Source organism: Crocodylus siamensis, chromosome 1 (genome assembly GCF_052110815.1).
Source record: "Crocodylus siamensis isolate JL-2025a chromosome 1, ASM5211081v1, whole genome shotgun sequence".
Taxonomy (NCBI): domain Eukaryota; kingdom Metazoa; phylum Chordata; order Crocodylia; family Crocodylidae; genus Crocodylus; species Crocodylus siamensis.
In genome coordinates this window covers 43,111,859-43,252,909 of record NC_143395.1, presented here as the reverse complement: position 1 = coordinate 43,252,909, position 141,051 = coordinate 43,111,859, and the positions used below count along the sequence as shown (strand labels likewise).

Below are 141,051 nucleotides of genomic sequence, written 5' to 3'. Positions count from 1 at the left end.
CCGTAGCCTGTCCTCGTAAGGCCTGCCCTGCTGCCCCCTCATCATATGAGTGGCCCTCCTCTGGCCCCTCTCCATGTTGTCCACATCCCTCTTGAAGTGTGGTGCCCAGAACTGGACGCAGTACTCCAGCTACAGCCTGACCAGTGCTGCATAGAGGGGGAGGATCACCTCCTTGGACCTGCTTGAGATGCATCTGTGGATGCATGCCAAGGTGCAGCTGGCCTTCCTGACTGCATCCCCACACTGCCAGCCCATGTTCATCTTGGCATCAACGATGACTCCAAGATCCTTTTTTGCCTCTGTACTGACAAGAAGGGAGTTCCCCAACCTGTAGGTATGGTGCTGGTTGTTCCTCCCCAGGTGCATCACTTTGCACTTGTTGGTGTTGAATCCCATCCTATTCTCACCCGCCCACCCCTGTAACCTGTCTAGGTCTGATTGTAGCCTATTGCTCCCTTCTAGCGTGCCCACATCCCCCCACATCTTAGTCTTATCAGCAACTTTGAATAGGGTGCTTTTTACCCCCTCGTCCAAGTCACTGATGAAGATGTTGAACAGTGCAGGCCTGAGGACCGAGCCCCGGGGGACCCCACTGCCCACATCCCTCCAGGTTGAAAATGATCCATCCACCACCACTCTCTGGGTGCGGCCCTCCAGCCAGTTGGTGACCCATTTGACTGTGTAGGTGTCGACACCACAGTCCCCCAGTTTCTTAATGAGAACAGGGTGAGAGACAGTGTCAAAGGCCTTCTGAAAGTCCAGGAAGACTATGTCTACTGCTACCCCTGCATCTAATGATTTGGTGACCTGATCATAGAAGGCCACCAGGTTGGTCTGACAGGACCTGCCACTGGTGAACCTGTGTTGGTTGCCCCTAAGCATGCAGTCCCCAGCTGGCCCCTCATGGATGTGTGCCAGCATAATTTTCTCGAATATCTTGCCTAGGATCGAAGTAAGACTAACTGGCCTATAGTTTCCCGGGTACTACTTCTTACCCTTTTTGAAGATGGGAACCACATTGGCCCTCTTCCAGTCCTCTGGCACCACACCAGAGCACCATGAGTGCTCATAAAGCCATGCCAGGGGTCCTGCAATGACCTCAGCCAATTCCTTTAGTACTCTAGGGTGGAGATTGTCTGGACCAGCTGACTTGAATACATCCAGTCCCTCCAGAAGTTCCCTAACTAGTTCCTCGCTAACCCTTGGCCTAGGTGTGCCTCCCCTGGGGCCTGAGGGGGGCCCAGCGGGGGGGTGGCTGTTCCAGTCCCTGCTTAGGAAGATGGAGGCAAAGAAATCGTTAAATATGTTGGCTTTGTCATCTGGTGTGACGACCAAATTTGCTAGCATGTCTTGCAGGGGCCCCACATTACCCAGAACCTTCTTTTTACCCCCTATGTATTTAAAGAATGACTTCTTATTGTCCTTAATCTGGGAAGCTAGTCCCAGTTCCATCTCTGCCTTGGCCTTCCTGACTGCCCCCCTACATCCCCGAGCAACTGCAGTAGAGTCATCCCTGGTGATGTCCCCTCCTTTCCATTGGGTATATGCCTTCCTTTTAGCTAGGATCTAGCTGTAGGACAGGTTGGACAATGGACTCTCCTTCAATGGAAGATTTTAAGAGGAGATTGGATAAGCATTTGGCAAGGATGATTTAGGAAGAGTGTACACATGTATATATAAGTTTAAACTAGCTGACTCTTGAGATCCCATCCAGCCCCTTGACTCTATAATAAATCATGATGATGTTAAATAATATCCACTTTAAAGCACAGTTTTGGACAGCAGAGAGACTGAGAAAAGCAGATAAAGACTAGTACCAATGCATGTGTTTGCTAGAAGTATAAATTTTTGTTCCATAATGTTCCAGTCAAACTTCCACAGAGGCGAATGGGAGGAGTTTTATTATTTTTCATTTTTTCTTCTGTTGTTTTGCCTCCTCTTTTTTTGACTCAGAGGGAAGTTGCACTGTGCACTCAGTAGGTGTAGCTACAGTCCCCTTGAATGAACAGTATTTCACTGGAGGTCAAAAAAACCTGATCAGAAACTGAAAAGATTGGTATTAAAGAATGAATGCAGGACACTTAAATGAAATTCAAGTCTATTGAAACTCAAACTGAATGGTTCAATAGCATCTGCGGATTCCTTTACTTGTTGCAGTGACTGTCTAGCAGCTCCTAAGCTGTCAACTGGGGACACAGATGCCTCCAGAAAGGAGGAAAAGCCCAGCAGTTGAAAGTGTGGATGTGAAAGCATGGGGTAATCACTGAGAATGAGAGAAATTGAGTGCATGGGCTCTCACAGGAAGGAGAAAGTGAACAAGTGAAAGTTGAACTGGAAGGAAAGTCAGGAGCAAAGGAACTGCCACCATGGGCCAGACTAACAATGAGGGAATGCTCCTTGATCAGATCATCTTCAAAATTTCCTCCCTGTTTCTCTTCAAGGTGGCAGGATGGCTGGTTGGCATTGAACCATAGTTAGCCATAGTAATCTGAAGGCAGGGTAGATTTGCCCCTTTATAAACTAACTAAATCAGGAATGTATGGCATGAGTTTTTGTAAGCATGTCTTGCTTCATCAGATGCCTAACTTCAGATCCTGAGGCACATGGATCTGTCTCCAGGGAGCAGGCACCTGAAGTTAGACAAGATACCTTTGTGCATCAAATGCTTAGATCCCTTTGTGAGATCTGACTCTAATGACTTGACTTCCTTTCTTGCCCTAGCTCAGGGCTGTCCAACTGGCTGTGCATGGGTCACATGTGCCCTGTGAGGTGTTAACATGCGACCTGCAGGCTCCCTCCAAGCCATCCCTTTTACCCAGTGCTTTGGCGGTGGCAGTAGCAGCCAGAGTCTCCAGACTTCTCCTTCCTCCTCCAGTTTCCTGCTCCTGCTCCTGCTCCTGGGGAGGGGTAGCACAGTGGGAAGGGCCAAACTGCCCATGCTACTTGCTGCAGGGGGGCTGCCTGCATGATATGCACAACTGAAGCAGTGGGGTGCTGCATGCACAGCAGAGGCAAGCTGTGCTATGGAGTGAGCATGTGTGGCCAGGCGAGGGCCGTTTCACGTGCAGTGATGGAGGCTAAGCTCTGGGCATGGTGAGGAGGAGCTGGGGAGGGTCCAGTGGTGTGACCCCCACAGCGAGTGGCTCAATGGTCAAGTTAACATTATGCCATTTTGTTGACAAATCAAGAGAAGTGATTCTCCTCTATTCAGCACTGATGAACCCTCAACTGGAGTAGTGCGTCCAGTTTTGGACTCCATGCTGTGGACAGTTTCCAAAGAGTCCAGCACAGAGCACCAAAAATGATTAGGGTCCTAGGAGACGAGACTTATGAGGAAAAGCTGATGGAGCCAGGGTTAGCTGGTTTGGAGAAGAGAAGACTGAGAGAAGACTGATCACAATCCTCAAATACCTGAAGGGTGATCATAGTTGGAAATGGGCTGTTCTCTGTGGCTGTAGTAGACAGGAGTAGGAGTAACAGGCTCAAGCGGCAGCAGGAGAAATTTAGGCTGGAGATTAGAAGGAAATTTCTTACTAGGAGGGTGGTTAGGCACTGCAACAGGTGACCTAGAAAAGTTGTGGAATACCCATCTCTGGAAACTTTCAAAAGCAGGTTAGGACAGACACTTGGCTGGCATGGATTAGTCAGGAATGATCCTGCCTTGATCAGGGGACTGGGCTAGATGACCTTATGAGGTGGGGTTACTTTCAACTCTACTTTCCTATGAACCTATGATTTTTCTGGAAAGCTAACCCCAACACAAATAACTTCCACCTACTTCTGAGAAGTGAATATTTTTCATCATTTCATTACTGGTGACATTATAGCCAAGTCTTTTCCCCTACTCCGAATTTTTTAAATCTCTTTATGTTGTACAAGATAATTCAAAAGCTCTGAGCTTGGTTATTATTCCCCTCCCGCCCCCCCAAGGCCATGAGGCTCATTTTCCAAGTAACAGATGCCCTAATTGCCTGGGTACAGGTAGCATATACAGGCATTGTGGTGTCATGCAGTACAATGATTTTGCAAATTATTTACTGAATTTCTTCAGGATCAATATCAGGGGGCAGTGGACCTAAATATAATGATCATGTTTTTAGCCTCTCTCACCCCTGATGAAAAGGAAGAAAATTTTGCTTTATTCATTCATAGGAAAACAGCAGATCATTCCCAGTGTATGAGATTGTATGTGACAGCTACAGGATGCTGCAATGAAGGATACATTGAGAGGTGCAAAGTCAGACCCTTTCTTTATATTGGCTTCTACAAAAAAGAAACATTTAGTGTCTGTCTCTGCTGCTGTTTCCCCATCTATAAAGCATGTCCACAAACAACTGAATAACAAAAAGGAAAGAGCAATCAATGTAGTTGAATTGGCCTTAAATGCCTCCACCTACTGTCCCCCTTATATATTTATTATATACATTTCATGATAGAGAAAATATCAGGGTTTGCATGTCTCAACTACCCAGTGTGTGTCCCTGTTACCCTACAGAAATGATTTTCTCTCATATTATGTAGATTTTAAAAGATTATGGGCAAAATTTTCTAGTTGGCAATCTGCCTAGCAGTGAAAGTACACATATTTGAATCTAGTAATGATTGAAGAATGTGAAGACTATGAAGAATATTGAAGAATATGAACCCTTTTTACTCTCACAATTCTTCATATTGAAGAATACGAACCCTTCTTACTCTCACAGCTCCCTCTATTACAAGTAACATTCAGTGGTAGATAAATAGATAACATCATAAAGAAGAATGTCAGAAACACTTGCTCTTTAACAGATGCACCATGCATTGTGTATTAACATGACAATTAGTAACATGACAATTATTGGCATCACCATTTGTACAGGTTTTGAAAATGGTGAAGCAATGCTAATCCCAGCAATCCCATAAGAAGCAATTAGAAAGGTTTTATTCTAGGCCTGGTAATTCTGATTTGCACCCGTTTAATTATCTGCACTCAAGCCAAGCTACTGTTACCTACACAGGATGCAGCACTGAAGTATATGAGGACTCCCTCACAGATTACAGGGTTCATCATATTATTCTGATATTCTGCCTACAGAACAGAGCACTTTCTTTCCAAATCTCATACATACTAAAGCAGGGGTATTCAAACTTTGTGACACCGTAACCCTGAGTTCTGGATGGTGCAGCCTGGGGACGGGGAGCTCGCACATGGGAACCACTGCTTCCATCCACCACTCCGTGCCGCCACCATGCATTGCTTCCCTTTGCCACCATATGTACCCCCTGGGAAGTTGGCAGCCCCCTTTTAAGTTGCTTGTGACCCCTTGGGTCATAAGCAAATCCACAGTTTGAGAACACCTGTGCTGAAGGCATGGTTTTCCTAGCTCCTGCTATAGCCAAACCACTTTCTTCATAACCATTGTGCTGTTTTTTCCATTCTGTTGGATATAAGTACTAAGTACTATTGTTGTTGTATTCTATCTAATTCCACATTATAGAAAGCAGTATATTGGCAATCAAAAAGAATCCATCTGCCAATGTAATTTCACAGTCCCTTAACACAAACAATAAGTGATGTAAATCATATTTCACAAATCAAACCAACAGCTACAATGCAGAGGAAATAGATTTAAGTCAAATACATTTGAAAGAATATATAAATCTATATTTGGGAGTTAACGTTTTTCAGAATCTTTTAACCATTTCATAGATAGCTTGATTTCCTGCTGATCTGACATGGTTTTCCTGTTATAAACTGTTGGCTTTAAAACTGAAATGTAGATTAACTGAGGTCTCATAAGAACAGAATCCATATTCTGTTTGCACCTGCCTGGAACCTCACTGAAGGAATTGAGTCCACCTCTGAAGAGCAGTTGAAGCCTAGATGCCTATATATGAAGAAGGTGGTACATGTTCCATGGGAAATTTGTACTCCAATCTGAAAGTGTTTCCTGAATCTGACAGTGCCTTTCCTTTCTTATAAGGATTCTGAGAGTGTTGTCTTTTTGGACTCTGATCTATTGTAAATCATCTTTCCTGATGGGTATTGCCATGTTTATGTTGCTATTTTAGAAATCATTCCTCAAAGTCCTGAATAATGATAGCTTGCAATTCCATTGTATAAGATTTGCTTCTAATGTTCAGCCTACCACCAGGGGAAAATCTTAGTTTTTAATTTCAATTGCTGAGTTTTGATCACTTCCTTTTCTCTTCCAAAGCAACATTTTAGACATCCAATCTATTACATGCATGTTTGTGATTAATTCACACTCCCTAGACAAAGAACAAGGCTGAATTCTTTGTAGAGGGAGTATGGTCAGGTTAAAGTAGCTAAGTCTGACAAAATTCATCTGGTTTGGTTCCAGACTGAATCAAAACTAGAGAGGAAGGGCCTGTATTCGCCTATGATTTGGGATGGAACATCTTCTCCTGAGACCAACTGATCTCATGAAATATTGCCCTCAATCGGAAGAAAAAACCTTACAAAAACAGTGTTTGTCATGGTATTTCATCACACATAAGAATCCTGCTTGCTGAAGCAGTATGAATAGAAGAAGTATTGTAAACCGTCTTGGAAGTGATGGATATAGAGCAACATAAGGGAAAAGGGAGCAGAAGACAGTAAAAGAGTTCTATTGCCGCTTCCCACAGTGGTATGGGCAGACTTTTCCAAGTTTTAATTCCAGGTTAGGATACAGAAGAATGCCAGAATACTAAGAAATATCAACTATACCAGGATGCTCCTCAATATTTTTAAAACTTGAATCCAACATGTATATGCCAAGGCTTGAGAAATGGTGATTGATTAAAAGAATCCTCCTGCAGGCCCAAATGGCTTTCTGAATGTAGTGCTATCTCCAAGAATCACTGATGCCAAGATTTTTCATGTTGGCTCTCCAAAAAGAAAACCAGTAAGTTTTCTGTGAGCTAGGACATTTCTGGGAGCTCCTGTAGCTGTACAGTCCTCTTTCTTCTTTCCCAAAGGTTGTGGCAAAACCATGAAGTATAGTCCCATCGCTGCAGCAAGTGCTTTTCCTTCTTCATATCCTACTGCACTATGGCTTGCTAAACACGTCATGTTTTGCCCAGCACAAGTGTAAAAACATTGTATGCTGGCCTTGCTCAAAAGAAATTGTGCTAAGTCTTCTGACCACCTTGTATGTTTGGGCAGGTCTAACCACAATCCAACAAGTATGCCTGATATACCAAGAGGCAAAGGGAAGACAGGATACAGACAGAGCTGTTTGCAAACACTGAACGTTTCAAAAACTTTGACTGGCTTAAAGTGAACTATCTCCAAATGAGTATCTGTTTATCTTCTTATGTGTTTATCTTCCTGGTTAATGAATGCAATCTCTTTTTCATAGATTTCATAGACATCAGGGCAGGAAGGGACCTCGAGAGATCATCGAGTCCAGCCCCCTGCCTAAAGGGCAGGAAGTCAGCTGGGGTCATAGGATCCCAGCAAGATAAGCATCCAATTTACTCTTGAAGGTGTTCAATGTAGGTGCTTGAACCACCTCCGCTGGCAGACTGTTCCAGACCTTGGGGGCTCGGACAGTAAAGAAATTCTTCCTTATGTCCAGCCTGACGCGGTCTTGCAGGAGTTTGTGACCGTTCAACCTAGTCATCCCTTGGGGCGCTCTGGTGAACAAACGTTCCCCCAGATTCTGGTGGTCACTCCTGATAAACTTATAGGTGGCCATCAGATCACCCCTGAGCCTGCACTTTTCCAGGCTAAAGAGTCCCATGTCTCTCAGCCTATCATCGTAAGATCTGTTTTCCTGACCTCTGATCATGCGTGTGGCTTTCCTCTGGACTCTCTCAAGCTTCTCCACATCCTTTTTGAATTGTGGAGCCCAAAACTGGATGCAGTACTCCAGCTGCGGCATCCCCCAGGCCGAGTACAAGGGGAGAATGACGTCCCGGGATTTGCTCGAGAAGCATCTATGGATGCAAGCCAGCGTTTTGGTTGCTTTATTAGCCGCAGCATCGCATTGCAGGCTCATGTTCATCTTGTAGTCAATGATGATCGTGATGAGAGACATGCTGGGATGGGATGGGCTCCACCTTTCCCCTAAAGGTAAGCGTGTGTTCTCTTCCAGGTTGGTGAACCTCCTTCGGCGGGCTTTAAACTAGGCTCGTCGGGGGAGGGGGAAGATGAGGGCGGAGGAGACGATGAACTACCAGGCCCAGCAACAGCCAGCGAGCCCAGACCAATGGTCAAAAGGGAGAAACAGGTAAGCAATGGGGGACGGGGCATTGCTGAGACTAGGGGGTCAGTGGGCACAACCGTTGGAGGCCTCAAATGCCTCTACACGAATGCTCGAAGTATGGGGAAGAAGCAGGAGGAACTCGCCCTCCTCCTAGCTGCCACCAGCCCTGACATAGTAGGGATCACAGAAACGTGGTGGGACTCATCGCATGACTGGGCGGTGAGTGTCAAGGGCTATAGGCTATACAGGAAGGACAGGATAGGAAGGAAAGGTGGAGGAGTAGCACTCTACATCAAGGAGGAATATACTTCCTCGTTAATTAGCAAGGGGGTAGAGGGGGGGCACTCTGAGGTGCTCTGGGTTAGAGTAAAAGGCAGTCCAGGGGAGAGAGACTTAACGGTGGGAGTCTACTATAGACCTCCCAAACAGGGAGAAGAGCTCGACCAGGAATTCTTAGGTCAGCTTACAGAGGCAGTGAGGGCTAAGGATGTGGTCATCATGGGGGACCTGAACTTCCCAGACATCTGCTGGGAGGAGCAGTCAGCCAAGTCTGATCACTCACGTTGGTTCTTAGCCAGAGTGCAGGACCTCCATCTAACCCAGGAGGTGCACAGTCCCACCAGGGGAGACGCCTTGTTGGACCTGGTGCTGGCAACAGGTGATGACCTGGTGAGGGGGCTGCGGGTGATGGGCCACCTGGGAGACAGTGATCATCGCTTGCTGGAATTCACCATCCAGCGTAAGGTGGCAAAGGGCTGCAGCAAGGCAACAGCCCTAGACTTTAGGAGGGCTGACTTCAACAAGCTAAGGAGGATCGTTGGGGAAGCACTGAGGAGCCAGAGGGGAAGGGAGTCAGATGTCGAAGGTGAGTGGTTGCTCCTTAAGGAGACGATCCTCCATGCCCAAAGGGAGATAATCCCAACAAGGGTCAAAGGGAGCAGGAGGGCACTTAAACCCCCATGGCTCACTAAGAGCATCCGGGAATGTCTCCTTGCTAAAAGGGAGGCATATACCCAATGGAGAGATGGGGTCATCACCAAGAAGGACTATGTTACAGTCGCCCGAGGATGTAGGGGGGCAGTCAGGAGGGCCAAGGCAGAGTTGGAGATAGGACTAGCTTCCCGGATTAAGGACAATAAGAAGTCCTTCTTCAAATACATAGGGGGTAAAAAGAGGGTCCCGGGTAATGTGGGGCCCCTGCAGGACACGATGGGCAACTTAGTCATCACGCCAGATGACAAAGCTAACATATTTAACGATTTCTTTGCCTCTGTCTTCCTAAGTAGGGACCAGTTCAGCCACCTCCCTGCTGGGCCCCCCTCGGGCCCCGAGAGAGACACGCCTGGGCCAGGGGTTAGCGAGGAGTTAGTTAGGGTACTTCTGGAGAGGCTGGACGTGTTCAAGTCCGCTGGTCCGGACGATCTTCACCCTAGGGTTCTACAGGAACTGGCCGAGGTCATTGCGGGACCCCTGGCGCGGCTCTATGAGCACTCGTGGTGCTCTGGCGAGGTGCCGGAGGACTGGAAGAGGGCCAATGTGGTCCCTATCTTCAAAAAGGGAAAAAAAGAGGACCCGGGAAATTACAGGCCAGTTAGTCTTACCTCAATCCCGGGTAAGCTCTTTGAAAAAATTATCCTGGCACACATCCAGGAGGGCCTTGCGGGGGAATGCATGCTCAGGGGCAACCAACATGGGTTCATCAGTGGCAGGTCTTGTCAGACCAACCTGGTGGCCTTTTACGATCAGGTCACCAAATCATTAGATGCAGGGGTTGCTGTGGATGTAGTCTTTCTGGACTTCTGGAAGGCTTTCGACACTGTCTCTCACCCTGTCCTCATCAAAAAGCTGGGAGACTGTGGTGTCGATGCCCACACGGTCAAATGGGACGCCAACTGGTTGGAGGGCCGCACCCAGAGGGTGGTAGTGGATGGGTTCTTCTCGACCTGGAAGGATGTGGGCAGTGGGGTTCCGCAGGGCTCGGTCCTCGGGCCCGCACTGTTCAACATCTTCATCAGTGACTTGGATGACGGGGTAGAAAGCACCCTGTTCAAGTTTGCTGATGACACTAAGATGTGGGGGGATGTGGGTACACTAGAAGGGTGCAATAGGCTACAAGCTGACCTTGACAGGTTGCAACGGTGGGCGGATGAGAATAGGATGGGGTTTAACACTGATAAGTGCAAGGTGTTGCACATGGGGAGGAAGAACCGGCACCACACTTACAGGTTGGGGAACTCCCCTCTTGCCAGCACGGAGACGGAAAAGGATCTTGGAGTCGTCATTGACTCCACGATGAACATGGGCCGGCAGTGTGGGGAGGCAGTCAAGAAGGCCAACCGTACCCTGTCATGCATCCACAGATGCATCTCAAGCAGGTCCAGGGAGGTGATCCTCCCCCTCTATGCGGCACTGGTCAGGCCGCAGCTGGAGTACTGCGTCCAGTTCTGGGCGCCACACTTCAAGAGGGACGTGGACGATATGGAAAGAGTTCAGAGGAGGGCCACTCGTATGATCAGGGGTCAGCAGGGCAGGCCTTATGAGGAGAGGCTACGGGACCTGAACCTGTTTAGCCTCCACAAGAGAAGGTTAAGGGGGGACCTTGTGGCCTGCTACAAACTGGTCAGGGGGGATCAGCAGGTATTGGGGGAGTCCCTGTTCCCCCGTGCGCTGCCAGGAGTGACCAGGAATAACGGTCACAAACTGGCGGAGGGTAAGTTTAGATTAGATATTAGGAGGCGCTACTTCACAGTCAGGGCGGCTAGGGCCTGGAACCAGCTTCCAGGGGAAGTGGTGCAGGCTCCTAGCCTGGGGATTTTTAAAAGGAAGTTAGATGAGCACCTTGCCGGGGTCATCTGACCCCGGTGCTCTTTCCTGCTAAGGCAGGGGGTCGGACTAGATGATCTACCTAGGTCCCTTCCGACTCTAGCTACTATGAAACTATGAAACTATGACCCCCAAGTCTCTTTCTTCTGTAGTACTATCCAACGTAGCACTGCCGACCCTATAGGGATGCTGCAGGTTTTTCCTCCCAAGGTGGAGAACCTTGCATTTTTCGGTGTTAAACACCATCAGGTTCTCGTCCGCCCATTTGCTGAGCTTGTCCAGCTCAGCCTGGATCACCCACCTATCTTCTGGCATGGATGCTTTGCCCCAAAGTTTGGTGTCATCGGCGAACTTGGCCAGTCCACTCCTAACTCCAATGTCCACATCATTAATGAAGATGTTGAGCAGTATGGGTCCCAGGACAGAGCCTAGAGGGACCCCACTGGTCACAGGGCACCACGATGAGTGACTGCCATCAATTACAACCCTCTGGGTCAGACCACGGAGCCAATTTCCCAGCCAACGGATCATGGTGGAGCCAAGGCCACAACTGGGCAGTTTGGCCAAGAGGTGATCATGGGATACCAGATCAAAAGCTTTTTTGAAGTCAAGATATATGACATCAATCTCATCTCCCTTGTCCAGGTGATAGGTCACCCGGTCATAGAAGGAAATGAGATTGGTCAAACAAGACCTACCCACAACAAACCCGTGCTGGCTATCCCTTAGGATGTTAGCCTGGGCCAGTCCATCAAGGATGGCCTCCTTAATAAACTTTTCTAAGATCTTCCCCAGGATAGAAGTCAGGCTAATGGGCCTGTAGTTAGCCGGATCCACTCTCCTCCCTTTCTTGGAGATCGGCACCACATTGGCCGTCTTCCAGTCTTCGGGCACTACACCAGAGCGCCAGGAGTTTTCAAAGATCCATGCCAGGGGCTGGGCTATGATGCTCGCCAGCTCCTTGAGTACCCTGGGGTGCAGATTGTCAGGGCCGGCTGACTTGAAAGTATCCAGCTTCTCAAGATGTTCCTTCATGAGGTCAGCATTTATGGAGGGTAGGGGATCCCCAACACCCAGATCTCCCTGTCCCATAGCAGGCATGGGCATCCTGTGGGACTGATGAAAGACTGACCCAAAGTACCTATTTAATAGGTTGGCTTTTTCCTGGGCGTCAGTTGTCAGTTGCCCCATCTGGGGTCCAACGTTGCCCTTGCTTTTCCTCCGGCTCCCCACATATCTGAAAAAGGACTTTTTGTTGCCCTTGATGCTTGAAGCTAGTTGGAGTTCAGTTGCAGCCTTGGCTTTCCTGGTTTGCTCCCTGCAGGACCGGACCAGCGCAGAATAATCCTCCTTGGAGTGAATCCCGTCCTCCATCCTTTGTAGGCTTTCCTTTTTAGCCGCAGGAGGTCCGTTAGGTCCCTGGAGAGCCAGGAGGGCTGCTGTGCCTTCTTGCTGCCTTTCCTCTGTGTTGGAATAGATTTGGCTTGTGCACTGAGGATCGCTTCCTTGAGAAAGCAACCACTCTTCTTGAACTCCCATCTCCCTGGGGTCATGGTCCCTAAGGGCCTGACCGACAAGCCTTTTGAGCTTGTCAAAGTCAGCTTTTCTGAAGTCAAGGACTTCTGTGTTGCTGACTGACTTGGCCAGCTTTATGGCGGATGGTGAAGGTGATCTGCTCGTGGTCGCTGTCACCCAGCTTCTCATCGATCACTAGGTCGCCGATTAGGTCGTCCCCCATAGCCAGTACCAGGTTGAGCAGCGCTTTGCCTCTCATTGGCCCATAGACTTCTTGAGTCAGGTAGAGGTCATTCACGCATGAGAGAAAGCTTTGCAACCGCTCGGATTTTGCTGAGTGATCTTCCCACGAATTGTCCGGGTAATTGAAGTCACCCATGACAACCAAGGTCCTGGAGCAAGTGGCCTCAGTCAGTTCCTGGGCGAACTCCTGGTCAAGCTCAGGACTTTGAGTGGGAGGTCTGTAGTAGACTCCCACTGTTGTGTCCCCTGTGCTTTATTCCCCACGAATTTTTACCCAGAGGGTCTCTAGCTGTCCATGCCAGTCGCCAACATCAGCTTGCAGGGACATGTAGCTTTCCTTCACATAGAGAGCTACACCCCCGCCCCTTTTGTCAACACAATCCCTCCTGTACAGGGTATAGCCCTCTATACCCATCGTCCAGTCACGGGTGGAGTCCCACCAGGTCTCCGTTATCCCAAGGACATCATAATTCTTTGCACTGAGCAGGAGGATGAGCTCCTCCTGCTTGTTACTCAGGCTCCTGGCATTAGTGTACAGGCAGGCAAGTGTCCCCTTGGGGGCTCTTGCCTTGCCCACAGATTGTGCCAGGGCTGGGGCAGGGGTGGGCTCCCTTAAGTGCCTTGGTCTGCTGGCTTTGCAAGGGTTGCTCAGCGGGCCAGCAGTGGCAGTAGTCCCCCCTTCCCCCAGCGGGCTTAGTTTAAAGCCCGGTGGAGCAGGTCAGCCAGCCTGGCTGAGAAGAGCCTCCTCCCCAGGGGGGAGAGGTGGAGGCCATCTCTTCCCAGCAGCTCGCTGCCTCTCTCGCCAAAGAGCGGGCTGTGGTCATGGAAGCCAAAGCCTTCCCGATGACACCAGCTCCGCAGTCTTTGGTTCACTGCGTGGATCCTCCTCTCCCTCCTCAGCCCATAGCCCAAGACTGGGAGGATCAACGAAAACACCACCTGAGCTCCCAGACCCCTAAGCCCCGCTCCCAATTCCCTGTAGCGCCTCATGACCTGGCTGGGGGTGCTCCGAGCTGTGTCATTAGTGATCACGTGAATAAGGAGCATGGGGTAGTGGTCTGTGGGCCGGAGGAGCTGTGGGATCCTCTCCGCAATGTCTCAGATGCGGGCCCCTGGGAAGCAGCAGACTTCCCGGGCTAAGGGATCGGGGCAGCAGATTGCCCCCTCAGTGCCCCGCAGGATGAAGTCTCCCACAACAAACACCTTTCGTTTTGTCTTGGTGAGAGCGGGTGCAGTAGCTGCGGTTGAGCCTAGGTTGCCTGCGGGAGCTGGCAACTGAGCAGGCTCTGCAGGGGCTGCAAGAGGTGCAGACCTGTTGCTAAGCTCCGGCGAAGGAGGGGCCTTGGTGCGGCGGGCCTTAGGGCCCTTGACCACCTTGGTCCATGCCCCTGACTGGGCAGAGCAGGAGGTCCCAGAGTCCTCCTTAGTCGTGGAGGGAAACGGTGCTCTACCCTGCGGCTCCCAGGGAAGAAGGGCCTGGCAGTAGGAGTCTATCTCCTGCTCGCAGTCCCTGATGGCACACAGTCTCTGGACTGTGGCCTGGAGCTCCTCCAGCTGGCATGCCAGAGACCCCAGTAGGGAGCAGACCCCGGAAGGGGAGGTGACCATGCTTCCGGGCCCCAGAGCCTGAAAAAGGGACAGGCAGCCCCCGCAGCCAAGAGCCAGGGGCTCCATCTGCGTGGAGCCCAGAACCATGGGCTCCGTCTGGGTGGCCGTCTCTGAGGTGCCCAGTGGGGGGGCCGCAGAGCCCGAGGGGACCCTCAGGGTGCGATGCGTGCCCATCCATGTCATGCCTCTGGTAGGCTGGCTACGGCTGGGGCTGACTACTCTAGCGGGGGTCGCAGGCAGGGTCTCGTGCCCTCCCACGCCCTCTCCTGCACAAACTCCGCGCTAACTCAAGCGCCTGTTTACGCAGCCTGTTCGTGCGGCTCCAGTCTGGCTCCCTGGGGGGCTGGGCCAAGTAGGGGCCTGGGTGGGGGCTTGACCCGGCCCGGCTCCAGGCAGCCACCTCCTCCCAGGGAGCGAGGAGTTAACCCCTTCCCACCATGAGCCCGCTTACCTCTGGCTGTGCTGGGGGTCGGCAGGGGGCTCTGCGGCTGCTGAGGGGGTGTCTGGGGGGCTTCGGGGGAGTGGGGGTGCAGCGGGCTTCACCCACGCGTCTCTCACCGCTCCAGAGCCTAACTGAGCTTTTTACCTGCTTCTGTTCTATTTTGAAGAACATTTATGGGAAATAAGAGATCTTTTAAAGTTGCAATGGGTAAGCTTCTTTAATTACATTTTTAATTGAATTGTTTGTAATTCTGAAAAAAGAATGTCATGTTTTAAAAGGATATGTATTCTGCACTGTGACATATGACAAATTCACACTTTAGCAAGTAGTAGGGTTGGAGTGCAGGCATAGCTGTTATAGTCCAGGCAATATGTGAAGAAAAGCAAGTTTTTGGTTTACTATTGGATGAACTCTGTACATCTGTGAGAGAAATTTAGCTTGGGCTGTATCTGCTTCTTTCCCAGGCCCGAGGAAAGGCATTTTGTGCCCAAGAATTTGTCCCTCCAACGTGGTCCAATAAAGATACCACCAAAAAAGCATTGCTTCTTATTGTAGAAAGATTATTTTTATTACTCAGATGATTTATTACTCCACTGTTTGCTCTAATTTTATAGCAGTGGAACTCTAATGTAATCATCCTGTGATAAATTTAAAAAAAACCAGTTACAATATTAAGACAGACTAAGATGTAAGAAAGAACAGATTTCCTGAACAGTGCCCCTCCTGCCAAAAGCCTGCCCAAATAAAAAGGTCTTACTATGCTTCCTGAAGATGTCCAGGCTTGGGCTCTTATGGGCCAGAGCCAACTTCCCATATGTATTTGCCAAATGAACTTTGCAAACTGATGGTACTTACAGGAGGTTGATCTTAATTTTCATGATCAGCTTAGGTTTATAGAGTCTTTTTATGTCAAGACCACCACATTAAATTGCCTGCAGAAATTTATTGGAGGATTCTCAAACACTGGAATAATGTGCTCCTGGCAACCCACTTCCTTCAGGACATGGGCTGCCATGTTCTACATTAGTTTCTGGATGGTCCTCAAGGGCAGCTTGAAGAATTAAAAGAGGTGTAGTCAGTTAATTTCACCTAACTTATTTGAACTGAAAGAAGACACATTAAACCAGTCAGGTAACATGTAAAAACTTGCTGCAGAAGTCAATATTTAGTCTGATGTTCTGCAGTTATAGGAAGAATGCAACTGCAAGGAAGACACAGGCACCCCACAATACTTGCAGGCCAAATCAAGAGAATCCTTTTCATGGTTACAGAAAAATTTTGTGCTGAACTGTTCAGAAACTGAATCTGTTGGGAAAGGATTTTCATGGCAACCAGGTAGAAGTTTTCTCATGTGTCCTAACAGCCTTCAAATTAATGAACAACAAATAAATTGTGTTGCAGTACACTCACCCACACATATATTAGTTGTTACAGCCAACGTATCATCCCAACTTAATTCTTAATGGGACACATTGTGTGATATTTACTCTGGCTCCTAGCTTCCTGTTCATTTTGTTGTAGAAGTCCTACTGTAGGTAGCTTTCCCTAGCTGTTAGCACCTAAGTTTGAAAATGTTGACCTCAATCTTTAATTTTAGAGGATTCTCACCCATTTTGATAAAGAAGATGATACACATGTACATACTGATTTTGATTATTTCATAGATTTTATAGACGTTAGGGCTGGAAGGGACCTCGAAGATCATCAAGTCCGGCCTCCTACCCCAGGGCCAGGAAGTCAGCTAGGGTCAAAGGACCCCAGCAAGATAAGCATCCAAACGTTTCTTAAATGAGTCCAGAGTAGGTGCCTGCATCACTTCAGGAGGGAGTCTATTCCAGGTCTTGGGGGCTCGGACAGTAAATATTTTTTTCTTATGGCCAGCGAGGCAAAGTAGGGCTCCCCGCTTAGCCACAGTGCTAGGTTCCCCACTTGCCTATGGGCACACCACCCACCTGACTCTCCTGCCACACCTTGTTGGTAATCAACATGATGTTAATTAAGCAGGAGGCTCCCCATTTCTTCCCCGATGCCAGGGAGTGCTATCTGCAGCTCTGTACCTCCCCTACACTGCAGCCCATGCCTCGCAGAAGGCATCCAGATGTTACCATGCTCCTGGCCTACCGCCAGAGCAAGCTTAGGCCACATCATCAGGCCTCAGTCACTCTCACTCGGGCCTCACACACTCCATGCTCTCTCACAGGATCTCTTTCATCCATCACCAACTTATTCTGCCTTGCTCCCTCTTGGAAGCGGACCCCTTAGGCCATAGGCTTAGCTATTCTATGCCTTGGGTGGCAGATGTACAGTCTTTTAGGCCTCTTCCCACAACCCTCACTGGGGTAGTGGCCAGACAATTACCTGACCAGCTCTAAGTTTGCTTTAGCCCTTTCCAGGGGCAACTCTATATACATAAACATACAGGGTACTCAGCCCTCTGGTTTTCCTTCCCCCATCCCTCTTCATCTCCTCACCTTCCTGGGGCCATCCCTCACCAGGATATTCTTATCTCCTCCCTCGGGGCTCCACACTACCCCCTTCACTCGGGGCTTGACTCTTCTCCCCCACATTGGGATACTTCATCTCTACTCCCTTTCTGGGTCTACCCCTTGCTCAGGTCCTCATTTCCACCCCCCCCACTGGGGCTCTTCACCGCCCCCTCACTTGGAGCCATGGGGCTTCCCCCACTCTCCCTCCTCAGGGTCTCTCAGGGTCTTGCACCCCACAGGGCTCAGGTGGCTTCAGCCATGCCTGGCCCCCCAGCTACCTCCAATAGTACGCAACCCACCCAAAGGTTAGGGTTAGGGTTAAGGTGCCCCAACCTACCTTTCACTGGGGTGGTAACTGGCCTGGCATTTCCTGGGGGCTCCCGCACCACTGAGAGCCTCACCAGGCCACCCACTCCCTGCAGGGTGCAGTTTTAGGTCATGCCCAGGACCAGGAGCTTCCTTACCATTCCCTACAGCTCCTCCCTTACCTCCAGATGAAACTCAGCAGCCCTCTTTCCAGGCAGTGTTGTTGCCTGGCCTCTAGGCAGCCAAACTGCCTTGTTTATATGGGCAGCCCTGAATCTAAAATGGCTGCCCTCATTAGGCACCTCGTGGCTGCCAGCTCCAGGGCCTTAAAGTGGCAGGCACACACAGTGCCCTGCCACACGGGGATTGAGGTCAAGATGACTGGTCTGTAATTCCCAGGATCTACTTTCCGCCCTTTCTTGAAGATGGTTACCACATTGGCTTTCTTCCAGTCTTCAGGTACTTCACCTGAGTGCCACGAGTTTTCGAATATTTTTGCCAATGTTTGGGCTATGACACCTGCCAGCTCCTTCAGTACTCTAGGGTGTAATCTGTCAGGACCACCTAGCTGACTTGAAGGTGTCCAGCCTCTCAAGGTGATCCTTTACTAGATCAACACGAATGCTGGGAATTAATATGCCCTAACCCTGGCCGTCCCATGTCTTGCTAGGCAGGGTGGTCCCATTGGACTGATGAAGGATGAACAGTAATTGGTTAGTAGTAATCCATATGTTTCTTAGCCTCCTGACCCTGCACTGAATGAATAAAAAAGCTACTGAAAAAGCAGTTGGTGAAACAAATATGAACATGCTCTTTCATTTAGAATTGATCGTTATGAGGAAGCAACAAGGGACCTGAATGAACTGATCATGCACCATCCTTTACAGCCAGCTGAGGGAAGGGAAAAGAAGCTTTCCTTATTTGTGGATAAGACCACAGATATTTCTCTGCCTATGAAAAAAGAAGCATCAGTAATGAAACAGTTCACACTTGTAAGAGTACTGATCTCTGATCTCTGAAAAATATATTCTGTATATTAGTATGTGTGTGTCCAAGTGTGTTCTAAGGGAACAAATATATTTGGAAAACCTCAAGGCAAGGCAAGTATAAACTGATGATCTTGAAGGGATATTCTTAACCACAAAGATGTGCAACAAAATATCGCAGGTAGCCTGCCTGCTTCTTACCAGCTATTGTTTCCAAACTACTCTGCATTTGCATTTTCACAGAGCAGCTTTTTACAAATTGGCTTCTGTTCTATCTTGGCTAACTCATAACAGCTTCAGTTTTGTACTTGGTAGGTAGGAGGACATGTAAAAAGAGAGGTTAAGAGCTCATTTTCAACTGATTGCAGTTCTATGATGAGAGGAAAAAACCCACAAAGCTTTGAAAAAAACCCTTCCAAGCACACACAAAGAAATATTATTTATTGTGAAAATTACTGAACAAGATGGTGCTGTCAGATTTTTTTCTCTTACTATCAATATTTTTGTATTCCCTCATTCTAAGTGTCTGCTCTGGAAAAAAAAAGAGGTTAGGTTTAGATCTTATTCAGGACACAAAATCTCCCGTATGTATCCAACATATTCTTGTTTCCTGTTCCATAGGCAATGAAAGTCCATAGGCAGGATTATTTTGTTGGCAATCAGTTCAAAGTAGATATAGAAATGCTTGAAACCATTTTAATGATGGAAGAGTTGAAGCCTGACATATGTGCCAAATTTTCCCCCTTAACAGGTAACCAAATGAACAGCTCATACAAGTTGTGAAACGTGCAGGTACAGAAGTCAATGGAACCATTTGGTTTACAAGAGCTGAGGGAGGTTTTGTCCAAAAAACTATTAATGTCTCAGAAAAAAATGGGAGCAAAGTGAGTTCTAGGTGGTTTTGCCTACCCAGAGGGCAGCTCTGCTCATTGCAGGATCATTAGTGCCCCTCCAACAAATACCCAAGTATTTTTTCTCTGTTTTTTCCCAGTGTTAAACAACGTCTCAATTAGGCTTTTAAAGCAAGAATAAGAAATACCCGACAATGAAGAAATTCCAGCAGCCTGGCAGCCAGAAAAAAAGAAGCACTAATATATTAAAATATTCTTTGATAAGTGCTGGAAATGTTCCACAAGTTACCAGTGACTTAAAACCATGGCAACAATATTAGTGTATTTCTGTATTAGCTGATAAAACTGTAAAGTACAATAAGCTCAAACCGGCCGCATCTAAATGAGACAATGACTGTGCAGTAGCCTGTGACTACTGTACGATAGCATCACATGGCAGGAAGCATGATGCAATGCTATTGTGCAATAGTAATGAGCCACTGTGCAGTCAGCATCATGAAAAAGCCATTCAGCAATGCTACTGCGCAGTTACTCCAGTTAATGCACAGTCATTTGCTACTTGTATAAACAGGTACTAAATAACTGTGTAGTAATGACTGCAGTCAGCATTTTGTGTAGATGTGGCCACTATTTGAAAATTAAATCAGCAAAACCAGTAAAGATGTGCTAAATATTGTGCATTCAACCACTTCTAGAGTAAATCCACCTGAGTGCCATCGCATATGAACAGACTAGCTGAGTTACAGGATACCCAAAACAAAGGAGTGACTTAATACATCTCTTGTTCTTAAGAGATTCAAATGAAACAACCCCCTCATGACTTCTGTTATTTGAGTATAACTCTCTCTGCAAAGACAGGAGTCAATTATGCTTTCCACCAAGTAATTTATACATTTCTACCAGCTCTGGCCTCAATCCTAATACCATGTCTGGCTTCAGTTCTGGCTCCAGCTCCAGCCCTGGCTCTGGCCCTGGCCAGAACCACCATATGCTACATGCCATGGAGCCAGAACCAGACCATAGAATAGGTAAGTGGCAGCAGGGGGCCACGTGGGGGTGGGGGAGCAGGGGACAAGTGGCTGAAGGGGCAAGGGGCAGGGGGCAAGATTCCTGTCCCCTGACACTGCTTTCCTCACCACAGCAGTGGGGGGAGGGAGGGGGTGAATTTAAGTCAACCCTCCAGTAAGGAAGAGTGCGGTTTCTGTTTTCTCTCAGTGCAATAACTCCAAGGTCAGGAGACTAAATGACAGATGGCATACCTATTGGTGCTCAACTAATCTAATCCAAACCAATATGTCGTGTATATCACCTGCTTGGGAGGGTGGTGAATCCTCTAAAATTAAAGATTTTAAAACTTGGGTGATAAGAGTTAAGCATACCTACCATATTTTTTTGCTTCTAAATAAACAAAATCAATAGAAATATGAAGATATATTAAAAGAATCTTAAACAAAAAGCCTATCAGGGTTGTAAGATAGGAAATACCTCTAAGGAAGATTATGCATCCCTGGCCTGCACCTGTAGGGAGTGGACCAGAAAAGCTAAGGTCGATACCAAGCTCAAGCTGGCTATGGGAATCAAGGTCAATAAAACATCTTTCTTCAGATATGTAGGAAGTTGAAAGAAAAATAAGGGTAACATTGGACCCCTGCTGAATCAAAAGGGGCAGCTGACAACCAACACCCAGGAGAAAGCTAATCTCCTTAATGATTACTTTTACTGACATACAATGTTTCTCACTAAGTTGCGAGGTTGCATTAACTATAAAACTTGTATCTGTGGCCCACTATCTTGTGTACTACAGGGGACTTAATTTCTGATTGTTAATTCACTTAAGGATTGTTAAGGTGGAACTCAGCTGCTGTGAGAACACTTTCTCTTCCTTAAGGCAAAGATTAGTTTTTGCATAGACATAAAAAGTATTGCTCTGACTCCTGGCCTGCAAGCATTGTGGGCTGCCTGTGTATCTCCTACAGTTGTAACCTGAGGTTCAGAACGGGGAATGGATCATTTAAGGCATTCACTTTTGGGGCCTCTCCAACAATGCTGGCTGCAGCTGTGGTGCTCGTGTTCATACTGTAGCAAAACCCAGTTTTTCTTTTTTTATTATTTAAAAATACATTCCCTCCCTTTCCCCAACCATTTCTGACTTTCTCTCTGCCCTCTCTATCCCTTATAAGTAATTACAGGTAGTACCAGGTAAACTGAGATAAATTCTTATACTCCCTTATAGTAACAAGCCCCTTTTAAATAGTGTTCTGTGATGTTTATATTGATTTTTACTGTTTTATATTGTATTATATTGTATTCCTATTATGTTTGTATTGATTTTTACTGTTTTATATTGAATTTATATGGTTTAGCCCTGTATCTGTACAGTTAACCAAACTAATGTCAAGTAATGTCCAGTTTCCATTCTGTATGCCTGGGCATACCCTATTGTATAGTATGTTGCAACTGTGACTCATATCTACCCTTCCTATGTAAATTGGTTCCTGAATAAATGGGAATGAATGAGGGTGCTAGAGGCATAATTGTAGCAGGCCTCTGCTGAATGACCAGTAATGACCGGACCATCAACTCAATGACCCGACCATTGCTTTGCATTGACTCACCCAGGAACCACAGACCTCACCCAGGAACAGAGACAAAACCCAGCATTAGAAAGATAAAGATCCTACAGAAACCAGCACCATTGTATCCCACCAGACAATGAGGACACCTGGATCTGCACGTATGCATCTGAGCTGGCCTGGCCCTGGCCTTGGCATGTCCTTCCCATAGGAGACACAGGTAGTGTGACCTCATTGGGAAGCCCCTTCCATCTGGACCAGCACTGTGCCACACCACCTATCTACCCAGAGGCCCTGCTGGCAACCGCCCTCTGGACAACAACTTGCTGAAGAAGACCCCAACTGGCCATTGAGGATCAACTCACAGCCCACCTTCCTTCCCCAAGCAAAGGACCTGGATTCTGTCCCCACACACCTTGACTCCAGTCCCTCCACCAAGCCTTTCCTCTCCTGCTACCATTGTGTGTGAGTGTGAGTGTTTCTGTATGTGTGTGCGAACCAATAACTTCATGGGGCTGTCTAGTGTGTTGTGTATTCAATAAACCTGTTGTTTTAACCCTGAGGTGGGTTTTTGTCTTACTGACCTCCTGGCCCTATTCCAATCTCTGCTCTCTGCTCCTCTGACCTTTGTCCTGTCTCTCTCTCTGCCATCTCAGCTCCCTCTCTGCCACCTCCAAAACTCCAGCTCTGCTCTCCTCTAAACCCCAACTTTCACCACCCCTCACTTCTGCTCCACTGCCTCTCTGCTTCCTGGCTTCTGCCCCTTTGATCTTGCTGCTTTTTTGAAATCTTCCGGCCTGTCTCCCATGGCTGTCTCCTCACCTCTGTTTCTGCCTCCATCTCCCAGCTGCCTCCCCCAGCTGGCCCTCTGATCCCTGCTTTCCCCCACCCCCGCATTTGCCTCTGCCACCCCTCAACTTGGCTCTGTTCTCCTCTACCCCCCCCCCCATCTCTATCTCCTGGTTTTCTCTCTTTTTCTCCCCAGCTGCATCTCCTGGCTAGCTGCCTCCACTTCCCAGCTTTCTCTGCCATCCCAGCTTGCCTCTCAGTTCCTCTGTCTCTGCTGCTCCTCTGCTGTCCCCGGACTCTGCCGTCAGCCCTCTAGTCCAGCCTTAGCATCTCTGCCCATGGTTCAGCCCCCTGCCTTCTCCCGGCTTTTCCCTGCTTTGCTGCCTAGTCAGCTCTCTGTCAGTCTCCCAGTTTATCTCTGTTCCCTACCCAGTCTTTTCTCCTGTGGCTTCAGCTCCAGCTGCTTTTCCAAGCTGCCCTCTTCTGTCTCCCAGCTCCTCTCCACTGTTTCCTGCAGCTCCCAGCTTTCTGACCTGTAGCCTCTCCAGCTTCCCTGGTCCCATCTCCACCCACAATCACTCCGGTCCCTGTTCCCGGATCCCCTGCTGGCTTTTCCCCGGTTCTGTGCTCTGCCACCACCTCCCAGCTTGTCCCAGCTTTCTGACCTGCAGCCTCTCTAGCTTCCCTGGCCCCAGCTCCACCTGCAGTCTGTCCAGTCCCAGCTTCCCTCTCCCCGTGCCTCTTGGTTCCCCCTTCCCTCTGCCCCTGCAGCCTCTGGTCCCCAGTTTCTCTCTCTCTGCTGTCTCCCAGCTCCAGCTTTTGCCACTGCCTTCCCCCTGCATCCACCACCTCCCACCTCCTCCCAGCTTTCTGACCCACAGCCTTCCTGGCTTTCCCGACCTCAGCTCCACCCACAGTTTCTCTGGTCCCCATTCCTGGTCCCCAGCTTCCCTGCCGGCTTTTCCCCCAATCTCTGCTCTGCTGCCACCTCCAACTCAGCTAGCCCCCATTCCCACAGCCTCCAGGCCTGGCTTTCTCTGCTCGTTCCTGGATTCCCTGACACCACCTACAGCCTCTTTGTAGCTTCCCGACCCCTGGCCAGTTCCCCAACCTGGCCCCCAGCGCCCACAGCCTCCCCAAAGCCTCCCCGACCCGGCTCCCAGCTTACCTTGCTCCACCAGCTTCACTGCCAGCTTCTATGGTCTCAGCTCTGCCGCTTTCCCTCACTGCAGCCCCAGCTTTTTCCCTTGCCTCCATGCAGGACCCAATTAACTTCAAGTAACCCCAAGCCCCAGTGACCCCGAGTAACCCTGGGGCACATTAACCTCAAGTAACCCTGGGGCCCCAAGTGACCCCATGTAATCCCAAAGTCACCATGATCTCAAGTAACCCCAAGCATCAAGTTATCCCAAATGCCCCCTAATGTTAATACACAGCCACAGAAGTGAATGTTTTCATGTTTCTGTATGTGCATGTATATGAACCCATAGTTTTGTATGTGTAGTTTGTGTGTGTATATATTGTATGTGTAGTTTGTATGTGTAGTTTGTGTGTGGGCAATCTGGTGGTTGTGCCAGAGGAGAAAGCGGAACTCTTTAACCAATTCTTCACGTCCGTTTTCTTGTGCAGGGACCAGGACTTCCCTGCTGTGATGCCAGATGGACTTGAGGGGAACACCTCCAGACCTCAGGTTGGGGAGGACCGGGTTAGAGAGCTTCTGGAGGGGCTGGACGTGTTCAGTCAGTGGGTCCAGATGCTCTCCACCCCAGGATGTTGAGGGAGCTAGCTGGGGTTATTGCAGGGCCCTTGGCATGGCTTTACAAACGCTCGTGGTGCTCGGGGCAGGTGCCAGATGACTGGAAGATAGCTAATGTGGTCCCCATCTTCAAAAAAGGGAAGAGAGAGGACCCGGGCAACTATAGGCCCATCAGTCTCACCTCTATCCTTGGGAAACTCGTTGAGAAGATCCTCAAGGAGCACATCTGTGATGGGCTGGCTTCAGGGATGATGCTCAAGGGCAACCAGCCCGGTTTCATTAGGGGCAGGTCATGTCAGACCAACCTGACTGCCTTTTATGATCAGGTCACAAAGGCAATGGATGCAGGTGTTGCCGTGGATGTAGTCTTTCTAGACTTCAGCAAGGCCTTTGACACTGTCACCCACCCCATCCTCATTAAAAAACTAGGTGACTGTGGCATTGATGCCTACACAGTCAGATGGATTGCAGATTGGCTCAAGGGTTCTCCTCAGAGGGTGGTGGTGGATGGGTCATATTTGACCTGGGGGGAAGTGGGCAGCGGAGTCCCCAAGGGCTCGGTCCTGGGGCCTGGGCTGTTCAATTTCTTCATCAGCGATTTGGATGACGAGGTGAAACGCAACCTGTTTAAATTCACTGATGATAACAAAATTTGGGGTGAGGTGAACACGCCAGTAGGGAGGGAAAGACTGCAACAAGACCTGGATAAGTTACAAGAGTGGGCTGACATAAACAGGATGCGTTTCAATACTGACAAGTGCAGGGTGCTGCACTTAGGCAGTAGAAACCAGCAGCACACCTATAGAATGGGAAACTCCCTCCTTGAGAGCACGGAGGCAGAAAGGGATCTTGGAGTCGTTATTGACTCCAAGATGAACATGGGCCGACAATGCGATGTCACGGTTGGCAGGGCTAACTGCACCTTGTAGTGCATCCACAGGTGCATCTCAAGTAGAGCCAGGGAGGTGATCCTCCCCCTCTATGCGACACTGGTCAGGCCACAGCTGGAGTACTGCATCCAGTTCTGTGCGCCCTATTTCAGGAGGGATGTGGACAACATTGAAAGGGTCCAGAGGAGGGCCACCTGCATGATCCAGGGACAACAGGGCAGACCCTACACTGAAAGACTGCGGGACCTAAACCTGTTCAGCCTTCACAAGAGAAGGCTGAGGGGGGACCTGGTGACTGTCTATAAACTCACTAGGGGGGACCAAAAGGGTTTAGGGAAGACGCTGTTTCCCCTAGTGCCCCCTGGCAAGACAAGGAACAATTGACACAAATTATTAGAGAGTAGATTTAGATTAGACATCTGCAAGAACTACTTCACAGTTAGGGTGGCTAGGAGCTGGAACCAACTTCATAGGGAAGTGGTGCTGGCTCCTACCCTGGAGAAGCCTTAAGAAGAGGCTTGATGACTACCTGGCTGGACTCATTTGAGTCCAGTCTTTTCTCCCGCCCAGGCGGGGGGTCGGACTTGAAGATCTACAAGGTCCCTTCCGACCCGACTTCTATGATTCTATGATAATTGCATATCACGTCCTCCTGCTTAACAGCACAATATTAATATCCTGAGCTTGATCTGGTCCATGTCAAGTCAACAAGACAGCCCACCACATCATGTACAGATGCCTTTATGGCACTACTTTGGGTGCTCAAGTTCTTGTTGACATTGGCCATTCTATTTGTTGCTGTCTTTCTGGCCCTCATGCTTCCTCCTATGAGTGTGGTGACACTTGCTTCATCATCATCAGTTGCAACCTCCTCATAAATGTCATGGAAAAATCTTAAATGTATGCTGACAACACAGAAGAGGTAAACTGACATGCGCATTTGACTCTGTGAGTGGAAAGTTCGAAGGCTTACCCAGCCCTTGTCCCCTGGGTGACCTGCGGACCTGTCAATCATTGTTGACCTACTTTCCCCACAGACACATGCTCAGACTGTGTCAGCTTCTGACTGAGAGCATGCTCAGTCAGGACCTGACATGAGGTAATCTGACTAGAAATTTCTCTGCAGAGAGCGTTCTGATTGGCCACTAAATTCATATAAAAGTTCAGTGAACCCCGCCCTCGGGGGGAGATTGCGCTAACTGAAGACAGAGGCTGCTGCTGCAGGGACTGTCTCTCAGTCAGGCTTTAGGGCCTATCGATCTCCTCCTTCGCTTGGTGCTTCGTGTTGCTTGTTGTATTATGGCTTTGACTCAACTTACCTGGCTTCTGACTCACCTTGGCACTGACTATCAGCTACGATTTTGGATCACCCTTTCGGACTCTGTAACCCAGTTCCGGATCATCGACCGTGGCTTTCTTCACTGATTACGATTCGGCTCACTCCCACTGACCTGATGTCTCTCCGTTGTATCACCTGCTGGCTTCCGACCTGTGCTTTCTCCCTCGACCACTCGATTGTCCATCACCTTAGACTGGCGTCATGGCATTTCATCACAGTTTTGTTCATTTGTGTTTCCCATTTAATGAGCTGTTGACCAGCCCTGGGACTTATCCGACAGGCTTGCCCTGTCGGGGAACCTCATGGGCCAACAGACCCCTCTATTGTTAATTGTTTGTGTTTCTGCAACTGTAACTGAAGAAAGCAACCTTGTGCCTCCACTTCAAGCGTGAGTAAATAAATCATCCTTAGTTAAAACCTTACGCTTGGATGCCTCTCAGACTCTGCAGCCGCTAATCCCACCTGTTCGCATTCCGATCGCCACCCCGGCCCACCGTGACCTTGGGGCCCAATTCATTCAGCTCAGTGATCCCCGACAATAAACATGCTCATATCTCTGATGCGAAAATCACGGTTCGTTTCTTTGGAGGCTTGCGAATAATAATTTCTTAGGTACACATTATTCATAACACAAAGGGTATATTTGTAAATAGGGTTAGAGTGGAGACAAAAGACTACTCTGCCTCTGAGGAAAACTCTTAGCTGGCTTTTATCCTCTTTTTTTGGGCACGTGTGCAGAAACAGGAACTCTTACAACTTATTTCTGGTTCATACAAACATATATGTAAATACGTCACTTCATACGTTGCATGTCCATTATAATTAACTACTTAAGTATGCGGGGTGGATAGGCATATATGCATTAGCTAATTACGCATGCTTAGAAAGCTGTCCAGGTTACCAAAAGTTCAAACCCCTCTCTCCTCCAAGGACATAGCCAATTAAATCACAGCTTCTGTAATCTACAAGAGTAGAGGCAGAGGAGTGTGATTTAGTATAGGAAAAAGATAGTAAATTAGCCAAGAGGGGAGGGATGTCCTTGGTGGTGTTTCTTTTTATCAGGTATGAGATACAAACTATGCAGTTCTAACAACACTCTATTCTTTATACATTTTTAATAATATTTCTAACATCTTGAATGTTATGGACCAGAACTACATATAACATTCAACCATCCCCACTAAACCAGACTTAAGAAATTTCTGCTATCTTGCTCTGCCTTTTACTTGTGTGCCCCCAGAACTGATAGCAGGTTGTGTTAGCATGCATGCAACATGTTCATTGTTTGGGACCAATAAATTTTTAAGCATGGGGTTGCTGATACAGGAGACATAGCAGCGCTTTAATGAGAATAGATCTCAGACCCATTCTAATTAAAGCACCCCTCCCCACCCCCAGAGCATATGTAAAAGTGCCCAGAGGTACTACATTTCATGCATATTAGCAAAAATGCATTAATGAATATGTAGATGCCCATGAGAAAAATAAGATTAATTGATATTTGTCTTTGGGATTTTACACTTTAAAACATTCTTTTAAAACATTCAGTGTTTGCAAACAGTTCTGCCTGCATCACCTTCTCCCTTTGCCTCTTCGTGCTTCTCACAAACATCTGCCAAATATACAACTTGGTCACAAGACTCAGCGCACTTTCTTCTGTGAAAAGCCAACACACAGTGGTTGTATACTCATGCCTGGACATTGCATGGAGTGTTTAGCAAGCCAACATGGGGTGGAGTAATGAGAAGAAAAAGCACTTGCTTAGTGATTGGACCATACTCTGAGGTAGATAGAAACGTGGCTGGATTGTTGGCCTGCACCCTTATATCTGCCTGTCAGCAATGGGCTGGAGAGGGGGCCCATACCAAAGAGTCTTGTCATGTGCAACTAGGTCCTTCTGCATTGTGAGGAGCCCCTTGTTGCTCTTGGAGAAGTGGCAGAATGCCAATCGCTGCTCCCATGGAGAAGGCTGTGTGGCTTGTGTGAAGTGACTGCGGCTCCAGCCTAAGTAAGTTGTGGGTTCTCCATCACTGGGTGTTCAAGAAGAGGTTGATGGGCATTACCCATGCTTCTGGGTTTTGCTGGTTGCCCCTGCTCCCCAGCTCCCCGCTCCCCCTCCTTCTCTGCTGTATGTGTCAAGATGTTTTTAAGCCTTCCCAGAGGCATTGGGTGTTGGCTATAGCCAAGGCTGGGGACTGTGATTGGGGTGTGCCAGTGTTCCTGCTGGGAGCAAAGCCAGAGGTTCCCTTCCACTCAGGGTCTGACTGGTCACCATATTTGATGTCAGGAAGAAATTTTACCCCATGGTCAGTTTGATATGGACTGTGGGGTTTTTTGCCTTCCTCTGTAGCTGGGGATGTGGCCCTGTACCTCTTGGGCATATATTGACAATATTTTATAGAAGCAGGATATTGGCTGCCATGATTCCTCTGCTTTATCTGTGGCAGGGTAGGGTGTTAGGTCTATGTTTGTCAGGGGTGAAGGCAGTTTTATGCAGAGCTTCAATTATGGTTTTATGGGACAGTTTGGATAGGGATGATCCTGCCTCAGGCAGGGGATTGGACTGGAGGACCTATGGCAGTCCCTTCCAGCCCTACTTCTCTGTGACTCTGGCTGGGGAATAGAATATGTTATATGTTTTAGGAATATACACACACACACACACACACACACACACACACACACACACACACACACACACACACACACACACACACACACACACACCTTTTTGGATGTAAGAGTGAAGTGTGCAAGCCATTTTAACCCAGGAAAAAAGTATTCCCAAGGTATAAAATGTTTGGGAAATACTGACCTAAAGACCCAGAGTGGGATGCATCTCCAATGCCCACAGAATGTGTTGCCAGCAGGTAGACAAGGCAGTGTTTACAGGCAGTGTCTTTCCAAACTGTGGAAGAAGGAAGGGAGGCCTCCCCACCACTGTACTTACTTTCCCCAAGCTGAAAGTCCATATAAAAGAAGCAATTCTTCTCTAAAACCAAATATTCAGAAACAGAGATCAAAATTTAAAAACAAAAAAAATCATAATTTTAAGTAGATCTCGAAATGTTTACTTGGTGGCCTGAGTAACAGTGTGAAAATGAGAAGTGCTGCTTTTCATAAACACAGCTGTTCCAGTTGATCCTGGATCCTGTAAGCTTTTATAATTGTGGATTAGGCAGGAAGGTTTTGCTGTGTGTGAAAGTCAAATAAGAAAAATGAGACAGAAAGTTAACTGATTTCATTTGCTTAATGGGGAGTTTCCTTTGGGGCAAAAGGATGGGTAGGTGGAGCTCCAAAACCTTTTAAATAGAAGATGCACATTGATTGGAACAACAGCTCAGACTGTGACAGGACTAACAGAAGGTGAGTACGGCACATTTAGATATGCATGGGAAATTGCCCTCCCTATTTGAAATGAACTTTGGTAAGTAGGGCTAAGGGATTAGATGGTAGCAGAATTTCTGTGCTAGGTTTCTTCACTATGCTGTTTGTGGCCACCAAAAGTAATTCGGGGATTCAATTGCACGCAGTCAGTAGGTAAGAGGGTTGAAAAACTAAGAGTTTCAGAGTGGAGCAGGATATGTCATTTGTGAAGTCAAAACAAAGCTTTATATTTAGTAGACATTTTATGGTTATTTTTGCCCTATGGCTAATACCACATAACTCCATTGTTCTTAAAGCATTAACAACAATAGGAACACTAGCATAGAATAGAAGTTGTCCCCATTTTTCTGGCTAAATTGTGTTGCCTGGCATTAGTGGTGATGGGAAACAATCATGTAGTGCCCAAAACATGGGTGATTCCTTGTAGCCCTGTCTATGTTGTGCTCCCACTGGGGTGGAACATTAGTGGCGATGGGAATTTTTTACTGAAAAAGAAGGGCTGCTGTAAAAATAAGCTGAACTATAAAACTGTTTTCCCTGAATAAGTTGGCTCTCAAGAGCACAGCCAGCCATTGAACTGAAGACCAAATAAAAGAAAACTTTTCTCCTCCCTAACTCAAATAACCCCTTTCTGGTGAGACAAGAGGCAGTAGGGGCTGGGAAGAAAGAGACTTGCATTGTGCTGAAGGAAAGAAAATGTTTTCCTTAATATCGTCTTTTTTGTTTCTATAACAAACAGTTGCTGCAGAAAATGCATCAAATGCATCTCAGTCTTCATTTTGTAAACCTTAACCCATAAGCAGGCAGTTTGTGAGTGAATAGTGGAGACCTAGCCAGAACACATCACATCTTTTCAGTTACACTAAGGAGGGAGGAAGGGAATTTGTCCCCAGAAGGACTCTTTACCTTAGTGACTGTGAGTCATTCATTGACACAGTACTATTCCACAGAGTACTGTTCAGATCATATACTGAAAGTATCTCAGATATCTTGAAATGAAGGTGAAATTAGAGCAGATCTCAAAGAAACAGTGATTCATGTGGCAACTCTTCACTATTACATTTAGTGAAAAGACAGGGCCAGAGCCTTAAATGTAAATATTATTGTAGCCTGGCTTTATGCTGTCACTCTGGCCCACTGTTCTAATTTAGTTACCTGTGTGTTCCTGCCTCGACCACTGACTTGTCAGGGGCAGTTTATGTATAGTCAACTGCTTACCACAAGGTTTACTTCCTCACAACAAGGAAGTGTGTTAGACCCAAACATTTATCTTGTGGACCACAAGCACTTGTTAAATAGTGCAGCTGTTTCAATGAAATAAAGATTACAAATCACTAGAAGTCATCAAATTCTCAAACTGTATTGAAAATCTTTAATAAACAAATGTATGGATATTCACTTTTGATTAAGAAAATGCAGCTACATGCCTGCAGTGGCTCAAGCAAGAACCTGGGAGGTGCTAGAGCATGCCTGCCAGCCACTGTGAAAGGGGAGGGAAGAGAGAAGCCCTCCAAGGCTCCCCACCCCGCCATCAGGTCCGGAGGATGGGGCATGGCCGGGCATCAGCCCAGGCTAGCCGGCTGGAGGGTGGGGACCTCAGCCCAGGCCTGACTGGGGGAGGGGGCCATGCCTCCCAGGCTTCTGCCACCTCCCTGCTCCCCACTTGCCCTCAGCCTCTGGTTTAAGTCACTGCTGGCATGTAGCTGCATTTCCTGAATCAAAAGTGAATATCTGGTCATTTGTTTATCGGTTCAATCTGCGCAGTTTAGACTAACCTGCAAAGATTGAATTGATTCAGCCTCCAGCTTTTTGACTGTCTGTATTTAGCCTTAGAGCTAGAAAGTCTACACAAAGACTAACAGAGAGCTGTTAAAATGTGCTTTAACTATGGGTTGAACTAAACTGCCAATGTTAGTATTATATGGGGATACTAGCCAATACCCTGTCAAGAATGACAGGGGGAGAGGGGGGCTGGGATGGAGTGCCGCCACCTAACGCCCCATGCTGCCCCTGTTCTGCCTCTTACAGGAAACCAGGTAGGGGAGCCAAGACCAGCACTGGTGGACCCACCTCTCCTACCCCCTGCCCAGTCCTCAGCACAGCTTCAGAATCATGGCGGCATTCCCCCATGCCTGGAGCACTCTGATTGGCTGTTTTCATCAGCCAATCAGAGTGCAAATAAAGTGTTATGGACAGACAGACAGACTTAGGCTTTTATAATATTAGAATGTTACATGAAAAGGGGGAAGAAGTTTGACTATCTTTAACAGTGTTAAATATAAATTGTTACATTGGCCCCAGGATTACAGGAGGGAACAGCAGAACTGTAGGCAAGGTGCTGCTCTCTGAATAAACAAGTTTTATTGTTCAATATGCTTAACTTCTTGGTCTTTGAGAACAACACAAGGACTACATTCAGCTGCTGACAGACTGAGGAGGAGGGAATGTGAGCAAAGGTAATGACGTTGAATTCATAAAAGCTTGAACAAGAATAGTCCTTCTCTGAAGCAAGCATGTATTGAACACAGCACTTCGTAACCTCAAGCACATGACAGAACATCCCAAAACCTTCATGTAAGTGAAAATACAGCCCAGTAAAACACAGTGAGAGCACATGCAGCTTAGTCTAACTTAAAATGGCATGTAATAAACCAAAAAAGACAGGAGAAAGCTGTAACCTGGGTGGTAATCTTGGACTAGTCCCCAAAATATAACCCGGGTGGTACTCCAAGACATACCCCCTCTCCAACTGAAGGGATTAGAGTGGGTGTAGAAGCACTATGGAAGGCATGGCATCCCTCCTTTCCCTACAGAGATAGACACCAGTGGGATCCTAGTTTGGTGGAGCAGTTGGTATTCCTTAAGGTGAAACTCCTGTTGCTGGGGTTCCCCAAGCTCTGTTCACACCTGTTTCTAGTTTCCGAACCATTTAATGCCCTGCTCTCAGAGCTGGAGGCAGCACGCTCTGCATCACCAGCCATCAGGGGAAGAACATGTCCCTGCTGAGCTCCTGTGCCAGGACAAGCTTGAAGGTACGGGATGGGTCTATGGGGAAGAAGGAGGCACTAGGTCCTGGGCATGATCTAAAACTGCACCCTGCCAGAGTTGGGAGGCCTGGTAGGTCTGCTGGGGGCACAGCAGGCTCCAGGAAATGTCAGGACCAAGGACCTCCCTGGTGAAAGGCGGGTAGGTGCCTTATAACCTCCAGCCACCACATGCATGCACAGTCCTGGATGGGGAAAGCCCAGACCCCAAAGATCTTTGAGAAGCCTGAGGCTTGCTGGTTGCAGTGGAGTTGTGAGGCTTCAGGTGAGCTCAGCTTAGCTGCCTGGGATGCCATCCCCTTTCTCTTCCCCTTCCCCCTGGTAAGAGGCAAACGTGCCAGGGGAGATGCTGCCGCTGCGCCATGGGTGCACTCTGTCCCCACCCACCAGCACATACACCTAAGTACCTTTAGGTGTACGCCTAGTGACTACCCTTTGTATTAAAGATAAGTACAAATGATTTTTATACACTATACAGTACAGTATTCAAGTCCTTAACCCCATTTTCCCCATAAGCCTTTAGTTTTACCAACCACAGTTTTGCCAACCGTGGGAACTTTCCAGAACGTAACTGCCACAACTGGCGAGGGAAACCTATATGGGTCTCTAGCTATCCCAGTGTTTTTGAAGCAAAGCTGCTCCAATGCCTTCTTTAGAAGCATCTGTTGACAATTTAATGGGTCTTTTAGGGTCATAGTATTTTAGTACCGGAGCTTTCATGCTGTCATTATTTTTTCCTTCAAGTTCTAAAATTCACTTTCATGGTCATGTCCCATATCCAGTGAGCATTCTTTTGTAGAAGTGATCTAAGTTGTTTGATCTGCTTTGCTAAGTTAGGTAAGATATTTTCCAACAAAATTGATAATTCCCAGTAATCTTTGCACTCTTTCCTTATCTGTAGGGGATGGCATGTTTGTAATGGCTTTAACCCTTGCAGGATTGATTTGTACCTCTCTGAGAGCTTTTCTCCCAGATATGTTATTTCTTTGCCCCTGAACTTGCAGTTTTGTTTATTTAATTTCAAACCTGCTCTGTAAGCTCTTTTTAGTGCCTGCCTTAGCCTCGTCATGTTCTTCCACATTATTTCCCCAAACTAAGACATCTTCAATATAAACCATATTTCCATCAAGACCTTCAAAAATGCATTGCACCTTTCTGTGAAATCCAAAAGGAAGCTTACGAAAGCAATACCTTCCAAAGGGCGTATTGAAGGTACATAATCTAGTGTTATCCTTTTCTAGAGCAACTTCCCAAACCCCAGAAGAGGCGTCCAAAGTGGAGAAATATTTAGCTTGTGCCAAGTTGTCAAAAACCTCTTCCTGGGTGGAAATGGGAAAATGTTTCCTTTTGATGTATGCACCTGTTCATTTGCTTAGGATCTAGACACAATCTTAAGGAGCCATCTTTTTTTCCTACTATGATCAAGGAATGAACCCAAGCAGTTGTTTGCTCTACTCTTTATATTATATCCATGTTAACTAATCTATCTAATTTCTTTTTTAGTTTCTCACTTAATACAAGGGGAACATTTCTTGGAGCATGCATGGTGAGAGTATGGTAAAAGTTCTGTTATCCGGCTCCACTAACCAGAATGCCGGCTCGTAAGATAAAGTGAAACTGGAAGTGCCCACCATGGCCCTTCCAGTTTCTCCGAGCCCCCATTGCTCAGGGCAAAGCAGCCTGCACTGCCAAGCCCCCATAGCTCAGGGGCATAACAGGCTGTGCGGATCCCGCCACCCTGTCCCGCAGGGCCCGCAGGAACAATCACCTGTGGGCCCTGCAGGAGCAGCAGCAGTGCCGTGGGAGGGGCGGAGGGACACCCCAGACATGGTATGAGAAGCGGTGGCTGGGGCCACTCAATTAACTGGCATATAACGTTATCTGGCATAACCCGTTCCCGGGGGATGCCGGATAACAGAGCTTTTACTGTATTAAGAGTTCTTTTAATTCTATCTTGTACTTAGTTGATAGTTGCCCTATACCTTGAAGCACATCATAAAACTCTTTTTCTATTGTTCTTGCTTTCTACTCCCTCAATGGCATCCATTCTCTTAATCAAATTTAGAGTTTTACACATTCAGAACCCAATAATTAGTACTAGTTTCCTAGGACTGTTACAAAGTGAATTTTTATTGTATTACTTTTGTGTCTAACATGCAGTATACAAACACTCTTTGTTGTAATCATGTTTCCATTATATGGCCTAAATACTGTTTTCTTATTCTCATAGTACACAGGGTTAGTTTTTATTTTTTGAATAATTGACCTGTGCCCCTGTATCTAATTTAAAAGTTACCATTAGTCCATTGGTTTCCAGGGTGATTGTCCAGTCCTCAGAAGAATGAACTTCTTGCACTGTGCCAATGAGGAATTCTTCATTTTCCTCACTGTATAGAGCATGCACCTGCTGTTTCTTGTGTAGTGCATCCTGCTTCTTTTTACAAACTCTTGCAAAGTGATTCAATCTTTTGCATTTGTTGCAGCACATACCAAATTCAGGACACTGCATGGGTTTGTGGTAACCCCCAAAGCATCTGCAGCTGACCATTGTTTCTTCAAGCAATTCTCTTTGGCCTCTGCTTGTCCGCTTCATAGTGAGGTCCTTCTTTCTGTATTGTTTGTGTGTTGTCTTAAGTTTTTATAGTCTTGCAATCCTGTCTAGTTCACCTTGTTCTGTTTTTATCTCCAGCTCTTGCAGCTAGGCATTTGTTATCTTAGCCGCTTGGCACATTCTAACTGCCTTTTCCAAATTAAGCTCAGGAACCTCTAGCAGTCTTTTCCTGAGGCTTGTATCCCTTATACCCAATACTATTTGGTCTCTGATCATAGACGCATTTATGTTTCCAAAGTTGCATGTCTGGTTCAGCAGTCTGAGGTCTTTGATAAACTCCTTGATTGTCTCACATTCTTTCTGCTGTCTCAGATGGAAATTATACTATTTGAAGGTTTCATTTTGTTTGGGTATACAATATTCCTCAAACTTTTTTTATTACTGTGCCATATCTTTTCTGTTCTGCTTCTGCCAGTTATAGGCTATTATAAAAAGACAGAGAGCTTCTGGACCTGCTATATTTAAAAAAAATACCTACCTTGAGTGACTCTTCCTTCTCTGTGGCTCCACTGGCCATTACACATATGGTGAAGCTCTGCTTAAATTTCTTCCAGTTTTCTGCTGCACTGCTGGACAGCCTTAACTCTTCTGGAATTCTGAGATGCTCCTTTTTTTCCCTTCTTCTTACCCCACTCATGGTACCATGTCTTCTCAAAAGACCAAAAAGTTAAACATATAGAATGATAAAGCTTATTTATTCAGAGAGCAGCACCTTGCCTACAGTTCTGCTGTTCCTTCCTGCAATCCCTGGGCAAATGTAAAAACTTATACATAACACTCTTAAAGCTATCCACACAGTGCTGTCTTCCTCAGTCACTGACACATATTTTTTATGTTGGTTCTTCAATTATTTGTCCCCACTGTTTTATTTTACAGGAAAACTGACAGATACAAGCATGTCTGTGAAAGCCAAGCTGCACTATTTCAATGGCAGAGGCCGAATGGAAACAATACGGTGGCTCCTGGCAGTGGCTGGGGTTGAGGTATGCTTCTGTTTCATAAAGAAATCCTAGTACATGTGCACAATTGAATAGAAATGTCCATTCCATATAGAAACATGATCTAGTGGTAGTTGTTATTTCAATACTCAGTTGAGGATGTGGATCTTTTACAGCCAGAGCAAGAACTCTTTACCACACACGCTAGAGAGTACAGCTTTGAATAATGAGCATGTCCAGGTCAGTCCTGGTACTGGCCAAAGTGAGGTATCACACTGGGGATGGGTCCTGTAGACCAGAGGTTCTCAACCTTTTAGACTCCAGGAACTCCCTGGAAAAATGCCATTTCTTAGTCTTCATTCATGTTTTTTGCATACAAAAAATAATAGAGCAACATTTCTATTGCACAGAACTCTGAAAACCTACTGCTATGTATTTCTGTTTGAAATCCCTGGGTTTATCCTGTGAATCATGTCTGTAAACCTAACAGTGTTAACATCTGAAGTAGCCTGTGGCACCCATGAAAGGATCTCAAGGCACTCCAGGGTGCTGTGGCACCTGGGTTAAGAATCACTGCTACTGGCCTATCCAACTCAAACAGATAGTACAATATTAACAGAAATGAACAACCTGTTTCTGCTGCTAACTGAATGGTGGGGCAAGCACAAGAGTTATGGTAGCCCTGCCATACTGGTTTTCCATGAGCTAGCACATTTCTGGGTGCTGCTGTTGCACACAACCTTCTTTCTTTCTGCTCAGAGGTTGTAATAAAACCCCAGAGTATGATCCGATCACTGCAACAAGTGCTTTTCCTTCTCCTTACTCCACCCCATGCTGGCTTGCTAAACACTACATGTAATGTCTAGCATGAATGTAATTGTGGGCTGGCCTTGCACAGAAGAAAGTGTGCTGAGTTTTCTGACTACTCTGTATATTTGGCAGATTTTGCCACAATTCAACAAGTATGTATGAAGCATGAAGAGGCAAAGGGAGACTGTGATGCAGGCAAAACTGTTTGAAAAAACACTGAATGCTTTAAAAGACTGTTTTAAAATATAAAATCCCGAAGGCAAATATCAATTAATCTTAATTTTCTCATGGGCAGTAACAATAAAAACTGTCACTCTACTTTCTTGTCTTCCAGTTTGAAGAATATTTCTTTGAAACAAGAGAAGAACTTATAAAGCTGCAGCAGTGTAAGCTTCCTTGAATGGCTTTTAGTAGAATTGTTTCCCAATTTAGAATTCATAAGAATTTTATCATGTTTTCAAAGATTATTTCCACTGCATTGTGACATTACCTAAATGCACACTCTTGCATATACTAGGACTGTTGTAGTATCATAGCTGTGATGGTTCAGAGAATATGTGAGAATTAACTTTTCAGTGGGGAGCAATATTTATATATCACTCCCAAACAATGAACCTGCTGTGTGCATGCTAACCCCTAGCTGCCTATCGGTTCTTACTCAAAAGAAAGGCAGAGCAAGTTAGCAGATACTTGGTAATTCTGCTTTAGTGGGGATGATTGGGAGATTGAATCACTGATTTTTTCCCCCTTCTTTTAAAAGCGGGAGTTCTACTGTTCCAGCAAGTACCCCTAGTGGAAATCGATGGGATGAACATGGTGCAGACCAGAGCCATTCTCAACTATATTGCAGCAAAGCACAATCTCTATGGGAAGGACCTGAAGGAGAGAGCCCTGTACTGTAACAGCACTGCCTTTGTCTGACAGAACATGATAAATTACTATACAGCATGCAGAAAAAACATCCAGGCTCATAAATTAGGAGTTGTGTTGTGTCATGACTCAGCACATTTCCACTGGTCTCCAGCCAAGTTCAGCAATGTTAAATATTAGCTAATAAGATTAGAGACATGCTAGAAGGTGTTAGACTGGCTTATCTGAGTTGAAAGCATTTTTAGAACTAAGCAGGGATCAATTTCCCACCTGACGTCATAAGAACATTAGAACACAAGAAGTGCCATAATGGGTCAGAACAAGGGTGTATCTAGCCCACAATCCTGTCTCCGACAGTGGCACGTATCTTCTCTGGCATCTACCCTTTATTGGTTTAGAGATGCCAAATGAAACATCTCCAACCCTTCTGTTCAACAGCCATAAATGGACCTATCTTCCATGAATTTATCTAGTCCCTTTATGAAACTTGCTATACTATATGCCTGCACCGTCTCCTGTGGCAATGAATTCCACAAGTTAACTACATGCTGCATAAAAAAAGGACTTTCTCTTGTTAGTTTTAAATCTGTCACCTACTAATTTCAGTGGGTGCCTCCTAATTCTAGTATGCTGGGACCTGGTTTCCTGTTGGCTTGGTCCATACCCTTCATAGTTGTCTAGCATTTATCATCTCTCCCATCAGCCTTCTCCTTTCCAAACTGAAGATTTTTAGCCTTTTCAATCCTTCCCAGTATGGCAACTTTTCCAGATTCCAGATCATTTTGCTTACCCTTCTCTGTACCTATTCCAATTAGACTATGTCCTTATTGAGATATGGGGAACAGAAATTGCACATAGTATTGAAGATGTGAGCATGTTTATGGGGAGATTGTAACTAGGAGATGCACAGGCAGCCCACAATGCTTGCAGGCCAAGAGTCAAGGGAATACTTTTTATGTCTATAAAAAACTAGCCTTAGCCCTAAAGAACTGAATGTGAAGAGACAGTGTTGTCGTGGCAGCTGAGTTCCATCCTTACACCTCTCAAATGAATTAACAATGACAAATTAATTACACTGTAGCACACAAGACAGTGGGCCACAGATACAAGTATTACAGTTAATGCAACACTGTAACACCCCAACTTATTCTTAGTGAGAAACATTGTGTGCCGGTAAAAGTAGCCAGTATCTTTGTATTTCAATTGATCTAGTTTATTTAGAAGCCAAAAAGATGGTAGGTATGCTTAACTCCTATCATCTGAGTTTTAAAATGTTGACCTGAATCTTTAATTTAGAGGATTCACACACCCAATGATAAAGCAGATGATATACGTGTACACAGTGGTTTGGATCAGATAAAGTGAATGCCAATAGGTATGCCATCTGTCACTTATCCTCCTGACCTTGGAGTTATTGCACTGAGGGAAAACAGGGAAAAAATCCCCCAAACCAAAGTTAACTGAGTAAGTTTCAGGTGTTGAAACCAATAGGAACACACACTTTCTTTCAGAATTGATATGTATGTAGAAGCAACAATGGACCTGAATGACCTCGTCATGCGCCATCCCATGCAACCACCTGAGGGAAGAGAAAAGAATCTTGCCTTAATTGTGGATAAGGCCACCAATAGATACTTCCCTGCCTATGAAAAGGTAAGTTATCAGAGTAAACAGTTTACTTTCATTAGAGCATTGATGTCTAGATAATATTTCCATTAAGTTTCTGAATATAAGGGTAGTCAAGCATTGGAACAGACTACTAGAGAAATTATAGAACCTCTATCTTCCAACCTCCAAATTGTGGAAATTTTCAAGAACAAACTAGACAGAACTTTTTCTGGCATGGTTTAATAAGGGATGTTTCTTCCTTGAGCAGGGAGCTGGACTAGATGACTTTGTGAGGTTCCTTCCAGCCCTACTTTCCTATACTCCAATGATTCTATTTTAGCATGTGTGCATTTATATTAGTGGAAAGGGAAGAAATAACGTATTTACTTGAATCAACAATGACTTTGAATTTAAGATGACATGAAAAAAATATAATTTGTTAAACTTTTCCACATATAGAATCTAATTACTAAGGAGTTGTCTTAAATTCACCCCCTCCACAGCTGTGGTGGGGAAAGCAGTGGTGGGAGGAAGGGCAGTCTGTCCCTAGCCCCCCACTCCTTGCCCCCTCAGCCATACCACCCAATCCCATGCCCTCCTGCTGCCACTTGCCTATGCTGCCACCTGGCTCTGGCTCCAGGGCATGGAGCATCAGGTGGCCAGGTAGCAGCAGCACTGCCTCAAGCACAAACCTTGTGTTGGAGTCAAATCCAGGGCCAGGGCTGGGGCTGATGCCAGGGCTAGAGATCCCCTGTCCCTACAACTTCCTAGATGTACAATCCCCCTTGACTCCCTCTGGTCTATGTGATCTCCCCCACCCCCCACCCCCTGCACTGTACCATCTTTCCCAGGATCCCCATCCATCCCTATGCTGTACAGTTTCCACTATGTTGGAACTGGAGTCAAAGATGGAGCCAGCGATGCAGTGATACCTGCCCCAACTAGTACTCAAATCTAAGATGAGGTTTCTTTTCCCCATGTTGAATGGGGGGGAAAACCTCATCTTGAGTTCCAGTAAATATGGGATACTTGAAGTAACCACAAGGGTACTACTTAAGGCACAAGGCATATTCTTAGCCACAAGGATCTGTGAAGATAGAAGAGCTTTTAAACAAATCAGGAGAATTTAAACACTCCAGATTTCCACATTTTAGCAAGTTCCTTTAAGACAGTATGTGTTATAAAATAATATTGAGTTGCAAGCTCTACAATGCTAGTTTTCCCTCTGAAGTAAGGGTACCTATTCTACATGAGGACCATTACATTTCTGCCTATAGCACACCAAGAATGTAAAGCCAGAATTAGCTGAGCTTCAAAAATGAACCTTGCAGTGGGTTAAAATGGAGGGTTTCTTATACCCTAACGCATGCCTAATTAGGGAAGAAGGAAAGAAAGCAAGAAGGACGTGTGTCCAGGAATAGGTGATTGAATGCCTAGGATAAAAATGAACTACTTTTGGTTTCTCAGACCAAGGAATCCTTAGTAGCTTGGAATGCAGTAAGTTTTTGCATTCTTAGAAAAGTATGCTCTGTCCATACTAACAGTAACACAGTATTAGATGGAATTGCAGAAGATCTCTTTATTTTAAAGAGCTTTTGAACTTAGTCCTGTTTGCACAATGGAGAAGGACATGCAAAAGGATAAGTTCTAATATCCAATCCATTAGAATTCGGTTACAGGTAAAACAAAACGAAACACACACAGGAGAGGCAAGGGAAGGGAATCTTCCAGTTACACACAGTACATCATTATTTATTATGCATAATACCTAAGAGGAAAGTACAGCCAAGTATTTTTTGTCTTGCCATCAATTCAATTTTTGTATTCCTGCCTTTCAGGGATAACTTATATGAATAGCATAACCTTCATTTGCTTTGAAAACAACAGGTTAGGTTTAGCTATTATAATTATCCAGGGAACAGCATCTCTCAGTTGTACACTTACATTCATTGTTTCATGTTCTGTAAGTTTTGAAAGACCATGGACAAGATTATCTTGTTGGCAACCAGTTCAGCCATGCAGATGTACAAGTGCCTGAAACCATTTTAATGATGGAAGAGATGAAACCAGATATACTTGCCAAGTTCCCACTCTTACAGGTAACTGAGTGAGCAGATCTAGTAAATCACTCTTTGTTTGCCGAAAGTTTAATTTGGAGACACCTGCCTGAAGTATTAAGGATCTAGTGAAACTTGCCCCTGGGGACTGCACCCAGGTCTGCCTGCCCCAACCGCTGCCAAGCAGCAGAATAAGCCCCCTCTTGTCCCCTCCACTGGATGCTAGAGGGAAGGGGAATAATCCACCCTGTCAGGTGAGGACTGGCTAGGGAACAGGCTTCCTTGGCCATCTCACAGGTGGTGATGGGCTCCAAGCTTGGCAACTGCCACCACCATGTCCCCTGCCCTGAGCAGCACCTAGGGCTGCAGGCTAACAAGTAGCTGTGGGCTGCCCAGGATGGGGCCTGGTCTTCCCCGCTTGTCTGCAGCTGCTGCTGCTGCTACCATGCCATGCCATGCCGTGCCACACTGCTGGGGTGTGTGGGGGCAAGCATCTGCCTTGCACATGGAGCTCTGGCTCAAGCTCCCCGGATGCCTTGGAAGGCAGGAAGCTCCTGGGTGGGAGGCTTTAGTTTGGGGCAGTCGCTGGAGCTCCACATGCGGGGCACAAGCTGCAGGGCTGAATCTCTCTCCCTCCAGCTGCCTCCTGGAGTGGTTCCAGAGCAGCAGGAATGGGAGGGGGAATCACCACGGCAGGCAAGGGGAACCCAGCTTGGCCCAGCAAGGCTTTCTCCCTTTGCCTCCAGCTGCAGCTTTTGCTGCACCATGCAGCATTCTTCAGGGCCAGGGCTGCACCGCACAGTGCCACTCAACCTGAACTGGGCTGGAGTCACTGGACTAAAGGGAGCTGCTCCAGCCCCGAGCAGTGCTGCATGGTGTGCAGCAGGAGCCACAGCTGTAGGCGAAGGGAGAAAGCCCTGCCCAGCCAAGCCGTCTTATTCTCACCCGCAGTAACTCCCCCTCCCATTCCTGCTGCTCCTAAGCTGCTCCAGGAGGTGGAGTGGGGGTGTGGGGAAGGAGGGAACTTCAGCTCTGTGGCTTATGCCCTGTGTGTGGAGCTCCAGTGGCAGCTCCCAAGGCATCCAGGAGCTGGTGCCAGAGCTCCATGTGCAAGGCAGAAGTTTCCTGGCCCCCCACCCTAGCAGCATGGTGCAGTGTGGTGGTGGCAGTGGCAGCTGCATAAGAGGGGGGCATAATAGCCTCCCACCCCAGCCACCCTGCATCTGCTTGTTAGGCTGCAACCCCAGGTGCTGCACAGGGCAGTGGGCATGGCAGTGGTGGCTGCTGGGCTTGGGGCCCACCACCACCTCTGAACTTATTACCCACTTTGTTTATCACAAGGGATACTACCTGGCAGGGGAAGCAGCGTGACCACGTAGGTGAGCTCCCCAGGGTAATTGTCTCTGATATGTCCTCCATAGGAGGTCTATATTGAGCAGATTCTTTTTGGTATTGGGTGGTGGAACCGGAGCGTGCTCCATCCACTCCATGCATTGACCTGGTATTGCAGTGCTTCCAGGACCGGTGCAAAAAAAGCAGAAAAAAAAAACAAAAAAAAACAAAAAAAACCTCTGAACTTATTCAGATGGCCTGTACTAATCTATCAGGGGAGACACCATGATCAATCAGGTGGGGAGATACTGTGATCGATCAGGTGGTTTTCCCAGGGCAGGAATTGTCTCTGATATGTCCTCCATCCGAGGTCTATATTGAGCAGATTCTTTTTGGTGTTGGGTGGTGGAACCGGAGCTTGCTCCATCCACTCCATGCATTGACCTGGTATTGCAGTGTTTCCAGGACCAGTGCAAAAAAACCAGAAAAAACAAAAAAAACAAAAAACCACCTCTGAACTGGCCTGGGAATCCCATTTCTGAGCCAGCCCCCCTTGACAGGGCCAGACACTAGCTGGCAGGGCCCCTTGGTTGGGGCAAGGACCAGAGTTATTCCCCCTCCCTCTGGCATCTGGCAGAGGGGACAGGTTGAGGCTTCTTCTGCTGCCCAGCAGCAGTCAGGGTGGGCAGACCCAGCTGCAGTCCTACAGGGACAGTGCGGGTAGAAGAAAGAATAACCCCTCACCCTGCCTGCTCTGGCTCAGGGGCCACACTGGCCTGCGGCTGCAACACGAGGGGGGGTGCGGCAGGGAGGTGCACCCGGCAAACTCAGCTCTGGTCCCTTCCATCCCCCTCCACCAGATGCCAGAGGGTGCAGCAGCAACGGAGCAGGGAATGAAACTCCTCTCTGGCCAGCCCCTGCCCCTGCCCCTGCCTGTGACTGCTCTGGCTGGGGAGCAGCAGAGCAGGGCCAGCCCAGCCCAGAGAGCGTGCTGGGATGCTGGGGACTCTGGTTTAAGTTAAACCAGGAAGGGGTCTGGGACAGACATTGCCTAAGTCAGTTTGAGCCAAATCAGTTAAGTCTAATACTACATTCAACCAGTTTTATCTCAAACTGGTTTCAGCCATTTTCGAACTGATTTATGTTCACCGAATGTTTGTTCTGTTACAGAGTTAAACCAGTTTCTGATCACTTAAACGCGTAGGCGACTGATAGGCAGTGCATGGGGGTACACATGCCCACCCTGATGGGGCTGGTGCTCCCCCCAATGGCCGACGCTGATGCTGTTGGTAGGGCTGGTGCCCCCCCAACCTGGCTGCTGCCATCAGCAGCTTTTGCGGGTGCCCCCCAAGATTTAAGAGGCACCAGTCACTCATGCATAAACCAGTTTACTTGTAATGTCAGTCCCTAGCCTAGGCGGCTGATACCATGCACCTGCCCAGAGCTGCACTGCAAGTCTTTGCCTAGACGTCAGAGACCATTTGTGTGTGTTCACCGTGAGATCACACCAGTCTCTCTCTCATAAGCACCCAAGTATCTTTTACTCTATTCTTGCCCTGCTTTTAGGTGTTAAACTACTTGTTTCTCGTTTTAGGGTTTTAAAGCAAGAATAAGCAACAACCCAACAATAAAGAAATTCCTGCAGCCTGGCAGCCAGAGGAAATCAGAAATAGAGGAAAAAATGATTCCCCAAGTGATGAAAATTTTCTAGAGTTGTGATGTGACTCAAAATGATAGCAACCATGTTACTTGCTGTATTTTTTGCATTAACTGATAAAACTAAAGTGCAATTAGCTCACACCGTGTGAAAATTATAGCAGCAAAATCAGTTAATACATGCTAAACATTGTGTGCAAACATTTCCAAAGTAAATCTTCATGCTTGCAGTCACATATGAAAGGGCTGACTGACTTATAGCATACACAAAACAAAGGGATGACTTTTTATCACTTTTGTTTGAGTACAATTTTTATTAATGACTGCAATCCAAATAAGACAGGGGTGTGCAAAATATAGCCCATCAGCCAGATCCAGCCCTAGGGATTTTGTCCTGCCCACAGTGGGTCCCTTGGCCCTGCCCCCAGACATGATGTGGGGCTGGGGCAGCTTGGCAGCCAAATTCACTCTGCAGCAGCCCCAGTTGTGGTAGCTTCTTTTGACTGCTGCTGCCAGTCACCACTGTTAGATGTAGCCCTGCTGCCTGGGCACACCAGCCTGTCTCACCTGTACCCACTGCTGAAGGCACCAGGCAGAGCAGGAGGACAGGATCTCCATAGGGACCAGCCGGGGACCTGCGTAAACATAGCATACACAGCTGAACAAATAGGATGGGGCCACGGTTGCATGGGGAACAGTGTCTGGGGGTGGGATGGGAGGGCAGGCAGGGGCTGGGATTGGGATCAGAATCACAGCATGGGGCTGGGTCTAGGCCAGAGCTTCAATCTCTGGCCCACATATTCCTGCCCTGGCCCTAGCCCCGGTCCCAACCCCACCCAACCATCCCACTCCTGGACACTGCTCCCTGCCTTCCTGCAGCCCCATCCCATCTGCCAGGCTGCATGCCCCTGTTCAAATGGGTCCCAACCAGTCTCCATGGAGACCCTGGGATCATGGGGCAATAACAGCATGAGGCAGACCAGGAATCCACTCCCTACATGCCCCTGCCCATGGAACTGGTGACCATCACAGGGGCTTGCAGGGAGCAGATTGCTGCTCTGTCCTGGGGCCCAGCCCCATGCTGCCACCACGCAGCAGTCCCGGCCCTGCCTGTCTGTCCCACTCCTGGATGCTGTTCCCTGCCCAGCCAAGAGTGGGGCTGAATTTTGGTGAGCTGTTGGAAGTGGGGGTGAGAGGTTCTGACCCAGTGTGGTGGTGCAGGGGGTGGTGCTGACCCAGCCCATGACAGTCCCCAAAACTCCCTAAGTGGCCTTCCAGCTGAAATAATTGCCCAACCCTGAAATAAAAACTCTCCAATCTGTCTCTTTTTTACACTTGTGCAAAGTTGTTTGGTCACACAGTGAATGTTACATGCTAGAGAACATTTTCATAACAGGAAAACATACAGGCTGACTGAAGCACTGTTAACATAAGACAATTTTGGATACCAAACCAAACTTTTCTGAACTTCAGGTTTACGGTCGTGGGAAGTTATGGTTCAGATCCGTCACATCAGTAATTTCTCTTTAACTAGCTTTGTTTCAGAAATTATTCCTGTACTGCAGCATCTCCAATGCTGTATTTTTAAAGTGATCACTTTTCAAGGGATCGATACCCTTGTGCCTTCTGAAACACTTGCATATTTGCTTGTTCTAAGCAGCTAATTAGATGTCATTGAAGAAAACGCAGCAGCTCTAACCCTAAAATTTTATGTGAGAAGATGAATTTAGTGTTAGCTGCCCTGAACTTTATCATGAAGTGTTTAGGAGACTTATTATTTGTGAACTACTGCACAGTTTAATACTACCAACTTTTTCTAGAGGGAGGCCCATCATACATTTCCCATTTTGGAAACTGACTGATTTCCAGCATAAGGAGGAAGGATAAAATTCATTTCTTGAGAAAGTGTGTATTAACCAAAACTAACATGTCTGCAAAAAGTTGTTAATTATGCTTCATTTCACCCAGGAAAGCTTTTTCATAGAGTACCTTTGGCTGAGTAATCACTGTTTCTTTGTGGGAAGATTTGTTTGGAGATCCCTGCCTGCAGTGATAAGGATTGTAGCAAGGAATGCTAGTTGTTGGCCTCCTTCAGACCAATGAAAGGAGGATATACAATACACCTACAGGCAATTCTGCTTTGCTTATGTACAGCCACCAGTCCCATGTGAATCACACAAGGAGGCTCTCTGGCCCACTGCGGGAAGGCAGCTCTTAGGGCTCTGTTACAATTTATTAATAGCACAATGGGGCTGGGGCGAGGAGGGCACCAGCTCTGGGTGCTGACTTAGAGGGATGCCAGTATGATCCTTCTTCCCAGGACTCTTTTTCACAAGAGAGGCAGCCCTGTGCAGCCTGGCCACGGGTAGCAGATCAGGCCCTGGAGTGTATCTGGGGGTGAGGGGGAAGAGGGAGATGAGTGGAATGCCCCCCTCCAGGACTTGCCATGGGAGGTGCAGCCCTACAGCAACAAACATATGGAGAGGGGAGGTTGGGGGGAAGAAAGGGGTCCTGGAGAATGCAAAACGGCACCAGAAGCAGCCCCAGGGGTCTGTGCTGACTAGGCTGTTGCACCAGCATCCACCAAGCCCTCAGCTACCCCGACATGTGGACTTTCCTTTTGTAAAGATTTGTCAGCACCCACAGGAGCAGCAGAAAGCTTAGGCAGAGCTGATAAATGCAATCGAGATGCAGGGGCAGCCACAAGGAGCTTTACTGTGGAAACAGCACAGAGGTGGGAAGGTAAGGAAGAGGCAGCAATGCAGAACAATGGGCACTAGGCTACTCCAGACTGTGCAGCAATGGGGTGCTTGCTATAAAAGGAAACAGTGTGATTTTAATTGGCAGTAGGCAAAGGGGTTTTTCACATTCAGGGCTGTATGGTCAGGTTAAGGTTTTGGGTTTAATATTCAAGATGCAAACTGTGCCCGGTAGACTTTACCATCTTCCTGCGCCTACCTGACATGTTTAAAGGAGGCTTTAAACACTGGATTGACTGGGGGAGGGAGCAGTTTCATACATTCATAGATTCATGTTATAAATGAGTTGCTCATATTATAATACTCCTTAGTCTTGCTTGCGTGAACAGGGCCAAAGAGCAGTAACCATTGCACAGAACTGTGTTGCATGCCTGGAACAAAATAACGAAGCGAGAAACTGAACCTGTGAATTACAGGGTAAGGCAGGAGGCTCTCCTGAGCTGCGCTTGGAATAACAGCAGCAGCAACACCAATACCTTCTCTCTCTCTGCCAGCCTCAAACTTTTTAGTGAGAATCTTTTCTCCCACTTATTTTTCAAATCAAGCAGGGGCCAGAGTTAGAAGTAGGCATCATGCCCAAAGAAGCAGCCAGTTAAAAATCACTCAGTCGAAAGCATAATCAACCCCTGTCCTTGCAGAGAGACTTTGCTACAGGAACTTCGAGGCAATCCAGAGCTAAGTGACTCCATCTGCCAAACAGTGGGAGTCTCGCCTCCCTATAGGGCACCAGCGGAGACTCCCCTCAGAAGGTGGAGTTACGGGGACCGACCCTGAAGGCACAGTTTCTTCCTGGAGAAGAGCTGGCAGGACTCAGGTTAGTGCTCATAAATAACAGGAGATTTCTTATGCACTAACTGCTGGGTGTAGTTGTATTTGTGTGAGTAGCTTAAGGCATATTTGTTAACGAAGATTTTGGCTACAGCTTGACCCTATGCCAAGTATGTTTAACAGTCCTAGTAACTCTGTGATGTTTAGCCTAGAGCAGGGGAGAAAGTGGATCGCTAGGAGGAAAAGGATTTGTTTGCTGAGTGAGACAAACCAAGGCAGGCAAAGGTGGCAGGTGGGTAGGGACCTGCCTGGAGCCTTTTGGCTGCTGGGGCTGACTCAAAGAGAAGGGTAGGTAGTGATGACTGCAGATGGGGAGAACAGTTTCTACTGCTACACTTTTCAAGAAGGCAGGCCCATTGCAGACTTGCACTGCCAGGTGATCTCGCTTTTGATCAGACTTGCGTTGTCTGTTGCAGCTTTGGCATAATAAAGTTCACTGGGGAAACTCAATCTAGTGTGGAGGCAGCAGGAGAGGCCCTGAACAGACAGCCTTGCTCCCCACCAGTCCTCTTATCCACCACAAAGTGTTTGCAAGTGGGGTTTACTCTTCCCAAAAGAACCCTGCAGCTTAGCTGTGGCTCATATTAACAGCCCTGGGGGGTGGTCCCTTCTACCCCTGACTGCTGCTGGCTGTTGCCAGGAAGAGGTTGTGACCCTGCTAATGTTGAGCAATAAACTTGTTTTACATCCTATTAGAATCACTGAGATTTCTAATAACTATTCTTGTCTCAAATCAGGGCAAAAATCATTTTGGGAAGTTGAAAATTGAAAATCTAGTGCACATTTTGGACTGGGCTGGTTTTTGTTTTGATGTTGATGTCTTTTTCTAATTTTTTATTTTTTGCGGTTTTTTTACCCTAATAAAAGCAATGAGTGAATAAGTTTCAAACCAAACATGAAGCGCTGTCTCGAAAATATCAAAATGGGATAATTTGACAATTTTAAAACCCTTTCCCCCACCCAAATTCTTTGCTGTGGACTCTTTCCTGCAAAACATTTCTGTATTTTCCAGAGAGATATTTCATCGTATTCTACACCATGCAAACCTACCACCTTTTGGAGGGGGCAGAGGTCATGGCAGCCCTGTCCTGGAGCTGTCCTTTGCTCCCAGAGAAATGCCAATGCTTCCATTGTGTCCTCTTCTCCCTTATGCAAGCATTGTTTGTCTTGTTCTGTTTACTCTGAAGTCAAGTAAAAGGGAGGGTTGATCTGCACCTTATAAACTAACCAAAGTAGCATCTGATGAATAAATACAGTGTATGTGTATTGTGGGCTGCAGCTCACTTCAACTCCAAGGTTAGAATTTTGTCTCCAGGGAAAGCCTTGTTTTGAGTATCAACCCAGGGCAGGTAGCTGCTCAGCTCTGGCTTAGGCCCCAAGTTCAGGGTGAAGCCAGAGCTAAGCCACTACCTGGCCCAGGCTGGTATGACTCATTTGGTGTGGAAGGGGGCATGCATCCAGGGGGAGCTCAGGGTGTTGCACAAGGGGCCATTCGAGCTCCTGGAGGCTAAGTTCCAATTTGGTCCCCAGAAGTGAGTCACACCACAAGCCACAGAGACAAAGCCTTTATTGCTTGCAAGCAGGTCGGCCTGGAGTCATGAGACTCAGATCAAAGCCAACCCCGAGTGCCTATTCTCCATTGCTTATATACTCGATTACAAGGTATTGGAAAATTCCATTAGCGCAGGCGTACTTCGGGTTACATAGTTGTGAAATTGGTTGCAAAGTTTGGGACTTTCTAGCCATTAGCTTGTGGTTTGCAGTCTCTCGCAACAAAACGGAAAATCAAGTTGCAGGTGCTTCTTTGGTACATTCTCGTGAAAGCATGAGCATAAGAGTAAGCAGTTCTAGCCTCAGCTTGTCCCACAAGGGGAGACTGCAGGGTGGGGTGGGGAGACTTGCAGTCTGTCTCCTTTACTCCCTAAAACCTGTGCCTGTGCCTGTCTCTACTGCCTGCCTCCCTTCAGCTGCCCCCTCCTTCCTTAACTTCTGCTCTGGCTCTGGTTCCTCCAGTCCCAACCCGGCCACTACTTCTCCCTGGCTAGGTGGGCCTGAGTCCAGGCCAGAGTCATACTGCTGTTGACTGCCCCTGAAGAGCAGAGCTGCAGCAAAATGTGGGAGGGGGTAGTGGGTAGGGAATGGGGTTAGGTGGGCAAGCCATGGGAATTGTTAAAATAACATCTGGAAGCCACCAAGAAGGCGTACAAGAGATTTGCAGAGAACCAGTGAGGGATAAGGTTTGGCTGTCTACCTGCAACAACCTTTCACCAAACTGGACTACAGGTACCTGGACCCCTTCCTCATCACTGCAAAGATCAACCCAGTCACGTATAGGTTGAGGCCACCAGGGTAATGGATATACACCCCGTCTTCTATGTCTCCCTAGTTTTGAAAGTCAGATGATTAAAGATCTTGTCCAAAGAACTATATGCATTTTTACACATTCATGCACCGCAGCTCTGGCTGCTTTGAAAAGTGCCCGGCACTGCAACTCATGCAGTTGTATAAGTGGTAAAATGCACATCACCACTCAGAAAATGGCAGCAGTCTGCTTTTGAATTAAAATGTTTTGAAGATGTTTTAGTCAAAAGCACGCTGCTGCCATTTTCTCCACCCTGACATGCATTTTGACACTTATACAATTGCAAGCAATGCAGTGCAGTGCGCATTAGCTCGTGTGCAGAGCACTCGATTAATCAAGTCTGCTCTGATGTGCCGGATCTCTGGCGCATGGAAGTGCGGAAAAGTATGTGTATAAACGCCCTAGGTTCCAGCACCTCTCATTTAAGGCTATTCTCTATAACCCTTCTGGATCATGGCTAGGTACAGACAGTCAAAAAGCCCAAGGCTGAATCAATTCAGTCTTTGCAGATTAGTCTAAAATGCACAGATTAAATTGAAACAGAAGTGAACAGATACATTTACCTTTGATGCAGGTAATGCAGCCACATGTCTGCGGTGGCACACACCAGAAGTTGGGGAGTACTAGAGCAAAGCTCTCTGGCTGTGCATTCACTTCCTCTTCCTGCTGCCCTCAAGGTCTCTGAGATTTGCAGTCTAGAATTACAGCAACAGCACTCTGCAGTCCCACCCTGTAGACTGGGCTGCATCCCCAGCTGGGCTTTCCCCCTCTCACCTCCTTGGCAGCCAGCCCTCACTGCTCCAGCTAGGAAGCAGAGGGACAGGGCCAGCCCTGCTCTCTGGAGTAGGCAGCCCAGCTAGAAAGCAGGATGGGATGCTGGGGTACTGTAATTTTTAACCAGGAAGGGGTCTGGGACAGAAGTTTCATAAACCAGTTTGATCCAAATCAGTTAAGTCTAATACTACATTCAACCAGGTTTATCTTAAACCCATTTCAGTCATTTTGAAACTGGTTTATGTGTGCTGAGCTTCTGTTCTCTTACAGGTTTAAACCAGTTTCTGCTCCCTTAGATTAGCTTATGTGTAACTTCTGTCCCTAGCCCATGTGTATGTGGACAGAGCCACCTTAGGAAATATGGCGCCCTGGCTGAAGTTGTATTTTGGCATGATGGCTGACGGGGTGCATGAGGGGACCCCACTGGGGTGGAGGCAGCAGTTAGGCTCAGCTGCCCCCTGCTGGGCTGGGCACTGCTTGGCTGGGAGGGATCAGAGAGGGTGGGGGAGAGTAGCGGGTTGTTTGGCAACCCCCTGACTACAGTGCCCTGGGTGGTCACCCACGTTACCACCCCTTAGGATGACTCTGTATGTGGACTGGTCTCTGACAGGTAATGTCTGGAGCAAAGAGGGTATATGAGTTGCACTGCTTATGTGGCAGAGCAGCGGGAAGCTAGGAGCAGGCAGCTTTCTGTGCCTCTCGCTGTGTCCTGTGGCACTGGGTTCCAATGCTGCTTTGCAGAAGCAGCAAGGGCAGCACAGCAGGGAGCATTGGCAGTATGTGCAGCCTCCCTGGAGCCCAGGGCCGGATCTAGGGCCGGGGACGGAGAGGCAGCAGATGTTTGCAGCTGGCTCAGGTTCTCCGTAGCTGCTGGCAGCCACAGAGTCCAGGGTGGGGGGCAGGGGCTTTGGGTGGCAGGCAAGGGGCAGCAGGGCTGGGGGCGGGGGCTTTGGGTGTGGGGCAAGGGGCACAAGCAGGGCATCCTGCCATGTACCCCCTGCCCTCATTTTGTTTTTCTGGAATGCTGGCACTCCAGCACCTTCCAAGGTAGGCATTGTGAGGGTTTTCAGCACTCTGGCCAAAAAACGTTGCCTACCCCTGGCCTAGAATATCACGTGCTCAGAAGTCACTCCTTCCACAGGAAAGTAAGGAGACAAAGAACACAAGAATTTGTTATAAAAATGGAACAAGCATAAGAAATCAGTAATCATATGCTGAGATACAGACAAAAATATAGGAGTAAACGAGCAAAAAAAAAAATTACCAGAACATTGACTTTTTCTTACCCCCCTCCCCCCGGGTGTGTCTATGCAAGACGCTACTCTGCAGTCATTACTGCACATTTATTTAGTACTTGTATTAGCAAGTAGTAAATAAACGTGCAGTAACCAGAGCTGCTGTGCAGTAATGCCGGTGACACTACTGCACAGTAGCCTAATAATACTGTAAACTAGTTTATTAGCACTGTCCATGCTGTGATGCGCTACTGCACAGCATTATTAGGCTACTGCACAGTCAGCGTCTCATATAGATGTGTCCTTTAAATCCAGAGATCCAGCCCTTAGCCAGCTCCAAGGGTCTAAATGTAGCCTCTGACTCTTCCCATCAGGGCTTTCTTTATTCCTGTCAGCTGCGTGTACCGAGCTTGCTTGGCTGTTATTTGAGGCCCTCCCTTGTACCTGGGAAGACTGACAGCTCAGCCCTGCTCTCCAGGCAGACTCTGCAGTCCAGCTATTAGCATACGTCACCCTTTCAATCTAGGGGGCTTACGCTATGCCAGTAACTTCCTTCCCCTTGCCCCTCCCACAGGTACATATTTACCAGACCACAATCTTGCATCCTTTTTAGACATGCTGTCTCTCCTGTATGATAGTTTGACCAGCTAGCTGTTAGCCTTCTTTTCAAATGTAAACGTATCATTGTCTGTCCAGACTCGGGTTTCTGTGCCTTTTAGCATGGTTGGTTGGTCTCAGGAAGGACCAGAACACTAATACTAATTCTCAGCTATTGACTCTTCTAAGTGTGACCAGTCATGGGCAGTTCAGTGTCTTACTAATATGACCTTAATTGAAACAGAAAGACACATCAAAATTACAAATGCTGTAACCAGGGTTCAAATTACAGAGGAGCTCAGGGGCAGGGAGGTGAGCCCCCACATAAGAGATGAGAGACCTCCTGTAAGACTTGAAAATCATAACCTGGGGGGTGTCCAATTTACATAGGGCACCATGACGGGCAGCCCAATTTGTTTTTGCAGACCCTCCAAAAGTCAAAGTGTAATTTAAACCCTGACTATAACATATACAAATAGGAGATCCAGTAATATCAAATGCTGTAACATATACAGATAGGAGAACAACAGAACTGAACACAGTTTTGCACTAGCTATAATTAGAGATGAAACACCACAAAAACAAACCTTATTAGGGAGAATATGCATGTATGCCACATAGTGAGCACCCTAACTTTGTCTTGGGGTCACTCTGTGACACCCTCCCCCTAAAAAGTGACGATGTAGAAGTTAGCCAAGGTTACTTCAGAGTTATCATAACCACTATCAAAATGTACAAGACTGAAGCAGGATATTACATCCCCCATCCTTTGATGTGCAAAACTTTCATATTAAAATCCTGGATTCAGTTCAGCAGTTTGACACTTGTTCCCTTTGTTTGTGAAACTGGGATCAGGAACCAGATCCAGTGCACAAGACCTGGGGCTTCCCACAGGTCCAGAGATTTGGCAGCATGGAAGCAGTACCACCACTCTTGCCACCAAATTTCTAGACCCAAGTGGAGGCCCATGGACTGGATGACATGGTGCTGCATGCTTGATCTGGCCCATAGACCAGAGTTTGGGCGTCCCAGGTCCAACCTGGTCTTCAAAACTTCCAAAGATGGAGCTTCTACAACTTCTCTCGATAGCCTGTTCCAATGCCTGCCCAACCTCATAGTCAAAACATTTTCTCCTAATCTCCCACCTAAATTTCCTCTGCTGAAGTTTGTAGCCATTGCTCCTAGTCCTGTCCCCTACAAGCACAGTGAGAGCTAAGGCGCTGCTGTATGCCTGAACTCCCTGACCCTAGGTTGGGCATGTGCAGGTGGGCCTGGGCCCCAGAGACAGCTGAGCTTCCAGGGCTGGGCAGTACATCTGCACATATACCTGTGCCAACCACCGCTGGGTTGTGCTGCACCTCCTGCCTGCCTAGCAGTGGGACGCATGTGGTGTGGGCCGCTCCTGGGGCAGCTGCCTCAGGGAGCAAAGCACAGTGCGCAGCAGCAGCAGCCACTTCCACTCCATGCACAGATCGGGGGATCATGTGCCCCCTGGGCCTCTGCTTGTCCCACCACCTGGCCTGGCCAGGGCCCCACTTACCCCAGCCCCTGCTCCTGCCTGTGTCCCACTCCCTTCCTTACCACTGGGGCTTCCATATGCCCCCCGCCCCCCCCATGGCACTGAAAGAGGAAGTGGGGCTTGTGCAGGGGCATGCCCTGCACAGGTCGGGTGGAATACAGGACAGAGACAGGAAAGGCTTGTCTGAGGGATGCCTAGTGCAGGAAGGGGCTGGTGGCTCCTGCCTCTGCACACATCCTGGGAGGGCATGAGGCTCCCAGATCTGTGTGTGGGGCAAGGGCGGGCTGCCAGCAGCAGAACACACATAGTGTCAGACTCCCATCACTTTCAAAGTAGCAGCAGTGAGGTGCAGAGCAGAGCCCAGCCTGCAGTGGCAGCCCACCCTTGCCCCACGCACAGATTGGGGGGGTGGTACATGCCCCTCCCTTGGCTCCCAGACAGTGTGCACAGTGGCAGGAGCTCCCCACCTTCCCCCACCCCCCCGTGCCCCTGGATGTGCCACTGGGCTCCAATTGCCTCACAGGCCCACCCTGATGGTGCACCATTCACCCCTACCCCTGCCCCACTCTCATCCACACTTTGAGGGTCTCAATCTGTCCTCATCAAGCCCCTTCCCCTTCACAAAATAAACTGAAACTTGCCTGCCATGCTGGGCAGCCACACACCAGGGCTGTGATCCTGACTGCATATGCATCTGAGTGTGCCCGCCCCTCCCCTGCTGCAGCAGCCTGCAGCTGGGTTGCCCTGCGGACATATCTGCTGCCCTGTTTTTGTGGGGGCTGAGCCCCGGTAGCCCCCCCTTCCACTACCTATGCGCAGACAGGTCTGAAGCACCACATACTACATTGCAGCACTCATCTGGATACACCCCTAGTGTGCCAGAGTATATTTGCTCCTACATAACCTGGTATCCTCAGTATTGTAACTTGTTCTCAAATTACACCTAAATATTTTGACATCACAACATATATTCAAAATACATTTAAACATTTTGACATGTGATGATTTCATGCACAGGCTCTTGTCAGCAAATACCTGCCGGTGACCCTGAAGCACAGGTCTTTGCTTCCCATCTGGTTCCAGGTTCTCCTGCAATCTGATGCTTTCTGAGAAAACATTTCCTTATTCTTGCCAGACCAGTTAGGTAAAGGTGACATCTGGGCCTTTCCATCCCCTTCCCATATCCAAAAAAGGTCCCATTCTCATGAATTATCATGATAAACTTTCAAATCATCTTGAACTACTTGGCTACAGCCAGTGTCTCATTTTTATTTTAGTCCCTGATTTGTCCATGCATTCACCAGAGCAATTTTGTTTCTGCTGCAACAGCTCTGCATCTTTCTTCACTGGTACCACCAGCACTTCAAGGTCCTCCTCTGAGTCTCCCCCCTGCTCTGCTGGGATCTCCCTGCTAGGGTTCCCACACTCCCCAGGAAACCTTTCAGCATTCTCCTCTTCTGGGTCAGCACTCAGGGTCACAACTTTCAAGACATCCAAAGAGGGATTCTTTCTCAGCTCCAAAGTAAACTTGGCCTGCTTTGTGACCGCATCTGCAATCAGAGAATCTGATTGTAGCCTGCAGGGCTAGTTCTACAGCCTCCCTCCCTGAGAGCTGACACACTCCAAGTCAGGATTGAGTCCTTGCCACTGCAAGAGATAGCATTCATTATGTGGGGAGATTTTTTTTTAATGTCATTCACCACAAGTGCATCCACATACAAGTTTTTGGATACCCCTGTCTCTAAGGGGATTTCTGTCCCTTGCTATTGTTTCTTGGGCCCTCAGAGCAAAACTTTGCCTAAGCAAAACAGACCAGGTGAGTTTCTTCAATTCACTGCAGATCTTCCTGAAATACTACAGCCAGCACAGCTGAAACTTCTGGGCCAAAATTAGCCCTGATTGTGCAATCAGCAGAGACACTCCAGAGAAAAACCCTGCTCTGATTTCTGAATTGAGTCCTTCCTGCTACTTCCAGCAGACTCAGACTTCATGACTAAAACCAAGCCCTATACATAAAAAAAAATCTCCAGAACAAAATACTGCTCAGATAAAAACAATTCTTTTCTGTTTTTTCCAGCAGACTGCAGGCTTCAGGACCAAACCTGACCCTAGCCTGGCCAAATCACACAGAGAAATCTCCAGAGAAGAATCCAGCCCTGATCAAGCATTATGACCACTACTTATGTCTACCAGTCCTTTTCATCAGGATGTGCATTACCTTCTTTCTTTTCTGTCCCTGTCCTTGGAAACAAAATCTCTCTCTGTCTGTCATATGTTCACTCTTACATGTTTCAGGGAAGAACAGCGATTCAGTCAAATAATAGCCAGGAGCAGAACTTTGTACAAGTATGCCACTGTCACTTCCATGTAAAGTTTGATGGATGTTTTACATTTGCTCTCAGTTCCACCTCCTCCCCAACCCCCTGCCCCAATCCCATATATTGTTTTAGAATACCAGTTTTGAAAGTCACATGCTTAAAAGTCTGATCCATAGAGATGTCCAGCACCTCTCATTTAAGGCAACCAGGCCATAAATGGCCTTTTTTCTATAATCCTGCTGGATCATGTATAGATAGGCTAGGGACAGAATGTACACATAAACTGGTATAAGTGATTAGAAACCAGTTAAAATCTGTAACACAATAGAAGGTCCATGCACATAAACCACTTTCAAAATGGCCAAAACCAGTTTATAATAAACCTGAGCACAGAGAGTGAAAAAGCCTGAGGGTGAATCAATTCAATCTTTGCATGTTAGTCTAAGCTGCGTAGATTGAAATGATAAGCAAGTGAACAGACATTCACTTTTGATTCCAGAAATACAGCCACATGTTTGCAGTGGCTCAGGCCAGAAGGCAAGGGGCACTAGAGCATGCCTCCTTGCTCTGCTGGGCCATGGCTAGTCCACAGACAGTTTGGGCCATGGCTAGCCCACCCACCCTGCAAGGGTGGGGTTTGCAGGGGAGGTGCAAAGCATCCTGGGATGTTGGGGGACTGTAACTTAATTTGAACCCAAAGGGATCTGGCATAGAAGTTCAATACATTGATTTAACCTAAATCAGTTAGGTTTGATACTATGTCCATTCAGGTGTATCTTAAACTGGTTTTGGCTATTTTGAAAGCAGTTTATATGCACTGAACTTCTGTTGAGTTATAAATTTGAACCAGTTTTTGATCACTTATACCAGATTATGTGTAATTTATTTCCCTAGCTGAAGTATCAGACTTAACTGATTTAGGTTCAATTGGTTTATTGAACTTCTGTCCCAGACTCCCACTAGATTCAAGTTAACTCTCAATCCCCAGCATTCCCGAATGCTTTGTACTTCCCCTGCAAACCTCCCCTCAGAGGGTGGGTGTGGGCTAGCCTTGGCCTGTTCCAGCTGAGTGGGGAAGCCTGATTTAGTGCTCCCTGGCTTCTGGCTTGAGCCACTGCAGACATGTGGCTGAATTTCCAGAATCACGAGTGAATGTCTGTTCACTTACGTAACCATTCCATCTGTGTATCTTAGACTAACCTACTAAGTTTGAATTGATTCAGCCTCAGGCTTTTTGACTGTCTTTATTTAACCATAAAGTCTGGAGCAGAGAGGTATATGTGCTACACTGCTTTCTTGCTCCTTATGCTTGCTGCAATATAAATGACCATCCTGTTGGTTTAGCTATGGGCACGGCCCACTACTGCGGGTGGTAGGGAGCCCTAAGACTGTGGTGGCCTCTAAGACTAAAGAACTGTCTGCTTCCCAGTCACAAGCTCAGAGGAGGAATAAGCAGGCATGCAAACAAATAGATGCATGATTAAGTCTGTGAACCTGGACCTACATCAGAGTGGACTTCTCTCTTTCTGCCTTCATGTAGGGACCCTACCTAAATCATGATTTTGTGGATTTCATGGAAACTGCAAAAAAAAGCATTGTCCACAATTGCTGGGAAATCCAACGTTGGCTATGATTTCCTATTAAATCAAACAAACAAAAAAAAGCAGTTGTAAGGTAAACTGAGTGAAGGCACCCTCACTGATCAGCAGTGAGGGGCAGGACAAGGAAAGAGGTAGTGAAGTATACTGAGTGAAGTCTCCCTCTGCCAGTCAGTAGCAAGGGGCAGGGCCACCTGTGAAATCGGCTCTAAGTGCCACATGTGGGCTGCAAAAAACCTGTTGTCTTGCCATGACTTGGGTAGGTCCTACCTGATAAGCGTGTGGCTCAAGTTAACCTAACTTCAGTACAGTTTATTCTATGCAGATAACAGGACTGTGTGTTATTTACCCCTTCTCCGTTAGGAATCCCCCACTCCTAACATGCTGGGACTGTGCAGCTGCATTAGATTTTACTTCTCTGCCCTAGGATCTGTGGCCTAATGGCAGTACTTGATCTGTGTGAAGTACCTGAGGATTTGGCTATGCCATGGTGCCAGGACTCCAAGCATGCTCCAAACCTGGGAATGCATCAGAGATTGCTCTGTCTTGGTCGCTTTTGCCTGCTCATGAATCTTCAAGGGTTGAAAGCCCTCAGGAGACCTCACTGGTGAAATTCTGAGTAGGAAGAGTGACTTGAGTGGAGAGGCAGCACACTTGGGGTCCTCCACACCAGGGTCTGTCACTGCCATGAGATGCCTGCACATTACTATAGCTACCATGAAAGCAAAAGTCTGGATTGAGGTGGTTGAGAAACTAACCTCTTTGCAACCATTCAGAATCAGGTCCCACATCTCCTGTGTTTGGCAGCAGTGGTGACGGGTGAACTGAGTACTCTTACCTCCTGGTGAGTTCACTAAGAGTTAGCCAGGGCTGGGAAGAGTTTGGCTCCAGTTCTTAGTCATAGCCATCGAGAGTTTAAGGTTTCATCACGACTTGTAGTTAATGTTTGTAAATCTCTAGGAATAAGTTACTTATAATCTTATTAGGGTGTTAGTTCTTGCTCAGATGGGAGAGTCACAGCTTTTCAATCCAAGATAACTTGGCTTCAGTCCCAATGGGGGCCAGTGCCACAAGCTGGTGCCTGCCTGATGACTGGCTCATCATCTCTGGGTTGAATCAGATTTGCTGTAGTGGGGGCTACTTGCTAAGGGATGGAACTGCTCTGTGTAGCTTTGAAGGAACTTGGCATGGCAGTAGGAAACTACTTTGAGTGCTGCCTCTTGCAGTAAATAGGAGGAGGCCTGCACTGGACTCCATTGAAGGTCTGCCTTGTTTGGAGCTTGTTGCAGGACCAGCACCTATATTCGTTGGTTAAATGAGAAGACCAAAAGCCTTATTGCTGCCATCTGGCAAGAGAGGGCAAATCACAGGAAATACAATTTAAGAATGGAAAGGAAATACAAGATTTTCAAAATATGAAAATGGTGTCTAGTATCATTATTAGGAAGGCAAAGGTAGCTTAACCAAGGGCTCCGCTATTATTGCATAAATCAGTGTTCTAAAATGAAGTATCCTTCTGAATTGTATAGCTCCCGATTCACTGCAGTGCCCTGCGCTCATAAACTGGGACTGAACACTTGGCCTGAATCAGGCACTGAGAAGAGCAACCCCAGGCTATCTTGCATAATTCCCCTGTGGTCCAAGTCTTTCCTAAGCAAACAGGCTCATTCTTGAGCTGATTCCTCTGCAAGGAACTCAACGAGCTAAGTTCAGCTTGTGTTGGAACAGATGTTTCTTTTCTTCTCAAATTTCCCCCCTGCTGCTCCCCTCCCCAGCTGTTTTGAGTGAAGCAGCCAGCTGAGTGATGGCATTCTTGTGCTTTACAGTGTTAATTCCAATCCCCACCTCTCCCACCTCCCACTCCTCCCCCACCCAAAGATGGGAGAGAAATCTAACAAGCTCTTGGAAAGCTTTTATTAATTGCTTTTTGACTTAAGCAGCTGGAGGCATGGGAAGGACAGAATCCAGCAAATAAGTGTGATTCATTTTCTAGAAGCTTCAGTTTGCTGCACGTTGAGGCTTTACGAGCGCTGGGGTGGAATGGAAGAGAATGGAGAACAGCCAAGCCAAGGGCATTGGACTAAAGGGGAAAGAAGCAGTAAGGGACTGCAGGGAGACATTTAGGAAAGAAAGGAAGTGGCAAGGAAATAAGACAAAAGGGGGGCGGGGAAGAGGGAAATCTGTGAGAACGGGAGTGGGGGGGGGTCAGAGGATCAAATGCTATAGTATTTACTCAGGCAAAAAACTCAGGGCTAGATCCAGTGAAGGATGTGGGCAGCCTACAATATTGAGGAATCTACAGTTTTCAGTTTAGGTGCCTAGTGTCCCAGTACAATGCATGGAGAGAAGTATCCCCTTGGAATAGGATACTCACAACCAGTAAACTGAGCAGGAAACCACCCAAGCTGGCCTGTGGGGAAATGCCAGGGAAAGGAGTTGCAGTATGCCACTGTAAATCATTTCCTAGCACTCGTTACCTAAGCCTGAGGTTACTTAACCCCAGTGCTCTTTCCTGCCTAGAGCAGGGGGTTGGACTCAAGTATTTAATAGGTCCCTTCCAGCCCTAGAAATCTATGAAATCTATGAAGCCAGGCCTTTCTCCCAAACTAGAGGAAGAGTGGTATTGCCTTTTTTACCAAACAGAGCGGTAGCCACAAAAAGCAATGGCTGAGCAGGAGGTTAACGCATGTTAACGTTATTTGGAGACTCAAGCGGTGTTGAATCAGAATCACCTTTAGGTACCTACATACCTTTTAGGCACTTAAAAGGTGGAGTAGGATCTGCTCCCCTAAGCTACGTAAAGAAATTCAAAAAGCCTGAGGCTGAATCGATTCAATCTTTGCAGGTCCATCTAACCTGCAGAGATTGAACAGTTCACAAGTGAATAGACATGGAGTCTGCTGGAGCACGTAAACTAATGTGCTCTGGCAGCCTCAGACTTCATATGTCTCCGTGGCACAGCACATCTCTGTGCTGAGAAAATGGCAGTGGTGCACTTTGAAATAAAACATGTTCAATGTGCTTTTGTTCAAAGCATACCACCACCATTTCATCAGCATGGGGATGCGCTGTGGTGCACCCCTCTGATGTGGGGGTGCTTTTAATTAGCATGGCTCACTAATTGAAAGCACCCAGCACCGCTTCAGAAACGCATGTAAAAATGCCCTCTGTCCCTAGCCCTGGTGACTGCGCTTGTAATTCCTTTGGGAATGCTTGAGGGCAGCAGCAAGTGAAGAGGGTGAAGTAGGAAAAGCCAATAATGCAAAATGTGCCCCCCACCCCCACCTCGATACAAACTCTCTTTATTAATGCTCTCCTTACTAATACGTCTCTGATTATGATGGCTCCCATTGATAAGGTACTGAAAAGTTGTTGCAAAACCCATTCCATAGACAAACAAACCTAGTCTGTAATCATTAAATAATCTGTTAATGCTGTATACAGTGGCTTGAATTTGCCCTTGCTACCTTAAAGCTGGCGGTTTCATCAAGAACCCAATCACTCTTCCGTCGCAACATCAGTGACATACCGTAGGCCTCTGGTACCCATGACCCAATGCCTACATTTGCACGGTCCTCCCACCCCCCGCTCCCATCTGTAGCCGATCACCAAGCAGGGAGGCAGTCCCCCTATGGCCGATGGCCAAGCCTGGAAATGCTGGCAGTGAAAACGGAAGTGCTGCCACTGGCACCCAGAGGCATGGTGTCCTCCCACTCCCCACTTCAGTATGCCGCTGATAAATTGAGGTTCTGTGGGCACTGACCTGCTCTCATAAATCACATTGAGATCAAGTTAATTGTTTTTTAGACCCTAAAAATTGGATCTATGGAGGCTTATATGATGCAGAACTCTGTTAAGGCCTAATCATTGCTCTTGAAATTGGAATAGGCCCTGCATATAATGTCTATATACTTTAAAATTGACGCTTTGGCTGATGTTCACACATTGAGGTAGCTAGATGGGCAGGCAGATGCCCAAGAAGTATGTGTTTTATGAGTGGTGATTTGAGATCTTAATTCTTAAAAATATGGCAGCTTTCAGATGTAGGAATTGATAATAAAGGGATTAAAAAATACCAGCAAATCCTTTTCATAGCATCTTTGGAGAGGTGATGAGTATATTTCTGATATGAAGCCTTTTGCCAAACCAGGAGCTACTGAATGTATTGCTGGTTCTGCTGCCCTTTTCTGATATCTGAAATACCTAGAAAGAAAGGAAGATAAAAGCATGTTTGGGAAGACACAGCAACACAGCAATCTCAAATATTCAGTGTAGCTTTTAAAGATGACACCAAGCTGGGCGGAGTAGTAGATACATTGTGTTCAGTTTTGGGCTCCACACTACAGAAAGGATGTGGACAAATTGGAGAGAGTCCAGCGGAGGATGACAAAAATAGTGAGGGGGCTGAGGCACTTGACTTATGAGGAAAGACCAAGGGTACTGAGCTTATTTAGTCTAGAGAAGAGGAGCCTGAGAGGGGACTTAATAGCAGCCTTCAACTACCTCAAGGCGGGGTTCGAAAGAGAATGGAGCTGGACCAGGGGTGGGTAAAATGCAGCCCAAGGGCCAGATGTGGCCCGCCAGGCCATTTTATCCGGCATGCAGGGCCCCTAAAAAATTTAGAAAATTAACAGTTACCTGTTCCTGGCTGCCTGTCATGCAGCCTTCAATGGCTTGCCAAAACTCAGTACGCAGCGCACCACCTGAAATAATTGCCCACCCCTGAGCTGGATTGTTCTCACTGGTGGCAGATGACAGAACAAGGAACAATGGTCTCAAGTTGCAGCAAGGGAAGTTTAGGTTAGATATTAGGAAGAATTTTCTCACTGGGGCTGGGGGGAGGAGGAAGAGGTAGTAAAACACTGGAACGGGTTACCCAGGGAGGTGGTAGAAGCTTCTCCTTGGAGGTTTTCAAAACCTGGCTACACAAAACTTTGGCTGGGATGATCTAGTTGAGGATCATCCTGCTTTGAGCAGGCAGTTGGCCTAGATAACCTCCTGAGTGTCAAGGAAAAATCTTAAGTTTGGTGCTGCCATCACAGGGAGTTGAAACTACAGACAGGCCCCCAGAATGTGCCCTCTGGGTGACCTGGAGGCTTGTCAATCACAGAGGTAATCTGATCTAACGCACATGCTCAGTTCACTGACTGCATGATGTAATTTGACTAGAAATTTCTCTGTGAAGAGCGTTCTGATTGGCCACTAAATTCTTATAAAAGGTTTGTGAGCTGCCACCTGAGTGTGGTGAGGTAGTGTGTGTGTGTTTTGGAGGACAGACTGTGCTCGATCCTGTGAGCAGAGCAGTCCTTTGCAGGGACTGTCTCACAGGGAGAGAACGATCCTGTGAGCAGAGGCTGTGGGCGGCAGGGACTGTGAGGCGCAAGCAGAGGCTGTGGACAGCGGGTGGAGCGACTTGTCTTTTCGATCTCAGTTACGGGACTGTTTGGCTTCAATTTTGACTTTGGCTTACTTCGTTCTGGCTTCTCATCTCCGACCTTGGTTTATGGACTGTCTTTTGGACTGGCGTCACGACCCCGTTCCTTGATTCACTACGTTACAGTTTTTGTTGTTTGTTATCCCATTCATGAGCTGTTGACCAGCCCTGGGACTAGCTAGTGGGCAGCCGCACCTATACCTCAGGGGGTAGAAAGCAAGGGCTCGCTAGTGAACCCCGTGGGCCAACAGACCCCTTTGTTGTTTGCTATACTGTAACTGAAGAAATATCTGAGCCTCCGCTTCCCAAGCGTGAGTAAATAAATCATCTTTGTTTAAACTTCCCGTACAGCTCACACTCCACCGCCACTAATCCCACCTGTTCGTATTCCAATTGCCACCCCGGCCCACCGTGACCTTGGGGCCTGATTCACTCGGTGTTCGGTTACCCCGACACTGAGGTCCCTTCCAACCCTAGCTTTCTATTATTTTCTACAATGGGGACCGGGCAGATGACTGTCCTTTCCTGGGCAACAGAAATGGAAGAAGAGTGGACTGATGCATGGTCATAGGACATGACAAAAAAGTGCCATGGCCCAGTTGGTGCGTATCACCCTGGGTTGTCAAATACTAGTAGGTTGGGTGGCTAAGCCTGGCTAATGTACATCCCACCAGGGGATTAGCCATCAGCTGGGCCCTGAGGGACCAAATGGTTTATCCATATGTATCCTACAGATCTGCTCTAGCCAGCATTTAAGGCTATATTGATTTTTGTCTCCTGGAATATTTGTATGATCTAGAAAGCCACTTCTACATCATAGCCATCTATATGACTTTGGGGGCAAAGTTACTTATTCTCTTCTTCCTCCCAATCAGTTACCACCTTTAAAATGACTCCATGTTCTCCCGTTCAGTGTAAGGTCTCCACCATTTCAGGACTATGCTCAAGAGGGTGATACAGTTTAGCATGTCATACTAGCCTTATACACAAATTATCCTCCAAAGCAGACTGTACGTAGCCACCTGTGTCACTGAGCATGTGCTAATAAACTCCATCTATTGAAAGTATGAATGAAGGTGACTACATTACATCTGTTCTGAAGGATACTGTCTCAAGAGGGCCTGGTAGACTGCATGGAGGGAGTTTCGCTGCAGTGCTTCACAGTGTGGACCTTAGGTAGACATGTTGGTGTAGACATGTTTACTCCATTGAGGCCAAGGAGGACCTGCTTGGGGCAAACCCAGAATTTTGGTCATGACTACTGATTACACGATTCCCTTCTTCAGTTGTATTCCATCAAGGGCACTTAGCAAATAGTTACTAGACTGGTAGGCAAATTTCAAAACCTCTCTTGAAATGTTTAAATACTTCCTTTAGAAAGTATTTAATGATTCTTATTCATTGAATCTGCCAGGAAACAAGAAAACTGAAACAATGTCTGGAAAACCAAAGCTGCACTATGTTAATGGAAGAGGTAGAATGGAATCGATCCGATGGCTGTTGGCAGCAGCAGGAGTAGAGGTTTGTACCTCCTTTAAACAGAGGTTAACTAGGCAGATTAATTAGAGGTTTTAACAACCGCTGTCTTTAGAATATCTGACTAATTAGCAGTTGTTTATCTTGGTACTGCAGTATTTGAGTCATTACACAGGTACATGCACCAGTCACAAGGTACATAAATTCTGTATGTCAGTTGTACTTCATATTTTTGCACTGTCCTGATACTATGTAGAAGAGATGTTAGTGACACAAAGCTTTCATGTAATAAAGGATTCCGTTTATCTTGGGCTTCTTTTTCATACCATATTTACACAAATCCAAGGTGACTTTGTATGTAAGACCATCCCCAATAATTAGATTCTCTAGATAGAAAATTATATTTTTTTCTAGTTTTCCATGAATTAATTATTGGAGACTCTTCTTAAAATTTTGCCTCCCCCAAAGCAGTAGCAGGGGCAAGGGGACAAATACCTACCCTTTGCCCTCTGATGCCTGCCTCCCCACCTCCCTCCTCACCCCACGCCTGGGCCTGGGCCTGTGCCTGCCTGCCTATCCCTACTATTTTCCCCACCCGCCATGCCCCTCCTCTTGTTTGCCTTCTCGGCTACATTTCTGGCTCTGGAGCAGTCAGCAGCAGCAGTGGCAGCCCAGCCATGGAGAAGCAGCAGTGGCAGCTCTCGGGCCAGCTGGGTCAGGGTTGGAGCCAGAGCCAGAGCTGAAGATTAGCAGAGGAATGGTGGGGGAAGGGCAGGGAGCAGGCTGCATGGTCTCCCCTGTACTCCCTCCAAAATATATTCTGTGGGTCTCCCCCTGCACCCTTTCTCTCCCCACTACTACATTGTCTCCCTTGCACTCCCCCTATCATGCACCCTCTCACCTGTTGCATGAGTGGCCCAGGCCCAGAGCAGCTGGCAGCTCAACTCTGTTTTCACCCCTGAGCCTGGGGCTGAATCTGGAGCTGAGTCACCATCTGCCCTGGGCCAGTACTCAAATCTAAGATAAGGTTTTTTATTCCTCCATGCTGATTGGAGGGGAAAATGTTGTATTGGATTTGAGAAAATATGGTAACTTGATATTGCTGCACACAAACAATGCTGCAGTTTTTTACCACTCAAATAGGCCATTTTCATAGCTTTTGGTGATGTAGAACTGACATGTGTACAAGGAAAGATTCTCTGGGATTACATGTTAAATATAAAATTATCTGATCAAAACTGCTCAGAAAAAGGTTTTTCATTTTCAAGGAGACCTTGGCTATCATCTTGTTTGGAAAAAATCAAGGGAAGAGATTTTTGGACTACTGTTTTTTATCATAGTAAGAGCTGTCATGTTTGTGTGAGATTTTCAGTTCTGTCTGATTCATTTGCAATATAGGAATGACTGTGAAAAATTTTCTCTAAAGAAAGTGTGAAAGAAAGAAAGTATGAACAATTTTGGGTCAGTTCCCAAATTACTGAAAATTGGCATAGCACTGCTGAAGTCAGTGGAGCTATTCAGATTCACATCATGTGAAACTCTGCCGCAAGATATACTCAGTCAAATGCTCCCTTATTTAAAAAGGGGCAAAAAAAAAAAAATCCCAAAGCAATAAAAAAGAGCATTAAAAATAGAATTGCATGTTGTCATGTGAAAAATTTGAGCGTGTACATCAGCTGTTTTTCCGTTAATGACTCCAAGGCAAAATTGTTAATTTATGATCCACAAAATATAACAAACCTTTATATTCTTCTGTTTTCCAGTTTGAAGAACAATTTATAGAAACAAAGGAAGACTTAGAAAAATTACTCAGCGGTAAGTTCACAGACTGTGGCCTGAGCTAGCCACAAGTGTGTACTGGGATAACTTAAGATGTATGTTTGTGTCTAGCTGCCTATTTAATTTAATGGCTTATTCCATTTTGGTTTAATCCAGATTGTCCATGGAAGGGGAATCTTGTGGGATTATGAATGGAAGGAGAGGTGTACATAAGACAACCTACTCAATTCAAAGTAATCTGTGTTATGTGATAATTTGAGAGATCTAGTTTTCACAGAAGCATAGGATTTCTCAAATAGAATTAGAAACATTGTTATAAATTATTAGACCTTTTCTGTTGGATTCCAGTACAAAGAAGTAACATTGTCAGTTTAACTAGATGACTCTCTTACTTCCCTTTTCATAGATGGACTCCTACTGTTTCAGCAAGTGCCCATGGTGGAAATCGATGGGATGAAAATGGTGCAAACCAGAGCCATTCTCAACTACATAGCAGCAAAATACAACTTCTATGGGAAGGACCAGAAGGAGAGAGCCCTGTACTGTAACAGCATTACCTTTCTTCATTTTTTAAAATTTACCTGGAATAAGCCACATTTTTAAGTCAGCTTTGCATGTAAAAATTAATTTATAAAGCTGTCAAAACTCTAACTCTTCAAATGCGGAGTTTGGATTACGGACTACTTGTCTTTGTTAATGAATAGTCATCTATCAATCAGATAAAGTAATGAGATTTTTTTAGGCTTTCCATAGAGTTCCTTCAGTTGCATGGAGACCAGAAGTGTCTTAAATTTTTGAGGCAACTGCTGCTCCCTGGCATAATAGAATAACAGAAGCCTGTTTACTTTAAATTTTTTTTTATTCAATGAGTTCCATCTTTGAAGGCAGAAAGGCATTTGTGTATTAAAGTCTTTTGATCAAAAGCATGCAACTTTTGTTCAATTTAAAAATATAGCTTGTGTAAGACACAGGTGCAGAGAACACTATCCTACTTTCTGATATTCAAGCAGCAAAGTAAGGAATTCATTACTTAGAAACAGTTCAGTCGCAGCATGGTAGTTTAGGTTACTGGTGAGCGGTGGAATTTTCTCAGTCTACCCCACCACAACAGAAATCTTCAGTGGAAAGAGTACAGATACATATTTGTTCTTTTGAAAAGTGGTTCTCCACAAATCCTAGTATGGGGGTTCTCATGTTGATTGTGTCTCAGTTATTTCCAAATCTAACTTTTTCCTCTGTAAAGCAAAAAGGTGGTATGTGTGAGTTTCCCATGCCAACTCAGCAAAATCAGTGTCAGATCTCACTCTCTGAATAATAGCACCAAACTGTGAAGAGAGATTCTTCAAATCAGATTCTAGCCCTGGCTGCAGTAGTGATGTTACTATGTACAACTGAGTTGTACCATTTGCTACCAGTGTCAGATCACTGTCTTCAAATAATGAAGATGCTGATTCTCAAACTGTTCTATAGAGATCCTTGCAAGTTATATAATGCTTGCACCTTCATTAGTCCAACTCTTAAACAATTAATAGCTTACAGCGAATAACTCAACAAAAATCAGTGCTGTTTAAAAATGTGGAAAGAAATTCATGAAAACTGCTTTTCAAATTTCTAAGTTTCTATTAAAAAATTGAAATTTGCAACAGCTGTGCAGTTGCTTAGAAAAATAAAAGGATTTTTATCTTTTTCAGCAAGTCATACTAAAACCCAACTGGTGCTTTTTTCTGTGTAAGCAATAGGTATACCTATCACAAAAAAAACTGTTTGTAAAAATGAGCTCCTTCCTGTACAAACTTTGAGAATTCCCAATGTGGTAAAGGTAAAGATAAAAAGTCAAATAACCTTTTTTATATAAAGATAATTTAGCTTCTTGAGCACCCAGCCATTGTATTACAATGAAATAATACAAATCAGATGTTCAAAGGGAACAGGCTCTGCTAAATGTGGAATAAAAATGTTGTTTCAGGATTGATATGTATGTGGAAGGAACAACAGATCTGATGGGAATAATCATGTACCTTCCTTTCCAACCTCCTGAGGCAAAGGAAAAGAACCTTGCTTTAATCACTGACAAGGCCACAACAAGGTACTTCCCAGTCTATGAAAAGGTAAGTGACAGATTCTGAGCTACTAGCTGCTCAGATACCACAGATCCATAAAGGGGAAAAGCCTTTTTAATAGTGTTTGGAATTTCCCAGCAGGGCAGGAAATCCTTTTCTGGGCAGGTAAATTGTAGAGCTTCATGACTGCCCTATGAAGCTCATTTATAAGGATGTAAAGAGAGGACTGCCAAGTGACATGTCACTGCTTCTTCCCCAAGAGTTTTTGGCTTCAGTAAGGCTCCTCATAGAGCAAGGTCCTATTTACTCTAAGTAAAGGTGGGAGAATTCAGCCCTCCAAAAGTAACATATTGCCAAGTGGTATTGTTCACATCACTGATTAGCAGATAGTGCTTAGGGATCGTTAAAGCACAATTAACCCTTAAATGGAACATGAAATACGAACACAGACAACTCAGTGTTCTAAAATTAAAGTCTAACTTTATAAGTACAAGTATTATTTTAGCAGTTTCTGTATTCAGAGAGAGAAAAACACTTAGTACAACGATCTCACCCAATCCCAGATGTTACTTTGCCTCACAGAAAAGATGGCCACTCAGTTTCTGAAGCAAAGTGTACATTGTTGGAAGGGATGATCCAGACAGGTGTTGACAGCTGGATTCATAATGTAAATGAGGACGATGACGCCCTTAACTTTCTTGCTTCCCCCTTTTATGCTTGTCTTTAACTTGACTCCTTTGATGACTCCTCCTTTTGGATTGATCTCTCTGCAGTCAGCATATTGTTCATATTTTATCTTGTCATCATGTTCCTTTGTTCAACAGCCCCATTACGAGCACATCTCTTAATTTGGCCTTTTTCCGGTGTCTAACTTTAAGCATAGTTCATTGGTCTCCTTTATCACCTTTTATTAACATATCCAATCATTTCATCCCTCTGATTCAGCTGGTTAGTGCCAAGTTCAGTTAATTTGAGCTAGTAACAAAACTATTACTATGTTGTGTTAGAAAAACTTATCACAGTGATAGAAAAAGGAAAGAAACATCATGCAAGCAAACTCAAGGCCATAAGCTGCTTGCAAGAAACAAGGTCAGCTGATACTTGAAACAGCAGCAAAATGAAAAGTTCAGATAACAATGAGGCTATACAGAACTTGAGGCTGAATATAAAGAAAACTTTAAACAATGCTATAATTCACCACTCTGTAAACAGGTGCAACTTCAAAGCATAAAATATGACAAACTACCCTAACAATATGGCCACAGAGACTGTGGGCTAGCTTCACTGCTGTGTGCATGAACCATTCTTGAATGTATATTTCTGCTTTATAGTTTCATAGTTGGTAGGGTCGGAAGGGACCTAATCAGATCATCAAGTCATGGGCAGGAAAGAATGTTGAGGTCAAACAACCCCAGCTAGGTGATTATCTAGCCTCCTTTTGAAGACCCCCAGGGTAGGAGCGAGCACCACTTCCCTTGGAAGTTGGTTCCAGATCCTTGCCACCCTGACTGTGAATTAGTGCCTCCTGATGTCTAGCCTGAATCTACTCTGTCAACTTATGGCCGTTATTCCTTGTTACTCCCAGTAGTGCTTGGGGGAACAAGGACTCTCCCATGCCTGCTGGTCCCCCTTGGCAAGTTTATAGATGGCCACCAGATCCCCTCTCAGCCTTCTTTTGTAGAGGATGAACAGGTTCAGGTCCTGTAGTCTCTTTTTGTAGGGTTTGCCCTACTTCCCGTGATCATAGATTCATAGACATTTGGGCTGGAAGGGACCCCAAAAGTTCACTGAGTCCAACCCCCTACCCCAAGGGCAGGAAATCAGCAGGGATCATAGGATCCCAGCAAGATAAACACCTAAATGTGTATTGAAGGCATTCAAAGTGGGTGCTTGAACCACCTCTGGTGGCAGTCTGTTCCAAATCTTGGCAGCTTGGACAGTAAAGAAGTTCTTCCATATGTCCAGCCTGAATCGGTCTCGGCGGATTTTGCGACCGTTTGATCTTGTCATCTCTTGAGGCGCTCTGGTGAACAGATGTTCCCCCAGATCCTGGTGTTCACCCCTGATAAACTTATAGATGGCCACCAGATAGCCCCTGAGCCTGCGCTTTTCCAGGCTAAACAGCCCCATGCCTCTTAGCCTGTCATCATAAAGTCTGTTTTCCTGACCTCTCATCATGTGCATGGATCTTCTCTGGACTCTCTCAAGCTTCTCCACATCCTTTTTGAATTGCGAAGCCCAAAACTGGACGCAGTACTCCAGCTGTGGCCTCACCAAGGCCGAGTACAAGGGGAGAATGACGTCCTGGGATTTGCTTGAGAAGCATCTATGGATGCAAGCCAGTGTTTTGCTCGCTTTACTAGCCACAGCATTGCATTGCAGGCTCATGTTCATCTTGTGGTTAATCATGACCACCAAGGCCCTTTCATCTGTAGTGCTAGCCAGCATAGCACTGCCAAGCCTATAAGGATGCTTGCTGCAGGTTTTTCCTCCCAAGGTGGAGAACCTTGCATTTTTTGGTGTTAAACACCATCAGGTTCTCATCTGCTCCTTTCATAAGCCTGTCAAGATCTGCTTGGATCACCCTCCTGTCATCAGGTGTGGATGCTTTACCCCAGTTTGGTGTCATTGGTGAACTTGGCCAGCCCGCTTCTGACTGTCTACATCATTGAAGATATTAAAAAGTATAGGCCCTAGGACAGAGCCTTGATGGACCCCACAGATCACAGCGCACCACAACGATTGACTTCTGTCAACCACCACCCACTGGGTCCTACCGCAGAGCCAATTCCCCAGCCAGCAGATCATGGTGTGGTTGAGGATGCAGTTAGCCAGTTTTGTCAAGAGATGATCATGGGATACCAAATCGAAGGCTTTTTTAAAGTCAAGATATATGACATCAATCTCCTCTCCCTTGTCCAGGTGATAGGTCACCTGGCCATAAAAGGAAATGAGATTGGTCAAGCATGACCTACCCGCAACAAACCCGCGCTGGGTATCCCTCAGGATATTGCCATCAGCTAGTTTGTTAAGGATGGCCTCAGGATCATTCGAGTGGCCCTCCTCTCGATCCTCTCAATGCTGTCCACATCGCTTCTGAAGTGTGGCGCCCAGAACTGGATGCAGTACTCCAGCTGCGACCTGACCAGTGTCGCATAGAGGGGGAGGATCACCTCCTTGGACCTGCTCGTGATGCATCTGTGGATGCATGACAAGGTGTGGTTAGCCTTCCTGACCGTGTCTCCACGTTGGCGGCCCATGTTCATCTTGGAGTCAATAGTGACTCCAAGATCCGTTTTTGCCTCTGGGCTGATGAGAAGGGAGTTCCCAAGCCTGTAGGGATGCTGCTGGTTCTTTCTCCCCAGGTGCAGTACCCTGCACTTGTCAGTATTGAAAGCCATCCGGTTCTCATCCACCCACCTCTGTAACCTGTCCAGATGTAGTTGCAGCCTGTCCCTCTCTTCTAGCATGCCCACTTCTCCCCGCATCTTAGCGTCATCCGCGAATTTGAACAAGATGCTTTTCACCCCCTTGTCCAAGTCACTGATGAAGATGTTGAACAGTGCAGGCCCCAGGACCGAGCCTTGGGGAACCCCACTGCCCACATCCCTGCACGTTGAAAATGACCCATCCACCACCACTCTCTGGGTGCGACCCTCCAGCCAGTTTGTTACCCATCTGACTGTGGGTCGCAAACTGCTGTTCCTAATTAAATTGAATTGATATTTAATAGTGTTAAAAATTAATGACCTTACATTGAAGTCCAATTACGACCTCAGATCAGATGTAGTGACCCACTGAATGTAACTCCGTTAATTGGTGGAAGAAAAGAAATTAACCAGGATTCCCTCAGTAACAGCAAGTGAGCAGGGAAGGCCCAGCACCAAATCCCTGATCCCATGGTGGGATGGGGAAAATGTGGTAAGGGAGAGGTGTGTTTGGGGTGTTGGAACCCCTAGTGATAAGAGGACAATTTCCCTCACCCTAGTGAGATCGTCCAGGTACCTAATGCTTTCCTCATTTCACCCTAGTCTGGCTGACTTGATGGGCAGCTACGTCTATGGTGGGTGGAATGTGAATGGGGAGCCTGTATTGTGGGTAACTAAGAGGTTTTCTTTTTATCAAACTTGGCCATATTGCAGGTAAACCATCCTCTCCCCTTCTATAAATTATCCCTTCCTCTACTCCCACCCGTCACCTATCCTGTGGGTCTGGACTTCTACAGCTATAGGACAAGATGATGAGGGAGGTAGTGACATGCTGGATCCCAGGCTTAAATGAACAATTGTAATCTTTTAGAAGATTAAAAAGTTCTGCTTATGAAAGCAGACTCTGTTTGGATTGCTCCTGACACATATGTAATCAGCCAAAAGTTCTCTTTCACTTGTAGTCTTCAGATCTCTTTATTTTCTCTTACTCCCCAGGTTTTAAAAGATCAAGGACAGGATTATCTTGTTGGCAACCATTTCACCTGGGCTGATGTTCATCTGCTTGAAGCTATTTTAATGGTAGAAGAATATAAATCGGATATACTCTCCAAGTTCCCTCTCCTGCAGGTGAGCAATTTGCCTGATCCCAACAAGGAATATAACAGACTTAAAATGTTGTTATGCAATTTACAGAGTTCACTAATGCAAAGACAGAGCAGCCACTGGCAGCACTGCAGTGACAAGCTGATACTGGTCTCTAAGCAGCACTGTAACCTCTGGAGTCTCTCTTTAGATCCACAGCTCATCTTGCTGTTCCCTCCAAAAAAAACAACAACTTGGACTTCAGACACCTATGACTCTTATCTTGCATAGTACAAATTCAGTGTCTTAATATACAGAAATGGGTACTAGGGAAAGTAAATGACTCTCACTGCCCTGACTACAGTCCTGCTAACTTCATTGCAAAACCAGAATTTTAATAACTCTTATCCATGGCAAGAGGCGCTAGTTTTCTTAAATTTTGCTATCAGATTGCTTTACAATGAACATTTCTTCATGTCTCCATTCTCTTTGCAAGGAGGCTATGGTTTTTCCTCCACAATAAGAGAACCATCTTTCACATTTTAGGTTTAAACTTCACAGAAAACCTGTATATTATGGAATGGTATGCCTTAAAAAAATGGAAAAAAATCCAAATAAAATCCAAGGTGAATTTTTCTCAGGCCTGAAACATGAATGTCCATCAGGCATAGGTAGTTTGAGCATTTATGGCTGGATATTGCAAACCTTTATTGCCTTGCATCTCCCAATGTTCTTAAGAGATAATAGAAACTGAGCTGAATACCTGGCCACAAATTGTTCCTAGATGCATTTTACTCATGAAAGGGGAGGGGCATGTGTGCATGTATTTATTTTTCTTAATTACATGCATTTTAATCTAAATGTTGCTTTTATTTTAGGCCTTTAAAGGAAGAATAAGCAACATTCCTACAATTAAGAAATTCTTACAACCTGGAAGCCAGAGGAAGCCACCACCAGATGAGAAGTATATTGCACAAGTGAAGCAAATATTCAATATCTAATCATATATGGCTACTAAAAAGCAAACTGCAGCTAAGGTATATTGGCTCTAGCATAGCTGTAACTGGACACACATTTCCTGGCTTCTTTTATACAGGAGATCAAATTAGATGATGCAGTGGTGTTTTATAGCTTTAATCTGTGAAACTGAGTTCAAGGTTTTAACCACACTTCAATATTAGAATGAAAATGCACACATTTTTAAGAATTCTCTGTAATTTCTGTAATGAACTAGGTCATACAATGTATTGCATACCGAGGTAGCTTGCTAAATAATCTTAGAAGATATATTTGCATGAAATAAAAGTAAAAAACTTGTTTAAATGCATGTATTTATTATAAAGTATGTAATACAATAGAACCATGTGAGGGTCTAGGATTTTGAAAAGGGGAGAAAACGGGAATGCAGATGGTATGACACACCATCACATGGTTTCATAGTCGGTAGGGTCAGAAGGGACCTGAGCAGATCATCAAGTCCGACCCCCTGCCATGGGCAGGAAAGAATGCTGGGGTCAAATGACCTCAGCTAGGTGTCTATCTAGCCTCCTTTTGAAGACTGCCAGGGTAGAAGCGAGCACCACTTCCTTTGGAATTTAGTTCCAGATCCTAGCCTCCCTGGCAGTGAAGTAGCGCCTCCTGTCTAGCTTGAATCTACTCCCAATCAACTTATGGCCATTATTCCTTGTTACTCCCAGTAGTGCCAGCTTGAGACCATTATTTCTAGTCACTCCTGGTAGTGCTCGGGGGGAACAGGGACTCCCCCAATGCCTGCTGGTCCCCTTTGACTAGTTTGTAACAGGCCACTAGAACCCCCCTCAGCCTTCTCTTGTGGAGGCTGAACAGGTTCAGGTCCTTTAGCCTCTCCTCATAGGGCCTGTCCTGCTGCCCCCTAATCATGTGAGTGGCCCTCCTCTGGACCCTCTCCATGTTGTCCACATCCCTCCTGAAGTGCAGTGTCCAGAACTGGACGCAGTACTCCAGCTGCAGCCTGACCAGTGTTGCATAGAGGGGGAGGATCACCTCCCTAGACCTGCTTGAGATGCATCTGTGGATGCATGACAAGGTACGGCTGCCCTTCCTAACTGTGTCCCCATACTGTCGGCCCATGTTCATTTTGGCATCAATGATCAAGGACTCCAAGATCCTTTTCTCCCTCTGCACTGATGAGAAGAGAGTTCCCCAGCCTGTAGGTATGCTACTGGTTCCCACCCCCTGCCAACACCCCAGTGCAGTACCTTGTACTTGTCAGTGTTGAAACCCATCTTGTTCTTATCTACCCACCCCTGTAATCTGTCTAGGTCTGATGGCAGCCTATTCTTCCCTTCTAGGATGCCCATTTCCCCCCAAATCTTAGTCTCATCTGGGAATTTGAACTTTTTACCCCCTCGTCCAAGTCGCTGATGAAGCTGTTGAACAGTACAGGCCCGAGGACCAAGCCCTGCAGAACCCCACTGCCCACATCCCTCCAGGTCAAACAGGACCTGTCCACCATCTCTGGGTGTGGCCCTCCAGCCAGTTAGCGACCCATTTGACTCTGTAGGTGTTGACACCACAGTCCCCCAGGTTTTTGTCGAGGAAAACCGAAGGATCGGGCCCCAAGGTCACGGTGGGCCGGGGTGGCAATTAGATATGGACAGGTGGGATTAGCGGCGTAGAGTCTGGAGTTAGGGACTCGGAGCAGATTTAGAAAGAACAGGTGAATTTATTTGACTTACGCTTCAGGCATAGGCAGAAAGGTCTTCAGTTACAGTTTGGAACACAAACAAACAATTAACAACAAAGGGGTCTGTTGGCCCACGAGGTTCAGTCCGAAGACCTAGTCCCAGGGCTGGTCAACAGCTCATAAATGGGGATCACAAACAACAAAAACGAACTGTAACACGGTGATGATGAACCGCGTGACGCCAGTCCACAGCAATGGACGAATCGGGTGGTCGTATACGAAAGCCGAGGTCAGGAGCCAGAAGATGAAGCAGCGGAGACGTCAGTTGGAGGGATGAGCAGAGTCGTAGTTGGTGAGGAAAGCCGAGGTCGATGATCCAGAACCGGGTTAAACAAAGTCCAGAGGGTGATCCGGAATCGTAAGCCGTTAATCAGTTCAAAAGGTAAGTCAGGAGCCAGATGATCGTAGTCAAAAACCGCAATGCAACGAGTAATACGAAGAACTAAGCCACGGAGCCAAAGGAGGAGATCAATAGGCCTTGAAGCCTGACTCAGAGAACAGTCCCTGCAGCAGCAACCTCTGTCTCTGGTCCACGCGATCTCCCCCTGGAGGGAGGGGCTCACAGAACTTTTATATCAATTTGGTAGCCAATCAGCGTGCTCTCCGCAGAGAAATTTCTAGTCCGATTACCTCATGTCAGGTCCTGACTGAGCATGCTCTCAGTCAGGAGCTGACACAATCTGAGCATGCGTCTGTGGGGAAAGTAGGTCAACAATGATTGACAGCTCCGCAGGTCACCCAGGGGGCAAGGACTGGGTGAGCCTTGGAAATTTCCACTCACAGCTTCAAACCGCGCATGTCAGTTTAACCTCTTCTGTACTGGCAGCACACACTTAAAAATTTCCATGACAGTTTTTAATGAGAATGGGGTGAGAGACAGTGTCAAAGGCCTTCCTAAAGTTCAGAAAGACTGTCCACTGCTACCCCTGAGTCCAAGGATTTTGTGACCTGGTCGTAGAAGGCCACCAGGTTGGTCTGACAGGACCTGCCTCTAATGAACCTGTGTTGGTTGCCCCTAAGCATAATCTCCCCTGCTGGCCCCTTGTGAGCATGCGCCAGGATAATTCTCTCAAAAAGCTTACTCAGGATTGAGGTTAGACTAATGTGCCTATAGTTTCCTGGGTCCTCCTTCCTCCCTTTTTTTGAAAATGGGGACCACATTGGCCCTTTTCCAGTCCTCTGGCACCACACCAGAGCACCATGAGTGCTTGTAAAGCTGTGCCAGGGGTCCCGCAACGACCTCTGCTAATTCCCTCAGCACTCTGGGGTGGAGATCGTCAGGACCAGCTGATTTAAATACGTCAGTCCCTCCGGAAGTTCGCTAAGTCCTCACTGACCCTAGGCCTGGGTGTGCCTCCCCTGGGACCTACAGCGGGGTCCCAGTGGGGTGTGGGCTGACCCAGTCCCTGCTCAGAAAAATGGAAGCAAAGAAATTGTTAAATAGGTTAGCTTTGTCATCTGGTGCAATGAACAGATTTCCTAGTGTGCCTTGCAGAGGTTCCGCATTACCCGGTACCTTCTTTTTTGCCCCCCATCAACGGTACCATCAGCACCAAATCAACTTTATCCACAAATAACTGAGAATGAACCTGCAGAAGATATAATAGATTTTCTTAATGTGCCACCCCCATATCAGTCCCAGGCACAATCTGAACCTGAAGAAGTCCAAAGTAACCAAATAGACTCTTCCGACAGGATTAGCCCACCTTACCAGGAAACTATCACTCAACAACCGTCACCTACCCCCAGGGCATGCCCACGTCCACCGGAGGCATGGCATCTGTCTCCTGAAATCTCAACCCCCTCCTCTTGTTTAAGGTCTAGTACCCACTATGGTCCAGCCCCTTCTTTAAAATCTAAGAAGGCTCAGCTTATGCCTTTACGCCAACTTCCAGGGCAAGGTGCAAATGGGGAGACTACAATCACAGTCCCTGTCCCCTGGACCCCAGGAGATCTCCTAAACCTTATTAAACAATTTCCCAACATCAGAGAGGAGTCCCAGAAATTTAGAGATGAACTGGAAACTGTAATCCATTGTTATGATCCAACATAGGCAGATTTGAACCAATTAATGAGAAGTGTTCTGCCCTCTGATGTCTGCAACCACCTCATCTCACAGGCCACTTGGCCTACTCAAGACTCCAGAATAGGAGATCGCTTAGCAGATGCCCGAAGACACCTCCTTGAGACTGTGCTTAAAATTTGCCCCAGGAAAACTGACTGGGCCAAAATACATAACTGTAAACAAAAATAAAGGAGAATCCCCAGCAGACTACATGGACCACTTGAAACTAGTATTCGAAAGACATTCTGGTATTGAAAATGCAGCTGAAACTGCCCCAGAAGCAGTTGCTTCTGCTTTTGTCCACAGACTTCTTTCTAAAGTCCAGGAACAGTTGTGCACAACTGCTGTAGGTTGGCAGACTAAGCCACTTGCAGAACTAGTCACCACTGCAAATCATTGTACAACCTGCCAGGAAAAGAAAAAGGAATCCACGGAAATTAAGCTAATGTCATTACAGTTACAGACTTTAGGCAGGGGCAGAAGCTGAAGTTTCCATCAAGGACAGTTCAGAGGCAGGGGACGTGGTTGTGGGATGGGACAAGGAGGATTTCAGTCCCAAAATAATGACAGTTGTTATTATTGTGGCCAACCAGAACACTGGAAGGCTCAATGTCCTCACTGGCCTGGCGAGCTGGGGATGATGTTTAACCCACCACCATCTCCTCTCATTCAATTTTCTGTCCCTAATAAGGGAGCCTCCTGTTAGGCCAGCCTGAGGAATAGCAACATCATCACAGCCCCGCTTCTCCCACTTAATCAATATGAGCCCTTCATTTCCTGCGTGATAAATGGCCTCTCTACAAAATGTTTAGTAGACACCGATGCAAGCCACTCTACTCTTCAAGCTGAAGAATTTTCTACAACTCCCCTCTCCTCTGCTGTTGTAAACGCTGTAGGAATTTCAAATCAAATAGTTCCTCATCCTGTTTCCCAACCATTACATGTTTCTCTTGGTCCTGTTTCTGATCAACATGACTTTCTCCTTAGTCCTTGTTCTCCTGTTAATTTATTAGGCAGACATTTGCTTTGTACACTCATCTGTACTATCTATTGCTCTCCTAATGGTGTTTATTTAGATGTCCCCTGTGATAATGAGATAGCAGTACTTGCTACTTTAGCTAGCTCACTTCCTGAGCCTGAGTTCCCTAATCTTCTTGTATCGCAAGAAGAAATCATAAAAGCTGTCCCTCCATTTCTCTGGTCCCAGCATGCTAATGAAGTGAGACAAATCCATACTCTCAGCCTGTAAAAATCAGATTAAACCCAGCTAGGCCTTTACCCAAAGTTGCTCAATACCCTTTACATCCAGAAGCTGAAGAAGGGATACGCCCTGTTATAACTGCCCTTTTAAAGCAAGGTATCATTGTCCCGACTAAGAGCCCTTGTAATACGCCTAATCTTCCTGTAAAAAAAACCTGGAAAGAATACCTATCACTTTGTACAAGACCTTCGTGTGGTAAATTCTGCAGTTTTACCTACTTTTCCTGTTGTACCAAATCCAGCTACTATCTTGTCTTGTATTCCTCCTAATGCTTGTTATTTTACTGTTGTTAATTTGTGTTCTGCATTCTTCTCTATTCCTATACACCCTAATAGCCAGCTTCTCTTTGCATTTACCTATCAAGGACTTCTGTATACCTGGACGCAATTGCCCCAAGGCTATACTGAATCCCCTTCTCTTTTTTTTTCTCAAATTCTGAAAAAGATCTAGATGACATAATATTTTTTTTTAAAAAAATTCTGTGCTTGTGCAATATGTTGATGATTTGCTCTTGGCATCTACCTCTCTTAAAGCCTGTAAAAACAAAGGCGGCAGCACATCCCCCACCTTGGGGACTGTTTGTAAATTTACAATTAGATTTTATTCAAATGCAGAAATGTTCTTGTGAATATGTTCTTGTTATTGCATGCATGTTTTCTGGATGGGTAGAAGCCTACCCATGTGCAAAAGCTGACACCATACCTGTAAGCAAAAAGTTGCTCAGAGATTCTATTCCAAGGTTTGGTTTTCCTTTATCCCTAAACTCTGATAGAGAAACTCATTTTACTGGAGAGATAATGAAAGAAGTCTGCAAAGTCCTGCAGATCTAACAGAACTTTCATTGCCCATACCATCCACGGGCCTCAGGCCAAGTGGAATGCCAAAATGGCATTCTGAAAAATAAACTGGCCAAAATTTGTGCTGAGACTCACCTAAAATGGCCAGATGTACTTCCCATAGCCCTTATGAGTATGAGATCTACTGTCAACTGAAAGACTGGGCTTAGCCCACATGAAATTGTAATGGGAAGACCCGTGAGGCTCCCCACCTCGCCACCTGTTGCCTCCCACTTTTGCAATATACATTCACTTGATGATACCATTCTGAGCTATTGTAAGGCACTAATGAAGTGTGTTAAGGCTTTTCATTCACAGGTATTGGCAGCTCTCCCCAAAGAACCAGATGAGCCGTGCCATTCTATCCTGCCTGGAGATTGGGTCCATATAAAAGTCCATCAACGAAAGTCATCACTGGAACCTCACTGGAAAGGCCCATCCAGGTACTTCTGACCACCAACACTGCAATAAAGTGTCAAGGACTCCAGACATGGATCCACGCTTCACACAGTAAGAAAACATCAGCTCCATTAGATCTAGAGTCTCTTCCATATCAATCTTGTAATCAGCCTCCACAAACTGGTAGTAAGCCTAGTGCTTGCCAGCAGGAGAGCTCAAGACCAGTAGTGAGCCAAGCGCCTACGGGTGAAGAGGGTGTGCCCCAACGACACCACTATGTCCTTCAGGACAGGAAAAAGGCCTCTACCTAGTTCCTGGTTCCCGAGGTGGAGTTGGTTAGGTGTGATTTGGGTAGTTCTCAGTATTTCTTTTTGGGCCATCTTATATGAACTTGATTCATCAATTATAAAAAATTCTGTAAACCAAACTACACTTCTGCACTGACAAAGAAGATCATTTCATGAAAATGTTTTCTTGTCTTTAGTTAATCAAATTGGGATAGATTTAAATGTCTCTCATTGTTGGATATGTAGTCATGTCCCTATCTATTCTACTGGAGGAATACCCATGATACTGGTACCCTTGAATGCAACTCAGATGTTAGCCCTTTACTATTCAGATTTTCATGGAAACGAAACTTGGCAGAATGTAAGTTGCAACCTGTCTGACTACGTACGATTAGCATATGCCAACCCTGGAAAGTTCTGTTGGACCTATAATGGATCTTGTGTTGCAGTAGGAGTCAGTAAGTGCAAGGTAGAATTTAAGATAAATGGTGCTTGGTTTTCTAGTGGTTCCTGGATATGTAACTACTCCCCTACAGATCAATTTTCAGGCTATTATTCACAATGAATGATGTCTCCATGCTGTAATACAGGTGGATATACTGCATTAGCTGGTCACTATTTTGTGTGTGGAGATAAGGCCTATAAAAATCTTCCCTCCGGTTGGAGAGGAACATGCTATGTCTCCACAGTGTATCCTGCCTTTACTATTAGATCTCACTTACCTAAAGGAAGAATTCACAATGTTTGTGAAATTACAGAAAATCAAAGGTTTTGGGGTATAATGTTCCCCAGCTATGGCACAGGCTTAGCTATGTCTGAGATAAAGAAAGTTGCAGCATCTCTGGAAAAGATTGCTAATGCTACTGCTGATAGTTTTGATAAAATAAATACAGAAATGAAAGAAATAAGGCAAATGACATTGCAAAACCGACTTGCGTTAGATTATATACTAGCCAGCAAAGGAGAAGTCTGAGCTTTAATAGGTAAAGAATGTTGTACTTATAGTCACGATAATTCAGAAGAAATCCAGGATTTAAGTAAACGTATTTGAAAAGAAGCAGCTAAATTGCATGAGTCAGATAGTAGGAATTTGAATTCTTGGTTTAGCTCTATTTTTAATTCCTTAGACTCTACTGTCATTCATAGTTTGTTGATATTCTTTGTTGTTTTTATTGGAGTATGTCTAGTGTTTATGATAATACAATGTTGCTTAAGTTGTGCTACCAAGCAAATGCGAAATAGTCCATCAACCAGAAATGAAGTATATAATTTGTATGTTGAAACAGCAGAAAGTAAAGAGAATGAAAAACTAGAAGTTGAAAGGCTAATGGCTATAAATATCTAACTTGATGGAAAACAAACAAACAAAAAAACAAAACGAGGCAATGTGGTAATAAATTTAGTTGGGCTTCTGGCCTACTTGACTAGAAAAACAGACAGAGACCAGAAGAGCTGATACTGCTTATTTCAGTTACAGGTTCTACGAAATCCTGCATGCCTTGGTTGTCTTGATATATTACCCTGTGCACAGATAGTTTGTTTAAGTAAACTTCCTAAATGTCTGTGTAATTTACTGTTGTTTTGTTTCTCCAAGGCTGTATTTCTTTTCCTCTTTCTCTGTCTTAAGTATAAATATGCTTGTAAACTTAGAGAGTCCGAGAAATCCTTTGAAACAGACAAGTGAGTGATTCCCCTTGCCGTATGGAATTCTCCCTGTGATCACAGTATAGCCCTAAATAAAGAAAAGCTGACTCTGTCAGTTCTGATTGAACAACAATGCAAAGTTTGATTTCTTCCACACTGCTGATGGCCCCTCCCTTCCATTGGGTGTACGCCTCCTTTTTAGTTTTGAGACGTTCTTGGATGCTTTCAGTGAGCCATGGGGGCTTTTGCACACTTTTGCCCCCTTTGAGCCGTGTTGAGATAACCTCCCTTTGGGCTTGGAGGATCGTCTCCTTAAGGAACAACCAATCTTCTTGGACACCTGACTCCCCTCCTCTCTGGGACCACAGTGCTTCCCCGACTAGTCTCCTTAGCTCATTGAAATCCGCCTTACTGCAGGCCTTTGCCACCTTGCACTAGATGGTGAATTCCAGCAGGTGATGATCGCTGTCACCCAGGTGGTTGAGCACTCGCAGACCCCTCACCAGGTCACCGCCTGTGGCCAGGACCAGGTCCAACGAGGTGTCTCCCCTGGTGGGGCTGTGCACCTCCTGGGTTAGATGGAGGTCCTGTATCTCGGCTAGGAACCTACGTGAGCCGTCAGACGTAGCTGACTGCTTTTCCCAGCAGATGTCTGGAAAGTTCAGGTCACCCATGATGACCATGTTCCTTGACCTAACTACCTCCATGAGCCGATTTAAGAATTCCTCGTCCAGCTCTTCACCCTTGGTTGGGTGTTCTGTAGTAGACCCCTCGGCCAAGTCACCAACGAAGATGTTGAATAGTGCGGGCCCAAGGACCGAGCCCTGCAGAACCCCACTGCCCACGTTCCTCCAGGTCAAAAATGACCCATCCACCACCACTCTCTGGGTGTGGTCCTCCAGCCAATTTGCAAGCCATCTGACTGTGTAGGCGTTGACACCACAGTCACCTAATTTTTTAATGAGAATGGGGTGACAGACAGTGTCAAAGTCTTACTAGACTTTAGGAAGCCCTAAGTCTATCGTGACACCTGCGTCCAAGGATTTTGTGACCTAGTCATAGAAGGCAACCAGATTGGCCTTATAGGACCTGCCTCGACTGAACCCATGTTGGTTGTCCCTAAGCATAATCACCCCTGCTGGTCCCCTGCAGATGTGCTCCTGGATAATTTTCTCCAAGAGCTTCCGCAGGACTGAGATAAGACTAACGGGTCTATAGTTTCCTGGGTCCTTCTTCCTCCCTTTTTTGAAAATGGGGACCACATTGGCCTTTTCCAGTCCTCTGGCACCTCGTCAGAGCACAAGTGCTCGTAAAGCTGTGCCAGGGGTCCCACAATGACCTCTGCCTATTCCCTCAGCACTCTGGGGTGGAGATCATCAGGACTTGCTGATTTGAACATGTCCATTCCCACCAGAAGTTCCATGACTAGGTTCTCTCTGACCCTGGGCCTGGCTGTGCCTCCCCTGGGTCCATTCAGGATCCCGGTGGGGCGGGGGGGGATGGCCTGGTCCCTGCTCAGAAAAATGGAGGCAAAGAATTTGTTAAAGAGGTTAGCTTTGTCTTCTGGTGTGACCACCAGATTTCCATGCGTGTCCTGCAGAGGCCCCACGTTACCTCCTATGTATTTAAAAAAGACTTCTTGGTCTCTTTGAACTGGGTCACTAGTTCCATCTCCGCTTTAGCCTTCCTAATAGCCCCCCTACAATCTCAAGCAACGGAGGTATAATCTTCACTGGTGATAGTCCCTCCCTTCCATTGGATGTATGCCTCCTTTTTAGCTTTGAGACATTCCTGAATGCTTTTGGTGAGCCATGGGGGCTTTTGAGCACTCTTGCCTCCTTTGATCCGCGTTGAGACTGTCACCCTTTGGGCTTGGAAGATTGTCTCCTTAAGGACCCCTCTTCTCAGACTTCAAACTCTCCTCCCCTCCAGGACCTCAGTGCCCTGACTAGTCTCCTTACCTCATTGAAATCTGCCTTCCTGAAGTCCAGGGCTGCTGCCTTGCTGCAGGCCTTTGACACTCTGCGCTGGATGGTGAATTCCAGTAGGCGATGATCATTATCACCCAGGTGGTCGAGCACCTGCAGTCCTCTCACCAGGTCATCACCCATGGCCAGCACTAGGTCCAACAAGGCGGCTCTCCTGGTGGGACTGTGCACTTCCTCGGTTAGATGGAGGTCCTGTAACTTGGCTAGGAACCTACGTGAGTGTCAGACCTGGCTGACTGCTCTTCCCAGAAGATGTCCGGATAGTTTAGGTCACCCATAACACAACACATTTAGAAATTAGAGGCTTTACAAATATGACAGGGGCCTATGCCTATTTTCAGTTTTAAGATCAAAGCAAGAACAAATATAACTTTATTGGAATGAGCATTAATTTGCTATATCATATATTGTGTACAAAAATATATTTACACACTATATTATATAGCAATCAAACTAGGCAAAACTAATCATATATTGTTTCATTAGCCCTGTAGTCAATAAAATGTACATACATTTCTTTTTTTCAGATTCATAATACAAAATCTAGCCTTCTTGAGCATTTTGACAGTGCATCCAGTGCTTCACTGAAAGTTGTTTCCATACCTGAGTCAAAGCTCATCTGAATTAACATTTCCATACCTGTGGTAGAATTAAACTCAGTCTGCAGAGCTGTGAAATAGGAACTAGATGATGAGGAACATTTGCAGACAACAGAATTGCAGGAAAAAAGGTAGCTTGGTTAGTGGGACAGCAAGACTTTAAAAAGGAGATAGTCATTAACACCTGTGAAATGCAAGGGGATGAAAGACTTGAAAAAAACCCAAAACAAAACAACAACGCTTTACCAGAAGAGGCAGCCCATTAGCTTGACCTGGCTCTGCAGCATCTGTATAGATTGGGCTCTTCAGCAGGGCTTTTGGCCCTTTTATCCAATAACTGATTGAATCATCTATTCAATAAAAACACCAAGTTGTTCTGCTGAAGCTCCTGATCTATACAGCCGTTGGGCCAACTGCTTCCAACTAATACAATGCATCTTCTGGGCATATGCTACACACACTGCATGGGCACACCGAGCTTAAAACAAAGCATTGTTTGTTTCTTTTCCATGTCTGTATGCAGCTGAAGTATTTAGAAGAAATCGGGTATATAATGAGCAATGAAGTCAAGTAACTCCCTCACTCCTGCCAGGCAGTTGGTTTTAAACTTTGGGTGGACCAAGAATGAAAAAGGGATGCAAATGTACCACTGTACCACCTCCACCCCAACCCCCATCCCCAAGGATCTGCCCCTGAATAGTACGTTTCAGCTGTACCCTCTGAGAACCTTAGGAGGGAGGGCAGATACTATTTCCCTATTTTAAAGTTACATAAACTGAAGCATAAAAGAACTGCTGTGACACTCTGGAAAACTCCTTTATTTTCAGAAATAGAACCCAAGTGTTCTGCCTCTGCCCATTTTGTTATATACTGTCTCATGATGCTTCTTTTAACAGTTCAGCTATCACTCAAGCCTCTCAAGGCTTTTTTCATACAGCTTGTAAAATCCCCATTTCTGCACAGCTGCCTATATCTTCTTGCACAGGTGTTCACTTGAGAGCTCAGGACTCTGGCATAAGTTTACAAGCTAACATAGGAGACCAAATATTACCCTTTTTAATACATGAAGCATAAAAGAACAAAATTGAAAATGAGATTTTAACACAAATTTAATAAATACATGGCAAGACTAAGTGCCAAAGGGAACTGAAAGCTATTTATAAGCTTTTTTAAATCATGATATTTGACTTCCCTATCTATTGTAAACTAATAGAAACAGAAGATGGGTAGAAGGAGGAATAGCCAACCACAGCATGTGTTGTATCTGACTCCTTAGCTTCCTATTAAATACTTTTTGTAGCTGGAGGTAGTATTTCTTATTGAACAAACTTGCATAGTCGTGAGAGACCAGCCTTAGGGTTTAAAACATCCTTCATCAATCCCTGAGCCCTGATAAAGGGGCCTTAAAGACTGGAAGCTTGATTCATGTCTCCCAACTTCATGAATTAGTCTAATAAAAGGATGGCTTTGACAGGGCAAAGTAGCTTTCATGGACTAGTTCTTTAACTGGTAGGTCTTGTTTAAAGGGGATACCACCACTTCTGTTTTAAAAGAAAGTGCCAGCTGCCCTTGCATTTTGTTATGGACTTGATTCTGTTAGGCATATTCTGAGAACTGGAGAACTGAAATATTTGAAGTCTGCAGGAATGTAAAACGTTGCGAGTGTCGCCCCCAGAATTCTTCAATCTCTACAGGGCTGAGTAGTTAGATGTCTAGGTCACACATGTCCAAATTCATAAACTTGACATTTCTCTGACTGGCTAACATGCAGGGCTCAATTGAGAAGAAGTGCTCTGAGAGTACTTAACAAGCGAAGCTCAAAATCAGAGAGAAAGAGGTGTACCAAACCATCTCTACTCTCACATGCTTTTAACCAGCAGTCTAACAGTTTGTCATTTGGCAAGGATATGAGACTTCCTCCTATACAGATTCTGAGCCCCAGTTGTCTCCCTCCTACCAGGTAAGTCCCTAACCACTGGACTACAGAACAATGCTCACTTGCTCATGTTAATGAATATTTACTTCTTTCATGCAAATGAACAGCTGGAACAAGAAATGAGAAAACCCTCACTACAAAACAGCCTATTATCTGGTGGCGAGGGGACTCTTTTGGAAGGTACAGGTTTAAATCTTATGCAGAAGTAGGAATTGAGCCTGGATCTACTGTGTCCTGGGTATACACTCTATTCAGTAATATACTGGATAAAAACCAAGTGCCTTTTCCCTAAGCCTGAAAGCTTGCTTAAAAATTGTTCTCCAACTGTTTAAGTTGGTCTAATAAAAGATACCAGATTCACCCAAAGACCCTTGTCTGCCTTTTCCCTAAGTCTGGTCCTGAAAGAAAACAGTAAGTGGTAAATAGTGTCTTTGTCCAGCTCAAGTCAGCTTTGAGAGTCTGCACAACAAAAGTGCAAACAAGATGTGTTAATTGGGTCTAAAATGTTCAGCAAGATGTAGAGCAATTCCAAACTCCCATTCATTTCAGTGGAAACTGAGGGCACCTTATAGTCATGGGTCCTTAAAGGAAAGATATAGGCAGATAACAGACAAATCTCTTCCACTCCACATTCAGCATTAAAAAGAATATTTTTGGAGTCTTATAGATAAACAAAATTAAGAAAAACTACTTTAAAAGGTTCCACCTTTTATTAGAATGAATATCCATGACAATTTGTACATGGAAACCAGAGATTTACAGATTGTGAAACAGTGTTTTATAGTGCCAAGGAATTTACCCTTACTCAGTATTTTTGATACAATATATACAATCAATACTGACAATATTTTAGAGCTTCTTTTGATTACATAGTGTCAGAAGCAAGAGACTTATAGTTTATATGGCTTTTTAGCTTTCCTGACACACGAGCATGTTTTGATTTTCCAAGGTATACAGCATTTCTAGCTCTCAGTGACCTCCATTGGAGTGTCACCTGCTCAGAACATTTGAAAAATTAAGCTAATGAGTTACCTGCAAGTTAGCAAGCTGCTTAAATGAAAACAAACAGTCTTGTTGAATAAAATAAACCAAACTTTAAAAATACCAGAGAAATCTGAGATCAGAGGTGATCACAGGAACACATCACAGGTGCATATCATTTAACAGAAAAATGCCAGAAATGGCTTTGTTGAAACTTATCTTTCAAGTATAAAGAGCTTGTCTATCTGTCCAGAGATAAAATACTTTTACTTCAATTCTTGGTTCTGGTTTCTTACAGCAGCATAAAAACAAGTCGCAAAATCATCAAAAGGCTGCAACAGAACAGAGAACAGAATTTAAAAATGCACAATAAAGTTTGTGTACCGACAATCATACAGCAAAGAGCTTATACATGAATGTGCTATTGGTTAAGAGATGAGAAAATCTGCAACCTTGAAGAGAGGACCTTTTAAAGCATTTCTCCATGTAGAACATGACTCTAGTATTACACCAGCTCTATGTCAAGTTAATGAAATTACATCAACATAAAAAGAGCAACAGTGTAGAGAATGAGGCTTTAGAGATTATAGAATGCCAAGAAACATATACCCTTTGGGCCCAATTTTCACTTACGTTTATGTGTAGCCAGAGTAGGTGAATGGAATTACATTATAGTGAATGGAATTACAGTGATAGAAACCCTAAGAGAGTGATAAGACATCCTTTAAATTGTGATGCATTACAGTTTCTTTGAAAATAAAAATACTAAATTGCTTTTTCTATGTGATCCAGCTATTTCAAAGTCACCATAATTATTTCACATTATTGATGACTTATAGGCAAACTGCCCATGCCAAAGCATTAAGCTCAAGCTCTGATAGTCATCACAGTTTCATTTTAAAAAATTACAAGAGGCCTGGACTGACAAAACTGCTACAAGGAAGCTTGGAAAACTAAAATGCTTTCCTTTTAACCTTTGATGAGTTTAAGACTGAACCCAGAAGTTTGTCTACACTAGGTGTTCTTGAGAAGGCCCTTGGGGGTACGTGCAGGTCAGCGCAGGTAATGCCCACCCAGCTGGACGCAGGGGAAGCTCGCATGTGGCAGCTGCCAACGTGTCACATCTCACTGTGCCCTCCCCCCTCCCCAAGTGTCTGGGGGTACACTGATCCAAAAAGGTTGAAAACCCCTGGTCTACACTTTGCAATGGAAACTGCTCACAACAGTGAGCTGAAGTCGTGCTAAACATGGCTTACTTTTTTTATACATGAAGTTGTACTGGATCTGTTGCTCTTCCTGCCAATACTTGTTGCCAGAATCATTTAGTTAAATTCTATGGCCTGTAGTATGTTGTTGGAAGGGAAGCATTAGACAGGATGATCATAATGCTCCCTTCTGCTGAAAATACTGCTCTGAGAACATAACTGACAATATGGTTTATGATACAATGCTAACAAGTTGTCATCAATTAGTTGTGCATGGACAATACAGGTTCAGGAAGAGAGACATTTCATTTACCTCATACAGCAACAGTAAAAACGTCAGTTAAGTTTCTGATAACACAATTTTTAGATATCAGATGTACAAAAGAGAAGAAAATTTTATTTTTAGGTGCAGTTTTCAGCTTATCCCATTCTGAATATTAACTGGGACTTGGAAATTGAAAAGAGTTTTGAAATATGGAGTCACTGGAAGAGCAAGCTTGGAATTTTACTACAGAACTAAAATACAGAAATTGCCTATAATATGCAAGATGAGCAGTAGCAAAAGAATGAAACAAGTGCTTTATGTAGTTATTTGCAGTAATGTTGGCCAACACTTTCAAATTCAGATGTCCAATCTCAAGCACAAAAATCAAACCTACTAAATATAAGCAGGCCAATTTTCAAAGGTAAGTCTTCAGTGGGAGTCACAGATACTTAGTAATTCTGAAAAACAAAGTACTTTCATTTAGGTGCCTATCTCTAAAAAGAACTCACACTTCCAATGGCTAATCAGTATATTGAGTGATATATCGCTGGTAATAATATCCTCTTTGTGCAGAATACCAGTGTTAGATGTATGGATTTTTTAAAGGAACAGCTATTTACCAGAACTGTATCAAGACCTTCAAGCTCATTGCATTCAGACCTCCAACCAGTCATCTTCAGCTTCAGTTAACTCTGACTTGGATAGACATCAACTGGCAAGCAGCCATTTGAAACCGGTTGGCACCACTACAATAGAAACTTGAATATGTATTTACCTTATACCAGCTATTAGGCCAGCTGGCATAAGTTTCTTGGACCTCTTGAACCTTACTCCCATTACAATGGTCAGAAGAAAAGCAGAAACTGTAAAAGACAAATCAGTACAGAATTTACTTTTCTAGCAAAGGAATTTTGAAGACAATGGTTAGTGAGCAATGTATTATTTGTTAGCAATATTCTGCAATATTCTGCTATGAAACTCTGATAGCATAAGCTATTAGATTAGAAAGAGATGCAATTAGCCATAAAAAAAAACATGCTTTTTTCAGTAGCTTGATTTTCTCAGCTTGAAATAAAATATCCAGACACAAAAGAATGCAAAAATCTTACTTTGCAGATACAAATAATGCCATCCAAAAGTGTAATTCTACACTTCCACATTTATGTGTAGAGACATGGAGCAGTATGAGCCATGATAAAAAGCCATAGCTCACTGTACAAGCTGACTGTGTCTTATAAAGACCATCATCATACACCAGTAGTGCTCAACCTCTCCAATTCTGCATTCTTGATGAAAGGTGTGGGACCAGTGTGCAGGTATGATCTGGCACACCACTATGACCTACATACTAGATCCAGCCACAGCATGACCCCATGCGCCAGCCTGATCTGGTGCACAGGACCATGTCATCCGGACCATGGGGCCCCCAACAGGGCCATAAATTGAGCAGTGGGGGAGAGGTGGCAGCATTAACTGCTGTGGCTCTGGGGGCAATTAATGCTACTACTGTTCCCCCACCACCAAGTTTCTTTTCCCATAAGGGGCTCCACAGGCTGGATGACACGTCTCTGCAGGTCAGAGACTGAGCAGTACTATCATAAAACATGAGAACTCCTTTCCCAATGCCCAAGTTTAATAACCTGCTTAGGGAGAAATCAGCCTCTGATTTCATGTTAAAAAAATGGTACTTGCCTTCTAAGTAAAGCATTAGCCTTAGAAATGAAAAAACAGCACTGAGAATTGACACTGCCATTATTTTTCTTAAAGAACATAGCTATCAATGTCCCCCTATATCTCAGCCACAGGTTCTTTTTTTCTTTTTTGGCAGGGGACTTCATGCCATTCTTTACTGGTGGCACTGATGGCATTAGCTCAATCCTAGATGGCTCTAAGGATAGACCAATGGGGCATTGGCTGAAAAAGGTAGGGACAGCTTAATAGAGAGACAGGAAACCAGTGCAATGTTCAAAGTACAGGACTACTAAGCTCCAACTTCAGCTCCAACAGTGACACAATTAAGGCCACCAAGTCATATAATCTTACCATCTCTTTTTTCCTTTATAAAAATCTTTACTTGCCTGATACAGGGCATTTTGATAAGATGGCCTAATGACACTAAGAGTGCTCTGCGGGTGGAAGCTTTCCCAAGAACAAAAACAAAACTCTATGGTGCTGGGAAGCCAGTAAAGACCTCTTTTTAGATATGGCTGGAGTTCCACATGGGTAGCTGAGTTCTACAGCTCCTACAGCAGGAGACTGGTGCTGACCCGAGGTCCCACTCCTTTTGTTATGCAGGATTAAAGAGCCATCCTGCTAACCCTTTCCAAAATCCACAAGCTAGCTGTCTCCACAGTGGAGCTGGTTGCATTCAATGGGAGGAAAGCATAAAGTTATTCCATGGGCTCACCCCAAAATGCTAAGGCAAGTTCTGGCAACTGAAAACATCTTTATGAAATTCCTCAGTTTAAAAATTACTTCTGTTTCTTTGCTCATAAGTATTCTGATTTTATGATCTGTACACTGATCTTTTCAGGAATGATTCTGAAGAACAGAAAAACTACTCCACAACATGAGCCTCCTTTACAGCCTTTAATACATCCATTACCACTCCAGGCTAAAAAGCATGCCCATTCTGTAATACTCTCTCTTCTAATTTTTCAAAACTGCTCATTTTAGGTGTTCTTTTCCAAGACACTCATATTTTCAGAGGTGCTAGGAACCCACAGCTCCAAATGAAATCAATGGGAGCGGGGTAATATTGACTTCTCTAGAAAAATACTGTTCTCAGCTGCCTCAAATTGAGCACTCAGTTACAAACTATTTTTTAATATTCCATCACTGAAATAGGAATTAAATTGTCCAGAGAAATGTAATGCTAATTGCAAGAAATATAAAAATGAAATATTGTTTAATAAAACATTAATGATGGAAATGTGCTTTAAGTGTTTGTATGGTATTTGCTTTTTACAGTACTGGAAAGTTATAGGGCTGCTATTTCCTAGGCTCCTAGGAAAGCTTTATCGTTTAGTGTATGATACCCTTGTTACTCTTGGATTTTGAGATGGATAAATACCATATTTTCTTCCACACAACATGCCCCCAGAATTAGATACTGTATGTGCCTTGTTTTTGAAAGGCAGAATGAAGAAAAAAAAAAGCTTTCCTTGAAAATAGTGGTAAGTAGCAGTAAGTAATGGAGAAGTGGTAGCTAGGGAGCTCAGCATGCTCATCTGTGTTGCTCCCTGTAGCCCACGCAGCATTACTTTCACTCCCTACCCCACCCCAAGAAAAGGCTTAAGCTACTGAAATTGCTATTACCATACTTCATTACTCAAAATATGCATCCCAATTTCCAGCTGCCAATTGATTAAAAAAGGTGTGCTGTATGCAAGAAAATACAGTAGTCACTACTATCTTTTAGGCTTCCATCCTGTAAAAACATCCAAGTTGTCCCACTTTACACATGCAAGTTATCTTACTGAGCTCAGAGTTCAATGGGGCTATTACCAAGAGCAAACATGTCTACAGTTCTGTGAGATAAGGCAAAAATACTCAAAACTGAAATTAAAAACAAACTTTCACCATGAGAACATTTTCTCTATGTCGGATTCAGTGAACAGTGACATTCCTGCTACTTCATGAATCTAAATTTTTAGTAAATAATAATAAATATCTTTCCATGTTGAAAGAAAACTCCCAAAACAAGTTTTTCTGCAAATTATTATATGCACAAATCTCACCATTAGCTTTTTACACACTATTTTAGCATGCTTAGCATAAACAGCCTCAGGCAGACTAGTGCAAAATTTGAGTTAGTCCTACCAAAACTAGAAAAACATGAAACATGCTTTATTATCGGTTTTTACTTACACTTCTTCTCTTCTACAAACTCCAGATCTGAACTAATAAAATCATTAATCCGTGTAAATGAAGAAACAGGTTTAAAAGCATCTAATTTTCTTTGATTTATTTTTTTCATTAAATACTTAAGGTGACATTTTTGCTTTAAGATAATATTATTTTTCAATACGATAATTTGTGTTTGTTTTACAGGGAGAAAGCTACTTTTTTTACCCACAGATAGGCTTACTACTGCTTTTACTGCAAGGTGATTAGGCACAGCTAACATCACAACCCTGTTTATACTTCACCCCGACAAAAACTCTGGTGGTATGTATCCATCAGGGCATTTAAACCTGGTAGCTAGCACCTAGCGCTTATCCCATGATAAGTACCACGATGGTTTTTGGCAGTGAAGACAAAGCCCATGGCAAACAATTTGTTTCAATGGGAGCTGTGGGCCACCCTTACCAAGATTAGACCCATAAACAACTGTAATAACTAAGGCTACTTACAGACATAACCCCTCCCCACAAAACAGTGCTTTACTTTAAAATTGGCATGCCCCTGCAAATGTCTAGAATGTGCTGGCTCTTCCAGTAAAGTGCAGGGTTTCTTTTCCCCAATATCTGTCAGCAGCCCACATTTATTTCTAATCTGCAGGCAAGTTTTAAAGATTTCCTTTTAGTAATCTTTCCCTGGCTCTTTATTGTAGTTTATAGTTCATACTGTTGTATAAACCTATAGACAAGTGGGGCACAGGCGGGTGCTAGCTGGCAGCTGCCAGTTTTCTTTGAACAACCTGCCCCATTTGCAGAATAATCCACATTCAGTCTTCAGTGTTGGTAGACACTTCCCTTCACTTTAGTATAACTCAGCAAGCAGCCTGCATCCCACCTCTCCCCACCACCTTGGGCTCTGCTTTGGCCATACCACCCACAGGGGAGGGGACAGGAGAAGGGAGGGCAGCAGCTGCCACCTCCTGTGGGTGGCAGCCAGGACTTGGGTGCTGCTGGGGGTGGGGGACAGGGGGCAGCAGGACCTGGTTCTGGGGCACCTGGAGGTAGCAGGGCACTGCAGGTCAGGAGTAAGAGGCACCTGTGGGGTGGGGGGCTGCGGGTTGGGAGTGAGGGGCCATGCTAAGAAAGTGGGGTCATACTGAAGAAAAGTTTCGGAAGCACTGGTCTAACTGAAGACTCAACTTAAACTGTCAAGCAAACCAAGGCATGCGTATGATGAACAAAACTGTGATCTGTAAGGTCCCTTGTAACCCCTAACAACTATGAAACCATGAATGGATGAATTTATACACATGAAGGATAAATGTTCAAAAAACAATGTCTTTTAAAACAATTAAAATGTCTTTTAATTTGTTTCCTATACCTTTTCCTCTAGTTAAATAACATACTTACATAATGATATCTTCACATCTCTGGGGTCATGTGTTACACAATAAGCTCCATAACCAGCCACCGATCCAAAGATGAGACCAGCTACCAGGGAGGTTTTACTACCTGCAGCAACAAAGCATTTAAAACATTACTTTAACTCTTTTTTCATAAATTCCATTAATGTCTTTTCCCTATCCCTTCTTTCTTACAAGTCCTTCCTGTGAAAAAGCTATGTATTTCAAGGGTTGGCAACATTTTTGGGCAGAGTGCCAAAAACACCCACAACCTTGACTTGTAAGAGGCCGATGGTGGGGGAGCCACAAAAGGGGCGTGCCAGAGGAGGATGGTGGGGGAGCCACAAGGGGCCCGATCCTTGTTCCTGATCCTTGTTGCAGCAACACAGCCCCAGTTCCTTCCTTGTTGTCCACCACAAGGCACAAATGCCAAACAAAATGCCTTCTTGTGCCACACTCCGGCACGAGTGCCAGAGGTTGCCTACCCCGATGTATTTGCTAATGTCATGACACAGTATATCTTTTGGGAGCAATCTATAAATTCGTTATGCTAGTCTCTTCTTTCCAGTGTGACTTACCAAACATTTTCCTGTATGTGTGAGTAGCCAGGCAATCTGTTTCTTATTGGTTAGATAGCAAACTGTGTCTTAACTGAAAATACTGGACAGAGAGATTAATTTTGCCTTCATGTAGCTTTCTCATCCAGGGTGGAAACAGCCAAGAGATTTTTGTAACCTTGCTCCCAGACTGGCATAGTTTAATTGACTGCTTGATTTTGAGGAAGTCTCAGAACACTAGAGAAGTTCCAGAAGATTGGGAAAAAAACTATTTCAGCAGTTCATCCTGACATCAATCCTTGGCAACAATAAAACAGCTGATAGCAGAGTCAGTGAATAATGAGTAATGTAATCACTGCCAACCAAGGAAGTCTAATGGAAAACAGATCTTGTCAAACTAATTTAACATCACCTTTTGAGACTAATTGGTAAAGGCAATACTGTCAGTGCAATATATCCAGATTTCTAGATGGCATTTGACTTGCTATCACACAGTATCTTGCTTAAGCCATATAGTAAAAAAAAAAAAAAAGGCACATTAAATGGAGTGAAAAATTAACTAACCGGCCACTCTCTAAATGCAATTTTAAATGTAGATTTGTCATTGAGCAGCTGCAATTCTTGCAGTCCTGTAGGAGTCAGTTAGCTCTATGTTATTTAATATTTGTATCCATGATCTGTGAGAAAACATAAAATCATTACTAATTTTAAGTCACACAAAAGCTTGGGAGGGTAGTAATTAATGAAGATAACAAGTAACTGGTATTTAACAAACTGGATTTTTTGGTCAGAGGGAAGCAAGCAAATAATCATGTTGGGATTTTTTGTTTGTTTTGTTTTAATACAGCCAAATATCAGGTATCTAGAAACAAAGAATGTAGGCCAGAGTAACAAAGTTTCTGGAGATCAAGGTTGTTGAAAAAGGACTCAAAGGTCATGGTGGATAATCAGCTGAACTTAATGGTTAATCACAGCTCCTGTGACGCTGTTCCCAAAGGACTGATGCAATCCTTGAATGTATAAGTAGGAAAAAATCAATAGGAGTGTGAACCTATTTGAAGTAAGTTTATATTTTATTTGGGAAGATATCATACTAATGTGATCTCTAACATGTCCATGCTTTAGGAAGGATTTGGATAATTTGGAGAGGGTCCAGAGAAGGATCCCAATAATAACTGGAGAGTGCCTGACAGTAGATGATTTCAAGAACCCAATTGTCTGCTGAATAATACTTGTGGTGAATTCAGCATTTTCTGAAGTCTTCAAAGAAGAACTGTATGCCTTTCTGGAAGATGTGTTTTAGTCAAATAGAGGTAACTAGATCATATGCAGGAGCAACTGGGTGAAACCTGATGACCAGGTATGTCACAAATTAGCCCTGCGCCCTCCTTCAGTGCCACTCAGATCCCTTTCCCCTGCCTGATCAGCTGCTCTGCTTCCTGCCCTGTGCTCCTTGCCCAACCCACTGTGCTGCATTTGGATCCTGCCCTACTTGCTACTGTGCTGCCTGTCCCTCCTCCGATCTGCTTGTGGTACACACAGGGGCCACCCACACCACAGACTGGCCACCTCTAACCTAAGTTATGCAGCAGGTCCACCTGCAGAACTAACAAGGATATAAAGCTCCCCTTACATAGGCAGATTAGCACATGGGCCGGTGAGGCCTGGGCTGGGACCCCCAGGTGTCTGCGTTCCCGTGGGAAATGGCGAGTCTCCCCTTGCAGGCAGGCAGCAGGAGAGGTATGGGAGGTACGTGCCCCACCAGATTTGTGCACAGGGCAGATGTGGACTGCCTGCTATGTGCTTGGGGCCCTTGGCCCTGCTGACTTTGCCCTGGGGATCCTGCACCAGCCACAGGTCCCATGCCCACCTGGCAGCAGTGAGGGTGGCAAGTTATGCCTCTCACTGCAGGGTAGGCAGAGGATGCATGGCTGGTACAGGGTCCCCAGGGCAAAGGCAGCAGCCCATACAACCCTTGCCCTGCTCAGCTCCACTCTGCTCCAGCCATGGTGAGGGGTAGGAAGCAGGGAGGAAAAGTAGGCAGGTGCCATCCCACCCCAGCCTCCCCCCTTGGGAGTTACCTGTCAGCTCCATGTTTTTGGGGAACCCTGACACAGGACAGACTGTCTGACTCACAAAGAATCCCACCCCCACCTAAACAGAAACTGATTAAGATGCAGTGAGAGACATACCTAAAACCCTCCAGATCAGGGTGACAAAATTGAAACAACTGCCCTAGGTCTCATTTGCATCGGAGATGGGAACAGGTGACCATTCATTTACATGAGAGATGGAGAACAGAAAACCTGAAGCAGAGACTGCAGTGAATTCTGGGATCGGCGAAGCAGGGGAGCACTGCATGATGGGGAAGCTGTGTTCCAAATGCTAATCAACCCTTACACCCAGCTCAGCATTTATCAGACCAATTTTAATCTGGATTTACAAAGGACTTTTCCTCCCCCCCACACACACACCTGTAAGCAAAAGTAAGTTTACTAGGCATCTTGGGCCGTACATTCCCCGGTCCCACTATGGGAGGCCTATGTAAACTTAATTGGCTAAAACTCGGTTGCTGGGTTAGGGAATGCTGAGGGAATAGACTGAGTCAGAGGGGGTATGGGCAACATTTGAACAATGGTACAGGGCTCCTCACAGCATCCAGCCCATTGGAGCCCTGTCCACAAGTGTTGTCATACTTTTCCCGAGACGACTAGTGAAGTCCTCTCCACAACCAGTTATGAACACTCCAATAAGTGCCTTAAGTCTGTTAAAAGACTACAGTAAGATCTGGAAAAGTCATGCTAAGCTGAGGCTTGTTCACAGCAAGTAAAAATACAAAACCCTGATGCTGCAATCTATTGTTTTTGAAGACACCAGGAGATATCCCATCAAGTATATCTGCTATCCATAGGAATGTCAAGCTGGCTCCCAAGTAGGTGTTTCCTGAGTATCAATCAAGTTCCTGAGATGTTCCACCCAGATAACCCCTTGTCAATAGAAAAGACAATTTGATTTACACTACTGAGAATGCTTGAAAGAAGCTGAACTGGGGGTATAAAAATCTGTAAAAGAAGCAGCAGTGTGTGTGCTGACACCACTTGCTTTCTTCTGGAGAGGCTGCAGGATCATTTCCCTTCAAGGATCGTGTTGAGAACTTTGACCTGTCAGCTCTGCAACCCGAGTGCCTTGGACTGGTGAGATCCCAGCTCGCACTCTCTCTCTTAGCATAGATTTCTGAACTTGAACTGTATTAGTTAAGCTTGAGCTAAGTTTCCCCAAATACTTAGTGAAACCAGGGTATACTGTGACTATTTGTGTTTGTTTTTCCTTTGCATGTCTATTACTACCAGTGTCAATATATATTTCATCTACTTAGCAATAAATAACTTTTATAGTCAAACTGGTAGTAATTGGGTATATTTTGCCTTCTTTACTTCTCTTTCCCCCACTTGCTCTGCAGCAATGCCCCTCTTACCGAAGCTAAAGATCCCTGTGAAGCCCAGAAATACTGTGGGGACTGCTCATCAAGAGGCTAAAAGATTGGGACGTGCTGAGTTTGAAACACATAAGGGGATCAGCTTGTACAGGCTGATTGACCCAGTTTGGCTCAGACGTGCCCTAATGAACTGAATGCTGGCCCATGAGGGTGTCATCTGGACACCCAGTCAGATTCAGAGGTATTCTCTTTAACTGTGTGCTTGTGTCTGACTGTGGTTATTGTTGCTCTGATGAACTGATTTGATTCTTGGCATATGAGGGTGTCAGCCTGTCCATGCTGATCAACCTGGCCAGGTCAGGTGTGTCATGTTAATCTGTGTGTGTTTGTGTGTATGACTGATTTGGGGACTGGAGGAACCCAGCCCCACTGAACTGAGTCCTGCAAGATAGCTCCACTGGGGGTGAGGGCTTGCAGAAGGAAGAGATACCGCTCCATACAGAAACACTAGTAACACAAGCAGCACATTGATAGAATTACCAAGACCCTAGCCCTGATAAATGAGCATACCCCAAAGTAGCAGGCAAATCTGGTAACAGGGCCCCTCTGCCCGCTGGAGACTAGGGCCTCAATAAATCTTAATCTGCTACTGTCCCCTTGGGTGCTACTGTCCCCTGCCACCCAGGCCTTACCTTTCCGTACATATCCCATGGCACCTCCAGCAGCCAGCAACACAGCATAACCAAAACCGATCCAGTCGACAGCCATGGTGACAACTCTGGAGAAGAAAAGAAACAGCAGCACTGCTGACAAGCATGTTTTACTGTAAACTTATATCCCACTTTCAGCTTTATACACTGTCCCCAGCATTAGTAACAAACCATCTTCTAGCACTGTTTGAATACACTTGAGATGTGCGTCTAAGTCGAGCAAATGCATGGTCTTTATCATGTAATCCCGCTCCTTCCTGTCCCTGCTCCCTTCAGCACTTAGACACTGTGTCTCATCTCTAATTGGGCCCTACACTACGTGTAGGAGTAGGGGCTTGTCTATATTACAAGCCTTCTGCTGGCTTAAAGCAGCCACCCCACGCCCATGCCTGCATGGCTTCAGATGGCTCCAGCACAGGCGACTAGTGCCTCCCGAGTCTGGGGTGTACCAGATTGTCGGGGGAGGGAAATCGTCCAGCCAGCGGTGAAACCAGAAGTGCACTTCCAGTTTTGCAGCTGGTGCTTCCAGGGGGTGCACAGCCCATCTCAGGGGGTGTGCGTGCACCCCTAGGAGCTTGCGCTGTGGAAGCAGCTGCGATTGCTGGCAGAAGGCTTGGGTGAGTTGAGGGGCACTTTCTGTGGCCCACTGGACGTGGCTGTTGCTGGCAGCCTCGACAGCTCTGGTAGCAGAAGCCTCTGCCAGAGACCTGCCAGCACGGGCCCACGTGCACTTCTGCCACCGCCACCAGGCCCGAGGCCTGGCACACAGCGCAGGGGCCCGAGACACTCCCGGCTGCCAGGCAGAGCCCTTGGGCCCCCGCAAGGGGACTGGCAGGTGCGGGGGAAGAGCGAGACGCGCAGGGCTCGGGCCAACACTGAGGAAGGCCCCGGGCCCTGCCTGAGGGCCGCCCCGCGCTCGGCCCCGGCCCAGCCCAGCCCCGCAGCCCGTTTTCCCTCGCCGGGGCCGGGGAAGTCGCGGCGCGGGCAGGGGCTGGCGGCCGCACCGGGCGGATCCGGGCCGGGAGCAGAAAGTAGAGCAGGAGGCAAGGGAGCAGGGGAACCGAGCCGGCTCGTCCCCTCCCCGCAGCTGCGGGGGCGCGGGGCAATGCAGTGCAGCCCGGCCGGGTGTGCCTGCAGCTGAGCGCGGCCCGGCGCCTCCCTACCTGCTGCCGCCGCAGCGCCGGCCCGGCCAGGCCAGGGGGGAGGCGCGGGCCGCCCCGCCCCGCCCAGGCCGGCCCCAGCTCCGCCGCACGCGGGCGCCAGGGGCCGCTGCGGGGCCGCGCCGGGCCCTCCCCGCGGGCCACTGCTGCCCCCCCCCCCCGCCCCCGCCGCCTTCGCTTGATCTCCCGCTCTGCTTTCCGCTCCCGGCCCCGATGCGCGGGGGGGGGGGGGGACCGCGTGCGCACCACACGCCCGGGTGGCCCCCGCATCTGGGAGGGCGGCACCGCGCCGCGACGGGCACCGCTGCCCCTTCCACCTGGAGCCTCGCTGCCGGCAACAGTCTCGCTTGCTTTCCAGCGAGAGGCAGATGTGGCCCGGGGGGCTGCGGGGCAGTCCTGCTGGCACTCAGGTGCTGCGGGCCGAGGGGAGCCAAGCAGCATGGCAGGGGAGCCTGCACCGTGCCCATGTCGAAGGCCAGGGAAGGAAGGGCACGCGGCTGCTCTACCCACCCCGTCTTGGGCGAAGCTGCTGGGGCAGGGAGAGAGGGGGGTACAACCCCTCACAGCCACTCTCACTCCTTTCCTACAAGAAATCACCCAAACAGCGGTGGGATGGGGTGTTGCACAGCAGTCCTAAACCTTTCTAGGCTGGAGGCATCCTTGGAAAAGGCCAGCTCTTAGCTGTGACTCCTCTTTCTTTTTTGACTCCAGAAAATGACTTTCTTGCTCCTGTCACAAAGCACTCAGAAGGACCTCAACAGGGAAGCATGTTTTTAAAAGTGTGGATTCCTATGTGCCATCTCTAGGCTTATTCTGCAAATCAAGTTATCACTGTTCTCAGTGGTGTCAGATGACAGAACAAGGAGCAGTGGTCTCAAGTTGCAGCAGGGGAAGCTTAGGTTAGATAATAGGTGTCTGGCATCCCAGGGTGACCTGGAAAGGATGTCAGGACACCCCAGGGTACCACAGTAACTTGGTTGAGAATCACTGTTCTAGCATGGGTGATTTGATCCTGATGGCTCTCTGGGCATAAACACAATTCAGTTGAATCACAACAATTATTGCTCCTGCCTTCCCAAGTGTGGCATTCAGTTGTTATACACCAGAAGTCTGTTAGCAACTTTCTACATGTTTCGTTTCTTAAAGTCATAGGCAGGGTTGGGAGGGACCTCAGGAGGTCATTTAGTCCTACCATCCCAACTATATCATTGCAGCCAAGGCTTTCTCTAGCTTGGTCTTAAAAACTTTGAAGGATGGAGGTTCCACAACCTGTCTGGGTAACCTGTTACAATGCTTCACTCCCCTTCTCAAGAGATGACTTCTCCTAATATGTAAACTTCCCTTGCTGCAACTTGAGACCATTGCTCCTTGTTCTGTCATCCTCCCCCACTGAGAACAGTCCAGTTCCATCCTCTCTGGAACACCCTTCAGGTAGATGAAGGCTGCTATTAATATGAATGAGCTAAACATATAAAGGACGCTAACAGAAGTGATGCTTTGTTGTCCCTGAAGCACTCTACAGCAGTGCACTAACAGAAGTGCATTTTAAAAATGCCAGATCACATGACATTCTGAACTCTCATTACATGGGAGTTCACACAAAGGTTCTCCAAAGCAAAGCAGCATCCAAAGGGCACCTAGGGGAATAAGACACTTCTATTCAGCCTAATGTGAGCTGGATTTCTCACTCCTTAAGTCACAACTACACAAGAAACTTTCTGCATCCAGCAGCAGTGTCCACAAGTACATTATGCTGCCTGAGCGGCTTGCCTCCCAATGTAGAAGCAGTTCTTTGTTCTTTTCTTCAGGCCAGCTCATTAATAGCACTGGTTAATTTGTCCTCAGGATAATTAGCTGCTCCACAGAGCCATGCAGACCCAGCTACATTAGGAGGCAGCATAGAGCAGTGTGGTGAGCTGGGGGTTGCTATTTGTCCATGTTACAGATATAGCTTTAGCTTAGGATATGTCTATACTGCTTCCACAGCACTCCAATGCACATGAAGAGCAGGAACAGGTAAGCTGGGGCTTCCAGGGGAAGAGTATAGTCATGCCCTTTGGCTCCTTTGATAACCCCAATCAAAGACTGTGTCCTTCAGATTTCATTTCTTGAACTTCATAACGTTTGGGAATCCTTCCATTAGAAGAGGTAACTAGAACCTGAAGAAAGTATTCTTATTAGGTTACATGATTTTATTCCTGTTTTTGGCATTCCATTTATTGCCTTCATCAACACTGAGCTTTTGTGATCAAACAGCCATTTGATATTAGCTGTGTAGCTTCTGAGTGGAAACCAGAACTGCTCTCCTTGGACCACAAGTCTCTCATGCAAAGAAAATGAGATTTGTAGTATATTTGGAAACAAATATAGAACACCTGAGGGAAGGCATCCCTTAAAATGGTCACTGAAAACAGATTCTTAAACTAAACTCTTCAGCCCCTGCGCAGCTTTTATGCTGCAGTCTGAGAATTGTGGCTCTTGAAAAGTGCTGTAAAATAAAGGGTGGATTGTATTAAGCAGAACCATGCCGTTCTACTTAAGAGAGCTCCAGAGCAGAACAAACACACTCTCTTCATGCACTGTAAGCCCCAAGGAGCAACTCAGCCCCTGGTTCTACAGGATTTATCATAGGAACATGAGAGTCCTGGCAAACTATCTGTCTATATTTCACTTACCTTTTCAGGTGCAGAAAGTACCCTTCATTTCCTTTCCCAGCCTGCTGTTTAATATTCCTGAATCCTGTTAAACCATCGCTGTATTTTTTATCACAGGTGACTAGTGCTAGTGGTAGAAGCTGCTATATAATAGGTTGTGGGGAGTTCAGTAAATCCAATCACTCAGTCCTGATATGAAGTGAGGTAGGTAGACTTGGCAAACGTGACCTAGATAATAAGGTCAGTTTGCCAAACAGTTTCTCTTCTTAGGAACTTTCTCCTGTGCTAGCAATACTCTTTGCAACAAGGAAAAGAAGCAAGCTGCCTGATTCAAATACAGGAGGGTTTAAAAGCAGGAGACTGGGGAGCTGATGGGAGAAGAATACTGGGAGTTTTGGAGAAGAGAGAATGGAGGCAGGACAGAAACAAGAGGTAAGAGCTGGGGTCTGAAGAACAGGAACAGAAGATGGAATATATAGGAGGGAAGCAAAAGAGGACCTGGGGTTGGGAATGAAGGAAAGAACTTCAGGGACTATTCAGAGAGGAAGAAGGGGTCAGGAACTTAATGGGAAAAGAAGGTGGTGTAGGGAAAAGCAGAAGAAAAGAAAAAATGGGAAGGAAAGATGTTTGAGCATGTAGAGTTTAGGAACAGAAAGTGAGACAGGGATTGGGGGCTGGGGGAGAGAAAAAGAGAAACAGGATGAGGAAAAACAGAGATGAAAGAGTGTGCATTCATTGAAACACATTCCCCAGCAGAACTTAGAGCTTGATTCTAAATATTCCCTTTACTATTAGAAAACAACTGTGAAATGTTATGGGCTTTACTTTAGTGGTAGGAGGATAACCACCTTCTCCTCTGTTAGGTCAAGTTTCTGCCATAGGTCCCCAAGTTCTAACCTCATCATTAGCCCATTTGTTATCCCAGCTGATATCTTCACATGATGGAACTCTTGCTTGTATAGTTAGGGTTTTGTGGGGGGTTTTAAACACTAAAAGTTGCATGCAAAATTGATATCAAAAGAAAGAAAAGACAAGCAAGCTAAAGTTGACATTAAAGTACAGCATTAGAGTTAGTCTGCGCAAATTTAATGTAGCCCTACAGAAGATGTTTAATTTAAACCGGCAATTAATTATGCCTGAAAAGTCACATTCATGTTTATTTGTAGGCACAAAAGGAGAGGCTGGGTTTCATAGATATCATAGACATTAGGGCTGGAAGGGACCTTGGAAGATTATCAACTCCAGCCCCGCACCCGAAGGGCAGGAAGTCAGCTGGGGTCATAGGATCCCAGAAAAATAAACATCCAATTTGCTCTTGAAGGTGTTCAATGTAGGTGCTTGAACCACCTATGATGGCAGGCTGTTCCAGACCTTGGGGGCTCGGATAGTAAAGAAATTCTTCCTTATGTCCAGCCTGAAACGGTCTTGCAGGAGTTTATAACCGTTTGACCTCGTCATCCCTTGGAGTGCTCTGGTGAACAGACGTTCCCCCAGATACTGGTGGCCACCCCTGATAAACTTATAGGTGGCCATCAGATCACCCCTGAGCCTGCGCTTTTCCAGGCTAAAGAGCTCCATCACTCTCAGCCTGTCATTGTAAGGTCTGTTTTCCTCACCTCTGATCATGCACGTGGCTCTTCTCTGGACTCCCTCAATCTTCTCCACATCCTTTTTTAATTGTGGAGCCCAAAACTGGGTGCAGTACTCCAGCTGCGGCCTCACCAAGGCCAAGTACAAGGGGAGAATGACATCCCAGGATTTGCTTGAGAAGCATCTATGGATGCAAGCCAACATTTTGCTCGCTTTACTAACCACGGCATTCATAGTAGCTAGGGTCAGGAGGGACCTGAACAGATCATCTAGCCTGACCCCCTGACACAGGCTGGAATGAATGCTGGGTTCACAAGACCCCAGACAGGTGATCATCCAACCTCCTCTTGAATTTGTCCAAGGTAGGGGTGACGACCACTTACCTGGGAAGTTGGTTCCAGATTTTGGCCACCCTAACTGTGAAATATTGCCTTCTGATCTTTAACCTAAACCTATTCTCCATCAGCTTATTACCATTGTTCCTTGTCACCCCAGGTGGTGCTGGGGAGAAAAGGGCTCTACCTATTTGCTGTTGATCTCCCCTGATGAGTTTGTAGGCAGCCACCAGGTCCTCCCTCAGACTCCTCTTGCTGAAGCTGAACAGGTTCAGGTCCCTCAGTCTCTCCTTGTAGGGCCTGTCCTACTACCCTCTCACCAAGTGGGTGGCCCTCAGGTTCTAATCTGCCCATTTACTGAGCTTGTCCAGGTCAGCCTGGATCACCCGCCTGTCTTCAGGTGTGGATGCTTTGCCCCAAAGTTTGGTGTCATCGGCGAACGTGGCCAGTCCACTTCTGACTCCAATGTCCACATCATTAATGAAGACATTGAACAATATGGGTCCAAGGACAGAGACTTGGGGGACACCACTGGTCACAGGACACCATGATGAGTGACTTCCATCAATTACTACCCTTTGGGTCCGACCACAGAGCCAGTTTTCCAGCCATTGGATCATGGTGGACCCAAGGCCACAATTGGCCAGTTTCACCAAGAGGTGATCATGGGATATCAGATTGAAGGCTTTTTTGAAGTCAAGATATGACATCAATCTCTTCTCCCTTGTCCAGGTGATAGGTCACCTGGTCATAGAAGGAATTGAGATAGGTCTTGCTTGACCAATCTGCCACTAACCCATGCTGGCTATCCCTCAGGATGTTGGCGTCAGCCAGTCCATTAAGGATGGCCTCTTTAACAAACTTTTCTAAGATCTTCCCTGGGATAGAAGTCAGGCTGATGGGCCTATAGTTTGCCAGATCCACTTTCCTCTCTCTTGAAAATAGGCACCACATTGGCCTTCTTCCAGTCTACAGGCACTGGACCAAAGTACCAGGAGTTCTCAAAGATCCGTGCCAGAGGCTGGGCTATGATGCTCGCCAGCTCCTTGAGTACCCTGGGGTGTAGATTGTCAGGGCCAGCTGACTTGAAGGTATCCAGCCTCTCAACGTGTTCCTTCAGGATGTCAGTACTGATGGAGGGCAGAGGATCTCCCACACCCAGACCTTCCTATCCTGTACTGGGCATGGGCATCCTATGCGACTGATGAAGGACTGACTCAAAGTATCCATTTGATAGGTTGGGTTTTTCTTGGGCGTCAGTTGTCAGTTGTCCCATCTGATTCAGCAGGGGTTCAATGTTGCCCTTGCTTTTCCTCTGGCTCCCCACATATCTGAAAAAGGACTTTTTATTGTCCTTGATGCTCAAAGCTAGTTGGAGTTCAGCCTTGGCTTTACTGTTTTGCTCCCTGCAGGACCGGACCAGTGCAGGGTTAAGGAACTTCAGCACAACAGGCCTTCCTATACAGGTATCAGAAAAAACATTCCCAATGAAAACTTCAGCCTCTACTCCAGATTTCAAGTTAAGTGTCTATTGTGGAAGAAACATGCCATGGAAAAACACTATACTCCAGCGATCATTTTGACCACAAAGTTTTACTCATTATGGTAGAGCTATAATTATAGCCTTGTGAATACAATACTACAGATAATGGCTTGTCGGTATTTTTCCTTCATAAACCCTAATTTGAAGTTTATAATCTTGTGAAATATAAATACAGTAATTCTGGCTGAAACTCTCAAAAAGACAGACTCTCAACCCAACAGCAGTTTTGGGTTTTTTTGCCTTTACAAATTCAAATACAATTGTTTTGTTTCATAGTTTCGTAGTTAGTAGGGTCGGAAGGGACCTGAGCAGAACATCAAGTCCAACCTCCTGCCATGGCAGGAAAGAGTACTGGGGTCAAACGACCCCAGCAAGGTGATTGTCAAACCTTGTCTTAAAGACTCCCAGGGTAGGAGCCAGCACCACTTCGTCTGGAAGTCGGTTCCAGATCCTAGATGCCCTGACTGTGAAGTAGCGCCTCCTGATGTCTACCCTCTGCCAGCTTGTGACTGTTATTTCTAGTTACTCCTGGTAGTACTCAGGGAAACAGGGACTCCCCCAGTGCCTGCTGGTCCCCTTTGACTAGTTTGTAACAGACCAGTAGATCCCCCCTCAGCCTTCTCCTCTGGAGGCTGAATAGGTTCAAGTCCCGTAGCCTCTCCTCATAGGGCCTGCTCTGCTGCCCCCTAATCAGGAGTGGCCCTCCTCTGGACCCTCTCCATGTTGTCCACATCCCTCCTGAAGTGCGGCGCCCAGAACTGAATGCAGTACTCCAACTGCGGCCTGACCAGTGCCGCCTAGAGGGGGAGGATCACCTCCCTGGACCTGCTTGAGATGCATCTGTGGATGCATGACAAGGTACGGTTGGCCTTCCTGACTGCATCCCCACACTGGCGGCCCATGTTCATCTTGGCATCAATGATGATTCCAAGATCCTTTTCTGCCTCTGCACTGATGAGAAGGGAGTTCCCCAGCCTGTAGGTATGGTGCCGGTTTTTTCTCCCCAGGTGCATCACTTTGCACTTCTTGGCTTTGAATCCCATCCTATTCTCATCCACCCACCCCTGTAACCTGTCTAGGTCCAATTGCAGCCTATTCCTCCTTTCTAGCCCACATCCCCCCACATCTTAGTGTCATCAGCAAATTTGAACAGGGTGCTTTTTACCCCCTCGTCCAAGTCACTGATGAAGATGTTGAACAGTGTGGGCCCGAGGACCAAGCCCTGCGGAACCCCACTGCCCACATCCCTCCAGGTCGAAAATGATCCTTCCACCACCAATCTCTGGGTGCAGCCCTCCGGGCAGTTGGTGACCCATTTGACTGTGTGGGTGTTGACACCACAGTCCCCCAGTTTCTTAATGAGAACAGGGTGAGAGACGGCCTTCTAAAAGTCCAGAAAGACTATGTCCACTGCTACCCCTGCATCTAAGGATTTGGTGATCTGGTCGTAGAAGGCCAGATTGGCCTGACAGGACCTGCCTCTAATGAACCCATGTTGGTTGCCCATAATCATAACCTCCCCTGCTGGCCCCTCGTGGACATGTGCCAGAATAATTCTCTCAAAAAGCTTACCCAGGATCGAGAGAAAACTAACTGGCCTATAGTTTCCTGGGTCCTCCTTCCTCCCTTTTTTGAAGATGGGAACCACATTGGCCCTTTTCCAGTCCTCTGGCACCACACCAGAGCACCATGAGTGCTCATAAAGCCGTGCCAGGGGTCTCACAATGAACCTCTGCTAATTCCCTCAGCACTCTGGGGTGGAGATTGTCCAGACCAGTTGACTTGAATACATTCAGTCCCTCCAGAAGTTCCCTGACTAGATCCTCCCTGACCATTGGCCTAGGTGTGCCTCCCCTGGGGCCTGAGGGGGGCTCGATGGGGGGCTGATCTGGTCCCTGCTCTGGAAAATGGAGGCAAAGAAGTCATTAAATAGGTTAGCTTTGTCATCTGGTGTGACGACCAAATTTCCTAGCGTGTCTTGCAGGGGCCCCACGTTACCCGGTACCTTCTTTTTGTCCCCTAAGTATTTAAAAAAGGACTTCTTGTTTTCCTTGATCTGGGAAGCTAGTCCCAGTTCCATCTCTGCGTTGGCCTTCCTGACTGCCACCCTGCATCCCTGAGCAACCGCAGTATAGTCCTCCCTGGTGATGGCCCCTCCCTTCCTTTGGGTGTACTTTTACACTCTTCCTTTTTAGCTTTGAGATGTTCCTGGATGCTTTCAGTGAGCCATGGGGGCTTTTGCTCCCTTTTGTCCCCTTTGATCTATGTTGGGATTACCTGCCTTTGGGCCTGGAGGATCGTCTCCTTAAGGAATGACCACTCTTCTTGGGCACCTGGCTCCCCTCCTCTCTGGGAACTCAGTGCTTCCCCGACTATTCTCCTTAGCTCATTGAAGTCTACTGTTCTGAAATCTAGGGCTGCTGCCTTGCTGCAGGCCTTTGCCACCTTGCGCTGGATGGTGAATTCCAGCAGGCGATGATCACTGTTGCCCAGGGGGTCGAGCACCTGCAGCCCCCTCACCAGGTCGTCATCCGTGGCCAGCACCAAGTCCAACAAGGTGTCTTCCCTGGTGGGGCTGTGCACCTCCTGGGTTAGATGGAGGTCCTGCATTTGGGCTAGGAACCTGTGTGAGCAGTCAGACCTGGCTGACTGCTCTTCCCAGCAGATGTCTGGAAAGTTCAGGTCACCCATGATGACCACATCCTTTGACCTAACTACCTCCATGAGCTGACTTAAGAATTCCTGGTCTAGCTCTTCCCCTTGGTTGGGAGGTCTGTAGTAGACCCCCACTGTTAAGTCTCTTTCCCCTCGACTGCCTTGTATTCTAACCCAGAGCACTTCAGAGTGCCCTGCCTCTGACTTTTGTTCACAGTGACTGACACTATGTGATCACTCGCTTATGTCCTGTCCACAGGGTACTCATTCAGCTGCAATTTTGTATCAACCTGAAGTACAGATATAAACAACACAGGTCAGGATGTACCCACAGCTGTGCTAGTATAAAAAAAAAAAAGGCATGTATGTCCTATGTACCTTTCCATGTAACTATTTGTATCAGTGTATTCTGGGAAAATCTAAGCAGCTATCTCATAGTACATTAGCATAAAACAGAGTACCTGAATCATATCCTTTAAAAGTGTCTGTAGCACCTGAAGCAATGAACTTTGGCTTGTCCTACTACAGAGTTATGAGGAAGAAGGCCATCAGTTCAATTAAGAGGACCTGTCCATAATACATAGACACCCACAAAAGTGTGCTGAACCAGGAAAACAACCACATGGTAACCTGAGCTTCTGACAGGAGCAAAGACTTGTTAGCTATCATCATTTCACCATACTAGGAGCTAGGCACGCTCAGCTTCCAGAAAAAGGCATTTAAGATCAGGACATGATAGCAGTCTTCAAATACCTGAAGGGCTGCCATAAAGAAGATGAAAAGTACCTTTTTTCTCTTGCTGCAGGGAAGAGAATGCAGACCAATGGTCTGACATTGCAGCAAAGTATAAGCTATTCTTTTACTAGCTAATAAAGCACCAGGCCCAGATGCCTTCAGCAAAATCAAAATTTCAATCCTTATGTCTAGGGCAAGATATTAAACTGTAAGACAGAAGACAGACACAAAGGACCCTTTGTTCTACCCCCAGTTTCTGGACTTTCTTGTATAAGGCTGGATTTGGGCCACAGTTTTAAGTATGTTTAAATCTACTCTAAATCATCCCAGCATCCAGTGGATTTATGGGTTGTTGAAGCACTAACAGATTTCTGGGACACAGAGAGTTGATTTTTTTCTTTTCAGATAAAGCTACTGGATGTATTCATGCATAATGAATAACATCTCCTAGATTCTAGAGGCAACAGGATACAACTTGTCCATGTAATGTAATAAGGAATTGTTCTCTACTCTACATAATTATTTAAAAATAAAACTGATTTTAAAAGTGTTTTATTTATATCAGAGTATAAAATTAGGCCACAACATCACATGTCATGTTTCAGTGCTTCATGGATTCTTGCATAAACATTGCTTTCTACCATTTGTATTCTTGAGTACTTTGGGTAGATGTGCTTGTTTATGCTCTAATTAGAACGCTTCAATGTTGCCTCACCATCATGTGTATTAAGCCTCCATGCATTTCAAAATGGCAGTGGCAATAAGAACATGTGGGTCAGGGTCTTGTCAGTGTTTTTGTTTGTTTGTTTTGTTTTGGGGTTTTTTGCAAGTTTTACATAAATGAAGAACTGTGAGACTTGAAATGGAGTCAGGAAACTATTGGCTCTGTAAAATGTAGTAAATAGCTAATGAATACCATGTGTTACCATGATTAATTTTTAGCATAAGTGCCAATTATGAATTTGGTTTGTCAGCAGTTGGCTGGGGCTTTGAGATAACTGATCAATTAATGGACTCATTTAGATCTATAACCCTATTTAGACTTAAAAACAAACAATTATATTGGTATTTTAATGCACTAAAAAGCACAGATTTTTCCTGCCTTCAAAATGGACACAAACTGGTTGTGGGCCATAATATAACTGATTATAATCCTTTGTCTGTGTGAAACATGATTTATGGTGGTAACAACCATAGAGATGTGCAATGCCTTTGGCCAGGTGTGGGCGATATGTGGTACACAGCAGGAAGGGTGGGAAGCAGAGAGCAGTTCATCAGGGCAACTGAAGGGAATTGGAGTGGCACTCATGGAAGGGATATGGGTTTAAATCTGTGGCATGCTTGCCAAAAAGGTTGGCCTGCACTACTTTAGGCTAACCTTTTACAAACTAAGCAGGGCCAATTAAACATACAAGGAGAATCCAAGGTAGACCTACAAATGCAACATGTGGAGTTATTGTTTCAAGAGAGATCATTCTTTCTGAGTCGATACAAAATCATTTCCTCCTTTGGGAGTTGCCAGCTCTGGATGCAAGGGAGAAATGGAGGTAATTGTGGCAAGTTAAAACTTATAGCTGTATAAGATTTGCTGGCACTCTTCATGCTGAGTTATTATTCATAGTCTGCCTACATAGATTTGCCCCCCCCGCTTTCCTATTTTTAATTGGATATGGCACTGTTCATCTCCTTTCTAAACTGTTGTGCATGATCATGAAATAATTGCCATGCTCTTTTCCATGGTGACTTTAATGACTAAAATACATTATTCGCAGCAATAATTTCAAGAAAGCCTTGTCAATTTGGGATCTTTTCAAGAAATGCAACTGGAATAATTTCTCTTTGAAACTTGGATAAAATAGAACCTAACAGAACCCAGATCCAATTTCTAATTTAGAAAACTGGCTAAATGCTATATTTCTTTGCACTTCCTAATTCTTAGTACAAGAAACCCAATGGCTAATGTAAATACCATCATCATCTAACTGGAAAATAATCATTTAAGCACCAAACCTGCAAACACTTATATATAATTTTACTTGGCTTAGGTGAGACTATTCACCTGAGTGAAGGCATACAATGTGCCTGTTTGTATGATTAGGGTTTAGTTTTGAAAGGTATTTGGCAAGCTATTTAAATGCCTCCACTGCATAGCTAGAAAAGACATTCTTCCTTCTCTGCCTAAGCAATCATTTGGTTTTCAATGTGGAAGATGCCAGCAAGCTAAGGATACAATATATTAAGTTTGCTTCTCCAAGAAAAAGAGTTGTTTGAATATTTTTGTTAATTATATTTCTAATCCAGGCATTTAAGATCTGTAAATGTAGTGTACTCACATGGAAAATCAGGAAAGAGATCAATATTTTTAAAAATAAAAATGCAGTCCTAACAGGATTTGAACCACACAACTTTGAAGTATTAAGCGAGTACTTTACTGTCCAGACTAAACAAAATTTTCTGAACACATACATGCTGCACAGGCTTCTGATTATGCTATGGGTAAAGAAACACAATAAATGATCACATACTCTACATTTGTATCCCAAAGGGATACAAAATGGTATGTGTGTATGTCCCAGCTGCAGAAAGGACAGTTTACTAGACAGTTCCTTACCGAAGACTTTATTAAGTTCACTTGGGCCTCTGTACTTATTTGCTTTTCTAATATCGGTGCTTGTACGTGAACTCTTAGTCACTGCCATATTTCATAACCCTAACACTAACCACATCCCAATTTTTTTGCACTAAAAACTCAGGTGAACTGTATTTTCTTTCCATAACTCAACACATAACAAAAATTCATTGAGCTGCTGCTTTTATTAAAAGAAAACAAACCCTCATCTCTGCTGTTGTGTGCCTCTGGTTAAGAAATGGTGTGATGTATTTGGGCTTAAATCTAGTTTAAAGTTAATCTTTATTTCTCCTTTTAAGGTTTAATATTCATGCATTATATAGAAGATGGATGTTCCTTACACAGAATATGTGTTGTTATCTAGTGTACCATGATATACTTATTGAGAACATTTTAATAAATAAACCACAGGCTTGACCCCCTGAACCCTTCTAAACCAGCTGATTCCCATGAGGAGTTCAGGAGTTTTTATAGAGGGATACTATGTTCTCATGAGAATTTTATTAGCGCTCATAGACTCAAGATTGACTAGCAAGAGAATTTATGAGGTTACATGGGAACGATTGCATCTTTCATTACAACACCCTGAGTTTATAAGATGCTTCTTTATACTGATATTAAATAGAGGAGTTTTAACACAACATTTAATGAAATCTCCAATACTATTAATGATTTCTCAGCAAGTCAGCACAGCTGGTTATTTTTACCAGCTCTTCAATTTTCATTTTATCCTAGAAGAGGGATGAGGAACAGATATTTGTTAAATAAAAAGTGAAAAAGTCAGTAAAAAAACAGATACTGCCAAATCTAAATAAATCTCTTTAGATAGCTAGTGGTGAGTAACAGCACAGCCTGTTGTATATTTTTCTTATCTAGTATATTGTTTACTCTTGAATACTCTCTAACATTCCTTCTTGATGTTATGTTTAAATTTAGAAGAATGTTTGTATTTTCAAGTGCTGTAGATGCTCTTTATCCCACTTGAAAATTTAACTTAGCATGTTATTTTGCATTATGAAATTCAGCTGGAAATCTGCCTAAGCCAAGAACTGAGGTCTGTGGCAGCAAATAAGAGAGGAAGTGGTCTAAGCAAGACTCCCTTCTGGGGATATTCCAAAATTTCATTACATTATGTATACTAATGATTAGCACAAAAGGCTGAGAGACAAGAAGGACAAAGTTCTAACCCAGTGACTCATGATATAGCCTTCAGCAAGATACTTGACCTTGTAATTCAGCTATTTTAGCTCTAAATTGGGTAAAAACAGGAGATGGAGCCAGCATTCAGGAAAAGCTATGTGCCTCTAAAACACCAAATAATTCATTGGATTGGAAACTGCTAGATTTTCCACCAAGCCTGATACATGAATGGGCCACATGACATTTTGGTCTAATACAGATTGTATCATTCAGGTTGATCAAACATCTGGGGAAAACCCAGAACATGGACATCTTTACATTTGGCTTCTGCTTTTGAAACCATAATATCAGTGAAAAGACATGTCAGCTTTGAGGTTAGCTTTTCTAAAAGGAATGTTGGCTTCCCTGTCTTTCCACCATCTCTCCTGCAAGGGTGGGAAAAAGTTGCAGGACACTAGAGGGAGTCAAAAGGGTTGGTCAGAACTGGGCCTATAGGAATGCCATCTAATTTATAGTATACAACATTCATCCCTCTGCATCAGTACTTCAGTAATGTCTCAGCATGGCACTAGGAGGGTATGACCACATACATTTAGAGAAATGTCAAAAGAGAAGCAGCTGTTACATTAAAATTGTTATATGTGGACAAACATAGAAAAACTACTACAGCTCTAATCCTGGATGAAGAAGTGTTAAAGTTGGAGTAGTTTTGCTACATTGTACTGTTTCCATCTTGTCAATATACAACAATTAGAATGTAACAGTGGCTGCTTATTGAAACATTCTCCTTTTGAAATGGTCCAGATGCCCCTGAGTCCATACTCAAAGGTGTTATATTTTCAAGGTGCTGACCAATAGTGGTGCCTAAAGGTGCCAAAGCACCTTTTGCAAATATGAGTTCATCTTTGGGTCTTGGCCAGCTCTAGTCATTTAAGAACACTCCATCTCCTTCAATTCTTCCTGCAGTTTCAACTGCATATAATATTTCCTATTCCTATACTAAGCAACTATTGTACTCCACCTTAGAAATGGCTGCATTTCAGTTATGAGTATTTATGTAATTGAGGTTCTTTTGGATGAACAGTGCTATATAAATATATCAAGAACAACTCCATAAATTATATTTCTTCACTTTATCATTTCAGTCCCAGACCTTCCCCTATCTAATCTAATTGAAGATGAGAGTGAGCCCCTTAATCTTAAAGTGGCATAAATGATGTATCCAATTTTTATCCAGTAACAGGAAAAAGGCCAGCAAGATCTGATTGACTACATGACTCTCTCAAGGCCTTAATGCTTCATTCACAAGAACTACACATAGAAGGCCAAACTGATCCATAGTATTTTTCTGCTGATTTAACAGAACCATGTTTAAACCAAAAAAGGAGTTACCCAGGCATAAAGGCTGAAACAACACAAATCATTCTCAGTACCTCCAATCTTTAGCATCTTAGTACAGAAAAAAATGTCAATCCAGATACTTCTGGGAAAGTCGGCATGTTTCCAAACAGTTATGGAATACAACCTAGGCCATAACAGTTGCACCTGGAAAGAAAATCATCCCAAAGCTAACATGTTATGGTTCCCAAAGAGATTAAAATTGTAAGAAATAATATGTAGATAGCACAAAGCGTGGAAATTATTAAGCAATGAAGTGCAGCTTTGGCAGTATGCTGGCAGAAAACCAAACTAAAAAAATGTTAGTCATTAAATCAAAAGTTTGGAAGGTAGATTTACAGCCAAATTTCTCTTCTGAATTCATCTTTTGTGTCTTGTGTACTCAGATGAATTTTTCTTTTTGTTTGACAAAGGAAATTTTGTCAGGATTTTTCCTGATTCCAGGATTTTTCTTCCTCCATTATTCAACTATAATCCATTTGCAGCTGGAGTTAATGTTGCATCATATTAAGATAATACGAGTATTTCCTTTACCAAATGGCATTCCTGTAAAAGGAAGAAAGATATTGGACAATGTTTATTGTCAAAGCATTCAGCCTTTGTCTCTGATATTTTAGTGAAAATGTTCTTAGCTTTGCTGTGTTCTTAGGCCAGGACTTTTCCTCTGTTTAATTTGATTCATTCAGCCTACTGGAAAAAAAAAAGACAGCATCTATTTAGTTATTAGGTCTATATGCTATCCTTCCCAACAAAGGCTCAGGAACTGGCCACATTACTTCTCATCATGGACTGAGAGCAGGCCCAAGGTTAGTTACGGCAGAGCAGCTAAGCCATAATTAAGTACCTGTTCCCTGTCACTTTTGGCTACATAAGAATTTACAGCTGTTCCAGTAAGCCCCTGTTTAATTACCATGGAAAGGACTTACCACACTTCAGCTGCTGCACAGTAGTTGTCTCTGAATGAAACAGGACTAAATTGCTTTAGTTCAGCTTTCCCTCATTTTGGAATAATTATCCTTATGCCCACAATTACTGGGGGCAGAGATTTACCATGCTTCTGTGATAACTGTTTGGGTGTCTGCTCCAACAAGGGCTTCAGCCAGAGCTCATGTTGTCTCCAGATTTGTCATCAGGATTTAACTGGTATATTTTGCAAACAGCGTAGCTGAACTATGAGATCAGCAGAAAAACACCATTGCCACCGACCACACAGTAATGAGACATACAAAAATTAGTATAAATTAGTTAGAAATTCTGTAGATCTTAAATACAAGAAACTAAATTCTGTTGCAAAATTGTATCATCAATTCACATTTCATTCTATATTTTGCCTAGTAAAATTTATTAAACTTATGCCTGTGTGGCCAAAGAGTGACTCAGTGACACTCATCACTTTTTTTCCTTCTGGGCATAGACATTCATCAGTACTCACATATCAGATTTCTGAATAAAGCAAATCAGTTGCTTTCCACTAACAATCCAAGTAAAAATCTATCAGTGCTTTTCACTGGAAAAATGGAGCCGTATGGGAGTAGGAAGATGGCCTGCCAAGAAAAGAGGTTGGATGTGTGCTAAAGAGACTCTTCAATAAAATACAATATACCAGTACTATAATCTGCAATGAAAGGGTAAGGCACCCAGAGCATGTTACTTCAAATTTGGGATGCCAAAAAATAACTACATAAAATGAAGTGAACGCAACTATTTTAAAGCAAGAACCCTGTGCCTCAGTGGGGGAAGATCATGTTTCTTTAGCTGTCTTGATAGTGTTGCTAAAGACCTGATTATGGAAAGACTCACAAAGAAAAGCAAGGCGTCTTCCAAAATGAAAGGAATAAATTAAGAAGAACTCCTTGAATGGAAACTGAATTTTCATGTTCAGCAGTGGTTCCCAAACTTTTTCCAGTTGTAGAGTCACTTAGACCACCTCAAACAGTTACTGCTGATTTTATGTCCCCAGTTAACAAGTACAGGGATTTACTATGCCTCAGTTGCTGTGTGGTAACTGTGGTAAGAACTATAGCAGAGTAGCTTTCCCCCATATAAAACAGGGTTAAATTTCCCTCTGTTTACTTGAAATAGGAGCAGACATGCAAAGAATTATCACAGAGGCATGGTAAATTTCTGCCCCCATTACCTATTAAATGTTGGCATAGGGATAATTATTCCAAGATAAGTGAAAGCTGAACTAAAGCAATTTAGTCCTGTTCATTCAGAGACTACTAGAGTGGAGCAGCTGAGGCATGGTAAGTCCTTGCCATGGTAATCACACAAGGACTTACTGGAACAGCCATAATTTCTTATGTAGCCAAAAGTGACAAGGAACAGATTCTTAATTATGGCTTACCTATTCTGCAGTAATTAACCTTGGGCTCACTTTTACCCCACAATAAGAGGTAATGTAGGACAGTTTACCCTGAAAAAAACTGGGTTAACTGGTTGTGGTTCAGCTTTCACTTACTGCAGGGTACTAGAGTACAGGCAGAGTATTACTGTGAAAACACTAACTGTGGCAAGTAAAGATAATTGAGGTTGTTGAGGCTAATTGCAGGCTCAGAGGAACCAAGAGCTTGGTGGGGCTTGTGACTCTAATCAGAACTGCTGCAATGCCATCTGGACCACATCCACACCACTGTGGACATTTGGTTCCCCGAGGACAACAGGCAGTGAGACACCTTGTCCCGCAGCTTGTTGTCCCTGGGCAGTACCTCTGCTACATGCCCTTGGGGCCATGGCAGGTTACCCCAGGTGAGGTATGGGAGGCTGGCCCCAGCAGCCTTACCTGGGGTCCTGGGGGGCTCCCGGGGCTGAAGCCACAGTGATCCTGCCATTTGGAGCCTGACTGGCAGCCAGAGTATGGTGGCTCCGACCAGCCAGGCTCTGATTTCCAGTGGCGTACACTGCCCCTGTGTGCACTGCTCCACTTTTTTGTCTTTTTTTGCATGGGTTTTTTTGACCCCTGGAGCCAGGGGGTCAAAAAAAAAACAACCCTGCGCTGTTCCCTCGCAGCACAGAGAACAGCTGAATGTGTAATATGTGGTGCTGCAGATGTGTCTGCAGCACCGCATACCACATGGCCTCGCTCATCTGGACACCACCTTGGTGTTGTTAGTTTGGGAACAGGTAACTGTTGCTGTGAAATGGCCTACAAATATTTTCACTCTTGACCCTCTCAGCCTACAGAAGGAAAACACATGGAAACATTTGCTTTCAGAATTACAGGAACAGTGGGAGAGGGTTTTTTTCCATCATCACCTTAATAAGACATTCTAGGTTATATTATTTTTATAAGAAGCAAAATAATAGAGAAATCTGAACTCCAGGTTTTGGAGGAAACATATATGGATATTTGTAAAATTCATGTTTTCACTAAGTTGTGGCATAGGAGCATTTTAAAATTTTCCAACTATAAGACAATTATGTCTTAAAAGGTCAGACTCATTATAATACTCTTTAAGTTTACAAAATGTTGATTAAATATATTTGGAAAATATAGTATGACAAAACCTATTTCTATTGGCACATTCATGCAATTCATCTATCTTTTCAGAATGTTTTTGTTGGCATTTTCAGTCATATTTGGCTTCATTTTTATGAACTTTAAACTGCTGCATAGTGGCTTTCCAGTATACAAAAATCAAAAGCAGTTAAAACTCTGCAGATTTAAGGGGAACAGACAGACTGGAAATGCTGATCAGTGTTTTACAGAGTGAAGTGTGAAACAATGAGATATGATTATTTCTTATTAAGGCTAGTATAATAAGAAATGTCTCCATTTGGCTTTAAAGTCAGCAGCAAAGCAGAACATTGACAGACATTGAAAAATGGTGGAAATTCATCATATTTTTCTGTGTACATTTTTGTATACTTTTTTAATGAACTCAAAAATTTACCCATTCTCAATGCTTTTCTTTCTATTCCATTATTATTAATAGCAGTAGTATTATGATGGCACAAGAGGCTGTAACAGAGGTCAGAGCCATGTATTCTAGGTATTATGCAACCATGTGGTAACACACAATCCTTGACTCCCATCACTTACAGTCTAAAAGACCAGCAGAAGACAACTGTAGGGTAGGAGAAAGAAATCATAACTTTCCCATTCTACAGATGGAAATTAAGCACAGAAATGAGGCACATAAAAGACATATAATACATTCCCTTCATCATAAAAAGACTTTTTGTTTTCAATCTTTAGTCTTTCCAGGATGAATGAACTTGCGTGGGAGGGGCATTGGTAAGGTCTTCCTGCACATTCAAAGACCGTGTATATTGTATACACACTAAAGCCTAACTCCTCTGTTTAGCTGTATCATTTAGAGAGAGAGAGAGAAAGAACAGTTCAGGGCTCCACATTAACCAAGTTGTATCAGTTCTAGCAATGGTTAGACTGATAACTACTTTATGGGATAGTATGTTTCTCCATGCTAAATGTTCTTCATCACATAAGGAAATTGACCATTTGCTACTACTTTTCTCCATCCTCATGCTCCTCAGTTGTTGCCCAGTCAGTCTGGTAGTACTCTTGCAGTCTGTTCTTGCTCACTGATAATAATGTATGTGGATTCCATGTGAAGGAAACAACTGGAAAAGGATGTTGACAAATTGGAGAGTCCAGCAGAGGACAACAAAAATGGTTTGGGGACTGGGGGAACTGGGCTTATTTAGTCTACAGAAGAGGAGACCGAGAGGAGACTTAATAGCAGCCTTCAACTACCTGAAGGAGGGTTCAAAAGAGGATGATGCTAGGCTATTCTCAGTGGTGGCAAATGACAGAAAAAGGAGCAATGGTCTCAAGTTGCAGCAAGGGACGTTTAGGTTAGATATTGGGAAAAATTTTCTCATGAGGCGGATAGTAAAACTCTGGAACAGGTTACCCAGGGAGGTGGTGAAAGCTTCATCCTTGGGGGTGTTCACAACCTGGCTAGACAAAGCCTTGGCTGGGATGATCTAGTTGGGGTGGTCCTGCTTTGAGCAGGGGGTTGGACTAGATGACCTCCTCAGATCCCTATAAACCCTAACTTTCTATGAGTCTGTGAAATAGTTAGTTAAGGGAAGCCTGTGAAACTTCTGGAGTAAAGACATGCTGTAGTACTTTTAGCTTTGATGTGAGAAAGTATAATATTAAATAAAATAACTTCTTTGTTACTGCAATTTTAACCTAGTTTAATTCTGTTATATTGACCCTGCTTTGGTATGCAAGTGGATTTCAATATTTTAAAGTTTGTATGAGTGTGGCCACAATGTTTTCAGGACTACATATGAACTCTTGGTCTCACTGAAGTCAGTGGAAGCTTTGCCATGTCGTTCAACAGGGCCTCATGTCCTTAGCATAATATACAAAAGATTACAAGCACTACTCCCGATGTTGTTACTGGAAGTTAGAAACTGGAATATCTATACATTGGTTTAAAAGGTCAGTTCTGTTAGATGATATGATGAAAAGCATGAAGAACCATGCATTAGGCTACAGAGTAGTGCCTGTAGCACAGTTGTACTGGCTGGAAGCCACAGCAGGCAAGTATACTTGGCAATGAGACTTAAGATAGTGGGAGAAAAGAATCAGCCATCCTTCTGTAAAGAAAAAAGATCTGCCTGATTTAAAATGTTGACATTTTATTCCATCTTAACCATGAAAATGTGTTATATTCCTTTTTGGCTTCTTGCAGATCACCTGCAGGATGTTATGTAACCTCCCCACCACAGTCCCATTGTTTATAACACACACATAGCTATAATAAAGCATGAGGCATATTAAAAGAAGCAATATGATTCAGTGAATAAGGGAAGACTTAGGAAACAGGAGACTGGTTCTAGGTTTGGCGCCAGCAATATCCTGCTGGATAGTTTTTCACAAGTTTCCTTTTCTGTACCACAGTTTTTCCCATTTATAAAATATTCCCCCCTTTGGGATCTACAGATCAGTGTCATAATTAAGGATAACAGCAGGGCACAAGTTCTGAGTGCTGGGGGGCACAAAAATAGCAGCTGCTGCTACTGCCGGACTGGCAACAAGCTGGTACCAAGCTGCCCATTGCTGCTTCTCCATGCATCTGTCTTTCATTACAGAATTGTGCAGCTATGCCTCTGCTACAAATGGAAAAGGTAGTGTTATTAGAAGTGATCGATGCTAAAACTGACAACAGAAAGTGAGCTTTAGAGCCAAAGGGCCCTAAAAAGATGGAATCAATTCCTTATTCCATTAGAACAGGTACGCAGGTTTTCTGTCCTTAAGGATTGTCTAATCCTTCCTTTAAAAAGCTTCTCAGTCACTAATTAATGTTGCCTGCATTTTTAGTATAAGTGCTATGCAATAGGCCCATTTAAGAATATATCGAACATGTCCAGGTGGATTTAAAACTGATATCCCCTGGGAGTGTCACAGCAGAGTGTGGTTATCCAACAGCAAACATGTTATATAAATAACTAGAAACAGCAGATGGTTTTATGATGAAAGAGCTGTATTGTGTTTATACAGGCTGGATGGAAAGCCACTCTTACTATCTGTGTTCTGCACCTACATCCTTATTTGCAATTTCATCTTTATTCAGTTTGTGTGTTCACTTATCAGGATAGTGGTCACTAACACAGGTGTAAGCAGGCAACCTTTGATTCTTGCTAGAGGGTGAATGCAGAAACCTTGTTTAGTGCAAAACCATCAGCTCCATAACCAATCCCCCCCAACTACTGGATTCTCAGACCCACTTCCATTCCAGACATGCTGCTGTTGTACTTGTATATCTTCTCATTGACTCAGAATGGGCTGTGAGTGGCAGAGATGGGACACTGTGCTTTTCATCTGGGTATTATACAGCTCTCGTCATCAGAGTATTAGTACAATTCTCAGCTGTTAATTCATCTTCACAGTATTCCTGCAAGTAAACAAGTGTTAAGCCCACTCTGCAAAGGAAGAACCAAAGAACAATCCACATTCAATGGAGGATTTCCTTGAGAACAAAATTGAGTACCTTTGTGAAAATCCCTGTCCAGGTGGCACCTAACTCCAGAGCACCTGAAATCCCCTTGTACTGCAGTTTTTGACCTGGAAATCCCGAGTAGCCTATAAGTCATGTTTCAACACTGGTGCACTAAGCCCCATGTTTTGACAGGGCTGAGTACCTTGATGTCTAGCTCATACCTAAACCTGATTGAGATCCACATCCAACTGTATAAACATAAGTAACAATTGTTTTGCCATCAGTGATAGGGATACAAGCTGCTATGCTGCGTGGTTCTGCAGAGACAGTAGCACAGCAAAACCACTTCAGTCTTAACGCTGCTTTCTTCAGGGTCCATGCTGGGAGATTTAGCTCACTTGTATCATCATGGAATCATGTGGATGTAACTGGTACAGCAGATGATGTACTGCTCCCAAGCAGCCCCTCACCTTCACCTTTTAAAGCAACTAAGATGTGCATCCCCTGAAGGACTTGAACTGGTAGGAATTCTCAGAGCACATCTCACACATGCTGGCTTCCCCAAGTTCTCAACAAATGCAATGGTAGCTCCTGCTTTCTTTTAAGACTTAGCCAGTATAGGAGCTGCTGCTGTTTCTCTTTCATATAGTAGTCTAAAGGTTAGAGCACTCATCCAGGAAATGAGAAGCCCAGTTTCCTCCTCAAGCTTGAAGGGATTATACTTACATTTCTCATCTTCTAGGGCAGACCCCTAACCACTAAGTATATGCTACTGGGAAGAACAGGGAAGGCCCTCTCTACCTGTCCTGTTTAAGTTGTGCCATAATATAAAAAAGAGCCTAGGATTCATTTGGAGGTGGAGAGAAAGGGATTGTGTAGCTTAGTGTTTAGGACACTCAAACTCTTGCTCCAGTGTCCAAGACTTTTTCCATATTTAACATTGGATAAAATATGGGGCATTTGGAAATCAATGGGAATTAGGTCTTTAATTATCTCTAAAAATCTGACCCTTTGCAGCTCCCTGTTCACTAGCTTTTGGTACCCACCCAGGTACCAGCCATTTTAGATCCCCTCTGAGCATCTCATGCCTTACCATAAGGAGCCTAGAGGTTTCACTTCTGTGCAGATTCTATTCCATTTGGGTCTGACACTAAATGATTTACCCGAGATGGTACAGACAGTCTGCATCCTAGCCAGAAACTGAACCTAGGTCTCCTGAGCATCAGTCTTATTTAATAGGATGGTCTTATCCTTCCTCCATTTTCAGTTTCACAATCAAAAGTATATCTGGCACATTATAGACATGCAACAGTTTGTTGAAGCAAACATCCTACCATACTTACATGAACAGAAAGCAGAGCTGATTATAAGATGACCTCCAATAATTAGATTCTATATATCAGGGGTGGGCATATTATAGCCCATGGCCAGATCCAGCCCACCAAATGATTCTATTCAGCCCATGGCTGCTCCTTTGAAGAATTGTATCCAACATGCTTCTGCCTGACTTATGGCGTCTCTTGCCCTTTTCCCTTCCCCATGCCATAGCTGGCTGCAGCAGCAGCAGCAGCAGCAGCTCTGGCTCCCATGACCAGGCAGCCACTCCCCTCCCTGGCCTGTTCCACACCCATTGTACTCTCCAGGTAGGGGGTGCTGAGCTCCTGAACAAGCTTCTTCCCGGTGAGGCTATCTGTGCACAGCCCTGCCAGTGCAGCTGTTCACAGCCCCAAAAGCCCAGCCCCTGGTAAGAGTCAACATTCAGGTATGGTTGTCCCTGGTGGTGGGGAGTGCAGGGGGAAGAGAGCCAGAGGTTATCTGTGCTCTGTTGGGCCAGGCACTGATAGGGGCGTAGGTGGCGCTAATGTGGTGCTGAGCTATCTTTCCACACCATTTTGGGCTGTGCCACATGGGTGCAGCTGAAGCAGCTGGCACAGCTCTTGCGTGGCCCTGAGCCCCCAGCACATAGCCGAGTTGGGCAGGAGCTGCACCAGCTTCACCCATTGGCCTAAAGCAGTGCGTGGGAACACAGTGTGGCACTGGCCTGGCCCAGCTATGTGCCAGGGACTCAGAACAGGGGGGTGAGTACAGGGAGAAGAGTGGACCACAGCACTGTACCAGCCAGGCTAAGCCCTGATAACCCCTGGCTCCCGGTACCCTTCTCCCTGCACCTCCTCCCCTGCCACAAGTCCTTGGCATACAGCCAGGATGAGCCAGGCTGGTGCTGTGCTGTGTTCCCATGTGCCTTGGGCCATGTGAGTGCAGCTGGTGTGGCTCCTGCCTGACCCAGCTGCTGGCCAGGGACTTGGGGTGGGAAGGGAGAAGGGGGCTGAGAGCCACAGGTCATCTGGGCCCAGCTAGGCTGGTGCCGCACAGTGTTTCTCTTTTTTCCATGCACACCCTCCTCTGGTCTGAGACCCAAGCATGTGGATGGGTCTGGCAGGAGCCATACCAGCTGCACCCATGTGGTGCAAGGTGGCACATAGGAACACAGTGCATACCAGCTTGGTCTGGCCATGTGCCAGGGACATGGGGTAGAGAAGGATGTACAGGGAGAAGCAAGAATAAAAGGTTAGGTTCCCCTAACCCAGGGCTAGGCAATTATTTGGGCTGAAATGCCACTTAGGGAGTTTTGGTGAGCTGTTGTGGAAGTGGGGGATTCTGACCTATGACAGCTGATCAAAACTCATATGTGGCCCTCCAGCCCCAGTAATTCCCCTCTCCGTACTATATATGGACTTTTATAAATTTATGATTTTCCAGGTAATTTTCTAATTATTGGAGGTTTGTCCTGTATTTACCCCCCTTCCACTGTGACAGCAGAAAAATAAATCGGGGGGGGAGAAGGTGGTCAGGTAGCCCCTTTGCTCTCTGCTTCCCTCCAGCTTTTTTCCCTGGCAGCCGCTTCCGCCTCTCATTATGGTCAGACCCTGCTCTCCCTGAGCACATAGAAGTGAGGAGCAAATTTGGAAACAATAACCTTGAAATTAAACAGGACTATAGCAATTCCCACATTGTTCCCATGAACTTAGTTCATCCAGAATTGATGCATATTAGCTTCTTTTTAAAAAAAAATTACTGCACATTTTACTTCATAAACACACTTTTGATCAGCACTTTAGCACCTACTTAAATGAAGTGCAAACTCTTTTTAAATTTCATTTTAAGGGCCAAATCAGTTTTGAATTCTATTGGGCAAAGCCCAAAAGCCAAGTTTCAAATTTTGACTGAGCAGAACTCAATTGTTCAAGTCTGTGTGGCTCTGACCGGGAAAGTATCCTCCTTCCCAGATCTATCAGTTTGGGGCGTCACATACTCCCCAAATCTGTGATAAACATCTTATGATCAAGCCCCGGGCCTTAGAGACCTAGGGATTCAGATGCCCCCTAGTCTTAGATGGTCCTAGCCAAAAGGCTGGGAAGCAAGCCAGAGGAAAAGCAAGAAAGAAACCAGTCCTCTATTTTTATGTATTGTTAAATAATTTTTTTGAGTCCCAAGTCAAATCAGCCAAATCAATTCCAAATCTGTGAGTCATTCAAGAACCATATGTGGCCCTAATACTGGCAAACATTTTCCACCCCTGCCTAGGGCTTCAGATGCTTCCAAATCCTTTGGCAGACATCCTACGTGCAGGCCCAAGCACTGAGGCTTGGGGTTTGGATGCCCCCAGTTTTTGCTTACCCTCAGCCTTATGGCCACAGGAACAAGCTAGGGAGGAGTCTCCCATTTCCATAAAGTTGGTGTGTAGCCGAGATCCTTCCACTGGAAGTTGGCCAGTAGGAAGCTAACTATGAGACTCTCGTAAGAAGTCCTATCCACAAGCAGACCCTCCACTACACAGTGCCATTTGAATTGTATTACCTTGGTCAGAGTACTTCCTTTGCCACCACCATCATTGTCATGGTATTTTGCCCTGCCAGCCATTCCCTTTTTTCTTTGCAAAAAAAAAAAAAATATATTTATTTTTTTTTGCAAAGAAAAAGGGGGAATGGCTGGTTATATATACATAACTCCACTTCTAACACTCTGCAAAGTGGCCCCTGTGGTTCACTTGGCAGCTCAAAGCACACTAAAAACCTGTTACACAGTTCACACTGTGTATCTGTGCACTCACACCCGCATCTCCATATCCACTTGAAGACTGGCTTGGTACAAGGGCTGTGGTAATCACAGGGACAGAGTTTTGTTAGGCCTCTACTGTGCTTGGTGTCTATAGTTCGCTTGCACCTGAAATAGTTAATCTCTCAGAGTATTGGCCTGCAGCCCAGCCCCACCCTGAGGTGCACTACTATTAATGAATACAAACACAAAGTACGGGTTAATAGCCAATCTGTATTAGAAGCCAAAAATAACAATAATCATAGCAACATAAACTAGTTAACAACCACTTAACAGAACGCTATATACAAATATGTACAGAGAGCCATACTGGCCTGTCACCAGTGGTGGCAGCCAAGAGCACTGACACCCAGGCTGCGGGGCCTGCTGTCAGATCCCTGTCAGGCAGAGGATTTCTACCCTTTCCTCCACAAGTGGAGTATTTGGAGACCTCAAAGGAAAAGGTGACACTTTACCCGTCCGATGGGAAGCGAAGGGGAGTATCTCAGGTGAGAGTTCCGGCGTCCCCACACACAGCGCGCAGCACCCGCACCCCCAATCTTCCAGCCTCTCCAGGAAAACAACATGACACAAAACTCTCAGGCTTTCAGACACAGCTCATCCAGACGCACACACTGAGATGGGTGCCTCACGCTGGCTTTTGTAGTGGCTGCCTCACGCCACCTGCCAATCATACCAAGGTCCCATCACTTTGCATGTCTTGATCAATCAAAGTCACTCGACAGTATCATTTTCTTGGACCACTCATATTCATTATCACTTCATAACTCATTAACATAAAGTTCCCGCTCTGTGGTTATATAAGAAAGTTTCAACTGCATATGCCTCAGTTGCCTAAGTAGGTCATAGCCTCATCAAGGTCAGAAGTTTAGATGTTCCAGAGACTTCTAACCTCTAGCCATCCTACGCATGCGTAATCACTATTATGACTAGGCCAGGACTCATACTGTTTACACACCCACTGCCCTCCTCAGAAGGCCTGCTCCCAAAAAGGTCTATGCCAGATCCATCTCCACCACATGAGGAGATTGCCATTTCTTTCCCATTGTCCTCTTCTAACTTCCTGTAGTACTGGTCCATTTCACTTGGTCCCATTTTAATACAGTGCCTGACTGTGGGGTCTGAGTGTCTGTTTATGAGCAGGTTCCTGGCTTGCCACAGTGTATATCTGAAGCAAGATATGAACTGGTCAAAGCAAGTCCCCCATTACCACAAAATTGTGCAGCTGAATTAGTCCAAAGCCAAAGTTGATTGGGGTGGGCCCCACCAGAGTCAACAGAATTTCGAACCATGGTGACCCCACAGCTCAGCACTGCTCAGTATGTGTGTGTAGTCCAGTTACCCGCTACAAAGGATCCATGTGCTAATTAGCCCCCACCCTTGACTGGAACTGGGTATTCTTGTCACAATTCCTAGGATGCTCCAAAAATGTATATGCAGTTGAGATACAGGACAGCCTGGTCTGGCTTTACCTCATGAAGGGCAGGATGACACTAATCATATGCACCAGGCTGAGAGAGGGGGCAACAGAGGGATTCTGGGTAAACTGTTTGGGGTCCTGTTTCATGATGTTTGTGAGGCATTTAAGGCTGGTGAAGAAACAGGAATCATTGGAAATGGGAAAGATAGGCACAGTTCAGCTGTGGGAGTGGAGAGGAAATAAAAAAGCATGTACTATCATGACTCATCATGACTTGAAATACAGGCAGCGGTAAAGGGGACTGCGCTTAATGGGCACTACCATATGTCTTAGTCAGATGGTGTGTACTAACCTATCCTTGTGGGTTGGGATGGGATGCTAAAGGGAACTTACCACAAGGATAGGCAAGTCCTTTCACTATTTCCTGATGTGAATAGATTGCATACTATGAACTGAGTACAATATTTAATTTATTAAGTGCAGTCCTCTTCACCACTGACTCTTTTTCCAAGTCATGGTGAGCCACAACTTGACATCAGCACATTTGTCCCAAGTGGGCTATTTGTTTTATAGTCATGTTCAGTGTTAGCTGCAATTAATCAACTTCATAGCTGGTTTCCATTGCTGAGTACATGGTGCTTTTGGCAGCAGTTTAATGATAGGCAATGTATTTAGTGAGAGTTTCTTATATGAAATTATAAGAAAAGGGGCTTTTCCTGCAAATAACCTTGTCTTGGATTTGAGTAAATATGGTAATAAAACAGGAAAAAAAATGGGAAAAGAGGGTTAAGGATAACATTTAATTTTGATATGTATTTGACCCCATACCTAACTTATTTTGTTTCTTGGTTTCAATCTTTGTTTAGTATCTCATTTTGTTATTGTAACTTTGCCTAATTTCTCATTTTTTGTTATTTTTTAATATAAAAAGCACAGCAGTAAGCACTAAAAACAGTGAGCTCAAACTGAGTGCAGGTGGCTTAAAACAAGGATGTAATCTCTCCATTGCCCTAAACCAGGCAAAAATAAGCTGTATGCAAGAAGCAGACTCTTAAAAATAAATCTATTACAGGAATATAGAACTCATGCAGCTATTAAACAATTGGATCATAATGCTTCTTTCTCCCTCCTTGTAATGATGGCTAAGGTTCCAAGACATTTTATAGAATGTGTAATTATTGAGAAAGCAGATACATTTGCTGAAAATGAGCCAGGCATGCCATACGAGTACTGTAGGCTACATTCTTCACTTATTTTATCTTCTGTATTTACTTACAGATCTAAAAAGGGTTACAAAATGTTCCCCAATCAGGGTGGTAGCATAATGCACTTATTTTGCACAAATAGGTGCATAAAACTGACAACATCATCAGAATCAGGCGCCAAATCTTAATGACTTGGTTTCAGCTTTTCAGGTGGGGCAGGGAAGCCCTTATGCAAACAAGGCACCTGTTACCTTGACTCTGTAAAAACAAGATCAAAAAGCTGTTTTGAAATGCCTGGCTTTGAGAGAGGAAAAAACTGGGAAACAACATCACCCTTTTCTAGCTCGGGAATTAACAGATACTATTGTCTCCTGTAACTATACAGCTCAAAAATGATTTGAACTCTATTTACAATCATAGCCTCCAGAGAATGCACCTGACCAAACAGTATATAGTTAAAATGCTGATGTAACTTGTGACCTTCCTGCTTCATATGAGAATGGATGCTGTAGCAAGAGGGACAAAGATTGTAAAAGATTTGGACTATGGGGAGCAAAGTCATGACTTTTGTGAAAGCCTGAAGCTGGGGAGAGACAACTGAACTAGATATGTAATCCTCTTCATCGCCATGGTGACTATAACATTGAATTCATTATGCCTAAACTGAAGGTTAGAGAGATTTGCACACCACTCCTTTGCTCCATTTTGATTTTTCCCCTCACTTCTTCCTAATAAAACTGATTTGTTTGTAAGGCTGCTTTGTGATCTAGGTTATTGGGGTTATAAGCAAACCCCAAGCTGCTAGTCAAGCTCTAGAACAGCGCGTACACTATAGGCACATAGTAAGAGCAAGATTCTATTCGAGACAGCTGGCAGTCTGCATAAGAAAAGAGAGGAGAATGGAAGTGATCTTTCTGAGATGTAGATAATAATTGACATACCCATTATCAAAAATGTAGAAAATGAACTGGTATCCCAGAGTCACAGTTCAGTGTTACACCATTAGAACATTCTTCCCTATTAAGTAAAACCTCCAGGGCATGTCAAAACAGTGTTTTTCTCCTGACAAAAAAAGCAGTCAGAGGAAAATGATATTTGTCCTGGAGCATGTGGTTAGGAGCAGTCCCAAAAAGGTACAACAAAACATGCTGAAGAGCAAGAAGAAAGAATGCCGAGTTTGAGCAATGCTACACATGGGAGAAAGGAGAGACCAATGTGAAACTGTTCGTGGACCCTTGGGACAGAAGCAAAATCGGCAGATATCACTGCGCTGCTGGGCCTCAAGTTTTGAAGGTGGAATTTAGTAACTGTAGGTCAAAAACAAGCCGGTAGGGTAATCCTGCTGCCTACATTTATATGGAAGGTGATGTATAATTATTCAATTTTCCTGAAGTGAAAAGATCACATACTGTGAACTGAATACAATATTTACTTTATTAAATTACAAAAATAAATGGAAAGGCTTTAAGATGGGATATAGTTATATTTACAAGATCAAGTATTCTAGGTAAAAGCCACAAAATTAGACTGTTTTTACAGTGAATTTTGCCAAGGCAAATTCCAGTGTAGACAATACTGGGATAAGCAATGAGTGATGTGTATCCATTACACTTTTAAAGTCCTACATTTCACCAGGGTCACATAGCAGTTCTAATTTTTAGAGGCAGTTTGTATATATCTTTTCAGAAGCTGTTTCAACACACAGTGATATCCTTAACATCTGTGATCACCAGAGGAGACTGCTAATATATACCCTGTGATTCATAAAGCATTCATGACTTTCAGAACACAAAGCCTGGCGATGAAAGCCATATTTTCAGATCCATTGAGCTGGTTTCTCTCATCAAAGGTCTATGCTTCTAAACTTAAGATGACTCAAAGGGTTGGCTCCAAGAATGTAATTCTTTCAGAGGCCTTAGACTGACTTTTTTTAATGCTATATAGAAAGCAAAATGTGGACACATGGTTTGGAGCCTGAAGAACACAGGTCTATATAGTTGGAAATACAGCTTTGGAACCACTAGGTACATCTACATGTGCCCCTATGGTGCCATTGTTACTGTGCCATCATTTAGTACTTCCTTTTGGTACTTCCTTTTGAAGTACTAAATGATGGTGCAGAAACAGCCCATACTGTGCTGTGCTGGTGGCACATGGTTATTTTTAGCCCCTACATGGCCATAGTGATGTGCTACACTGAGGGAGTGCATTGCTATAGTGACATAGCTGTAGCATTGTGGTTTGTGCCCACTGATGCTATGTCACCATAGCACATTGCTATGGCAATCATGTGTAGACATGCTCATTGAGAAGTAACTGAAGCAGATCAGAACAATTCTGGACTGCCTTGGGCAGAGAGTTAAACTAGATGACCTCAAGAAGTCCTTTCTAGGCCTTCATTTCTATGGTAATGTCAAGGGCAGTGGGGTTGACTGGTGATTTTTAACATACTATTATCTAGAAGACATTTGGACGGCATGGCCATGTTTCATATATTAAATAGGCCCCAGATGTTTAACGAAAAACAAAAAGACAAGATAAAAAATTATGGAAAACCTATCCAGAAAGAGAAGGGAAGAAAAAGGAACTGGGAAGAATAGCTTACAGGAAAACAGATAATATGCAAAAAGAACAGGAGGCAGAATTAAGATAAAGAGAAGAGTGCTATAGAAACCATTTTAAGGGAAAGGGAAAAAAGAAAATGGAAGATAAGAGACATGCAGAAAGTGAAAAGGAGCTCAAAAGCTTTAGAAAAACTAATAACTAGTGAAACAAAGGTGAAGGGTGAGAGCATGGGATGAGAAATAACATAGTAAGAGCAAATGTAGCGGAAACAATCCTTAAAAACAATTATGCATTACATGTATTCTGTTTCTACTACTTTCTCTGAGCAGCAGGGATTACCATATGAAAAGTGAGAAGAGATCAATGGGTCATCCGGTCCATTCCCAGCAATGCAAGATTGTTCCCGGAACCAATTTTAATCTTTTATTTTGCTTTTTTCACCCCTTTTAATGAATATTAAAATAGTAAACCAAGTTGATGGTACAAACTGTTTCCTGCATCAGCAGTAAAAGCGGGTGTCAGATACACAAGATAAGGAAATATAGCAGAAGGGAGGCAGAATAGGTTATGGGTTATAGTCAACATACATACTGCTATAAAAGTTACAACAATTCTCTATTTTTAGAAAGACCTTCCCTATGGGTTCATCCTTCCACAGTTCACTTGATACAGGCCCCAAGTCTTTCTGTAAATAAATCATATTCAGTTCCATTGACCAGGTCTGAAATGTCAGATTAGACCAATTCCTCCATTTTATATTCTTCAGTTTCCTCTGGCCACAGATTGCACTAGTAGAAATATGCACAGCTGCATATAGCATGCTGTTGAAAACACACCAGGATGCCTTGGACATTCTGGCTCCACTGCAGGTATTTCATTATATCAGTTTGGGAAACACTATTATAATGTAACCTAATACAACCCAACATCCATCATGCATCACTCTACATGGAAAGTTAAACAACAGGAATGTTTAAGAAATCATTAAAACCAAAGAAAAAGTGGGATGGGAAAAATAACACTGATATTAACAGTTTTAAGCCTCTTGTCATAAAGGTTCAAATACATTTATTAACAAGGATTAAGAACAATTTACTGTAAACCCAGTAAGAGATGAGTACTGTATCTTGTGCAAAGGAGTCTGGGACTCCCAATTCACCTGTACTAGGTACATCTGGATCAGAACAGTGGTCTGTCTTTCAGTGAATGAAGTGAAGCTAGGACTTTTAGAAGACAAGTGATATCCTTCCTATGGGAATATTAATAGTAACTGAGTTTGCCGGAGTGTCTTATTTCAGGTCATTGTCAGAATTTGGCACAGCTAGCACTAAGGCATCACCTATTAAGAAGTAGAGAGGCAAAAAAACAGTGAAACTGAACATTTAGAGAGGCAAATCTGCCCCAGTATCCAAATCAGTGAAGGGTATGAAATCCCTGTATGCATACCAAGCAGGACAAGAGATCCAAACCTATGACTGATTCGTTGGCCGAGGGTCTTTTGATTCCATAGCTATTGTATTTGTAACCTCTAAGAAAGGGGCTTCCTCTCTGGCTTTGTTCTTCTCACTTTCTGTGACACAAGCACAGCAAGACGGAGTTGTGTTAGGTGTCTTCTCCACAGAGGAGATTAGAATGGTTCTTGAGGGCCCACCACAAAATCCAAGGACTAAGAGAAACAGTCCCAATGAGGTAACGGGAGCTGCAAGTCCTTTGACTATACAAGTTAGGGTGCTGTGAAACAGAAATTGAAACAGGATTTAAAATTAGAACTCTTCTTCCAGTTCAAGATGCTCTAAGCTATAACTAAGCTATTGGAGACCTAAGGGCAGAATCAAGGAAGCTTGAAATTTGCCCTAAGGTCTCACCCACTGATGGGAAGGAAATTCCAGTAGGTGCAATATGTTCCAATAAGAGCATAGAGTATTCCAATACAGTAAAGCAATTTGACTTATTTCTTTTCTTTCTTTCTTGTGTGGCAAGAACAGAAAATAGATATAGCTAAACTTGAAGGTTAAGGCATGGGGCCGCATTCAGAGCTCCTGGGATGAAAAGGAGTTTTGATTTAGAACCTAGAAGGTCAGCTTATATTTCTCAAGCCTCCCTAAGTAACTTTGGCAATGGGCAGCAGCTTTCCCGTAGTGCAGAATAGGAACAATATAACCCCCCTATCACACAAGGCATGGTAAGGATTAATCTATCAATGTCTGCAGAATGCTTTAAGTTTCAGTGAGAAGGAATATAGGGACTGAAGTCCATGGAAAGTCACAATGGCTCTAGAAAACAGGGTGCCTCAGAAGAAGAATATCTAGCTGTCAGGCCTCAGGTGTGCAAATTTAACATTTAAGAAGGTAAGTCCAACTGAATAGCCCTGTGCTGAGAAGCAGTAAGTAAAATCACCCAGCTCACAGGATATACTTATTTTGATTTATGAAATCAATCAGTAAACAACATTGTGGCTGCAGCTTCTTTATACTCTCTCAGCTCCTACCAGTCCATTTCAGGTTTTAACAAGCTGACCCCAGCAAAACACACACTAGAGAAATCTTGTGATTTATTGTCAGGGCAAAGTACTTCAAACACTGAAATGATCCCATTGTGCATTACGCAGAGTTCCTAAATAAAATATAGTGCATTAAGACTCATTATTGTGTCACTTTCCTCTGAAAGCGACAGCAAATGAGACTCAAAGCTGTTTCCATATATATTTCAGTAATGTCCTGTGTCTCTCTTTTGGCAAATCCCTTATGAAATTTTAGCTCTCCAAAATGAGTCAGAAGCACAGGATTTCTATAAGATTCTCTTTCCTTGTGGCACCATAAAGCCATTGTATCTCTAGTTTTTGTTTAGTACTAACACTATTATAACTTATTTTACTATTCCAGAAGTAAAGAAGTTCTCTCACACCTACCTAAGCCTTGACAAGCTGATTATACACTAATGTAGTTGTATGTGCCAACAGTATGAATGTAAGTTATTAACCATTTGGAAAAATGAAAGATTGTAGAATCACAGAATCATACAATCGCACAGCAGGGATTCCCTCAAGGGTCTGACTACTTCCTACTGTACCTGCATTTACTATTACAGCGCCACTTATCTGCCATGACTCCGTAACCCAATGAAGACACTCATGTTGGAAATCCTGGGTTCTGGCTGCTGTTCCTAGGATTGGTGATGCATTTTCATACAATTATAGGTTTGGAAGGAACCTCAACCACCATCTAGCCCAATTCCCAGCACAAATGTAGGGTTTTCATACCCTATGCCATCCCAGACAGATGCCTATATCTATTTCCCCTGTATCCAGTTCTTTTAGTCTTTCTTCATTTGACCTTTATTCCACACACTATTCCAGCTAAGGCCTAACCAGCACTGGGTAGAATGGTGCTGTCACCTTCATGCAAAGTTTTTATTATTGTACCCTAAAATTATATGTGTTTTTCTTATGACAGGATTAAATTGCTGACTCTTGCTGTTTGTGACCCATCATAACTCAAAAATCCTTCTTGACAATAGCACAGCCAAACCCGTTATTCCCCATTTGTATTTATAAATTGTTTTTTCTCTATTTTGAATTTCGTTTTTTGCCTATATCCCAATTATCCAGTTTATCAAGCTCTCCTTGAATTTCAATCCATCCTCCAAAGTGTTTACAGTTGCTCCCATTTTTTTTTCTGTTGGCTGTAAATCTGAACAGTAGACTTCCCTACTGCTGCATCCAAATCATTGATAAAAAGGTAAGCAGCAGACTGGACCTGACTGAACCTCTTTTGAATCCCACTAGGGACTTTTTTCCAGTCTCACATTGATTCATTTATAGTTACTCTTTGCTTGCAGGTATTCAACCAATTGTGTATCTACTTAGTGGCAGTTTTCACATTTCTCCAGCTTATTTATTACAATGACAAGTGGAACTATATCAAAAGCCTTAATAAAGTCCAGATATATTTTGTCCACTGCTTCGTCTTACATACTAAGTCAATTACCCTTTTAAAGAAGGAAATCAAATTGCTTTGGCATGATTTATTCTTAATAGATCACTGTAAGCTACTGGTTAGTGCTCCTTGTTGCTTTAGACAATTACAAATTGACTGTATTATAAGCTGCTGTAGTAACTTCCTAGGTATTGAAATCAGGCTGACCACTCTGCAACTCCCTTCTGTAACTTCCCAAGAGGGGCACTACATTTGCCCTCTGTTGATTTTGCAAATATTACCATTACCTCCAAAGTTTCTTCTGCTAACTCCTCTAAAATTTAGTCAGACTCTGATGACTTAAATTCACTTTTAAAGATCAACCTTTTTTTTGTATACAGTTTAGATGCACAAAATCCATACCCATCATGCACCAGACCTGGGTTGTAGGAACAGGTGATCTATGTGATCTATCTATGTGATCACAGGCACAAAACAGTTAGCTACATATGCCACCACTAAAATCTGCACCTATAATTCATATGAAGGTTTTCAAAATATAACTTTTGAGGATACAAATTCTATCTTTGTAAGTGGGAGTGTGGATCACAGCCTGAGAATTTTTCACTCTATCTCCACTCAACCAAGCATAACAAATGCCTTTTTATGTGAGTAACACCACTTCCACTTGAAAGGGTGTCTCAGAAGTTGCCCTCATTTCAATCAGGGACTGGAAAAGATCCATGAAGACAGTGCAGACCTGAGTAGTCTCTCTAAAACTTGAAGAGTGAGGACAAAATTTTCACGTTTTTGAAATGTAATTCAACTGATATTTTCTAGCTCACCACTAGATGGCAATAAATACTAGAGATGGGCCAGCTTGGAAAATTTCACCTGGTGAGCAAGGTTTTTCTATTTCTCTCCCTCAGGACAAGTATACCCCAATGTGCTGCAATGCTGCAGACCAATATAAACATTGGCTGGAAGCTTCTAAAGGACATAGTATTGGGAGCCCAATAATAAGCTATTCCAACATGATGGAAACACAAGAAGAATGACAAGAGATCAATGTGGCTGCACAAAGATCTAGGATTCCTCAAATGCAAAAAAAAAAGAAAGCATACAGACAGTAGAAAATATGGGCAGGTCACCAAAGAGGCATGCCTGGAAATAGCAAGAACTTTCAGGGACCAAACAGGAAGGCAAAGTTTCTCCTGGTGAGGGAGGTTAGAGACAACAAGAAGAGGTTCTATAAATATGTTGGCCAGAAAGGAAAGAACCAAGGAACCTGTGGGTCTACTGGTTAATAGGCAGGGCAAACTCTTAACAGAAGATACACAGAAGGCAGAGCTGCTCAGCAGGTACTTTGTTTCAGTCTTCACACAAAAAGAAAAAAAGTTGGGACCAGACAGGTAATGAGGACCATTTGGATAAGGAAGGGAACAAGATGTGAGATGAAATGATAAAATAAACAGAGAACTTTTGATGGACCAAAATCAGTTCAAGTCAACAGGGCTGATGAACATCGTAGGGCATGGAAGGAACTAGCAGAGATCTTTGAGCCCTTAACAGTAACATACAGACAAGGCTGTGGGAGACACACAGGGCACTAGAGCAGTGGTTCTCAATCTTTTTTGTATCAGGACCCATCTGTAAACATCAATGCCAGTCCTGATGCAGTGCCCCTCACTCCTAACCTGCTGCCACCAGGCCCCAGCCCTGCAGTGTCTGGGGTGGGTTGGGGGGAAGCGGGGAGCAAGCAGCCCCTTTCAGGCTGCAACTCTGCCAGCCTGCAAGGGAAAAGCCTCAGTTTTTCACTTCTTTCTTCTCTAAAGGAGAGCCCATTTTTACTGTTGATGATCTTTTTTTTTTTGTTTATGACCCTTTCAGATATTCTTGCGACCCACTTTTGGATTGTGACCCATGGGTTGAGAAACACTGCACTAGAGGACTATAAAATATAGTGCCTCTTTTAAAACATAGTGCCTCTCTCTTAAAAAAGGCAAAAAGGAGGATCTGAGGAACTGAGGCCTCACCCTGATACTCAAGAAGTTATGGGAGAATATCATAAGAGAAAGAAAGGCTGATTACAAGCAACCCACATGGATTTACTATGAACAAATCATGGCAAACAAATGTGGTTTCTTTTTTCAACAAGGTAACTAGAGTTAAGGGGTTGGAGAGAATGCCATGGATTTAGTGCATCTAGATTTCATCAAGTTTTTTGAGAAAGTCCTACATGACATTTTCATAAAAAAATTGGAGAAATGGTCTAGACAAAGCTACTGCAAGGTGGATAGAAAACTGGCTCAATAGCCACAGAAAAGCTGCACAAAAAATGAATGGTCTGCATCAATAGGAACAGTATGTGGAAGGCACAGGAGGTGGTAGTGTTTCTTTAGTTGGCACTGGTTAGGCCTCATCTAGAGTACTGGGAGTAGTTTTGGGCTCTATATTTAAAAAAAGACACAGAGAAGTTAGAAAGGGTCCATAAATGGGTGACAAAAATAAATGATAAAGGGCTTGGAAGACAAGTCATACAAAGAGAGATTGAAACGACATTTTCCTTAAAGCTAGGAAAGAAAAGGTTCCAGGTTTAAAAACAATGGGTAATTTAGAAACAAGAAAAATGGAGGCAGAGGGCCTTTCGTATACGAAAGATATGGAATCTTGTCCGAGAAGTGCTAGATGGCTCCGTAATCGAAATAAAAGAGGAAGTAGAGATGGGGCTGGTAGTGCTGTTTATTGTTATGCTTGCCCAACTTCCTATTATAAGCCGCTGTTTTTAGTAGTTTGTAACTTGGCCAAATATGTTAACTGTTCCGGCTGGAATTTTTCTGTCTGGGTGTCCAACTCTGGAGGTTGGGGGAAAAAAACCATTGTTTTAACAATGCTAAACAATTCTGGTCATCTTTTCTTTGAACTGCTGTGATATTTCTATCTTTTGGATCAAGGGCCTATAATTTGGGATACGGGTCATCTTTGTGTCAGGTCCCTTCAAAATAATTCTGGTCTGGCAAGCTATAAGCCTACATATAAAAACTCAGTAGGTTTTTTGGGGATTTTTTGAGTAACTAAAACCTTGGGAAGTTATGACCGCACTGGGTAATACTTCAGCTGAGGGCTGAGTAGGACTTTCCTACAATAGCTGTTTTAGACTGTTTCAGACTATGCTGGTACCAGGCAGCAAAACCATAAAGAGTGAAACTGTTTGTCCAGACTTCTCTGTTGCTTCCTGATCTGAATGCAGATACAAGAGGTAGGAGGAAGGAAGTGAGAAACATTAGATCAAAGAAACTAACTAGGACAAAACAAGAACAGAGTAAGAAAACTGGAGAGGGGTGTGGCTTAGAAGCCAATGCATGATGGGAAACTAAGGTCAGAGTAGGAGGAAAGGGTAAGAATTTGGGAAATAATGAAATGGGGATGAAAGGAGTAGGACAGATCTAGTGGTGAGTCAGTGTGTTGTGAGATAGGTGGCACTGGTTGGCAGAGAGACAGAGACAAGGGATTCAGTGAGGAAATACTGGCTATGGAAAGCCATTACATTTGCACTGGGAGAAATGCCTTTTTCGCAACATAAAAAGCTAGTGTACAGTCATTCAAGGGGGTTTTTCACAGAAGAAAACTGGCTCTTCTATGAAAAAAATGAGAGCATTTTCAACCAGGAAGAACTCTCTTCACTAGTGCCAGGTTGAAACAGCTGTACACTTCGGTGCATAGTGGAACATCCCCAGTATCCTACAGACCTCTGCACTGGCTCCCTGACTGCCTGCCCAGTGGTGAGCTGCCACGGACCCTGAGGGGACCATTTTGCTATTACTTGAACACTGTAGGAGAGTCCCTAAACTATTCAGCCAGTGATGCCAATGCTCCTCCTCCAGCCACTGAAGAAATCCGGATCAACCCAAAAATTTACATTGCTGGAATGGAACATCTGTCCATACCCAGTGAAATTGGACAAGGAGGCCAGTGAGTGAGATTGGGAACCAAAGAAACTGCCAAAAAGCAGGGGCTGCAGGCAGAAGCCAGATGGTAAGAAGCGTTACAGATCAGGTGGACCCAATTATGATGGTGGTTGCCCTGTGGGGTCAGGCCAACTCTCAGGGTCTCAGTATTGCGCTGTTAGACAGGAGAGTGTGACACAATTACACATATACAAACACACAAATACCAGCTCAGGCACATACACATCCAAACCAGCTTAGGCACATGCATACCTATCACCAACTCAAGCACATACACACTAAAAATTAGACAAAAATCAATTGTCAATACCCGCACACTCAGTACACATACACAGATCACTAATTCATATATCATGCACACAAGGATACATATATACACACATATACACCAGTTCATACACATACAACCCACCCACACATACACACAGGTAAGGTCCTAACTTGGATGGTACAGTGTGTATGTGTGTGCTTGGGTTACCTGGGATACTTGGGGGAAGGTTAAGGTGAGAGAGAGAGAGAGAGAGACAGAGAAAGTATAGGGAGTGAAAGTTGCCAGAACCAGGTTTAGAACCACTGGACTAGAGAGGAGCTGGCTGAGGAACT

At 45.0% G+C, this 141,051-nt stretch overlaps 3 protein-coding genes and 2 pseudogenes across 6 annotated transcripts; 4 read left to right on the top strand and 1 right to left on the bottom strand.

The window, feature by feature from the left end:
- Positions 1-30,154: 30,154 nt before the first annotated feature.
- Positions 30,155-45,453, top strand: LOC149872749 (glutathione S-transferase Yc-like). Of its 2 annotated transcripts, XM_090031384.1 has the most exons (7): positions 30,155-30,168; positions 36,721-36,827; positions 37,927-37,978; positions 38,353-38,485; positions 39,974-40,119; positions 42,039-42,169; positions 45,054-45,453. In XM_090031384.1, the coding sequence occupies exons 2-7, from the start codon at positions 36,741-36,743 to the stop codon at positions 45,168-45,170; spliced, it is 666 nt and encodes a 221-aa protein (XP_089887510.1). In that variant the 5' UTR covers positions 30,155-30,168; positions 36,721-36,740; the 3' UTR covers positions 45,171-45,453. The 2 variants fall into 2 exon arrangements, with proteins under 2 accessions (XP_089887510.1, XP_089887509.1); XM_090031383.1 differs by lacking the exon at positions 45,054-45,453 and having other exon boundaries at positions 39,974-40,115; positions 42,039-42,162.
- LOC149872751 (U2 spliceosomal RNA) lies at positions 43,508-43,662 on the top strand (annotated as a pseudogene).
- On the top strand, positions 43,765-43,940 carry LOC149872750 (U2 spliceosomal RNA; annotated as a pseudogene).
- A 3,099-nt stretch (positions 45,454-48,552) lies between the features above and the next one.
- On the top strand, positions 48,553-75,505 carry LOC149872748 (glutathione S-transferase-like). Its single transcript, XM_090033553.1, has 7 exons — positions 48,553-48,688; positions 65,954-66,060; positions 67,779-67,830; positions 68,201-68,333; positions 69,761-69,902; positions 74,279-74,410; positions 75,244-75,505. The coding sequence occupies exons 2-7, from the start codon at positions 65,974-65,976 to the stop codon at positions 75,364-75,366; spliced, it is 669 nt and encodes a 222-aa protein (XP_089889679.1). The 5' UTR covers positions 48,553-48,688; positions 65,954-65,973; the 3' UTR covers positions 75,367-75,505.
- Positions 75,506-88,796: 13,291 nt separating this feature from the next.
- TMEM14A (transmembrane protein 14A) lies at positions 88,797-104,362 on the bottom strand. 3 transcript variants are annotated; one of them, XM_090033539.1, is made up of 5 exons: positions 104,340-104,362; positions 100,487-100,572; positions 95,809-95,910; positions 91,332-91,419; positions 88,797-89,418 (listed from the first exon to the last, which is right to left on the bottom strand). In XM_090033539.1, the coding sequence occupies exons 2-5, from the start codon at positions 100,560-100,562 to the stop codon at positions 89,379-89,381; spliced, it is 306 nt and encodes a 101-aa protein (XP_089889665.1). In that variant the 5' UTR covers positions 100,563-100,572; positions 104,340-104,362; the 3' UTR covers positions 88,797-89,378. The 3 variants fall into 3 exon arrangements, with proteins under 3 accessions (XP_089889665.1, XP_089889647.1, XP_089889656.1); XM_090033521.1 differs by lacking the exon at positions 104,340-104,362 and adding an exon at positions 101,668-101,809; XM_090033530.1 differs by lacking the exon at positions 104,340-104,362 and adding an exon at positions 101,509-101,650.
- Positions 104,363-141,051: the final 36,689 nt, after the last annotated feature.

Coding starts and splice junctions, on each gene's coding strand:
- LOC149872748 (XM_090033553.1), top strand. CDS start 65,974: ATGTCTGGAAAACCAAAGCTGCACTATGTTAATGGAAGAGGTAGAATG. Junction 66,061..67,778: donor TGGCAGCAGCAGGAGTAGAG/GTTTGTACCTCC, acceptor TCTGTTTTCCAG/TTTGAAGAACAATTTATAGA. Junction 68,334..69,760: donor GACCAGAAGGAGAGAGCCCT/GTACTGTAACAG, acceptor ATGTTGTTTCAG/GATTGATATGTATGTGGAAG.
- TMEM14A (XM_090033539.1), bottom strand. CDS start 100,562: ATGGCTGTCGACTGGATCGGTTTTGGTTATGCTGTGTTGCTGGCTGCT. Junction 91,420..95,808: donor AGATGTGAAGATATCATTAT/GTAAGTATGTTA, acceptor TGTCTTTTACAG/TTTCTGCTTTTCTTCTGACC. Junction 89,419..91,331: donor GGCCTAATAGCTGGTATAAG/GTAAATACATAT, acceptor GTTCTGTTGCAG/CCTTTTGATGATTTTGCGAC.
- LOC149872749 (XM_090031384.1), top strand. CDS start 36,741: ATGTCTGTGAAAGCCAAGCTGCACTATTTCAATGGCAGAGGCCGAATG. Junction 40,120..42,038: donor CCCTGCCTATGAAAAGGTAA/GTTATCAGAGTA, acceptor ATGTTCTGTAAG/TTTTGAAAGACCATGGACAA. Junction 42,170..45,053: donor CCAAGTTCCCACTCTTACAG/GTAACTGAGTGA, acceptor TTCTCGTTTTAG/GGTTTTAAAGCAAGAATAAG.